At 46.9% G+C, this 143,527-nt stretch overlaps 3 protein-coding genes across 8 annotated transcripts in view; 2 read left to right on the top strand and 1 right to left on the bottom strand.

Moving 5' to 3' along the window:
* Positions 1 to 71,160, top strand: part of Crybg1 (crystallin beta-gamma domain containing 1) — a 196,368-nt gene extending 125,208 nt beyond the window's left edge. For both annotated transcript variants that reach the window (XM_063279640.1, XM_039099292.2), the window contains 20 exons: positions 17,682 to 19,180; positions 23,782 to 26,077; positions 29,148 to 29,195; positions 29,280 to 29,398; positions 32,425 to 32,584; positions 35,609 to 35,748; positions 43,399 to 43,525; positions 45,758 to 45,793; positions 47,106 to 47,272; positions 48,343 to 48,469; positions 48,559 to 48,704; positions 53,679 to 53,805; positions 53,996 to 54,028; positions 55,331 to 55,443; positions 57,245 to 57,374; positions 60,714 to 60,853; positions 62,919 to 63,042; positions 63,431 to 63,589; positions 65,046 to 65,208; positions 69,815 to 71,160. In XM_063279640.1, the coding sequence (XP_063135710.1) occupies positions 17,682 to 19,180; positions 23,782 to 26,077; positions 29,148 to 29,195; positions 29,280 to 29,398; positions 32,425 to 32,584; positions 35,609 to 35,748; positions 43,399 to 43,525; positions 45,758 to 45,793; positions 47,106 to 47,272; positions 48,343 to 48,469; positions 48,559 to 48,704; positions 53,679 to 53,805; positions 53,996 to 54,028; positions 55,331 to 55,443; positions 57,245 to 57,374; positions 60,714 to 60,853; positions 62,919 to 63,042; positions 63,431 to 63,589; positions 65,046 to 65,208; positions 69,815 to 69,903 (5,943 nt within the window). In that variant the 3' untranslated portion in view covers positions 69,904 to 71,160. The remainder of the gene's footprint in view (positions 1 to 17,681; positions 19,181 to 23,781; positions 26,078 to 29,147; positions 29,196 to 29,279; positions 29,399 to 32,424; positions 32,585 to 35,608; positions 35,749 to 43,398; positions 43,526 to 45,757; positions 45,794 to 47,105; positions 47,273 to 48,342; positions 48,470 to 48,558; positions 48,705 to 53,678; positions 53,806 to 53,995; positions 54,029 to 55,330; positions 55,444 to 57,244; positions 57,375 to 60,713; positions 60,854 to 62,918; positions 63,043 to 63,430; positions 63,590 to 65,045; positions 65,209 to 69,814) is intronic.
* Positions 71,161 to 74,597: 3,437 nt separating this feature from the next.
* On the bottom strand, positions 74,598 to 113,930 carry Rtn4ip1 (reticulon 4 interacting protein 1). 4 transcript variants are annotated; one of them, NM_001107644.3, is made up of 9 exons: positions 113,229 to 113,898; positions 107,554 to 107,705; positions 105,661 to 105,729; positions 104,706 to 104,830; positions 95,475 to 95,523; positions 90,894 to 91,030; positions 87,514 to 87,697; positions 85,145 to 85,237; positions 74,598 to 75,173 (listed from the first exon to the last, which is right to left on the bottom strand). In NM_001107644.3, the coding sequence occupies exons 1-9, from the start codon at positions 113,500 to 113,502 to the stop codon at positions 75,066 to 75,068; spliced, it is 1,191 nt and encodes a 396-aa protein (NP_001101114.1). In that variant the 5' UTR covers positions 113,503 to 113,898; the 3' UTR covers positions 74,598 to 75,065. The 4 variants fall into 4 exon arrangements, with proteins under 4 accessions (NP_001101114.1, XP_063135258.1, XP_063135260.1 ...); XM_063279188.1 differs by lacking the exon at positions 74,598 to 75,173 and adding an exon at positions 85,428 to 85,518 and having other exon boundaries at positions 85,142 to 85,237; positions 113,229 to 113,930; XM_063279189.1 differs by lacking the exons at positions 74,598 to 75,173; positions 85,145 to 85,237; positions 87,514 to 87,697; positions 90,894 to 91,030 and adding an exon at positions 91,358 to 91,675 and having other exon boundaries at positions 113,229 to 113,930.
* A 90-nt stretch (positions 113,931 to 114,020) lies between these two features.
* Qrsl1 (glutaminyl-tRNA amidotransferase subunit QRSL1) lies at positions 114,021 to 138,975 on the top strand. 2 transcript variants are annotated; one of them, NM_001014034.2, is made up of 11 exons: positions 114,021 to 114,142; positions 119,486 to 119,645; positions 120,088 to 120,186; positions 121,399 to 121,495; positions 127,970 to 128,137; positions 131,682 to 131,857; positions 131,938 to 132,050; positions 133,847 to 134,039; positions 134,534 to 134,654; positions 136,677 to 136,882; positions 138,464 to 138,975. In NM_001014034.2, exons 1-11 carry the CDS (start codon positions 114,119 to 114,121, stop codon positions 138,682 to 138,684), a joined length of 1,578 nt encoding a protein of 525 aa, NP_001014056.1. In that variant the 5' UTR covers positions 114,021 to 114,118; the 3' UTR covers positions 138,685 to 138,975. The 2 variants fall into 2 exon arrangements, with proteins under 2 accessions (NP_001014056.1, XP_063135257.1); XM_063279187.1 differs by lacking the exons at positions 114,021 to 114,142; positions 119,486 to 119,645; positions 120,088 to 120,186; positions 121,399 to 121,495; positions 127,970 to 128,137 and adding an exon at positions 128,257 to 130,982.
* The last annotated feature ends 4,552 nt before the right edge of the window (positions 138,976 to 143,527 follow it).

Below are 143,527 nucleotides of genomic sequence, written 5' to 3'. Positions count from 1 at the left end.
CTGTCTTTCAAAGGTGTCTCCGGTGGGCGTTGGCTGCCTGCTGCTCTCGCCGCCTGCCCAGGAAGGAGTCATTATGTATTGCACATACTTTCCCCAAACGAGATTTATTGGGACACAGAAATGCTATGGGAACAACTTGTCTTCTTACAGCCAAGGGTTTGGATGAAAAAAGGAGCAATCTGGTAACTGTTTAAGAAAAGGGAGACTTATATAAGACCTGTTAAACCCACGGGTTCAGTCACCGAGGCAGAAACATTAAAACCAAGTTCCTGGTGGGCTTTACGGTGAGGTGGGCTTTTAGCGCCTCTGTTTTCTCTGTTAGAACTGTAGCACCTAACACTTGCCTGTCCTTTGGTATTTTAGAAAACAGACAGCTGGACTTTAGGGTTGAGTTCTTAATCTTTCCTTTTTAAAAACATTTTTATAGTGTGTGTGTGTGTGTGTGTGTGTGTGTGTGTGTGTGTGTGTGTATGCACACATGTGAGGTCAGCATGTAATTTGCAGGAGTCAGTTTTCTTCTCTACCCTGTGGGTGTCGGGGATCGAACTCAGGTTGTTAGGCTTGGTAGCAAGCATTTGTACCAGCCGAGCCATCCCATCGGCCCTCTTTATCTTTTCTCAGACATCTTAACAGAACTCCCCCCCCACCAAAAAAAAAAAAAAAAAAAGAAAGAAAAAGAAAAAGAAGGAAAGAAATAAACCCACTTTTCAAAATGATTTGCTAATTATAAAAACAAAAAAACAAATCAACCATGATGTGAGTCTAATAACATCACAGACACAATTCACCGAAAGCGTTTGAGGTTTGGTAACTGAAGTGTCGGATGTTTTGGTCACTCGATCTATTAGTGTCCAATACGTCACGCTGTGCCACACAGCTCGGTCTGTGAACGCTGCTCAGTGTGAGCTTGGGCTGGACTAGGGAGGTAAACCAGCCAGGCCGAGCATTCCTAAAGCTGTTTCTGCCTCAAAGGTCTGTGCTACTAAAGATACATCCACGGTGTTAGCACCCCCCCCTACAGGTCCCAGGAGCACATGGCTAGGGAGGACGGCATTCGCATCTTCATCGGAGATGTTGAAATGGGCAGAGCCTTCTGCCCATGTCTCTAGGCACAATAAGGAATGGCACTGTGCAGGGGAGCCTGGGCGTCCAGGCTTGTCTGCCTCAAGCCTGTACAGGAGCGGGCTTTGCAGAACAGGCAATCCGGACTCGCAAGCTGAGGCAGAGAGGAGGCATCTAAGCTCATGCTGCCTGCCAGAAATGTGGTGATGAAACATCCTCCTCTCAAACTCAAAGGAGCAGTCTCCTCACTCCCAGAGCAGCCCCTGCAGCTGCCTGCCTCATCCCACCCAGGCCAAGGCGGCCTCATGGAGGAAATTAATAACAATAATAATAATAACAACAACAACACCTATGTGTTCTATAGGAGGGGAAGCAAAGCTATCTTCCTGCCAGAGGAAAGGAAGTCAGGGGAGAGTCAGCAGATCCAGGGACCCCAAAAAAGATAATACATGGTGTATGAAAATACTTACAAGGATAGCTTTACTACGTCTGATCAATTTAAATGCTGTATCTGAAGAGTTCAAACCAGCTTCGTGGTTCCTGTGAGGCTCTCTGACCTCCATTGAGCTGCCTAATTTCATCCTCTGCCTCCTCCTTCCCTGCTAGCACGTGTGTGTGTGTGTTAGTGTGTGTGTGTGTGTGTGTGTGTGTGTGTGTGTGTGTATGAGGGAGAGAGAGATGAGAGACAGACAGACAGAGACAGAGAGATAGACAGACAGATACACACAGAGAGACAGACACAGAGACAGAGAGACAGAGAGAGAGGGAAGAGAGAGAGACAGAGACAGAGAGAGAGACAGAGAGAGACAGACAGAGAGAGACAGACAGACACACAGAGAGAAGCAGAGACAGACAGACACACACAGAGACAGAGAAAGACACAGATACAGAGAGACAGAGACAGAGACACACAGAGACAGAGACACACACACAGAGAGAGAGAGAGAGAGAGAGAGAGAGAGAGAGAGGATGAACAAGAGATGGGAGGAGAGTAGCAGAGCCATCTATCTTTTTAAACACACCTGTGGCGGCGGTCTTGGGCAAATGGCTTTTTGAAATGACTTGCCAATTTCAAAACATATCCGACATGCAGGTTCAGGGGCATCATGATTATGACCTTTAAAAGTGTTTGGCACTTAGTGAAATTCTCGATCTTTTGGTTAGCCGCCATATTAGTGCATAATCATAAGCACCTAAGACATACTAAGCTGATTGATCTACTCACAGCCTGTGAGCCCGGCTAGGCCGGCTTGAGCAGGTTCCCTCGGGTGTGAAAGGAGAATGGAGCCTGTGCCCCTCAAAGGGCCATTAAGAAGTCCCGGGCACGCGGCCGGTTCTTAAGCAGGGTTTCTGAAATCACAAAAGAGGAAAATTAAAACGCCAATTAGTACGGGGCACGAGTTCATTGACTTTTGAAACCAAAGACAAGAATGTTCCTGGTTATTGCGAAATACAGCTTGCATCAGAAAAGTGTATAAAATTTAAATACGGAGTATAATGGGTCATCATAAAGCGGGCTCGGGTGTAATTAGAGACAGCCACTTCCTCGGGGTTCCTGCTGGTTTCTGGCCAGCATCCCCTTCATCGTCAAGGGCAGGACCAGAGTGAGGGGAGCAAGGCAGGTGACAAGGAACAATGAAAACCACAGACAAACAATTGAAAACAAACCCAGAAAGCCGACAACAGCAAACTCCCGGTAATCAAGATACAAACTACATACTGTGAAATTTAAAATGAGAAGAAATGTGCATGATAATGTAACAAAGTTTTAAATCAGGGCAAGGATCCATATCTTCTTAAGTATTTACTTATTTTAAATTGTTTTGTGTGTAAGGGTTTTGCCGGCATGTCTGTCTGGGCCCTGATGCACACAGCGTCCCCTAAGAGCAGCTGGTGATCTAATTACTGAACCAGCCAGTCAGCTCCAACATCTATTATCCCAACTGTTACGACAGTCATTTCTTTACTTCTTCATATGATTATCTACCTATAAGCATAGCCCAAGACAGCACAATAGTTTTTGTGTTCCTGAATTCCATATAAATAGAATTATATACCAGAGTCTCGCCTATAAAAGGAGTTACATAGGGAGCGAGCTCCAAACCAGCCTGGGCTACAGTGTTAGCCCCTGCCACAAAACAACAAAAACACGGAACAAAGCCCAAACCACTGTATTTATGAAGCCCATCCAAGGCTGGTGGACAGCGAAGGTGTTCCTTCTGTTGCTATGGAGTTCTCTATCTTATGAAGGCTTCACTGTTCATCTGGCTAGGAAGGGGCCCTGGCCTGGTTTTACTTAGGAATCTTGAGAAGTGCTAGTGCTGTGAGCGTTCTTGTGCCTGGATCTGGAACAGCATTCACAGACTTCTCAAGGTGACTGTCCTCTTAGCAAGGTCTCCAGGCCACTGGGGTTTCCTGAGGTAATTTGGGAACCTCGCCAATGTCAAAATATTTTTGTAATCATGCTAAATAGTATTTGCCCCTTTCACCCCTCTGCCCTTCCGAGTGTAGAGTGGGGATCCAACCAGAGGCAGCGTAATATTAATGGTGTCTTGTTCTGATGGCCAAAGGTGTGCCTTGTATATTGTATATTGTTGAACAATGACTTCTTCTTCTTCTTCTTCTTCTTCTTCTTCTTCTTCTTCTTCTTCTTCTTCTTCTTCTTCTTCTTCTTCTTCTTCTTCTTCTTCTCCTTCTCCTTCTCCTTCTCCTTCTCCTTCTCCTTCTCCTTCTTCCTCCTCCTCCTCTTCCTCTTCCTCTTCCTCTTCCTCCTCCCCCTCTTTCTCCTCCTCCTCTTCTCCTCTTCCTCTTCCTCCTCCCCCTCTTTCTCCTCCTCCTCTTCCCCTCTTCCTCCCCTTCTTCCTCCTCTTCCCCTTCCTCCTCCTCCTCCTCCTCCTCCCATCCTCTTCCTCCTCTTGCTGTGAACTCACCATGTAGACCAAGTTTGTCTTGAACTTGCCTGTGCCTCCTTAGTGCTGGGTCATACTCCACTACACCTGGCTTTAAGTCTTAACTTCTGACCTAACCACTGGTAGGTATAACCCACATAAACAGGGTTCTCATGGTCCTGAACATCTAAGAATGTCAAGGAATTCTAAAATTAAAAGTTTGAGGACTTCTGTCCTAGAGAGCAGAATTGTTCCATCAGGAGAAACAAGGGAGCGTTTCTCAGGTAGGGACAGCAGTTTTCACTGCGGCCAGCAGTGTGTGGGGGTTCTGTCTTTACTGCTCTCCAGGATTGAGGATTGTGCTGTTTGATTTTTATATCTTGTGTTTTGCCTCTTCATCCCCTCCCCCGTCACTAATTAGAAATGTTTCCCCTGAAAATAACTCAAGATCTGTATACAGATAAGCTTCAGACCTTTCTGCATCCTGCAACCCATTGGGAGTAAATGAAACACCATCAAGGGGCACAGTGGGCATGGCAGGCATGCAAGGCATGCTGGGTACGACAGGTGTGATGGACATGGTGGGCACAGTGGCCATGGCAGACAGGCACGGTGGAAACAACGGAACTTGGTACATTGATTAATATTCATACAGAAATGTATTTAATAACACGAGCCCAGCGACGTACAAGTGTAACAGGTGCATATGAAATGGTCTTAGATAATTTGCTGAAGATGAGAGGGGTAAAGTAGCAGTAGTGGGGGTTTTAGAACCCTTCTCTTTTTACCTTATTAGTGGTGCTGACTTGCAAATGTTAGTGTGTATTTCTTCCACAGTTGTGTCTTTCCCTCCTTGCTCGCCTGTTTGAACGGCATTGCTCTGCAACCCAGGCCGGTTTGGAACTTGCCATGTGCCCCAGGCTGCCCATGTGCTGCCGTGCCAGTGCAACAGCTTTTATTACGCCTGAGATAATTGACTCATAAAGAGTAGAGATTTATTTAGTTAGTTCCCAGTTTTGAAAGTTCCCAGTCTGTTGATTAGCTGTCACTTTTATCCATGTGACAAGGCACTGTGTCAGGGAATACATGGAAAGTAAAACCAGTCGCCTCATGGCTGGGTGGGAGAGAGAAACACCTTTTACTGATATGCACCCAGTAACCTGGAGACCTTTCCCTAGATCCAACCTTTAACCCTCCATGACCTCCCAATGGCACCAGGCTGGGGACTAAGCCTTCTAGGTACTCCAGGTCCAAACTGGAGCCATGGTCTTTCCCTTTTCCTCTCTCCTCTTTCTTCCTCAGAAACAGTGTTAGGCGTTTTACAAGTACTTCACTTGGTTCTTCAAACAACCCAGAGGACAAGTGTTTCAGGACCAGGATTTCGGGGAAATCATGAGGGAAGGGGACACCAGAGTTAGTTCCTCCCAGGCGGGCTCCATTATACAGTGCTGTCTGCTCCTTGCTAGGTTTCAGAGTAAGAGATTTCTAGAAAACATAGATGATACTGTGTTCATCTAACTCGTTAATACGTACTGGGTGTTTATTGGCTCCATGCAGATGACAGACCGGAGACCTCAAGGCTAAACAAGACTGTGTTCCTATCCTCATAGGGCTCACATTCTGTAAGGAAAGGCAGACAAACAGCAAGGAGTCCTGCTTACAAATAAAGCCATACCCTTGCATAGAGATGAGCGCTGAGGAAAAAAAATAGAGGAGGTTAGAGCCATGAAAGTGGGGTTCTGTTCCCCAGAGGTGAGATGTTGGCAGTCGCTCTGGGCTTCTTGTCTTCTAAAACTGCCATTTACACTGTTTGTGAATTTACATAATTTGCACACACAGAGATTAATCTAGGAGTAAGCTTGTGGATTTGGGTTTTGTGTGTGTGTGTGTGTGTGTGTGTGTGTGTGTGTGTGTGTGTTTTTCCTGTTCTAGCCATAGCACATTTAAGTGTTCTGCCAGGGCTATAGGTCACATTCTTCAGACACACCCAGCCTTTTATGTGGGAGCTGGGATCCAAGCTTAGTTCCTGTGCAAGCATTCTTACCTACTGAGCCACCCCTCACCCCTCAGATGCGGAATTGTTGGGAGAATAAGCAATGTCCTAGTAGTATTCCCAAGTTCTCTTCATGAAAGCACACACTTGCTTTTCTTCTCTCCTCTCCCTTCTCCTCCCCTCCCCCTTCTCCTTCCCCTCCTCTCCTCCCCTCTTCACTTCTCTTCTCTTTTTTCTGTTTCTGACCCTGGGTCTTGCTGTGTGATTGGGGCAGACGGGCACTTGAGGTCTTCATACCTCTACCTCCCAAGAGTCGGGATGCAGGTCGTGCAGGATACCCAGTCAGCGTCTTTCTGCTTCATTACCTGAGTGTGATGGCACACACTTGTAATCTCACTACCCAGGAGTCTGAGGCAGGAGGGGTGTGAGTTTTGAGCCGCCCTGGGCTACATAGTTAAGTTCCTGTCAGTTAGAACAGGGCAGAACAGAACAGAAGAGAATAGGAAAAAAGTTGCTAAAAAGTCATTAATTCTCATTAGAAATCACCGGAAACTTGGGAATTTCTCAGTTATGCTAACACATCACTGAGCACATGTTCTCGTATCTATTAATTGGAAAAGTAAACATTTTTTCCATTTTCTAGGAATAAATCTAGGAATAAATTTCACTATTTTCTGTGTTTGAATTGGCACATTTAAGTTAAGAGGTTTCAAGATTCCCTAGGTATTTCAAAAGCAGCCTGAAGCCACAGTGCTGTGGTCTAAATAGCTTGTCCATTTCTCTGTGTGGCTGCCACCTAACACACACACACACACACACACACACACACACTCACACACACCACACACATATACCATGCATGCACATACCATGCATCACACATGTGCACACACACATACACTGACACATTCACTCATATACACATACATACACACACCCACTCATACACTCACACACACACACACACCACATGCATATACCATACATGCACATACCACGCATGCACACACATACACACACATACACTCACTCACACACACATACACACACACATACACATACACCACATGCATACACCATGTATCCACATACCACGCATGCACACACACTCACTCACTCACACACACACACATACACACACATACACTCACACACACAGACACACAGTCACCACACACACATACACACACATACTCTCACACACACATACACACATACACACACACACTCTCACACACACATACACACATACACACACACTCTCACACACATACACATAGTCACTCACACACACATACACACACACACCACATGCATATACCATGCATGCACATACCACGCATCACGCATGCATACACACACATATGCACTCACTCATGCACTCACAGACACACACACATACCACATGCATATACCATGCATGCACATACCACGCATCATGCATGCATACACACACACATACACTCACTCACACACTCACACACACACACACACACACACACACACACACACACACACTATGCACACACCTTTTACTTCTGAGCCACTATAAAAAGGACTAAGCCCATCACTACTTTGTATGAGCACAGTTCTGTTTCCCAGTCTGGCAAAACTTTTTTAGAACCTCACTGGGTAGTCGTTTAGTTATGTAGTCAGGACACGCACGGGGTAAGCAATACTTCCGCAATAAATGTCAAATCCCTGTCTCCTTTAGTCACACATTGCGCACAAGGGAGGAAAATGGCCCAATTAGGGTTGCGTATCTCAACTGCAAAACAGATTTATTCAGCCTGACAGTTATCTTTGTGAGAAAAAGAAAAGACTGGGGAACTGCTTAGTTTAAAGGAGATGTTTTCGGTTATCTGCTGCTTCTAATTAGCTACGGAGAATTGAGGTCCCAGCCCAGGGAGCATGCTGACTTGTGTAACTGAGGAAAGCCGTGAAAGGTCATTAATTACAAAGTGTGGGTGAGGTTGGGAACCAGGGGCTCTTGAAGATGTTCTTTACCTGCACAACCTCTTCCGGTGTGTGTGTGTGTGTGTGTGTGTGTGTGTGTGTGTGTGTGTGTGTGTGTCTAAGTCTGCAATGCACTATTTAGCATCTCTTTTCCTTTTCTTCTTTCTCCCTCCTTACCCCCTCCTTCCTTCTCACCTTCAATTCCTTTGTCCTGTCTCTTTTGTGTTTGTATTGATATTTTGAGACTGCCCAGAACTCACAATTCCCCTGTCTCAGCCTGGAGGGCATTCTATACTATACCACCACACCCACTGCATTTTTCCTTAAAGGAAGTTCTCAGAGTTATACCTACTTCAGCTCCATGAACACTCATTGAACCTCTAGCCAGGACTAGTGAGGGTTCGGCTGCCACTAACCGGACCCTTTCCCGTGTGGGTCTGAAAGGGCAAGAAGGGGAAGAAGACATGGTCGAGGACAGATACTCAACTGAGGCCTAACTAGGAGAGAGGAGGAGAATCTGGTACCCCGTTCCAGCCCCTCCCATTGCTTCCCTGTCAGTGCCTCCCAGTGGTTGAACCTAATTAAAATTAAAGGCGTAGGGGTTCAGTGTCTGTATTCCATTAGGGTTGGGGTGAGACACACACACACAAGGGCAGAGTGGGGTGAACCAGCCGACATACCCAGAACACACTTCACACTGCTGACAGTTGAAGAGGAGCTCCACCCCCACAGTGGGCTGGCCTGCTAGCTACTCCATCCGAGCCAGTGCTGCACACACTAGGGACAAGCAAGGCACACAGGTGGGACGCATGGTGTGCAGCCAGCCCAGGGGTTTAGCGGCCTTACATCATCTCTAAGGAAGGACTGCAATCCTACCTGGGAGAGAGCATGGAGTCAACGCTCAGAAAAGCTGAGTGTGTTTAGGAAAAGTAGTCTCTTTGGACCATGGTTCACCTTTTTTAAGGCAAAGAGAAGCTTTATGGCATAAAGTGCACGATCAGTCATTATTTGTGAAATTAATGAGAAAAAATATTTTATAGTTCAAAACTTCTTCTTTCGACGGACCAAGCGTCAGTGGCTTAGCCAGGTGCGGTTGCCCATGCCTGTAATCCCAGCACTTCCGACGCTGGGGTAGGAGGATTGTCAAAGATTTTGAGGCCAGCCTGGACTATTTAGTGAGTTCCAAGCCAGCTAAGCTAGGGTGAGACTCTGTCCCAGGAACAAAAGTGTTAATGGTTTAAGTAATGAGATTTCACTCTGGCTCTGTAAAAAATGTAAGGCTCTAAGTCGTGTGAGATAACAAACACCTTTAATTCCAACACTTGGGATATGAAGACAGAAGGACCAGAAGTATAGGGCTAGCCTGGGCTCCGTATCAAAAAAAAAAAAAATGAAGGCCAAACAACCAAGTAAACAAATGAGCTGGGAAAAAAAAAATTCCTTCCTGAAACCGGAAACCTGTTTTTTATTTGCCATTATTAAGTTTTTAGTCAGTGTTTAAAACAACGGGCTTCATCTCAACATTTTAAGATATGATGGGTTTGCTGGGGATTTAGCTCAGTGGTAGAGCGCTTACCTAGGAAGTGCAAGGCCCTGGGTTCGGTCCCCAGCTCCGGAAAAATAAAAAAATAAAAAAAAAAAAGATATGATGGGTTTAACATCATACGGCTCGTAATCTCCATTGCCCTCACCTGTACCCCGTGACTTTCATTGTCATCGAATCTGGATCCCACATTGGAGAGGAGACCTATAAATATTCATCTGTGCCTGGCTTTCTTCACCTAATGTGGTTTTCCTGTCCCATGTGTTCCCTTGCAAGTGACATGAGTTGCCTCTTCTTCACTATGGAATGAAACGCCATTGTTCACTGAGCGTCCGTGAGGTGTGCGATACCTTCGGGTGTGTACGGACAAGCCCAGGGGTGGTGTATTATGATTGTAGCCCTCCACGGCAGCTCTTTTTCCAGCTACCCTGCGATGCCCTTGGGGAGAAGTGCTGACACGGAACCCAGGGCACTAGCATGCCAGACAAGTGCTTGGCGTTGAGTTGCACCCCTGTTGGCCTTTTAAAAGGAACTCTTTCTAAATGGAAGCTTTTTATTCTGAGCAGTACCTCTCTTTTGGACATCACTAAGTGTGGAAATTATAGAGATATGACCTGAAGGCCCTGTCACTCTTTTTTTTTTTTTTTTTACAGAATAGCACAACCGATTTTACACTGTGGGATACGGTGCCATTTTGCTCTCGTGACACAATTAGGAAAAACATGGAGGAGGAGGTGAAGAAGCTCATGTCCTGTGACAGTGTGACAGTGGCAGGGTAGAAAGCACAAGGGGAAGAATCTTCGGATAAGAGAAGCCATGGCAGATGTTAGAGAGGGCTGAGCAAATGCTACACCCAGGGAGCCTGGGTGGAGAGATGACAGAGGGAAGGCCTAGAGGCCGCATGGTGTCACTTGTTGCACCATTTGAACTGGACCTCAGATCAAAAGCAGTCCTGTGGGACAGTCCCATACGCTTCTCTGCTGGAGGGCTGCCTCCCACTGAGCTGTGTCTGTCTCTAACAGCCTTGGGAGAAACTGCTGTCCTGGCTCAGATGTAGTGACAGAGTATCTCTGTTCCATCTCTGAACCACTAAAAAATCACTAACTGTAGTTCCAGGTACTGCAGAGGCTAAGGCAGAAGGAGCCCTTGAGCCTGAGGCCAACCTTAGCAATGCAGTGAAACTTCACCTCCAAAGGAAACAAAACAAAACAAATTAAAAAAAAAGAAATAAAAATGAAAAACAAAAAACAAACAAAAACAAAACAAAAAAAGAAAAGAAAAATGAAAAGCAAAAAACAAACAAAAAATAAAACAAAAAAAAGAAAAGAAAAAAGAAAAGCAAAAAACAAAACAAAAAAAAGAAAAATGAAAAGCAAAAAACAAACAAAAAACAAAACAAAAAAAGAAAAATGAAAAGCAAAAAACAAACAAAAACAAAACAAAAAAAAGAAAAATGAAAAGCAAAAAACAAACAAAAACAAAACAAAAAAAGAAAAATGAAAAGCAAAAAACAAAAACAAAACAAAAAAAAGAAAAATGAAAAGCAAAAAACAAACAAAAACAAAACAAAAAAGAAAAGAAAAAAGAAAAGAAAAAAACAAAACAAAAAAAAGAAAAATGAAAAGCAAAAAACAAACAAAAACAAAACAAAAAAAGAAAAGAAAAATGAAAAGCAAAAAACAAACAAAAACAAAACAAAAAAAGAAAAGAAAAATGAAAAGCAAAAAAACAAACAAAAAACAAAACAAATAAAAAAGAAAAATGAAAAGCAAAAAACAAACAAAAACAAAACAAAAAAAGAAAAGAAAAATGAAAAGCAAAAAACAAACAAAAAAAGAAAAGAAAAATGAAAAGCAAAAAAACAAACAAAAAACAAAACAAATAAAAAAGAAAAATGAAAAGCAAAAAACAAACAAAAACAAAAAACAAAAAAAAAAACCCCAACAAAATCCAACCAATTCAAACAAACAAAAACCCATTAAAACAAACAAGCAATTACCCTCTTCCTAGAAATGGCTAAACTATTAAGGATATATTTTGAGGACAGAAAGTGGATTACATAAAATAGAAATGAATGCATGAAATTTAAAATGAAAAAGATCATGGGGTTGGGGATTTAGCTCAGTGGTAGAGCGCTTGCCTAGCAAGCACAAGGCCCTGGGTTCGGTCCCCAGCTCCGGAAAAAAAAAAAAAAAAGAAAGAAAAAGATCGGTACTTGATAGGTCCACTTAGGTGGTGAACATTTTCTTTCTTTGCATCACCAGAGCACCCTCATTGGCATGAACGTCAAAAGGAAAATGGGTGATACGTGAGTGGTAGTTTATGTCTAATCCGGAGCCAGACCTGTCCGAGGTCTGTGAGAGCCATGTCTGGACCCCACCTTGAATGTAACTTCCTCTGCCTCTGAAGCTACACTGAGACGAGGTGCAGCTGTACACTCCGTGACTTTAATTTTAATTGAAATTGTGCTGAGCTACATATCAAGTACTGGGCCAGCCAGGGCTATATAACGATATCCTCTGTTGAAACCAAACAGCGACCAAAAGAATGAAAAACTCTTTCTTGGTTTTTGGGTATTTCTTTCCCACTACAAAGCACTCTGAGATTTTTCTCTCCGATTATAAGCTATTTTCTTCTCTTTCTTCATCCCCTGCTACCCATCTCTGTTCTTTAGTCAAATAATTGACAGGGCCTCATTAACCCAGAGCTGACCTCGAACTCTGTGTGTAATCAAGGATGGCCTAGAACCCCTGAACATTCTACCTCTACTGGAGCTGGGCTAACAGGCCTGTACCACTAAGTCCACTTTTGATGGCAGTGCTGGATGGGACCCGATGTATTCTGGGAAAGCTGAGTAACTTCCTTAGTCCTAAGTATTTCTTTCTTTTACTGGAGCAATTCTCTAATTTCTTAAACTTTTTAAAAACTAATAATTGAAGACTAAAGTAGCTTAAATTTGTATTTTGAGGGACAGTATAGCTCAGAGGCCCAGACACGTATAGGGTTCCAGATTAAATTCCAGTGTAGCTAAATAAATAAATAAATAAATAAATAAATAAATAAATAAATAAATAAATAAAAATAAATAATCGCTTAACTTCTCTATTTTTAAGCCACACACCATATATTCTTTTTTAATTAAGAAAAAAGTATTTGACCAGAACAAATGCCAAACCCCAAAGCATACCCTGTGACCCTATACAGTAACCTGGCCAACGAGTCGTTCATAACACCCATGTTAATCATTCCTCCCTCGGGCTGAAGGACGATTTCATCCAAAAGTTCACAAACTGAGCACTCCAAAAGTCACTACTTTTTTTTAAAGGGTTATTCTTGTACATTGGTGACCACATTCTAGAACGGTCCTGAGGTGAGGACGTGCAGGGTCTCAGTGGGCTTCCTTGTGTCAGAGTTGGGCCAGGAGCTGGCAGCCAAGTGAAGCAGTTTGTCAGCTGACGTCTGCATCCGTGTGCACACAATCCTCTCTCTGGCAGCTGGAATGCTTGACCGCACTACGTCTTGGGCATAACAGATTTTGATTCTGTTTGTCGGACCTCAGCCACGTGTCCAGTGATCTTCAAGAAGGTTGGTACCTCCTGGAAACTGGTACCAATCAGGTGCCCCTGGCTTGTTAGAGGCAGCAGCTGCCTGTGGCCACTTCAACCCGGAAATCCCTGTGCTCGTGGCTAGAAATGCAGAAGGAATTTTTACTTCTGGTGAGGGACTCACATTATGTAAGACATGAAAAGGGTAGAAATTTATGAATGGCTTTTAAATGTTGGCACATTATCAAGCAATGTGTTCAACGTAATTTTCTCAGCGTTTAAACATGATTTTTAGGCAAATCACTTTGATGTCAACGACTCCAATTAGTAATCTTAGCAAAACGGAAATAAAAATAGCTTTGCATGCATGTCCGCATGTTTGGGACAGACTGCAGTATATTGATAATTTATCCTGAATGTTCTAGTCTTTGGCTGCCTGTCCAATGAGGCAGTGTCACGGGTTTACAGAAGCCCAACGTGTCATTTACTAAGCTGCCACACCAAAAAGGCTGAGTTCCACATCACAACATTTTAGCCACGGCCACCCTGGCTTCTACACACTGGTGGATTGTGACCTTGTTGTGGACACTTCTAAGGTCCCCTGATGAGCTACTCCGAATATTAACCAATATTAGAACACTCTAAAGCAGGTCCTTGCCACCTCTGGGACAAACGGGTGGGTTGCTTTATGGGACTGGGACACAGATGGATCCAGAGGGACCCAGGACCCTAAGTGGACAGGAGGGGAGAGTTGGGATGGGCATATTACGCCACGGGAGCATGAAGCATCCTGATGGGCCTTTGCAAACACTCTTCTTCCTAACGAGGTTAAGGGAGAAGGTGCAGGGTCTGTGGCCACCTATCTCGGGTGGGAGACTCTAAACCCCAAAGTTCACTCTTTTGTCCCCTGGTTTTCGCTTCTTGGTCTGTCAGACTTTCCACATGAACGCTGGACAGAAACAAGCTCTAGATGTGAATAAATGTGCAGCTTGCTTGAGGAAAGTGTTTCTCAAAGACAGAAGACTTTCTCCTAACACAATGGATGGGCCACTCTGAGCCCTGCTCAGCTGCTCCTGCTCAGAGGGGATGGCTCCTGGGTTCCTCAAAGGCTGGCCCCTTGGCAAACCTTCATTTCCTAGAGATAGGAGAAGCCTCTGTAATGACTCGAGAGCTTGCCTACCCCCGGTAAGAACTGTGTCCCTGACACACTGTGTGTTCCTTGCTTCCCAAGGGAATCTTTCCTTTAAAGCAACTTTATTAAGATATGGCGTAAGTCAGGACAAACTCATCTCTGTATTCATTTCAATTTATTCTTTTGAGACACAGTTTCATGTAGACCAGACTGGTCTTGAACTCACTTTGTGGTCAAGGATGACCTTGAACTCCTGACTGTTCTGCTAAGATTACACATGAGCACATTTTGAATTTTTGACTTTTCTCTTTGTTTTCTGAGAGAGGGTCTTGCTATGCAGCTCTGGCTGTCCTAGCAGTCCTTATATAGGCCAGGCTGGCCAGAACTAGAAGGTATCCTCCTGTCTCTGACACAAATTGTTTTGTTTTTAAAGATCTAGAGTCTTGCTATAAAATTAGTTTGGCCATAAGCTCTTGCTACCAAGAAATCCTTCTGTCCGGGTATAGTGGTGCAGCCGTTTATTCTCAGCACTCAGGAGGCAGAGGCAGGCAGATCTCTGGGAGTTTGAAGCCAGCCTAGTCTACATAGTGAGTTTCAGGATAGCCAGAGCTGCACAGTGAGACGCTGTCAGAGACACAAAACAACCGAGAAAAGAAGAAGAAATCCCCTCTCTCCATTCTCCTGAGTGGCTGGGGTGACATGGCTATGTCACTGTGCCCAGCCAGTCCACCCATCTTAAGCTTGATAGGTGTCCGAGAGCTGTGTACATGTGTGTAATCATCACCATAATCATCATCTCACTCCCCTCAAACTGGTTTCTGGTGATCGTACCGGGAATTGAATATACACAGGCTACTTCCTCGCCTCCAGTTAGCACAATGCATTTGAGAATTCACTGTGCCCTTGGGTGTCAAAAGCTTGCCTCTTTATTGTCACATCCTAATCTGTTGCCTAGATATATCTCAGTCTGTTTTTCCATTCTGCAGTTGGTGGACATTGAAAACATTTCCAGTTTGGGGCTCTTCTGAATGAAGTTGTTATAAAAGCACTAGTATGTGTAGGGGGTATAAGAGGTAGTCAAGTCGAAAATCAAGCAACTGGCTTTATAAAAAGCAACTACAACTAAGATTGAGCGTTGGGGGCAGGGACGCTTATACTGACTAGAGGACTGCTGACCAGGCATCTTCCCCAGCATGGGAAAAATGGGTTGCAACATTCCTCGGTAGGGCAGAGTGATACTTACTCTGGTTGTTTAATTTTGACAGGCACTGGAATCGAGCCAACAGACTCGAGGCTCGTTTTCCTGTCTACTCTTTCAGGGCACGCTTGATGGCCTGCCTGTCCAGGCAATAGACACAAAGGGCTCTATTTTCAGAGTCAGAAGGTCTAGCCAGTTGTGCAGCTTTGGACATGGGTAATCTTGGCATGTGGATATAAAAAAAAAAAAAAAACTGTAAGGGCGGTTGGAAAGATGACTACGTAAATCATTTTGTGAGTGTCTAGTGCCTAAGCGGGACTCAGTGGGCAGGTATTTTAATCGAAAAACATTTAATTTAAAACAAAACAAAAGCCACCGATGATGTTTCCTTAGGAACCAGGATGCCTCGGTGTAGTTTTTAAGCCACGCCCCATTCCTTCTCTATCATTTCCATAAGCGTGGAAGAACTGGATTAAGCTGAATGTGGTTACATCTCAGAAGCACATCGCTCCAGCCACGGGAGCTCTGGGTGACTGTCTTTTAGCTATCTCCATTGTCACAGCTCTCGGGTTCTTTCTTAAGCAGCACTTGGGGATTTGTGGATTTGTGAACCTATCTGAACAATTCAGTGCCTTCCTTGGAGCCTGGAGTGGCGGTCTGGGTCTGCGTAGTTTGGGGATCTGTTTCTCTGGGGGCCACTTGGATTCATAGGTCCCCTCTGCACCCGCGTGTCCTCTGTGGTGGACTAGATGGGGCACTAGTTGGAACCGGAAGGCAAGCGTTTGAATGCCCGCTTTGTTGCCCCGCCTCCAGCACATTTCGGTTTGATCTCGGCCTTTTCCCCCCATCCACAGTAGGTAACACATTACCTCACTAGGTTGCCGCAGGGTTACGCTGCCAGGTCTGTCTCAACAGATGCGTGTTGACTCTGTCGATCACGAGCACTTTTTACCCGGGCATTTTTCATTTCCCACAGACTCCGGACTCCCTCCAATGTTTTTGTAGCTCACTGGGGGTGGGGACGCTTATCTGCATTAAGGCTGCATCGGGAATCCCTAAGTGGTGAGTCAGAACCGTCCAGAACAAATGATCACCTTTAAGAGAGGTGGGGCTGCTTTCTGCCTCCCCGGGGATTAGACTCTCTCACCTGGGTCTTGAGTTTTAAGCTCTTAAGGGGCTGCGGTGAGTCGAGTTAATCCCGCATACAGGCTGCCCAGAAGGGTTGCCCCCGACTTCCTGTCCAGCCCAGCGACCCCCTACTCACTCCTCCCAGTCACCGACCCTGGGGGTGAGGTCCTTGCTTTCATTGATCTGCTGCACGCTGGCTGCAAGAACTTGCAACACTTGGTGCAGGCTGTAGCCCCCGGGCAGTGTCTGCTAGGCTGGCTTTCCACTACCCTCCCTGCGTAGGAGGGACCTCCGCCTGCCCCTGCCCCTGCCCCTCAGCAGGAACTTTGAGGACTCTCCCCGGTGAAGCCTAGGGTGAGCTGGGAAGAGGCGGGACAGCGCTCCGCAGCCCGCGCAGTTTGAACGCGGGCACGTGGGCCTCATTGGGCGAGCGCGTTGCTGTTGGGCGGGGCCAGGTGCTGCATTCCTGCACCTTTGCTGAAGGTTAGACCCAGGTGTGCCTAAGGTTGTCCCGAGGGACGCTAGTAATTTTCCTTGCGCCACTCCCACCCCGCCCCTCTCCCAGAAAAGAAAGGGAGTTGTTTCTGTAAAAAGAAAAATAACCTCCTTAAGGTACCTGGAGGAGGGGAGAGGAGAACCACGGACCCCGAAATCACACCAGGATTCGTTAAAGTTGCCTTTTTACTAAGGAAAGAAGTAAAAGGCAGAAGCCCCTCCTGCATACGTGTGATAATTGGACGTTCCGGGTAAAAAACACTTATAACGAAAAACTGTTGTAAGTTATGTAGCTTCGAAAATGTGTTTAAGGAAAAGAAATTTAAGGCTAGTGAGATGGCTCAGCCGTTGAGGTTAGGCTCGCAACCAGTTTAGCCACGCAGGTATGGTGGTGCACGCTTTTAACCCCAGCTTTCAGGGGGTAGATACAGGCGGATCTTTGTGAATTCAAGGCCTGGTCTACATGATGGGTTCCAGGACAGCAAGCGTTTGTTACATGAGACCCTACCTCTGTCTGTCTGTCTGTCTGTCTGTCTGTCTGTCTAATTTTTAAAGTGAATTTTGTTGGAGGATAACAAAGAGCAGACACAGTCCTATGCTGCCCCTCCTGGCTGTACCTTTTCACTGTCAATCACACCTGGTCCGTTGCCAAGTTGCTTTTGCAGTAGCTCTGTAACCTATCAAAGCAGAACAAAAACGGGTTCTCAAGTTTTTCTCTCCCCGTCTCTTTTCACTCTCCAGTCCAGAGCCCAACCGCCAGAAGACACCAGAAGGAAGCCGGTGTTGGGGAAACTCGGCACTCTTTTTACGGCTGGAAGGAGGAGGAACACCAGGAACGGATTAGAGAGTCCCACCAACTCAAATAGCAAATCGGCCTCTGCTAAAGTCCCAGAAACAGAGAGTGAGAAAAGTAAGGCTCAGGGCAACCAACTAAAGCCAACCGACGCGGGCGAGGCTGGCGAAGCTGGCGAGGCGGGCTCCAGGCAGGAGGCTGAGGGCCAGTCCGCTGAGAGCAGTGTCCAGGCAACCCCCTGCGACGCCGGACCGTCACCTTGTTCCAGCATCAAGGTAGGGGTTGTGCAGCAGTGCCTCTGCAATGATTCAGCCCAATTAGAACCTCTGCAGGCAGAGGGAGAGACTTTCCCAGATGCCACCACCGCTGCCAAGGAGCTGTTGCATTCCTCACCAGGGAATCGCTCCGGGCAGGAGAGCGCAGAGACGCCCGCCCGCAGTCCGGGGGAGGACGCGTTGCCTGGCGCTGGCCTCCAACGGGAGGCAGCGAGGGGTGTGTCAGGGTCGCCGCCCGAGGAGCACCTCGTGGGAGGAGTAGGAGAGGCCCCCGACGGAGCCCCCGGCGTGGGTTCCGAAGCGGGCTCTCTGGGGGACCCCGGGGACGCGGTTCCGCCTGGAGAGCCTCCCGCCCAGGGCGCAGAGACCAGCGGCACAGCCGGGCCGGCCGACCGCGCGCATCCCACCAAAGTGCTAAAGTTGGACATCTACTTGAGCAAGACTGAGGTGGCTCAGGTGGCCGAGCCCGCCTCGATTGCTCCGGGGACAGACGATTGCTGCGAGGATTCGGACGACATGGAAAAGAGGTCAAGCGGCCGCCGGTCCGGTCGGCGGAGGAAGTCGCAGAAATCCACCGACTCCCCGGGCGCGGACGCCGTGGCGCCCGAGAGTGCGGCCAAGGACGACGCGGTGTTCGACGACGAGGTGGCGCCAGACGCCGCGGCTGAGAACTGCACGGCGGAAAGGAAAGTGAAATCGGTTCAAGCGGTTCCCGACGGAGGCTCAGCCTCGGTCGCCAGCCCGGAGCCGAAGCCCAGCGCCTGCCCCAGAGGGCAACCGCGAGCGGAGCCGGACCGCGCCAAGCCCCAGTCGCCCACCAAGCGGAAGGGTCGCAGCCGCGTCCCCGAGGCGGTGCCCAGCTCGCCCGGCAGCGGCTCGCGCGCACCCGCCAAGGAGTCCCCACCCAAGAGGGCGCCCGCCGCGGCGGACGGCGGGGAGGAGGCGGGCCGCGTCGTCCCGCGCGAGCTCACGGTCAAAAGCAGCTCGCTGCTGCCTGAGATCAAGCCTGAGCACAAGAGGGGGCCGCTGCCCCACCACTTCGGGGATAGCCGGGCCGACGCCGGTCGCAGTCGAGAGTCGAGCAGGGGAACAGGAGCGTCCGACGCCGACGGCCTGAAGCCCAGGAACCAGTTCGGCGTGGGCAGGTCGACTGTGACCACCAAAGTGACCCTGTAAGTAGCGGAGGAGGAGTGAGTCTGGGCTGGGGGCTGCCTAGGGTTGTATGGTTGGTCTGTAACCTGTATTTTTTTCCCCTGTTGAAAACTTCAAAGAGAAAAAGAGCTGTTTGTAGAGCTAAGGCTCATTTGGCAGCCTCCGCCGCTATTTCCTGCTAAGACCTAAGTTAAATGAATGCAAAAATAGGATATATCCCTCCGGGGCGCTGTGTTTACGTAAACAGCGGAGATAAGACTTAATGGCTTGACAGAGCTAATTATATTCTTTATCCAAAGCATACAGGGGCATTTCAGGGTAGTCCCAGGGAGCCAGCAGGATTTTGAGAGTGACCCAGTGGCATTGACAGGGGAAACTTTAAGAGAACTTAATCATGGAATTTTAGTATATTGCTGTCCTAAAGCAAGCTTAAAGGACATTTCTAATAACCCCTTTCCATGATCTAGGGAGTTCTTTTATTTCTGGGCTGGGAGTGACTTTTCTCTTATTGAGATGATCGGTGTTATTACTGAAAATTTCCTAAGTGAAAGGACCCGAAACAACAGACCATAACCACTCGCTTGCAAGTTTAGCAATTTCGCAAGTATTTATTGAGTGCCCTTTGTTCTGTGTGCTGTGGGGTAGGTGACCCACACCTGTGATGCACCCCGTTGCCCTCAACGTTTAAGTCCCCCTTGTGGCTGTAAGGAAGGAGCACAGGAATCAAATTAAAAGGGCCAAGTGGATCTTGCCATTGTAAAGAAAGGTTCTGGGAGTACAGGACAAGCAGTCACCGGTTTCCTGGAGGAGCCTGGGCTTGTGGTTTGATGGTAACAGATTTGTGCGGCTAGGAAGACAGCTGGGGAGAGCTCTCTGTAGAATTGAGCTCAAACTAACCGTGACTCTTCCCAGCAGGTGAAAATCATTGAGCTCTCAAATTTTTCCTACTTTGATCACGCACTGATCAAAAAGGCTCGTCGTGTGCAGCCTTATTCTCTTTGAACTGAATGATTTCATTCTACTTGATGTCTTTAAAAGAAGTCAGGTTCGAAACAGGTCTGTCTGGAAGCCAGGAGGAAAACGTGCTTAATGAATAACGTTAAACTGCCTCAGCAGCTGGCAGCCTGGAGACCTTTGACATAATCAGCTATTTATTCTGTAACGGTAGCGTCAGGAAATTTTCCCGAGTGAATGATGCCCATTATTTGTGGAAGACGAGTGTGAAGGAACACAGAAACCTGCTAAGCCTAGGTAGGAGAAACGCTGCTCAACTACATCGGGGCTGGACACTCCACCTGTCGTCCAATTGGAAAGCACCAGTGGAAAAACCAGAAATGTTTCACTGTTAAGGGTTCATCATAAACAAGTTCAGGACGGGATCTTACAATGGAACTCTTCTTTGGGTCTGCATCCTACCGGAACTGAGCCAAGTGTCTTTTTTTTTTCACTACCGATTTTTTTTTTAATCTTTTTCCTCACCACCCATCTTTTTAAAATTTCTTTTGTACAAGGCCTTACATGCAATGAACTGGAAAAACTAATGAAGTGGAAAATTAAGAATTTTATCTAGTTCTTCGGCCTATGTCAATCTGAGAGAGGCTTTCAGACCCTTTAGTCCTGTGATAGCTGGATTTTAGGCAAAGATATTAACAGACCGTGACTTGGTGGGGATTTTTTGCTTGTTTGTTTGTTTGGTTGGTTTTTTGATGGTCTCACCCTGTAGCCCAGGGTGGCTCCTAACTCACTGAGTAGCCAGGGCTAGCCTGGAACTCAAGACTACTCTGCTTTACTCTCCCAACTGATGGGATTCCACATGTGAGCCTGGTTTGGGAAAGAAATTAAATTAAAAAAAAAAAAGATTGTATTGCCTAAATACCTGTTCAAAAACTAATTTCTTCATGTCCTCTACCAAATGCTGAAATTGGTAAAGGGGTGCGTTTAAGGCGGGGAGGCTCTGCCTTTACAGTCAGCTGTAGCTCCCTACGCTCCCTCTCACAGCATAAAGACGGCATTACAACACGCATTACAGGAGCCTGCCTTTTAATCAGCCCCAACTGGGTTAATTGCAGTGACTCTTGGTAACACAACTTAATGGTAGAGAGTTTGGTTGTAAAAGATATTTTGATCTGGTGTAAATCCTTAATGAGCAGATGGGCTACCCATCGGGGAGCTGTGGGCTCACCCGGACATTCTCCTCCCACATCCCAAGATGCACTTGATGTCCTCTTCCTGTGCTGACTGGTCAGCTTTTCTTTTCTTTTTTCCTTTTTTTTTTTTTTTAATATTCCTCAGATTGTCACCTTTGCCCATTAATTAATTAACACAGCAGTAATCAATTAACACAGCATTTGCAAGCCCTGTGTTTCTGATGGACCTGATAGCTCTCTGAACCCCCATCTCCTATCCCCCAGCCTCTCCACCTCCATCCCCCCACCACACACAAACACACACACACACACACACACACACACACACACACACACACACACACACACGGGAAGTAACTGAGGGGCTCCTTCGGGCCAGGCCAGTCTGTCACAGTATAGTGTGTAATGTGGCTTCTGAGACAAGAGGCCCTGTCACTAGCTAGGAGACCTGAGGAGAGTCACCTCCCTCCTCTAGGCCTCAGCTTTCTCCTTTTAGAAGAAAACATGCCAGTTACACTTTGGGTAAACCGAATTAGATAACTTCTCAAGCACTTGGCAAACAGTGGTATTCATTTAGCTACAAACGGACGAGCTCCTCTGCCTGCCCTGAGGCGTGTTTATATAAAATGGTTCATAAAACAGAAAAGTGGGAGTGGTTCTGTCTGTGAGCAGCCATGGGGAGCCTCCCTGTCCCTTGGGGAGCCCCCCTCCCTTGGAGAACCTCCTGGTTCCTGGGAAGCCTCTATTAGCCCTAAGTGTAACCCCTCAAGGGGACTTCCAAAAATTCCCTTAACCATAAGTTTTGGATGAAAAAAAATAATTCTAAATTCTATAGGGATTTTGTTTTGTGTTACCTTTTAAGTTACAGGTACAAAAGAAAACAATGGGCCAGGTATGTGAAAAACTTTGGCAAAGTTCATGCAGATATTGGTGCGAGAGCCAGGACTGGGGCCAGGGCAGGCAAATGCCAATGAAACACATTTTATTTCTGAGAAAGAGCATACTGTGTACATTAAAGGCATTGTTCCCATAATAAGTAATCAGTCCTACAAAATGCGAATGAGTAGGGAGGCTCTGCCCTACACAGGTTAAAAATCAGTTAACAAATTATGCTATAGCCATATGGTAAAACAATTTGCTTTTTACTAATGTTCGTATAAAATTCCAAGGAATACAGTCTTAGGACCCTGAAAGCTTTAATGTTAACTCATCCTTTTTTTCTTAGCAAAAAACAAGCAGCCAAGAAAGCCCTACGAGCACAGCCGTTTTCATCCTAGTAAAATATTTATGCATAGGAAACCGTTGGGAATGAGGCAGAATTCTGATGAGCAGCAGGTTTATGAATGATTTAAAAACTCTCTCCATATTCAGAGAGACAGCTCAGTGGATACAGGGTGAAGACCTGAGACCCATGTAAAAGGTGGTCATGGGAGTGTGTGTCTGTCAGCCCAGTACTCCTGTAGTGAGGTGGAGATGGAGCCAAGAAAAGTCTGGCAGCTCCCAGACCTGACAGCCTGGGCATGCAGTGCTGAACATGGAGGGACTCTGTCTCAACAAAGTAGAAGCTTGACACACACGCATGGCTGTCCTCTGACTTTACACATGTGTGGGTACATATATATACACACACACATACATACATACACACACACATACATACATACACACACACATACATACACACATATACACACATACATACATCATACATGCACACACATATATACACACATACACGTACATACATACACATACATATACACACGTACACACACATATGTCCAAACATACACACGTGCACACATGTACATACAAACACACATGTACATACATGTACATACACACGCACACATACATGTATATACATATACACATATATGTACACACATATATACACACATACACTCACATACACATACTCATATCATGCATACACACAAACAAAAATACACATACATACTTTACAAATTTCAGATAGTGAACACATAAACATCAGAATAATTGGAAGGTAGAGTCAGGAACTCAAGGCCATCTTCAGCCAAGCAGTGAGTTCAAGGCTAGCCCTAACCACATGACTCGTCCCAAAAAAACTAAAGGCAACCAAAACTTTACAGTAAAATAAAAATACATAATCAGTGTCTGGGGAAATAACCTGCATATTTAAAATATGGGGAGGCACTAAGTATTTAAATTTGTTCCTTACACCTTGTAATGTCTCCCAATTCAGAGCCAAACCCTGTGAATGCCTATTAATACTTGGTAAACTGTTTCTTAGATTTATAATCTCACCTGTCATATGCAGGTAAGACACCCATTAAAAGTACCTCGTAGTGTTTGTTGATTTGTTTAGGAAGTTTCACGGGGAAGCCAATGTGCACCAGGAGGGTGTGGACTCTGTGGTGTCTTCCGTCGCTGGTTTGTATGTTCCCCTTAACACCAGGCTGCTAACTGCCCTATTGCCTTTGTTCTTGCAGCCCAGCCAGACCCAAACATGTGGAGCTAAACTTGAAAACCCCGAAGAATCCTGACGGTCTGGGAAATGAGCACAATCCGTTTAGTCAGCCAGTTCATAAGGGTAACACAGCCAACAAAATCTCCTTGTTTGAAAACAAGCGGGCTAGCAGTAGCCCCAGACACCCCGACGTCCGTAACACAAGGAACAATCCTCCCTCCAATAAGACGTTTGTCGGGAGGGCTAAGCTGAACTTAGCCAAAAAGGCCAAAGAAATGGAGCAACCCGAAAAGAAAGCTATGTCAACCAGCCTTCAGAATGGACAGGTGACCAAGGGGCCATCTGCAGAAGGCAAAAACACTGATGTCCCTATCGCCGGAGAAGAGATTCTCCCAGCCACCCCTGCCAAGGATCAGGTCCTCTGCCCTGAGCCTGATCAAAGTGATAAGCTAGATGTGCAAACAGGCACTGCCTGCCCTCCCCAGCCAGCGCCCCCTGCTCTGGTTCCCGAGAAGGACCCTGAGCTCCCCAGAGAGGGCCACCCAGAGGCTGCTGACAGCCAGAGCCCCGTCCTTGTCCTTAACAACACAAATGATCCTGCACAGAACATCACTGCCCTTCATGATGCCAGAGAGTCTCCCCCAAAGCCACAGGGTACATTTTCTGACTCACAGCCGGCCTCTGAGTCATCTAGGGAGTCTCCTCTCCCACCTTCTGCACCCATGCCTGTGGACGCTCCCCAAGATGGCTGTGTTCAAGTTCCCATGTGCAATGTTCCCTACACTGCTCTAGAAGTGTCAGAAAACCATGATGGATGTGCTGTGCCGGTGTCTCCTCACGCTGAGAAAACACCAGTCACCAAACCTGGAGGGAGAGAAGCCAGCCCTCCTTCAACCCCAGAGCACTGCCCAGAAACGATGGGGAAGGAGTGCCCCTCCAAAGTCCTCGTCCAGGTCCGGTCCTTTGTGCTTCCTGTGGAGAACCCTCAGGATGTGAGCTCTCACGTCATCGCAGAAAGCTCTGAAGTTAGAGAGGTGCAGCTGCCCAGCTGTCACAGTAATGAGCCTGAAGTGGTTTCTGTCACCGCGTGTGGTCCCCAGCACGAGGACACACCGGACACATCGCCCAAAGACACCCATCACGCAGAAGAGCGTGTGTCACAGTCTCGCCCACACATCGCACAGCCAGAACCCGAGAAGGATCTGCCCATCGAGGCTCAAAGTGAGAGCACTGGGACACCCCTGACAGTGGGGTTCAGCCCCTCCCACTCTCCCAGCAGCAGAAGTCACCCAGAAGGCCTTCAAAGGCCAGGTCCGAGTATGACCAGCCCACTTACCCCCGCCGGTCTTTTGAACGTTTCTGCTAGTAGCGACGACAGTGTCTTGGATTCTTCTTCTGATATGGAAAAATTCACCGAAATTATTAAAAAGATGGACAGTGCAGTCTGTGTGCCCCAGAAAAAAAAGAAGTCCAGGGTCCCCAACTCTCCGACCCCTCACTTCGCTATGCCTCCCATTCACGAGGACAGCTTGGAAAAGGTGTTTGATCCCAATGTGTTTACCATTGGCTTGGGGAAGAAGAAGGAGAACCAGCCTGAGGTGTCACCAGCTTTGCAGTTGCTGCAGAACCATGACCCCATATCCAAACTGAGAGCGAAGCGTGCGTCCACCGAGCAGAGCATCGTCTTCAAGTCCCTGCACGCTAACGGTAATGGGAAGGGTGAGCCTCAGACGACCTCAGAAGCAAACGACAAAGAGAACAGGGACATCAACAGCGGCGGAGTGAAGAGGTCGCGGCTGGAGAAAAGCACACTTTTCTCAAGCATGCTTTCTTCTCTGCCGCAGGACAAAGTCTTCTCTCCCTCCGTGACGTCCGTCCACACGATGAGCACATCGTTTAGCACTTCTCGGAACAGCTCTGTATCTCAGTCATCAGTGGTACAGCCCAGGAAGGAAGGTGACCTACCCTGTGGCTCAGACAAAGAACAGTCACAGCTTGCACCCCACGACTCCTTAAAGGTCTTCAATTTCAACTCCTCAAGTACGTCTCATCTGGGTTTGAGAAGCCCCGGCCACATGGAAAAGTGCCCCCCAAAAGAAGAAAGCAAGGAAGGTGTGAGCTCTCGGGGCAGCCTACCCTTACCAGAAAACAGCCTTTCCGACTTAACCAAACTGAAGAACAGTGATGCCGTGGAAAGTGTCCTCAAGTCAAACCTACCGAACGTTGGGAGCGTGGACACGGACTTCCTGGGCCTTTTCAAAGCAAGCCGGTATGACCCAGGCCTTTCTTTTTCTGCAATGTCATTATCAGACTCTATGGTGAGTACTAACTCTTAGAAGCTGGGGTGTTTCTAAACCTAGAGGCAGCGAGGGGCTCAGGTTGTATTGTACAGGGGTTGTGGGCGTGCAATAACTTTTTATTTGTTCACCGTGTGCCTTTTGTTTTGTTCCGTTTCGTTTCGTTTTGAGACAGGGTTTCTTGGTGTAGCCCTGGCTGTCCTAGAGTTAGTTCTGTACAGCAGGCTGGCCTCAAATCCACAGAGAGCCACCTGTCTCTGTGCTTTGGTTAAAGGTGTGCACCACCACGGCTGGCTTTAACCCCCCCCCCCCCAGACATTTGTGGTCAGGCAGGGGGAATATGTTCTATGCTTCAAGGCACTTGAGAATGCCAGTATTGTGCTGTGAAAAGTGTAAGAAAGATTCTCTGAGAGTTCAGAAAACCTAGGAGAGCCACGTTCTTCACCCAGGGCTATATTTAGAATTTTCAAGATGTGTGAAACAGCTTCCTCTTCTTGCAAAGGCCCCACCCAGCCAAAGGATCTCCCCTGCTTCTTCCTCTTGGGCTCTGTGGTTTCACTTACTCTCCATAGGCGTCATACGTACAGCGGGGAAAGCACCCAAGTGGGAATTTGTTTTCCCCTGGTTGGCAGCATGAAGAGTTTAGTTTGCATTGACTCTTCCCCTCAGCGTAATAGAGGGAGCTGCAAAATACAGCTTCCGTTTCTTCCTCTCAGACGTGTTTGAAATTTCCTCTTGGATGGAGACCGATCTCGGGACCTCTTGTATTAAGCACACTGCTTGTTGGGTCCCTCACCAGCCCAGGACTGTTTGCATGTGGGTTTGTGCCCTTCTGGTTCCAAGCTTGCCGTTTAAGTTGAGGAGACTGTGAACTCAACTCATCTTGCCATGAGCAAAGCTGCCGGGCAAGTGGAGACATGACCACAGAAAAGACCTGGCGCCCTTCTTCACCAGGCTGCTGTGGCAGTGTGTGGAAGTGGTTTCTGCTGAACTCCCATTAAATGCTGTGATTTTGGAGGCTTCTTCAAAACATGTGCTTGGCTAGTTGTGGTGAGGCACACCACAATCACGGCACTCGGGAGGCTGAGGCAGGTAGAGAGAAAGTTCAAGACCTGCTTCAGCTATATAACAAAAGTAACACACACCACACACACGCACACACACACATGTACAGACACACATGTGCACACACACATGTGCACACACACCACACACATGTGCACACACACCACATACATACACCACACACACACACCACACACATACATGTACACACACACCACACACATGTGCACACACACCACATACATATACCACACACACCCCACACACATACACCACACATACACACACATGTGCACACACCACACACATGTGCACACACACCACATACATACACCACACACACCACACACACACACCACACACACATACATGTGCACACACACCACACACATGTGCACACACACCACATACATATACCACACACACCCCACACACATACACCACATATACACACATGTGCACACACACACATGCACACATACATATACACACATACACCACACACCACACACACAAAAACACATGCACACACACATATACACACACTCACGTGCACACATACATATACACACACGTGCACACACATGTACAACACACATACACACACACACACACAAAACGGGAAAAAAATATTTATCTCTGAAACCAAGTCAGATGGCATAAAAGAAGAAATTAAGAGTTTCACTGACTTCTAGGCCTTTTGTGCTAATTTTCAAACTGTCTTTCTTTGGGTCTTGGGCCTTGTAGTTTATATTTAATGTATTTCTTCACTTTTGTTTTAAATTTTAGGCGTGTCCTTCAGTTTACTGACTTGTCACATTTGCACAATACAGCTCAGCACATGCTGTTTGGTTTCTCATAATCCACACGAGGGTCTTGTTCAGGCCAATGCAGTCGTTAGTCCACTGCTGTAGGGGGTGAGACCAAGGGCAGGCCTTGGGAGAGGCACACAGGCCAGCCTGTAAGTAGCCATCTTTTGTAGTGGTTTTTACAGGTATAATTATTATTTTTATTATCTTACACATTCGGGTTTTACGGGTCTCCCCAGGTGATCTGGTAATGGTTACTTCTGAAGCCATGTAAAAAGGTATTTTTATCAGGGCTGGAGAGATGCTCAATGGTTAGGGCACTGGTTGCTGTTCCAGAGAACCCGATTCAATACCTAGCAAAGGCATGGTAGCTTATAACTGTCTGTAACTCCAGTACCAGGGCCTTCTGACTAACAAGGATACTTGGTGCACATCCATACATGTGGGCAAAACATCCAACACATAAATCTTTAAAATCTGCTATGTGCAGTGTGTATTGTGAAATGTATTATACCTCCTTTTCTTCTTTTTTCTCTTGCTTTTCTGGGGATTGAACCCACAGCCTTGCACACGCTAGGTGAGTGCTCTGCCGTTGTGCCACATCCCTGACCCTCTTTTTACCTTTCTGTTTTGAGATGAAGAATCTGACTGAATTCCCTCGTCTGGTCCTGAATGCACTCCGTAGCCTAGGCATCCTTGGATTGGTGACTCTCACCTATTCTCTCCTGTAGCTGCAGGTGTGGGAAAGTGTCCCTCGGCCTCAGTGTGCACAGTTTCCTTTAGACTGGTGCTTGTCACATGATGGATAAGTTACTGGGGCAACGCAGTGTTTACAGATCCAATGGGGTGTGTGTATGAACACACTAACCAGCTTAGCTCTTTCCTTGACATGCAGTCTCCTGGTTGGGTCTTAGTCCGTGAACCGATATAAAACACAGATCTGACTTTTGGGCCCCAAATTTTCTAGTATCGTTGGAAATGCTCTAGACGTTAAAGTGAGTAGAAGCTTTAATACAGGTGCATTTGGAAAATCTTGTAGTGTAATCGTGTAAACTCACAAAGAACACTGACAATGCCTGAGTTAGAGCAAGATAGACTGCCTCAGTGCTGGTAAACGGTGGAGTAAATATGTTCTGATTTGAAGGATCTCGGGGAGAAAAGGCAACCGCCCCGTGATGCTGCAATTGTTAACCACATTTCCGTTCCTCTGATTGCAGACTCTTAGAGGAAGTATGCACAATAAACTCAATCCCCGGCCTGGCAAGGTAAGGTTATTCTAATTTCTAGTCCAGATTCTCTCCCGGTCTGGTGAAGGGAGACAAAATGCTGCCACTTCCATTGTCTTGCAGGTCGTGATATTCAGTGAGCCCGACGTCTCTGAGGAGTGCATCGAGGTGTTTGGGGACATCCAGGACTGCAGTTCTTGGAGCCTTTCTCCAGTGGTACTAGTGAAAGTTGTCCGAGGATGGTAAGAATGCGCCGCAGGTGCAGCTTACAGCTGGTGTCAGAGTGCACTGCAGGTGCAGCTTACAGCTGGTGTCAGAGTGCACTGCAGGTGCAGCTTACAGCTGGTGTCAGAGTGCACTGCAGGTGCAGCTAACAGCTGGTGTCAGAGTGCACTGCAGGTGCAGCTAACAGCTGGTGTCAGAGTGCACTGCAGGTGCAGCTAACAGCTGGTGTCAGAGTGCTCTGCAGGTGCAGCTTACAGCTGGTGTCAGAGTGCACTGCAGGTGCAGCTAACAGCTGGTGTCAGAGTACACTGCAGGTGCAGCTAACAGCTGGTGTCAGAGTGCACTGCAGGTGCAGCTTACAGCTGGTGTTTAGCTTTCTCAGTTATGATTTGGACCTCACCACATACTTATGTGTGTGCCTTTATCAGCATAAATGATTTAAAACACTGTTGATGGTAAGATAAGAAACCTGTGTCTAACACACATGGTTTTGACTGTAAAAGTGATAACCTGTTTAGACAAATCATAAAAATACAGTAGAACAAACTTCTTTTCCCCAGATATCTCCACATAACATTGCTTCAGATAGAATTGGGACCCATAGTATCGTCTTGGCTCATGGGTATCTAATGAGGTTGGTAAGGATTGCATTTGGAAGCTGGAGCAATGGCTTGGCAGGGAAAAGTACTTTTAGTTCTTCGAGGGGACCTGGGTTTGGTTTCCAGCATCCACAGGTTGCTTGACACCATCTGAAACTCCTGTTTCATGAGATCAGACATCTTCCTCTGGCCTCTGCTGGTACTGAATACAAGTACCCAGACAGACATACAGACCAAAACCACAAAAACAAAAACATGTAGAAACAAGTAAAGCTTATATATATTTTTTTTTTGGTTCTTTTTTTTTTTTTTTTCCCGGAGCTGGGGACCGAACCCAGGGCCTTGCGCTTCCTAGGTAAGCGCTCTACCACTGAGCTAAACCCCAGCTAAAGCTTATATTTTTAAAATCACATTTGTTTAGGCTGGAGAGATGGCTCAGTGGTTAAGAGCACTGACTGCTCTTCCAGAGGTCCTGAGTTCAAATCCCAGCAACCACATGGTGGCTCACAACCATTTGTAATGAGATCTGATGCCCTCCCCTCTTCTGGTGTGTCTGAAGACAGCAACAGTGTACTCATACATAAAATAAATAAATCTTATTGAACAATTACATTTGTTCTATTTATAGGTCAGGTGTGACTTGTTAAACCTGTATGGGGTTAAACAAAGCTGGATGTGGTTGCTCATGCCAATAATCCTAGCACTCAAGAGGTTAAAAGAAAGTCACTGTGAGTTCCAAGCCAGCCTGGTCTTATGTAGCAAGACCTAATCTCAAACACACGCACACCGGTGCACCCACACGGATCAGCATACACACGCACACGTGCACACACATGTACATGCTCACACATGCACATGTGCATACACACACACACACACACACACACACACACACACACGCACACACGCACGCACCCTGCAAAGCTAGCAAGCTCACTCACTGGGTAGAAGTGCTTGCCACCAAGCGTGGTGAGCTGAGCTCGTTTCCTAGGACACACACGGTGCTGGGAGAGCACTGACTCCTACGAGTTGCCCTCTGACCTCCACCTGAACACCGTGGATCACATACCCAGGCACACACACACAAATACATTTGAGAAATGGAAGCAAGATCTCACTATGAAGAGCAGACTGACCTTGAACTCACAGAGCTCGGTCTGCCTGCATCTGCCTCCCGAGGCTGGAGTTAAAGGAGTATATCACCACGCCCAGGCAATAATTTAATAAATCAGTAAACCAAATGAGCTTGTAGGGAAAGATAAATAAATTTCTAGGACTTCACTGAAGAAGTGAGCTGAAGTTTGACAAAAGTTAGTTTTGATTAGGAGATTAACGAAAATGTAAACACTGTGACAGTTTCTAAAATCTTTAGCTGGTTGGGTTGTCTCTCCGAAACGCACAGGAAGTTGAGTGAAGGGAAACAACTACAAACAATCAGGGTACCGTGTTTGTCTTCATTTTGTCTGTGCACGCTGGGCTGGGGACAAACACTATACACCAAACAGAGTTACGACCTAAAAAGTTAGCTGTGTTTCATTTAATCTCCATCTAATTAATTATACAACATCTTTTCCAACAGGACTTTTAATATTTTAATGTTTTTCTAAATAGTGAACATCTTCCCTAGAAAAACAAAGTGTACTTTCATTATCAAATTAGAAGACTGAAAATTACGCTAAAAACAAATTTTGCGAGATAATTTCGTTTGTAGCATGGCTGCTGCTATCTCTTTTGAAACCGTTTCTTGTTTAGTTTTAACAATTTATTTTTTAATTATGTATATGTGTGTGTGTTAGTGTTTGTGCGTACAAATGCCCATGGAGGCCAGAGGCATCAGACATCAGAAATGTAGGTGGTGGTGGTTGAGAGCCACCCAGTGTGTGCTAGGATTCAACCTTAGTCCCTCTGCAGAAGCAGTAGTCACTCCTAACCATTGGACCACCTCCCCAGTCCTCCTTTAGCAACTCAAAATGTCTTCTTGAAGGTGTGAGCCCTCTCCACTCTCACTGTGATGTTTTTCTGAATTCTGTGTGGTTGCTGGGGAGAATCTTTCAAAACTCCCCCCTTTTTTAAAAAGACAAATATAGTTCTGTGTATCAATGTGTCCATTGATTCAACTGTGATGTGTTCACTATAATTCCACTAAGAGAAATGGGTGGTACCATACATGCAAGGGGAAAGCTCTTCCAGGGAGCACATATGACAGTCTCCCTTGTCAGCTCCATGGACATGGGCACACTATCACAGTGATAACTCAAACACTCTCCAAAAATACCTGTAGAGTTCTTTAAGTATCTGAGGCGTCATAAGACCCAGAAAGGTTGGTCCTGGGGAAGGGCTTGTGCCATTTCTAGTTAGGGGCGTACACTGCACATTGGCCAGAATTAAACAGTCATGCCTGCCTCACCGTAACTGATAATGGCTTCGTTGTGTTTTGTTCACAGTTGGATTTTGTATGAGAAAGCCAACTTTGAAGGGCACTCCCTTGCCCTAGAGGAAGGTGAACTGGAACTGTCCAATCTCTGGGGAACAGAGGACATTTTGGATGAAGAAGCAGAGTCTGATAAACCCGTGGTGATCGGTTCCATCAGGCACGTGGTCCAGGTAGGTTGTGGGAAGTGTGGACCTCATCCAGCACACGGAGATGGGCGTCAGAGATAATCTTAATTTAAGGGACCCATTTTACGAAACGAATGAAAAAAGAAAACATTTGCTTGGTACTCTGTGGATATGCATTTTATGATGTAAGCACTTGTATATCATAAATCAATTAGAAAAGGAACATTATAATCACTAGATAATTTCATGATAACCGCCCCTGCCTTCCACTCACACCCCAAAGGAGAAGCTGAATAAGTAACCTAGCTGCCGTGAATTCTCTGTGAACTATTTTCTTTTTAAGACTTCCTTTATTTCGTATTTATGTTTCTCTCTCTCTCTCTCTCTCTCTCTCTCTCTCTCTCTCTCTCTCTCTCTGTGTGTGTGTGTGTGTGTGTGTGTGTGTGTGTGTGTGTGTGTGAGCGAGTGTGTGAAAATATGTGCACAGGTGCCTGTGGAGGCAAGAAGAGGGTGTGAGGTCCCCTGGACCTGGCTCTGAGCCGGTGACAGAGGTACGAGGGCCTGCACTCTGGTCCTCTGTTACTACAGCAAGGACTCTAACTGTCGAGCCATCCCTCCAGTCCCTTGCTTAGTATTTTATGTCTACAAAACATTCTGCTTTCCCTAAGTACTTTAAGATGTATTTTACTTTAGAAAGTCAGGATAGAAATAGTTTAGTTGACGGCTGGGCTCAGATTTTGTGGATTTAAAATAGTATTTGGATCTCTCTCGTTGCTTCCTGGCTGTCATTAGGTGACCTGCCCTAAGGTTCACACATGCTACAGTGATATCCAGGTTCATCTTAGATCCTGGCGATGACCTTGAACTTATGGACCCAAAATAAACCTTTCCTCTAAACAACGACAGAACCCCAGATTACTTGAGATATTTGAGGTCAATTACAGATTTCCTGCCTGTTTTTTAAGGAAGAAGGTGTAGTCAGCATGTTTCTCTGTAAACATGTAATTTCTGGTGTCTTACAAGTGGAAGGCTAAATAATAAACTTTATACAACGGAGGGGGAGTGCGGTAGAGAAAAATGGAAGCTTCTAAAATGGGAAAGAAGGAAGCAGAGAGAAGCGCTGCCTAGTTCCTAGGTCAGTGCTGCCTCTTGTTTGCTTTAAGACTGGGAAGCTCGGGCCAGCCTTGAACTTCGCGATCTTCCTGTTTCCTCTCCACGCACTGGGATCACACTACAGGTCAATATCGCTGAGACTTAGATGACGATCATTAACCCCAAAGGGTTTTTCTTCTAGTGGCTTTTGGCATGGTCTGACTCTCTAGTTCAAGCTTTTCAAAACATTGCAGCCACGTTCCTGCATGGTCTTAGCTCCCAGAATAATATGTGTACTATTTGTATGTGTATGTATATGTATATGTGTATGTATATGTATAATATATATGTGTATATGCATATATGTATATAATGTATAATATGTGTGTATATGTATATGTGTATGTGTGTATAATATATATATGTATGTATAATATAGGCATGTATGTATGTATATAATGTACCATCATAGCCAGTTCAATTTTTCATTTTAACTAGGGTACAGAGTGTGATGAAGTCATATAAGATATGAGGATTACTACTTTATTATTTTATGTGTATGAGTAATTTTTTTCCTGCATGTACTTCTGTGCACCACATGTGTGTCTGGTACACAGGTGGGTGGAGAGCCTTCATGCGGGTGCTGGGGATTGAACTCTGGTCCTTTGTAACAACTTCAGGGCTCTTAACCACTGAGCCGACTCTTCAGCTCCGAGGAAACACTATTTTAAGATGTCCTCTCCGTAGAATATTTCCCATTTACATATAAGTGTAGCACACACGCCTACATTTTTATTTATTTATTTATTGCTCAAATCGTATGTGTAATGACGCGTTGTTTAAAGCAGTCATCTGAAGTTTGCCATCATGACTCATGTCTGTCCCTTCACTTATCTGAGCTCATGCCCTCTGGTCGGCCGTATTCGAATCTCCTGTTCGGATAATTCTAATGTACCACAAATACAATGCTGTTGTCCCCTTCTATTCCACACCTCGGTTCTCAGTCATTGTTTTCTGTCTTCATGATTATTCTCCAAGATCACATCCTGTGAGTAACTGCTCTCCGTGATTCGTGCAGGAGGAAGCTCGGGGACATAACTCCCGTTTGCTAAAACAGCGAAAGCTTTTCACGTCGCCACGTGGCTCGAGGCTCAGCCGCTTGTGACACTTGTGTGGTACGCGAGTGATTCACCGACATTGCTATTTCCAGTGACAACAGATCTTAGGGTTGCTCCTCGCATTGTTTAGCCTTTCGGCTTTTTAAGATGGTGTTTTTAATTGTGCATATGTATGTGTATAGGGGGCTGTGTGCTCGTGAGTGTGATGCCTGTGGAATCCGGACGAGGGTGTCAGGTCCTCTGTGGCTGGAGTCGCAGGTGGTTTCCAGAAGGCTGCTGTGGGTGCTGGGAGTGGAGCGCTAGTCCTCTGCAAGAGCGGCAAGCGCTCTTAACCACTGGGCTATCCCTCCAGCCCTCCCTCCTCCTCCTTCTCCTCCTCCTCCCTCTCCTCCCCCTCCTCCTCTTCTTCTTCCTCTTCCTCCCTCTCCTCTTCCCCCCCTCTTCCTCCCTCTCCTCCTCCTCCTCTTCTTCCTCCTCTTCCTCCCTCTCCTCCTCCTCCTCTTCTTCCTCCTCTTCCTCCCTCTCCTCCTCCTCCCCCTCCCCCTGCTCTTCCTCCTCCCCCTTTTCCTCTTCCTCCTCCCCTTCCCCCTCCTCTTCCCCCTCCCTCCTCTTCCTCCTCCTCCTCTTTTCCCTCTTTATCTTCTAAATATGCTTTGTGAACACAACTGTTTGTAACTCCAGTTCAGCACCAGAACAAGGCACGCATGTGATACGTACACACAGGCGCTTACACATACACATTAACTTTTTAAATAACGTTTTCAGTTATCGCAAGAGAAAGAACAGTGAACTTATTTACAAGTTCGGCACACGGCATATTTGTTGTATATGTAATATGTGGGTTTTTTTTTTCTTCCAGGATTACAGAATTAGTCAGATTGACTTGTTTACTGAGCCGGATGGGTTAGGACTCCTGAACTCCTACTTTGACGACACTGAGGAAATGCAGGGCTTTGGCGTGATGCAGAAGACGTGTTCCATCAAAGTGCACTGGGGCACGTAAGTCTTCTATGTCAAATGCGGCTTTAATAAGGCTCCGTTAGGAGTACTTGAGAGGGTGTAGGGACTCAGCATGGGATCCAAACTCCAGTCTCTAGGCCTTGTACTTCACCCACAGGGCTCTGGGTGCTGAACCATTACCCCACCCCCACTCCTCTTAACCAGCCTCCCCATTTCCTGTGCTGGGGTTAATCTGAGCCACTGAGCTGTATATCCCAGCCATGGAAAACCCGGTCTCCATAGGACCTTTCCTTTACCACAGAGAAACCAGCCCTTCACAGCTGCACAGTGGATTATACATTCATGATCATTGCAAGGATGCGATTCAGTGTTACAGGTGGGACGGGTTCGAGCAGAACACACTTCCTTCGCCATTGTTATACAAGGCTGTGTGTTGGCTATGCAAGCCTCGTGAAACTGTAATAATGTTTGGAAGGAAATGGGAAGGAAATAGGAAGGAAGTTGGAAGGAAATAGGAAGGAAATGGGAAGGAAATGGGGGATGAGGATTAAAAAGTGGAGGTGCAGGACAGAGGGCGTGGTCTCTGAAGCAGAGCCCAAAGCCCAGGCACAGGGAGGGTATCTGCAAAATGCTACAAAAACCCCATCAAAGTTACTCAACATTATATATAAAAATCTTTCTTTGGAAGTTACTACAATTATTTATTTATTTATTTATTTATTTATTTATTTATTTATGGTATTTGCGTACACTGTGTAGACACACACACACACATATATATATATATATATATATATATATATATATATATATATATGTATGTATGTATGTATGTGGCATGTGTGTGCTATAGAGTATGTGTGGAAGTTAAAGGACTTTTAGGAATCAGTTTCTCTTTCCAGCATGTGGGCCCTGAGTATCGAACTCAGGTCACCAGGCTTGGCGTCACGCACTTTCACCCCACGCAGCCATCTCGTCACCCGTGCCTCTTCTCTTTTAAACACTGTGTTTTTGTGTAAGTTTTCTGAGGTGCGTAATTAGATCAATGATACCGTATGTGACATATAGCTATTTACGTATTCCGTGAACACTGACAAGTTTTTAGGAGTGGGACGTGCGGCCAGAGGTTTCGTAGTTTCGTAGTCTGCCTTATAAAGTGATCTAAGTTATGCTGAGCTGACGAGAGAACACCCCTTAGCCGAGTCTCGGGTGCTCTGTTGGCTGCTGAGAAACTTAGTTTGAGGTTGTTGTTATCATGGAGAGCGGTTTGCTTGTGCAGGCTGAGGGACCAAGTAACCTGCAGATCACGAATTCCAACTTTCAGTCCTCTGAAATCACGAACTGGCACCATCTGGGTGACTGTAGGAAGCGAGACTAAGGGGCTTTGGCTTGGAGTGGGTAGTAGGCATCTTTGAAGGTAGAAGAAACTCTGTCTGTTTTCTGATGTTCTGTGGGGACCTGCAGGAAGCAGCTGGACACCGAGAAGTTGGCTTTGGCTTCCTGGTGGTTGAAATGGAAGCAGCCGCCTTGCTAAGTAGACAGTTTCTAGTCACAGGCGGTATTCAAACCAAGGACAGTGTTTTATTTATCTAGGGCTTGGTAACAGGGAATAAGTTGTCGATCAGCTACCTCCTTTATGACTTTTTGTTCTTTTATTTGTCTAAAAATTTGAAATACACCTAGAGAAAAACCAGTCCTCCGTCTTAGCAATTTTCTGTGACTCCATCCATGAGGAGAGAGACCCCGTGACTCAATTGATAACTGAGTTACCTCTTGAAGGTCTGCCTGATCCCCTCTTACTACCTCCCAGTGGAGGTTACGTTTCAACATGGCATTTTGAGGGGCACGTCCAAGCCACAGTCCCTGCCTCTCTCTGTGAGTGAGTTGGTAGCAGGGGGAGCATGGCGAAGGGAAAGGGCACAATTTAGGATTGCTGACTGCTATAAAGAGGTGGCTAAGAAGGGAGAAAGAGAGGAAAGCAGCAGGGAAGCCATTCAAGTCATACAGGCAAGAGGTGATACGGCTTAGATGCTGTGGCAGTGGCGGCAGGAAGTGGTGAGACTTGAGATGCATTTTGAAGGCAGAACCGGCTGCATTTTGCCTATAAATTGTATTTAGGTGCAGGGGCTTGGAAGCTTGGCCTCTTCTGAGATGGAGACCTACAGGAAGAGTGTGGAGGGAAGAGGGGAATTCAGAAGTGGTTTTTGGGCATGTTAAATCCGAGATCCACTGTGAGTGGGCAGGAGAGGGCAGGAGGGTGAGCAGAAGTGTGGGCCTGGGTTGCAGGGAGAGGTCGCGGGTAGAACCTGGCAGTCTTCCACTTAGGGAAGGTTTTGAAAGGACTGTGGATGTAACTGACTCAGAGCGTTTGCCTGGTGTGCAGGATTGCCTGGAGGTCAGCCCCCAGCCCTGCAGGGAAGAGAAGCAGAGAAAAGCAAGTTCTGAAAGGGAAAAATGACCGTGAGAAGACTAAATTATGTACTACACGAGATCCCAAAGTCCAGTGGACACGGCTGAGGGAAAAGGCATTACGTGCCTCAGGCACTTTCATGTTGAGAGATTGGGAAGCTTGGTAGAATGTCTTCATGACCCCTGCCTTTGGGCGGCTTCTTTAGCTGTTCACCTCTGTGCCAGTGGCCTGCAATGTCCGTTCAAAGTCCGGCTCACTGAACTCAGTTGCTAAGCTCGGGGCATTAATGCTTTCACGGATCTCTAAGGAAGAGGATTGTTTATGGCTGGCTTAGTCTCTCCATCCACCCTGCTCTCCCTAGTGTGGGATGACAGATGTGAGCCACCACCTCTGGCTAGGTTGAGGGACTTCACTGGTAATAAGCACCCGGCCGTCGGTGCAGTATTCTCAGTGTGTGAGCAGAGAAGTCCTGGGGGCGGGGTGGGGGAGGTTGGGGTGGGGATGAGGGTCGGGTGGAGAGGGGTTGGGGAGATGAGGTAGGGGTGCTTTCCTTTATCCCGTTAGGAAACATGTCCCTGGGGCCCCTTCACTCTAGATTAAGCTCTTCCGCCCATGTCTAAGGGTGTCACGGGCCTTCTCAGATTGTTTCTTGAGGGAATGAGTAATTCTTAACTAAGTTCGCCTTTCAAATTCTGTTGGCTATGACTGATATCTAAACCTTAGCTTTAACGGTTGGTTACTCTTAGCCCCCATCCTCCTCGAGGCAAAGTCAGGCTTGCATAGTTCTAGGGTGTGTTTTAATAAAACCAAAGACTTTTAGAACATCAAAGGGAGCCTACCTACGATGTAAGCAAGGAAGACAGGCGGGCCACCTTGCCTGGACCAGGGTCATTAGCTAAAGAGAGCCGGTGACTGGAAGTGAAGCGACTGCCTTCTCACGAGCCAAGCTTGCTCTTCTCACTCTTACTAAAAGTAGTTGTCGTCTACAGAAGGATGTATGTCCGCACGTGTTTTCCGGGGCCTAGTAATGACACAACCCTGTGGGAGCTACCACCAAACTCCTGACCTAGGTGACTTCCAGCCGTGCCGCAGATCCATGTCACTTGCTCTGGTCCCAGTCTCCTCTGCGCACACATAAATCCTCTCCTAGGACCGCACACACCATTGCTTTGCCTGTGTTTTTCGCTGCTGTGTGATAGTAACAATATATATTATACCGTGGATGTGACATTGCAATGTCTTTAGGATCAGCAGCGAACATTCAGAAGGCTGAGCGGTGCACACGGTGAGGATGCTTGTAGATCAGCGAAGACTCGTGACCCGTGAGGGGTTGCTTGACAAGCTATGCAGGCTCCCGGCCACTGTCTGTTGGGTCCTACTTATAATGTCCCCAAGCGTCATGCGTCCTGTCAATGGCTTTTGCTTCAGCAAAACATCATGAGTCTGCATCACGTGACACAACCAGAAATTTCCAACACACACACACACACACACACACACACACACACACACACACACACACACACACACGCATTTATAAATATATAAATATGGGTATGTTTTCAGGGCTGACCATTTGGCATTGACTCTTCCCTGGGGAGGACTTCCTCCCCACCCCCCTAAGTCATTTGTGGTTCCGTGTCTGGTGTAGAGGCCTCATGAGCTCTCCTTTTCCTCTCCTTCTGTGCTGTCTCGTGGCTGCGGTGTTGTTCAGGTCACGTTTCGGCAGCCGTGTGGATGAAGGCTCATGGGCGTAGCGCCTCTGACATTTCTAGGAGACACTGTTTCACAGCAACCCTCCTATTCCTCTGCTCTCCCAATCTTTCTGCCCCTCCCCTGCAATGAGCCCTGAGCTCTAAGAGGCCTTCGGCCAGTTGTCTCGGAGCGTGGGCTTCTCCGAGTGCTTGTTTTCCTGTGATCCTCTTACTCCCTGAATGTCGTTTGTGTGAAGGGTTAGGTGGAATGGTTTGATTAGATTTAGGTTGGATTTAGCTGGACAGTTTTGGCCAGGGCACTTCCTTCGAGGGGGCGCCATGTATTTGTGATGCGTCCTCATGTGACAAACTAACCACTGGCCTACCGACGATGTCACGTCTGCTTGTCTAGTTAACACGGGTCCTTGCACATCCCTCCTTTGCCAAGTTAGTCAGAGGTTTTTGAAGATCCTCACATTTAAATTTCAGTTAATTTTCATAAATATTTGGCCAGTGTTTATGTCCAGTCACATCCCCTAGGACCCAGCTGGGCATGCTCAGTTTAGTGTTGCCTGCTAGGTGGCCGGTCTATGAGTCAATTGCTCTAAGAACAAACACACGTCATGAGACTGATTTTTCTTACGGAACGGAGGGGTATTTCTAAAGGAATGACAACACATATTTTAATATAAAGATTAGTGGCCATAGTTCAGCAGTTTTTATGTATGGTTCTTAAGAACCACTGGTGTGGGCTGGAGAGATGGCTCAGTGATTAAGAGCACCGACTGCTCTTCCAGAGGTCCTGAGTTCAAATCCCAGCAACCACATGGTGGCTCACAACCATCTGTAATGGGATCTGATGCCCTCTTCTGGTGTGTCTGAAGACAATCACAGTATACTTATATATGATAAATAAATCTTTAAAAAGAAAAAGAATACATTCGTGCACATCCCTCATGTATATTTTTATGTACACACTTAAGAATATTCATGATGGTAAAAATAAACACATGCTTCTTGTACTACAATTGATACGACTACAAACCATGCATTTTAGTGAGCATGGCTCGTTACCTCAGGACAGTGGAGAAGGGAAAACGTTCCTTTAGAAACGGAAATGGCTTTGCCTGAAGAAAATTCCCCGCCCTCCTAAGGCTCTGCTTAAGATCTTCAGATCCCCCAGAGCACCTGCGTAGGTGAATGTCTGCCCCAGTTTACTCAGAAGGTCCCCCAGTTTACTCAGAAGGTCCCCCGCACTGGCTCTTGGAGGGAGGACTCGCCACTTTATATGCTCTGCTCCTAGCAGAGTCCCCCACCCCCTTCTGTATTTGCTGTGTGACTAACCCTTGTGCTTCAAGGAGAGTGAAACTTTAGTATCAGATGAAAGCCTGTCACAGATCAGCCCAAAGAAGGAAAGGCCACAAGAGAAGGGACTTTGAAATCTTCATTTTGAGTCTAGGGAGAGGGCTCAGCAGTTAAGAGCACACAGGTTGCTCTTCTGAAGGACAAGGGTTCAATTCCCAGCATCCAGAAGGCAGCCCACGACTGTCTGTAATTTCAGTTCCAGGGGATCTGATATTCTAAGAGAGACATACATGCAGGCAAAACACCACTATACATAAAAATACATCTTAAAAAGAAAAAAAATCATGTCAAAATTTCAGGGTTACTACATGATTCACCCATGCCCTTTATGAGAAATCACAGCCACCCACTTGTGAGGGAGTCAGACTCAACAGGTTCTGTGCTCACTGCAGAACCTCCCTTCCTCAGCTAGCATGCAGAGCCAGCCTTGGGCTCCAGGAATGTGTGTGTCGTCCTGACTCTCATGGTTTAGATACAGGAAGTTAGTGTGACCCCCACAGCCTGCGCCTTCTGGCTTAGAGGTATTGCAGGCTGTTTAAGAGATGGCTTCTTTCTCCCTTAGTTAGCTTATTCTAAAGTGTAACATTAGCACAGAAACACACACACACACACACACACACACACACACACACACACACACAAAACAAACAACAAAAAACCTTGACTATATAGACTGAGTGTATTTTGTTAGCTAGAATGGTACATCCATCCCAGCAGGTCATCCAGGCTCCCTCCTGGCTCCTCTGCTGCTCCCCTCCCCCATCTCCTCCTCCACCCCTCTCCCATCCCCTCTCCCACTCTCTTCCCCATCCCCTCCCCCATCCCCTCCCCCATCCCCTCCCCCATCCCCTCCCCCATTCCCTCCCCCATTCCCTCTCCTATCTCCTCCCCCATTCCCTCTGCTATCTCCTCTCCCCCCCTCTCCCTCTCCCCCCCCCATGTGACTGTGATCTAGCCTGGCTTTGGTCTCTACTTGTGGACCATGGGGCCTCCTAGTTTTTGTGTACGTGTTGATTGATCTTTAGCAGGAACTAGGTGACAAATCTCTGGGTAATTAGTCTAAAAATGTCCAAGGGCATCTTTAACACGAACAAATGGATGTTCACTAAAAATGGATGTTCAGCCCAAACCAGAAACAGGAGAAAAGCAACCCCATCCTCAGACCTGTTTTGCTATGAAGGGTTTATTTAGAGCTCCCCCTTTTGGGCCAACATCTGGGAACATAGTGTGGTTCATAGAGTACCCCAGACAGGTGATTCAGCCAGACAACAGTTATCACTTGGGTGGGGCTGCGATCAGAAAGGAGAGCCCGGGAGGGGCTAGCCGTGTTTCCGAGGGAAGGCAATATCTGAATTCTATAAATCACTTCTCCAATAGTGGCACCCTCCCAGAGACGTGCCCTTAGCTCCAGTGGGCGCACGTTTATGGCTCCCTGTCCTTTGCTCAGGAGTAGGTGGGGCCGCCGTTCCCTGGCCAAGGTAGAAGCTGACAAGCCCGGTACAGGGATGTGGTACTTCATGTCGGAAGGTGTTGCACCCTGGGAACAGGCAGCCCTTGGGCCCCTGACAACAGCAGTGTGTGCTGAGGGGTGCACACGAGGATGCTTGTGACAGTGAGAAGAGTGGATTGTGTTTGGAACACTCCCAGCAGTGGGGAAAAAACCTGCTGTGAAAAACTGACAGAGAGGGGTATCAGGGGTCAGCTCACAGCAGCCCTGCCTTGGGGTGAGTGACCTAACCTCGCCTGTAAAATGAGTCAGGAGCACTCCCTCCTGGTAGCAACCTTGTGAGGCCTGGCTGAACCTCCAGGTGGGGTTCCTTCTAGGCTTTCGGAAGGGATCGGTTGCTACACATTGACACCTCATGAAATAATTAAGTAGCATGCCGGGAGTCTTTATTTACAAATGAAGTATTAACTTAAAACAGGGCTTGAGGTGGCCTAACTTGGGGTCTCTCACTAGGTGACAGAGACATTTGCATGTAAAAGCAGTTATAATGTGGCTCAAAGTAAGTGGCCACGCCAGCCAGGAGGAATTCATGGGCCAGGGGAAAGCACCAGACAGCTGGCTCCTCTGAAGACCAGGTGCAGCCCTTGCAGGGAGAGCGACCACACCCTCCTCTGTTCTCACCCTGCCCTGTCTTGGGGTCCTGAGTATCCGGCAGGAGGGGAGAGAAAGTAACCATGACTTCCTGCTTTTCTGTTCCCCTGGTGATCATTTAGATGGCTGATCTACGAAGAGCCTGGATTCCAAGGCATCCCCTACATCCTGGAACAGGGAGAATACCCTGACCTATCCTTCTGGGATACGGAAGAAGCCTACATCGGATCCATGCGGCCTCTGAAAATGGTAACAAGGCTTTCCGAAGTCTCTCAGCTTGACCTCCATAACCTACCAGATGGGATGTTGGGCGATAAAAGCAGCCTTTACGGCTTTACGTGCATCTGTAACAGACAGATGAATCCAATCGCTGGATAGAAATCGTAGAAGCAATAACTTACCCAGTTTCCTGGTTAGGAAAGGTGGACAAGGCTATGCCCTTTGCACTGAGGGCATCCTCTGCCTCACAGCACAGATGTCTGCACCAAGCTTCAGCCAAGAGAGGCCTAGTGAGTGGAGAACTATGTAGGGAAAGCAGAAGTGATGTCGTGTACAACCCCCGTGGGTGGGAGAAGAGGCAGGGCTGGGGCACAGTTAGGAAAAGCATCTGAATAGGGAAGCAGAATCTCAAACAGGAGCGGAACCGCCCCTGCTAGAGCTGGCAGAGGATGCACGTGAGGCCAGGGCGGGCACAGAGCTGGGCAGGGCACGCTGAGGACTTGCACAGAGGTAGTGCCGGGAGGCAGGGCTGAGGGGTGAAGGGGAGCTGGGGTGAGCGGTCAATGCTCAACCTCCTTACCTGGAGCCTGTGCTTCTGCTTCCTGTGTCCTGGTCCCTGGCCGCTCTGCTGGGATGGAGGCTTAGGTGGGGTGAGGCTACCACACCAGGCTCTGGGCTGTGCCGCCTGATGCTAGGTGCTCACTGAACGCCAAGGTGGAGCTTCCGCTGGGAGTTCGGCTTGTGAGAGTCGGCATGGCAGATGTCTTCAGAGCCAGCCGGAGACAGATTGGAAAGTTAGATGCGTCTGATTCGATTATCTGCAGATCTCGATGCAGACGACTTGAGACTTTTTTTAAAAAAATTAAATACACTTTCAAAGATCCCGGTTTTAGTTTTGGGAGCGCGTGACAGAGTTGTCTTCCAGCTTCAAAAGCAACTTGACCGTTTTAAAACGGAAGTTTATTGAGCGTCCCCCCGCCCCGAGACTAATTTTTTCTTAAGGTTTTTTTTATGTATTTTCTGTATGCTAGTGCTCTGTTGTCTTGCACACCAAAGATAGAATCAGATCCCACCGCAGATGGTTGTGAGCCACCATGTGGTTGCTGGGATTGAACTCAGGACCTCTGGAAGAGCAGTCAGCGCTCTAACCGCTGAGCCGTCTCTCCAGCCCCCAGGGACTATGTTTTAAGAAGGCGCCGTTGGCCGCGTGCGGTCTAGCTGGCTGGTTGAGTTCACCTACTTAGGGTTTCAGTTTATTTGGGCCGTTGGAAGACTTCGGCTGCAGTTTTTGAGCTCATGAAAACACATGGAAGGAACATCTCCCGGCTTATCAACCACTGACCTGTGTCTGCCTAGTGTTGTTAGGCAATGCTCTCCTCTCTGATTTTTAGTTTTGGTTTTTACTTTTTAAAAAAAAAATAACTCTTTTATTTCAAAAGTGTATGTAGTGAGGCCATCCTTTGAGAGGTTTTAACTGCTATCTAATAGTTCTTATTGTTTCCTGCTGTGTGAGCTTTAGCACTTTTGTAGGCTATGGGTTGCAAAGTCAGATGCCTCCCGGGGCCAGGCAGGAAATAGGAAGGGCGAGGGTGCTGGCAGGGGAACCAGAGGGAGGGGTGGGATTCGGGCCAAGGCCATGGCTTGGGAAGGACCGGCTCAGGCAGGGTTGCCAATACAAAAGGTGTGCAGGCCTGCCAGTGCAGACGGTAGAACTCATTTCCTGTGAGATATCTTGTCTAGATGTAGCAAATCTTAGGGTTATTTATCGAGAGAAATAAGAAGTACAAGTTATAGGAGGTTGAGGCAGGATGATCCCAAGTTTGAGGCTAACCTGGTCTCCCTGGTGTGTGAGACCCGGTCTCAAAAGAACAAGAAAAATATAGCACTGACTCTTGAGATGCAAATTAAAACTATAAGAAAATTTCCTAGTGAAAAAAAACAAAGCAAAACAAACCAAGGGGCTTGGATGTAGCTCGGTGGTGGAGTGCAAGGCCGTGGGTCTGCTCTCTGCACACAAAACAACAAACCAACCAAAATCCGAACGGAAGCGCACACCAGGTGAGCACACCCACCAGGTCTCGGCTGTAGATGGTCTTGGGTAAACTTCATTTCCCTTTGACAGTTTCCGCATCATCTTAGGTAAATTAAAACAACCCATAAAGTAGTCACACTGTGTACTTCAACTACTGCGATAACACTGAACACTCTCGGTGGAAACTGGGTTGTTTTTTTAACTATGCTGTCTGTTTTGTTTTGTTTTAGGGTGGCCGTAAAGTTGAATTCCCTACAGATCCCAAGGTAAAAAGGAGAGAGAGAGAGAGAGAGAGAGAGAGAGAGAGAGAGAATATGAATATGAATATGAATATGAATATGAATATGAATATGGATGAGCGGGTGTGCGTCCAGAACTTGAGGGAGTAGGGGAGAGAGAAATTATTCTATGATCTTTATGTGCATGATGCTAATGTGACTTCCCCTCTAAATCTCCCTCCCGATAACCTTCAGGAAGAGGCTAATGGCACCGGCTATCTTAGCGTGGCCTTCGAGCTTCACTCTTGTATTAACTTTACCCTTCCTGGTTGGAATTGCTAAGTGCTGAGCCCATGGCTGGCAACACAGGAGAGTTTCAGCTTTTTGGCTATTCGGCATTGGTCTGGGGAGACTGAGCTAGGCCTTTGCCTGACGGCCATGTGTCCAGCTCCATCCCATGGCTCTCCCCGCCCCAGATGCACCGGCTACTGCTGTTTCCTACACCTGTCCCCTCCACCATGGTTGCCTTTGGAGTGTTCCACACTTTCGGTAGAAAGAGGGGGAGCCTAATGGTTTTTGTTTAACTGTATTAGTAGGTGCTATTATGTAGTTGATGTTTATATATGATAAGGAAATTTCATTCTGTATTCCAGGATTCAGTGCTATCGTTGTTGTTGTTGCTTATATTTGTCTGGTGTGTGTGTGTGTGCGTGTGTGTGTGTGTGTGTGTGTGCGTGTGTGTGTGTGTGTTGGCATGTTGTCACATGTGCCATGGAACATGTGAAGGGGTGTGTGTGTACATATGTGTGTGTTGGCATGTTGTGAACATGTGAGGGTCAGGGGATAACTTGGTGAGACTTGGCTCTCTCCTTCCAACACGTGAGTCTGGGGAGATCGTACTGAGCCTCGCTGAGCCGTCTCACTGGTCCTGCTTTTTTTTTTTTTTTTTTTTTGGTTCTTTTTTTCGGAGCTGGGGACCGAACCCAGGGCCTTGCGCTTCCTAGGTAAGCGCTCTACCACTGAGCTAAATCCCCAGCCCACTGGTCCTGCTTTTGCTGAGGCAAGGCAGACTTTATTTTGTAGCCCCTGGCTGGCCGTAGACTTGGGCTCCTCCTTCCTTGTCCTCCTGAGACCTGCGATTGTAGGCTATACCACTGTGTCCAGCTTTTGTTTGTTGTTGTTGTTTTCTGGCTATGTCTCGTGGGGGATGGAACCCAGGGTCTCACACATGCTGGGTAAGAGCTCTACCAAGGAGCCACACCCCAGCCCAAGTAAGCGCCATTGAATGACAGATCCGATGTCGAGCTGTTTAGCTACTTAACTTCTCCCAAACTATTGGCACATCTCACTTCCATTGCAGGTAGTTATTTATGAAAAGCCTTCCTTCCAAGGAAGGTGTATGGAGCTAGAAACGGAAATGTGTGGTTTGGTCACGGAAGGAGGCGAGACAGAAGAAACAACCGGGAAGGAAACAAACGGAAATGTGCCCTTTACGTCGGTGGGGTCTATGAAGGTTCTAAGAGGCGTGTAAGTAGGAGGGGCGACCGGGAACAGTTTCTCTTTCTCCCTGATGGAGTAACAGATGCACCCTCTTTCCCCAAAGACAACATTCTTGGTTATAGTCTGCTGATCTTCTGTGGAGAGTAGGGATTCGTGAGGACTGAACCCCAGGGTGTCACACATGCTGGGAGGGACATGAGACCGTGGCTGGAGGGTCTGGTGTGGAGCTCATAAAATTGTCTGTGCAGATTGATTTTTAAAGTATCATGTTCCAATCCAATGAACCATTTATTAATTTTCATGAATTTTATAATTTACATTAATTTTGAATTTTATAGACCTTGCACATTTCTAGTAGGAGTATACACACTGACACCATCTTGTAAATAGTCAGAAGTGTGTAGAGTTTGTCATTTTGCTTGTTGAGTTTCGTTCTAATTCTCTTGTTTAATTATCTATCTTTATTTTATGTGTATGTGTGCACCGCATCCGGGCAGTATCTGAGGAGCCTAAAAGATGGCATCAGATCCTCTGAGCTGGAGTCGCAGTTGTTAGCGGTTATGGGATTCTCTGCAAGAGGAGAAAGTGCTCTTAATTGCTGAGCCATCTCTCCAGCCCCCCATTTTAATTATTAAACGTAACACAACCACACCCCCAAGTGCATACACACACACACCGCACACAAAAGCACACACATACACACATACACACCACACACACACACATACCACACCACACACACATACACACACACCACACACACACATACCACACCACACACACACACACACACACACACACACACACACACAAGCACACACGTACACATAGGCATACACACGCCTACACACAGCTCCACTCCTTTACAGAGCTCTCTGTAAAGAGAGTTCTTAGTTTCTAGTTCTTAGTTCTTAGTTTTTCTCTGAACATCAGATTCTCTTACACATCAAAGGATTCTAACAAAGACACATAAATTTACATGCTGCCCTTTGTAAACTCAGAGAATTTCACAAGTTTGCATAGAATGCCAACACTTGTATTTGTCAGGAAGGCCAGCACTGAAATGTCTGACAGGCCACTTGCTCCTTCTCCTGTAGCTGGGTTGCGTACGAGAAGTGTGGCTTCACCGGCCATCAGTACCTGCTGGAAGAGGGAGAGTACAGGGACTGGAATGCCTGGGGCGGCTACAGTGCAGAACTCCAGTCCTTACGGCCCATACTAAGTGTAAGTTCAAGAGAAGCTCGCAGCTAGTGCGTGGCCTTTCGGGATGCTGAGCGGCTACCCTTTACATTTGAGTCTTTCCGTCTCATTAGGATTTCTCAAATGCTCACATGATCATGTACAGTGAGAAGAACTTCGGCTCCAAAGGCTCCAGTATCGATGTCTTAGGAATCGTTGCCAATTTAAAGGAGACGGGCTATGGCGTGAAGACGCAGTCAATCAATGTTCTGAGTGGCGTGTAAGTGAGGTCGTTCCACCAGGATGTAAGCTTGGGGTTCGCTAGGGTTTCTGTTTGAATTAATGGTCTGTGACCCAGAGTCAGTCCTCAGGAAATATCTCACAGGTAAACATTAATTCGGGGCCTTGGTATTTACAGCGGTGCCACTTTCCTGGCTGTTCTGAAAATATTCTGATTATAACCCTCCCCGTACTTGGAGCAGGCTCTTGGGTGTCATGGTAGAAATATGCGGACCTGCTGACCGTTTTCTGAATGAGTGGATTGTTACTAAGCTGGCTCTGACCTTGAGGTTGGGCTAAAGTCCCATTAGGCTCCCCCATAGTGGCACACCTATTGGTGGTGCTTCACTAGTATTTTGGCGTAAAAACTACTGTTTAGACTACTACCTAGCGTAGATGGAGTCTGGTTGCTGGCACGGCTGACCCGACCTTGGCATCTGCCTACCCCAGTCTGCTGGGATGCTGGGATTATGGCGCCCACTGCTTTTACCAATACCAAGTCTTGACTGAGACATGACTCTGAGGTGGAAGTGACGGATCAAGCGTGCCAGCCCAAGAGATAGAAACAGAACTTATTGGCTGTACAAAGTCTGGAGAAGAGTTTGTTTCAGGCCAGGCACAGTAACACAGAACTGTACTCTCAGCACTCAAGAGGCGGGGACAGAAAAACTGAGTTCAAGGCCACACATAGTGGGATCGTATCTGAAAAACAGTAACAATGACAAGACCAATCAAACAAAAGCGTTTTGCTGCAGGCATGGCTCGATATCTGGGACCAAGCAAACACTCTCACCTGGGCTGTGGCTTTCCCCGAGGTGGGCCTCTTCACCTGTGGCCCTCAGCCTGGCTGGCTCTCTTCTCCCAGCTCACTCAGGTTCCATGTTTGACTTGGACTCCATGGTGTGGGTCTGTAGTACACGCCTGGCTCTGCTGCTGTGCTGTGCTGTGGCTGACCTAGGGTCGGTCCCGCAGTGGGTATGATTGAAACATACGGCTCCCCAGGAGCTGATGTCAGATCTCTTCCGTAGGGAACTGTTCTCATGATCTAGCTGGGGACCCTTCTGATTTCTTCTAAGTGATAATGTTATTAAAGGGACATACGAAGAGAGCTGACATTGGTTCTGTGGTAAGCGGTTGGTGTTTGCCTACTGAATCTGACTGGCCCCAACTCTACTGCACTTCTGCAGGCCTCCCCCAAGAGCCTGGCCAATCCAACACGTCTACAGTAGAAAACACTCCTGTTGATAGTCATTACGTCATTGGGTAGGTTGTCACTTGCAGTATCCCTTCGGTGACATGGTGTGATCATAGCTGCCCATCTACCAGAATTGGGAGTTGTCTGAACATGTGGCAGAAGCCACCGGAAACAATATGGTGGCTCTGTGGCTCTGCAGTACTTCAGATCATGTTTGTCATTGTTGGGAAAGGTCGTAGTGAGCCTCTCAGTCTTGGAGAAATGGTCACCAGGTATCCTCGTTCCTTAGTCACAAGCCAGCCGGTCATCTACCCTCACAGGGGAAGCTGGAGGAGGCTGGGTCAATGTTGATGCAGGATAAGTTAGCACAGCACGCAGTGCTCTGAGCCTGTCTTCCTCCCTCCTTACCCATGCTGCAGCTTTGTCGGTCTCCTTCAGTGGGGGTTGGACTTTCTTGTTTCTATTTTTAGTCATTCTTAGTTGTATTTCCTGCAAGAGGCTTTTTTTTTCTTATTGTAACAGTTGAGGTTTGGTATTGGGGGGAAGTAGGAGAGAAGCACAGTTGTACACATATACACCACATACACACTACATACATACACACATACCCACATACATACTACACACATACACACATACACACCCACATACATACACCACATACACACTACATACACACATACCCACATACAATATACAAATACCACATACACACTATATACTTACATACCCACATACATACACCACATACACACTACATACATACACACATACCCACATACATACACCACATATATACATACATACACACATACCCACATACATACACCACATACACACTACATACATACACACATACCCACATACATACACCACATACACACTAATACTTATATACCCACATACATACACCACATACACTCTACATACATACACACATACCCACATACATACACCACATATATACATACATACACACATACCCACATACATACACACTTACCCACATACATACACCACATACACACATACACCACATACACACTACATACATACACACATACCCACATACATACTACACACATACACACATACACCACATACACACTACATACATACACACATACCCACATACATACTACGCCCATACACACATACACCACATACACACTACATACTTACATACCCACATACATATACCACATATACACTACATACATACACACATACAACACACAAATATCACATACACACACCATACATATACCATATACACATACATACACCACACACATACACTACACACACACCACACATACCACACATGCATACCACACACACACACAAATACCACACATGAAATATACATATACAACACACACACATATACCACACACACACCACACACATTCAGACACACATGCACACCACACACACACAAACACTGAATATGTACCACAATAGACAGCACACACACACACACACACGCATGCGCGCGCACACACACACATTCAGACACACATGCATACCACACACACAGTGAATATGTATCACAATAGACAGCACACACACACACAGACATTGCACATACACACACACACACACACACACACACACACACACACACACACCTACCCCTGTTAGTTTAACAACTACCAACAAGGACCTGGGAGGGTGGGAGGGCTCTGCGGGGCATGCGCCTGTCCTGGCTACAGGTGATTCTTCAGAGGTCTCTCTTCACGGGTGCTTCCTCTCCTGAAAGTCAACCCAAAAGGCTTGAAGCCACTGGTGCTCAAGCTGCCACAGGCCCAGAGCTCTGAGATGTGCCCTGTGTTCTTTAATTACTGTTTTTGTTTGCAAGTTCTGGTGTTTGTGGTTTACCTTAGGAAGAGGCACCCATGGCTGGAGCAGGGCTCTCTGTTGTGGTTGTCATTGCCCCGCAACCACAGGCTTACCTGAGAGATGTGTGTGACGGTGGCCCTGAAAGTCAGCTGTGCCCTGAAGCATCTCTGGTTCAGCACAGGGCCCTGGACAGCTCCCTCCCCCATAACCGAAGACACAGTTAAGGGACCCCTGTCGCACTCCTCAGAGTTAACGTCAGGGCCACAGGGAGATCCAGGCCTCTAAACTCCTCACCTCGCAGGATGCAGAAGTTGGAAAACCTGCTGGTTTGAGATTTGGGGAGGGGAAAGGCTTGTTTTCTGAGAGAGCCGGGTCTCAGTTTCTGCCTTGAGGTGGCCAGAGGTGAGCTTTTGGATGTTAGCGCTTTAGTGTCTCCTGACCAGTTAGTTTCTGAAGTGTTCCTTTTCCTCTGAGTGGTTGTTCTTCTCGTGGGGATGCTTCAGTGGTGATACAGACACCACGAAAACATGGCGGGCAGGTCACAAAGCCTGTGTTCTGGCCTTAACTGAGGACATCACTTCAGACAGGTCTCCCACCGCGCAGTGTCACAACTGGTAGTTACTTGCGATGCTCCTCCGTCTTCCAAGCGCACAGGGGCTTTGTCTCCTTCCATGTGTGAACTCTTCTCGTCTGTCTGGTTCCTGGCACATGCGTGGCTGATGGGAAGTCAGCGTCTGCTGTACAAGAAAGAGGAATGGCTTTCTGTCTGTGAAGTGGGCGTGCCAGGAATCCTCAGGAAATGTGATGCCATAGACCTGGAAAGTTCTGAGGGTGACGTGCGTGTTCAAATTGTGAGCGAATCATTCGCATGATTAGTTAGCTGTAGGCGACACTGAGGATCTGTTGAATGGAATAGAATTACAAAACTTTTTTCCCTTCAAAGAAGTCCCCTTTGCACAGGACATGGTGGCTTCACTGAGTGGGTTTGACTGATTGCATCTTTCTGAGGTCGCTGCAAAGATGACATGGGAACATTACAAGTGATGTGAGCTTGGTACCTCTGGGAGTACCACAAGTGATGTGAGCTTGGTACCTCTAGGAGCACCACAAGTAATGTGAGCTTGGTACCTCTAGGAGCACCACAAGTGACGTGAGCTTGGTACCTCTAGGAGCACCACAAGTAATGTGAGCTTGGTACCTCTAGGAGCACTACAAGTGATGTGAGCTTGGTACCCTGGGAGCACTACAAGTGATGTGAGCTTGGTACCCCTGGGGGCACTACAAGTGATGTGAGCTTAGTACCCCTGGGGGCACTACAAGTGATGTGAGCTTGGTACCCCCGGGGGGCTGGTTCAGCTTTGTTTTCTCTAGAGTTAAGTTGGAAATACCATTTGGAAAAAGAAATGCTTTTCTTTGTTTCAGGTTTTTAGTATTCATTCTGATTTGTTATATAGGAAGCATAGCTTCCTGTTAAGATCTGTCTGCAGAAAACTATGTTGAAAAAGTTCTTATTTAAAAAAAAAAAAAAAGAAAGAATCAGACTCCTTTTTTTTTGGTTCTTTTTTTTCCGGAGCTGGGGACCGAACCCAGGGCCTTGCGCTTCCTAGGTAAGCGCTCTACCACTGAGCTAAATCCCCAGCCCCCAGACTCCTTTTTAAGATCCAGCGTATTTCCTTGGCATGAAAATAGGGGGAAAATCACAACACAAAATTATTCTCATAGAAATTTAGTATTTAGAAGCACCAAATAGTTTGCGTCGAGACATTCTTTTGAACATCGTGTGGATTTGACAGATAGAAAAAGTCAATCTGCCCCTAAATATTAATGGAGAACAGAAGAGAAATGGGGTCTGAGCAGCACAGCACTCAATGGGGTGTGTGAGGTAGTAGTTTCATATGTAAAATAAAACCAATGGTCACCAGGGTTGTGTCTCTGCAGGTGGGTAGCCTACGAAAACCCTGACTTCACGGGAGAGCAGTATGTCCTGGATAAAGGTTTCTACACCAGTTTTGAGGATTGGGGAGGCAAAAATTGTAAGATTTCTTCCGTTCAACCCATATGCCTGGTAAGGACTTCATTCTTATGGGGACTTTACCTCAGCCCGGGCTTCCCTTCACGGCTTCTGGTTTGTGTAACGACTGCTACAGAAGATGTTCTGGCAGAAGTTTAGCAGTAATTGTTAATGAAGAAGAAAAGAAATTTTAACACAACTTCTTTAGTAATCATTTTTTTCTCTCCTTTTATACGATGCTTAGGATTCTTTCACTGGTCCGAGGAGACGAAATCAGGTAACTTTTTAAAAATATGTTCTATATTTGGGACACAAACACAAATTCATATTGTGGACTCTTCATTTTCCATTGAAAAAGTGAGCGTAAATGCCAGGTGTGTGGGGCGCTTTGTGAATTTTACCCATCCTTAATCCTGAAAACATTAATGGCGGTGCTCAGTCAATGGCAGTGACCCGTGTCTAAACCGTTATACAATGCTTCTGTAATAAAATACTGGATTTAATCTCATTACATGGAATCAGTTTCATGACTACACATAAGTCAGCATGTGAGGTAGGAGCACAGGGTTATCTCGGCACATTATAAATGCGTCCATGTTTGCTGTGCACACATTGTATGGTGTCGCCCAAGCCTCTGTGCTGCTGGCTCCCGGGTCAGTTTCGCTGCTCCTTTTGTTATTTAGGCTTAGGATGTTATTTAGGATGTTCCCACAGCCATAATTGCACAGGCGCATGAATGCCACTGTAGTCTCTTTTATTGGCATAGAGATATTCTAAAAAGTCAGCAAGTATCACCCTTAGAGAGGGAGGGAAACTGGACTACATGCTCGCTTCCAAAGCCGGTCTGTTGTCAACGTTAGAACCTATGTACAATTACTTTTGGCCACAGTAAAGCCTTAGCGTGCCTCACAGCTTGTGACAGCAGTGTCTTCTTTAGAAAGTTGTCTCTGTTGTCCCGCCGGCCTTGGATGCCTCTAAATTAAATACTCCCAGATGGTCCAGCCAACCTGCTGATCGTTAGTTATCTAGTAGAAAATTAAAGGATTTATAAAATTCGTACCAGCTTTACTATAACAAGAGTTAGCAGGTCAGGTCTGGGTCATCATTTAAAGAACTGAGCTGGGCTGGAGAGATAGCTCAGAGGTTAAGAGCACTGTGTGTTCTTCCAGAGGTCCTGAGTTCAATTCCCAGCAACTACATGGTGACTCACAACCATTCCGTAATGAGATCTGGTGCCCTCTTCTGGCCTGTAAGCATACATGCATACAGAACGCTGTATACATGATAAATCAATCTTAAAAAGAAAAAAGAACTGAACCAAGTGGTGCAGAGGTTAAGGCACTGCTGTTCTTCTAGATTTGATTCCCAGCGCTCACAGGGCGGCTCACAACTGTCTAACTACAGCCCCGGAGAACCTGACAGACATCCTCTTCTGACCTAGAGAGTCACCAGACGCACGGGTAGCGCACAGACACAAATATGCAGGCCAAATACCCATATACGCAAAAATAAAAAACCAGAAACCAGAACACGGTCAGGCAGTTAATTTTGTGTTTCTCTTTCCTTTTCTTTTTGAAAGATTTGCCTGTTTTCAGAACCACAGTTCCAAGGTCAAAGTCAAAGCTTTGAAGAGACAGCAGGTCAAATCGGTGATTCGTTTCAGACCAAGTCTTGCAGAGTTCTGGGAGGCAGGTAAGCTGACAGCGAGGAGCAGAGCAGATCAAGAGGGTAGAGGACCCAGATGTTTGCAAGTCTGCGCTGGCTCCTGTGGGCGGCTGGCACTGTAAAACACCAGTTGGCGGGAAGCTTGCCTGTAGCATCTGGGGCCAGAGGTCAGAGGATGCACATGCCAACAGGGCTGCAGAAGCTGAAGGGTGACCTCAGTGTGCGGGAGGAGTCAGACCAGTTCTATGCGCTCTGCCTGCTGCCGCAGCATCTGTAAACGGCTGGATCTGGGGAATCGCTTCGGTACCTCCCAAGGCAGATTTTTTTTTTCTTACAAGCAGACAGGAGTAGGGTCAGCACTCTGCATGGTGGGCAGGTGGGGGTCACACTCTGGCTGAGAGGACTTGTGGTAGGTAGCAGAAGTGAAGTCAGCCTGAATTAGGCGAGGGGAGGATCTGACTCCCTGTGGGCAAATACAGACTTTGATGGATCCATAAGAAACAGGGGTGGGGCTGTGGGTAGGCAGTGAACCAAAGTGCTGTGCTCAAAGCAGTCATCTTATGAGAGCTTTATAAGAAGGGGAGAAACTGAGGAAGCCCATAAAGAGGCCAGGAATTCATCCTAATAACAGTAGCGATGGTGCCTTTAATATTACAGTCCCTGTGGTTCAGTGCACTGGCTTTGTGTCAAGTACAGACCAAGGGAGGGGAAGTGTCTCAGATTCTTGGCTCACCCACCTACCCCACCCCAATCTTCTTCTAACCTGCTTCATTTCCTACAGCCAGACATACATGTTTGAAATTGTTTATCGTCTGTCTGAGCTTGCCGCAGTAACTTCAAGGGAGCAGGGACAGTGCCGCTTTTGAAATGTCTTGAGCAATAGGACAACGCCGGCATGCAGTCAGTCCTCAGTGAGCATCTGTTAAAATATAAAAGCATCAGCAGCGTTGGGGGAGCCCAGGACCCAGGTGTTAGGGACAGAAGGATGTTTTCAGTAAACGTAGTAGAGCCCGTCCCGGTGGCTCGGGCCTTTAATACCAGCTGTTTGGGAGACTGAGGCAGGAGGATGACAGGTTCAGGGGCCTGACTAGGCTACTGATGAGTGAGTTCAAGGCAGCCAAGAAACTTAGTGAGGCACTGTACCAAAAAATAAGTAAATAAATTAGTTAATTAATTACACAAATAAAGAAGAGGAGGAGGGGGAGGAGGGAGAAGAGGAAGAAGAGAAAGAGGAGGAGGAGGAGGAAGAGGAAGAAGAGGAGGAAGAGGAGGAGGAAGAGGAGGAAGAGGATGAGGAGGAGGCCAGCTGGGGGTGCGACTCGGTGAAAAGCAGATGGCTAGGTAGCTCTGAGGACTGAAGGACCGTTAGGCAAGGGAGGGATCCTGGGGACCCTGGGCACCCTAGGGCATGTAGGTACACTGGCTGGGAACACAGTAGAAGGTTGAGGGGTGGAAAAGAAAAGCCATATTATTCATTTCCGCCAGTTAACCAGCTGAGGCACATTAAATTGCCATGAGATAAAATTCAGCAAACATATGCAGATATTTTTTAAAGAAAACCCAGTTAGCTAGAAGGTTTAGCATTATTTTATGGCCGGCACCTCTAAAAGTCAGGTTTTTTTTTTCTCAAGACAGGAACTTATTATATAAGTCTGACTGTCCTGGAACTCATTGTGTAGACCAGGCTGGCCTTGAATTTACAAGACCTGTCTGCCTCTGTCTCCCAAGTCCTGGGATTGAACTCATGCGCCATCGTGCCCGGCATAAAAACCACATTTCTTCAATACGATTACACGCATTTCACACCATGTGTCTGTTTCTCTTAAAGCTGGGTTGCCTATGACGGAGAAAATTTCTCTGGCAATCAGTACGTGCTGGAAGAAGGCCACTATCCTTGTCTCTCGGCAATGGGATGCCTGCCTGGAGCAACCCTGAAGTCTCTTCGCTTTATAGATTTTGTAAGTGTAAACACAGAGATACAGACAGACGTGTGCTGTTCACGTTGCTGACAGAGCAAGGAAGCCAGCGGCTAGGACTTCCTCGGGTTATAGCTGCACTCTACCCTGCACATATTATTGTTTTTAAATATTTACTTTTATTTATGGTGCATGTGTGTGCATGTACATGAGTGTGCGTGTTTGAGTGTGTGTATGTGTGTGAATGTGTATGTATGAGTGTGTGAGTGTGTGTTTGCGTGTGGGGGGGGTTGAGTGTGTATGTATGTGAGAGAGTGTGTGTATGTGTATGTGTATATGAGTGTGTATGTGTATATGAGTGTGTGTGTATGTGTATATGAGTGTGTGTGTGTGTGTGTGTGCGCGCGCGTGTGTGTAGCTGCCCTCAGAGGTCAGAAGAAGGCATCTGATCCCCTGGACTGGAGTTACAGGCAGAGAGAGCTATCAGAAGTGGGTACTGGACATTGAACTTGGGTCCTTTGGAAGAACAGCAAGCACTCTTAACCATCTCTTGACCCCCAGCTTTTGTGCACTTTATCTGTTAAAACCAGGTCTCTTACTTGCTCTCTCTGACTTCTTACTTGAATATTCATATATTCACATGCACAACCGCCATCTGCTAGTTTTAGGGCCCTCCCCCACTTTCCCCCATGTCCTCTCTTTTTCCATTCCTCTCCCCATCGTAGCCATGCTTTGGATATGAACACAGCTTGAATATTCTTGTAAAATGCATGTGTTTAAAAAGCGTGTAGGTAGAACCTTTAATTCTATACCATAATTACATACAGTTCTCACTCTTATCATTCAGTTATCAATGTTACCATTTCTGAAGAGCTGTCCTCCTTGTTGCTTGACCATCTAGTTGATGGACTGTAACTGTCTCGTCCTCTGCCTCCTCTGCTTCCTGAATCCCTGTGGACCTGTGAGGGAAGGGGTCCCCCGGGCTACCCAGGATGGACATGCTGCATTTCAGTGTAGACCAGCACTTCACTCTGCTGACGAGCCATGCCAGACAGGGCCATGTCAGACTGAGAGCTCCTCCCTCCCAGGCTGTCTCACCGTTGGCACTTTGGTCTCCTACACATGTCATTTGGGGTTTCTGTTAGCTACCTCTTTCCCTAGATTCTGCCTCTCATTATTAGTCTGCAGAAATTCCTTGTGGTTTAGCCTGTGATCACTATGTTGTTTTCCAACCCTGTATATGGATGGGTGCTTTGCCTGTGTACCACATACCAGGGCCTGTAAAGGCCAGAGGACGACATTGGATTCCTGGGAACTGGTACCATGGTTGTGAGCTGCCAGGCGAGTGCTATGAACTGAGCCAGGGTCCTCTGCAAGGGCAACAAATGTTCTCAATCACTAAGCCCTCTTTCCATCTACCCGGCTATCAGCTTTGTTCTGATCCTGGTGACAGTGTCCTCCTTCAACAGGACCTTCCGTGTAAGGTAGTCAAACTAATACATTAAATGGAACAAAGCCGGAAGATGATGCCCGCATACTCACGCCTAGGTGTGCCTACAGCTTTGGAAATTATTATTTGCTTTCCATAGCTAGTCTCATAAGATGCTTTAAACATCCCTATGGCTTAGCCTTAACTGTAAGAAGAACGTGTGTGTTGGCTTTACGGCACCTGCCTGCTTGCCTACATAAACTAAGATGCTGCTGAGGCAGGGACAGCAGCAATGACACGTGGGACGGTGTCGACTCATCAGCTTACAGGCGAAGGCTGGCATGTGGCTCAGCTGGGGGAGTGCCTGCCTGGACTGTCAGCACTCGGGAGTTAGGAGGAGAAGGATCACAAGTTCAGGGTCACACTTGGCCACGTAGTGAATCTGGGCCCAGCAGGGGCCTCTATCAGACCCTGTTCCAAACAATCCAGGTCATGAAATAGGACTTTAAAAAAAAAATTAATGTGCCTAGAATTCCAAAAGCTTACACGAATATATTTGCATTTCCTGGTGCCATGCCTTCTTGGTACATCTATTTACATCATTTGGTCACTTACAGGTGACAGCCTTTCAGGTTTCTATCCCAGATCTACCAGAATGAAATTCTATGTTTTGTGTGTCCGAGTTAGCGGTTTCTGTGGTGCTGGGTACCAAACACAGGCCCTCATGCATCTAGGCAAGCGTCGTATGACTGAGCCACACCCTTTTCCCTGTGCAGTTTCAACTGTGCCGAACCCCACACAAAAGGGGGGCCCCTTCCCACACGACATTATTTCTTTTTTTTTCTTTACTGCTGTCATTTATTTATTTTTTTTTATTAACTACGACATTATTTCTGACAGTATATTTCAGTGTTTAGGATGTTATTGGCATGCTATCTCTACGTATATGGAAATCATGCAAGATAGTACTCCCGTAGTTCTTGTCTGATCCCCTCCGTGTGTTTTATGTATTGTAATTCCCGGGACACGGACCAGTCTCCACACACTACTCTGCCGTTCGCTGACGGCAGACGGACATCAGGGCACAGCCACATTAATGAGCAGAACTATAGCTCACCCTTGCTACACAGCTTGAAGCAGGTTGGTCCCTGTGTGCTTTTTTTCATGTGTCATTTATGATATTGGGAATATTATCCTCAGAGACTGGGGCAGAGGTCTGTGACATGAAAACAAGCATAAACATCGACTTTTCTCTTGTCTGAAAATCAGTCGGGAGCTGCTGTCCTCTCTAAAATGTCTGCGGCTTCTACCTGTGGTCTTTGTCTCCCGGACAATAATTCCTACAAGAGAGTTTGGGAACGTGAGCCTACAGAATCCTCCTTACTGGAGATTAAAGTGGGCTCACAGTTACACCATACTATCTCGAGTGCCCAATCATCTAACATAAGCTCAGAAACCCAAATGACCTGACCCAAACAAACCAAAACTCCAGACACCAGAAGTACGTGTAAAAGGGAGGCTCCTAGACTGCTTCCTGGGCCCCTAAGAACACTACCATATCACCTGGCCATGAGACACCAGGCCACCACAGCCTTCTGGCCCTCTCTGTTAAGGTCTGTGGCTTTCCGTCCAGCCTTGTCTTGCAAAACAAAAACACTTCAAGATGAATGAAATTTCATTAAAAGGTTGGCGTCCCATGCATATAGGACTGGTGTTCCATGCATCTCTAGGAGTGGGCTATTCCATGTCCCTGCTCTACTGTGATCTCCTTTGACAGGAGAGCCTCCTACCTCCCATCCTTCCTCTCTTTGAGACCTCCCAACTGGCTAAGTGTGTGACAGTGACCCTCTGCAGGGTCCCTTGTCCCCAAGAGTAGATGGAGTCTCATCTGCTTCAGGCTGCCCACAAAAGCTTGCCATTACTAACAGGTGAACAAATTTACCTCCAAACAGGAATTTTCTGAACCGACAATTATTCTTTTCGAAAGAGAAAACTTCAAAGGAAAAAAGATAGAACTGAACGCCGAAACAGTCAATCTCCGATCCCTGGGGTTCAACCCGCAGATTCGCTCCGTTCGGGTCGTCGGTGGCATGTGAGTTACTCGTTCATCGGCTAACACGGGACAACTCTTTCTTGCTTTCACAGATATGCTTTTCCTGTGGAGCACATTTTTAAAAACATATGAATGCATACATATACATACCTTAAAATGTATCGGCTCGGTCTGTATGCCTCGCCATTTCCTCACAGTAGAAACGGAAATGAATGCCATCGTCGAGTGACTGAATGTTGGGAGTAGACTTGCTGGGAACCTCAAACGCACCTTACATCATTTTAGATGAACAGACAGGTGGTCTTGGCTGTCTGTGTGGGTTAACACGATGCACCTCCATGTTTCTGTCTGGGTGGGTCAAGCCTGAGTAAAGCATCGTTCATCCACGTAGCCAGCATTTGTTTATTTGTTTATCTATTTATTTTTGCTTAAGTTTAGATTAAGGGTTCAAATCCCCAGGGGAGCTCACAACACAGCACTCAGCAAATTCATGGAGCATTTTCTTAGCAAGTAAGAGAGAGCTGGGGTTTTTTGTTTTGTTTGTTTTTATGCTTTGAAAGACTGAGAGACCATGCTCTGATTTTAGAGCAAAGGGTAGACTTTTTTCTTTGACTGCTGGTGCTGTATAGATTGTTAAGTCAACGGGGAAGGGCAGGCAGATGATTCAGTGACTGAAGGCACTCACCGTACAAGCCCGATGATTTGGGTCTAGTCCCCACAATGAGAACGGACTGTATATACAGTCGTCTTCCGACCTCCATATGCATACTGTTGCATGTCCCCAGATCATCTTGAACTCACACACAAATGAAATAACAAAGTTACACCACCACCCAATCTTCCTCCCTTCCTCCCTCTCTCTTCCCTTCCTCTCTGGCAGGGTGGCTCTGTGGGAGTCTTGGCTGGATTGGCACTTACTATGTAGATCAGCCTAGCCTCAAGCTCACAGAGGCCTCTGTCCCCCATATGCTGGGGTACACATCACCATGCCCAGCTCCCACCAGCCAATTACTTTTAAACTCTGGAAGATTTTAGTTTTACTCTCTGGTAATTCTAAAACTTGGGCATAAGTAGATACATACCAGTGCAGTCCATTTTCCTATGGAAACATTCTTCTTCGGTTAAAGCAACATGTTAGGGCATGCTGAGATGTGGGTGGACGGGCTGAGCCCACTCACTAAAATAATTACAGAATTATTAGGAATGAAGCTTTTAATGTTTTGTAAGACAGATGAAATGTGTGCAGTTAGAGCTCTGGGGTTTAAAGTAGAGAACATCCTTCTCCAGTGATTGGCAGAGCAGGAGGAGGACCATCAGGTACTCAGTCTGTAGGGTTCTCAGGTTGTCAGGCCAGCAGGTGGGTGGAAGAAACTTAGCTTAACATTCTGGGGATTTAGGGAAGGCCACTCTTATTTTAAACAACAACGTTTTGTAATTGTTTTACAATGTGTCTTAGATTAGCATCGAAGTGACAGGCTCTATCACGGCTCCATACATGCTTTATTTTGTAGACCCTCCTTCCTCCACCTGTAAAGGATTTATTTTTATCCAAGCATTACACTCACCAGTGTACACATGAGAGCTCTGTAAACGGTAATTATGTAGGATAGCAGTACCTTTAGGATCCACAACCTGTGTATGTTTTATGAAAGACGTTCAGAAAAGCCTGCGAGCCCCACTGACAGAGCATCACTGTCTCATTGTTCTACTGGAGGAAAAGAAAAACTTAGCCATTTCTCAGAGTGAATTCTGACATGAATACTTAGTACTGCTGATCCTTCCAAGTCCACTACCTATCAAAAATAGCTTTGAGTGCTCTAGTATGCAGGCTTGTTTTACCTCCGATGTGTACTAGAAGTTCAGCGTGTGCTGAGCCGGGCATGACTGTGCACACATCCCGGAGGCAGGCCAGCTTGATCTACATATCCAGTTCTAGGACAACCAGGGCCACACAGAGAGACCTTTTCAAAAACAGGAAAGAAAAGGGAAGGATAGGAAAGGGAGGGAAAGAAGAGAACCTACAGCTCTCTGAGAGCCAGTGTAACGGTCAGGGTCCCCCACCCAGGGGACGAGACACATCAGCTGTGGTTTGTCCCCCTTGCAGATGGGTCACCTATGAGTACGGCAATTACAGAGGCCGGCAGTTCCTGCTCTCTCCTGCAGAAGTGCCAAATTGGTACGAGTTCAGTGCCTGTCGCCAAATAGGCTCCCTCCGGCCCTTTGCTCAGGTACGTGGCGTTTCCCTCCATGCTGTGCGTAGTCCTTTTAGTTTCCATTGGAAGCTTGACAATGGCTCTTCCTCTCTCAGTATCCGGACGTGAGGCTTGAGGCACCTCGAAGCAAGGGTATTTCAGACATGCCATCGAGCCCAACGGCGGCACGTGTGCATGTCAGCTCTGGCTGTTCACGGTCACACTCCATGCCTCGGGCACGCTGGGCTGTCCCCACACTGTTAGCCTGAGAACAGACTTAGACCCTCAGCACCACACCGGCTGCCTGGGTGTGGCCACCCTCCCTAACCCTTATGCTGCACTCTGGATTCTTCCAGATGCCAGCATCTCAGTTCTTCCGACCTCACAGTTGTACTTAACTACCGCTGGGGTTTCTGTCTTCTAGAAACGAATTTACTTCAGACTTCGAAACAAAGCAACGGGACTGTTTATGTCAACCAACGGGAACTTAGAGGACCTGAAGCTTCTCCGAGTTCAGGTCATGGAAGATGTCGGTGCCGATGATCAGATCTGGATCTATCAGGATGGGTGCATCAAGTGCAGGGTGAGCATTTGGGGCTGTGCAGGCCTGGGCCACACTGTGCCTTTGGCCTCCTCAGGTAGATGCAGTCACCGTTGCACAAGCTTCCAGAGACAAACGGGAAGGTTTTCCCCGCGAGATACTTCCCAGCTGAGGCAGAGTCAGTTAGAAACTGAAAATAGGACGCGAATCAGAGCCACGGGCTGGAGCACTGGCGCATCCGTGGTCACGCCCGTGTCCCACAGTTCACCGCTGTACTCTTGCAGGAGCCATGTGCAGAGCAGGCACTAAATGCAATGGCCATTCATGAGGTCCCTTCTTTACTCCTTTGCTGTATGAGCCTCACTGTTTGCTCCCGGTGCTTTAAAAACTCGGTGCCTATGAGTCAGCGGGAGAACGTCCACTCGCTCTGTCTGTGCCCGGGAGGACACAGACGTGTTTTTGTGAGCAGAGGTGCTGCTCAGACACACGGGAGAAAGCACCCAGACAACGTGTGGCTGAAGGACTGGAGCTGAGAAGGAGGAGGTTCTGCCTTGGGGTCATCTCAGTACAAGAGGGGTAGCCTCAGCAGTCCCGACGTTTCGGCCATCTTATTTAACATCTCATTTCAGTAGGTCAAGGTGAAATGTTGAATATGCTCACAAGGCTTTCACGTGTGTGTGTGTGTGTGCGTGCGCGTGCGCATGTGTGCATGACACATGCATGTCACCGTAACAGAGCCCCCTCCTGCTGAGCCATGCCACCTATGCAGGACAGTCCACTTTTAATAAGCTTTCACTGTAGCATCGTGTTAGTGGCCAGCAACGCTGTTACTTCAGGGGAACTTTTAAATCCCCTCTTCCAGGTTTGCATTTTTCTATTTTTATACTTGGATAGCATGCCAATTTAGAAAACTTTAGATGTTTCCCATGAAGGAAAGAGGAGGAGTAAGCGAATGGAACTCCAGGTTCAGGCGGGGTGGGGAGGAGAATGTACTGTGGCTCCTCTAGTGCAACTACAGAGAGCAGGCATGAGCTGGGCCAAGTGTGTGTCAGATGCAGCCACTGAGCATGCTCACTGCTGACAAGGAGAAACATGCTATGGGCCATTTACTGTACCAAGGCTCCTCTTGGGGTTTTTTGTTTTAATTTTTAAGTGTATGGATATTTTGCCTGCATGTCTATGCACTCGTGCATGCCTGGTGTCTACCAGGGCCAGAAGAAGGCATTCGATCCCTGAGACTGGGGTTACAACTGTCAGCCACCATGTGGGTGCTGGGAATTGAACACCAGTGCTGTGTTAACCCCTTAGTCCCGAGGCTTCTCTTAGTAGTAACAGAGTCTTACGAGGCTCACCAGCGCTCGGGTCATCTAAAATAAAGGTCTGGTGCTTGGCCTCAGGGACTCCAGCTAACAGCTGAAATGGCCAGTGTGGGATAAAGCCAGGCAGGGACTGACTTCCGAGTGGGAGTTCTCTAACAGTCTGTTGTTTTTCTAAGCAGATAGCAGAGGACTGTTGCCTGACCATCGTGGGCAGCCTCGTCACGTCTGGCTCCAAACTAGGACTGGCCCTCGATCAAAATGTCGACAGTCAGTTCTGGTGCATGAAGTCCGATGGCAGGATCTACAGCAAGCTGAAACCAAATCTAGTGTTGGATGTGAAAGGTAAGGACCGTTTCTCTCCCTGTGCTGTTTCCTTCCCTAGTTAAGGAAAAGTCTGTTGGGAAATGCCGACGTGCTGCTAATATGCTGTGGGGCGCCAAGAACTGGTTTGTTTGAATCGAGGTCTAACCTATGCTAAGCATGTGTTCCTGAGCTATACCCTCGATATGCTCTTTTTATAGTAGTGTTAGGCTGTGCTCTTACTTGGCCAGTGTAGTTGATAACGTACATAAAGGCTGCATTTCATTGGGAAAGCTTGCGTTTTAGAAGGAATTACAGTATATTAGGGCTCTCTGGAGTTACAGAACTTATAGAATGAATGAATGAATGAATGAATGAATATATATAAAGGGTATTTATTAGAACGACTGAGAATGTGGTCCAGCTTACCCAACAATGGCTATGAATGGAAAGTCCGAGGACACAATGGTTTAGTCCAATCTGAGGGGGGAATTTTTGTGTAACTGTATGTCTCAGCTGGTCTTAAGTATGTGCTAAAATCCTGAGGAAGTAGTCTTTAATGTCAGGGAAGGAACAGGCTTACCATCAAGAGCTAGAGCAAGCAGGCATAGAGGAAGATGTCCTTCTTCCGTGCCCTTTACATAGCAGTGTTTCTCAACCTTCCCAGTTCTCATGCTGTGCTGACCCCGACCATACAATTATTTTCATTGCACTTTATTCCTGTAATTTTGCTACTGCCTTTGGTCTTAGGTGACCCACAGGTTGAGAACCACTCTTATACAGGCTCCCAGCAGGTGTGGCCCAGATTATAGTTGGGTCTTCCCACCTCGGAGATTGGATCAGACGTGTATGTTCCCACTGCAAATGACTTGATTAAGCAAAAATCCCCCACAGGTGTGTGCAGCGGCCATTTTTGTGTTTTAGCTAATTCCAGATGTAGTCAACCTGGCAACCAGAACAGCTATCCCAGAATCTGAGGGATTTGGTGCAGGTTGATGACGTTTCAGTGAGGCGTCTCTAGAGTGAGGGAATGGTGCTTGGGAAGGCAAGCTGGACCTGTAGTCAGTCTCTGGGGTATGGGTATGTTAAAACACAGATTTCTGGGCACCATCCCATTCCTGATCTAGGAGGTCTGGAGGTGCCCCCCAAATGTGGGGGGATGGTTGCCACCAATGATGATTTTAAAACACATTAGAACAAACCCACCCACCCACACAATATTTGGGAACACAGCGGGTGGGCACGTTTGTAAGTAAATGAAGGGAGGCTTAGTCGTGCACTGGAATGATTTATAATCTACGTGTTCACTATAGTCACTTTGTTTGTGGGTCACCCGAGCCTAGGCTGCTCTTTAACTCTGGGCAGCTCATCTACTGCAGCATCTGATAGTCTGGATTCTAGGTCAGTCCCTGCCATCCGTACCCAGGTCCTTCAGCAGTTAGCACCTCGCTGTCAGGAAAGGATGAACAGTGAACTGGTGATCACCAGTGGCCGCCTGCAGTCTGCTACCTATGCTTCTTTTTTTTCCGGAGCTGGGGACCGAACCCAGGGCCTTGCGCTTCCTAGGTAAGCGCTCTACCACTGAGCTAAATCCCCAGCCCCGCTACCTATGCTTCTAAATGGCTATTCAAGCAGGGCCCTGAGCAGAGCGGTCCCTGAAAGTGAGTAAGTCAGGGCAGAGAAACGGCGACAGCTTGGTCCTCGAGACACTTCTGGGTAATGGAAAATGGGGCACTGGTAGCTACACCGGAAGCAGACGTGCGCTTTGCGATCCTGGGGGTTCTGGTAAGTGGGTGGCCAACCAATCACCAGTGAGCGTAGACACAAAGAACCCAAGGAGCTAGATGGCACTCCGGAGGCAAACAAGCCAGGCTGGATGAAATTGAGTAAGGTGACCGCAGGCTGCGTGGAAACCAAGCACTAATGTCACATAAGAGGCAGTGGAACTCTCGGGTGTGGGAAGCGGGCAGTCTCCTCCCTCCCTGCATCCATGGTCACACAAGAGGCCCGGCTCACAGGGAGCCCAAGTGGGAGCCATTTGAGAAGCACTGGCCCTGGCGGGCCTTTATTCCTATAGGGCCATTCATGATGCCACACAAGTGAGGCTGGGGTCCTAGCCTGGGGATAGACTGCCTGGATCCATCCATAGCCTCCTCTTCCTTCTGAGTTGGGAAGACCAGGTACTGAGTAAATGTGTGTTGGGGGAGGGGTAACCACATTTAGTTCCCCCGGTGCAGCTGAACAAACCCTGTGTTTCCTGCCAAGATGATCAGCTTCTGTGTCCCGGGTTAATGAAGGTCACTGTGGTCCCTAGGGCACTCATTTAATTTCTTAGTGGTCTTCACTGTATGCCAGTCTGTTAGACACTGGGCAGCAACGTGAAGAAAGGCTGGCTCTGCTCTCTATGGACTCTTGAGAGTCCCACCCTCTGGAGTGAAGGGCTAGCTGTAGGTTTGTGGGTTCTCCATGGCTTCTGCCACAGAGCAGCCGCAACTTTGTGCCCCTGAATGTGGGGAAACAGTGCCACCTTCTGGACACGAGAGCAGGCTGCACGGTCAGCATCCTGGCAAGGGAGGCACAGGCCTCCATGGCTCTCTCCCTCTTCTGTGCTTAGGAGCCTAAGGTTTTCATTTGTTATCTGCTAAAATGGCATAAGACTCAGCAGCCTCATCAAGTCTTTCTTCTTGCCTTGTGTGTGGGGAGTGAGTTGTTTTGGTGAATGCTGGAGAATGATTCCAGATGGGCTAGCCTATGGCAACAGTGGGAGCAGGCTCACACTTTCATCAGGTTGTACACTAAATAGGCAGATCAAACTACTACGTAAGACAGAGAAACTAAATATTAACCAGGACAGAATGGGTAACCCCAGGCAATTACCTTTTCGTTGTTCCTGATGCTGGCCTTAAATCTGTAACGTTTCTGCTTCAGCCACACAGCAGCTTTCTAGTGTAGGCTGCCGTTTACAGGAATACTAGTGATTTATTTTAATTAGGATGTAAACCTTTCAAATTACACCTCCTCGGTCCCGTGTGCCAAGAACTCAACTATACCTGTAACAACAGAACTGTTCTCAGACGGATGGGCAGGCGTGGGCGCTACTCAGAATGCACAGGTGACAGCTGTGTCGGGACCTGGCCTTCAGGGAAGCTTAAAGTGGTTTGGATTTACAGTCATTTAACTATTCACCCATCCCACGCTGTCTTCTGTATCAGAAAGTCAATAGAAATATGTTTTCTAAGAGAAATTCTTTCCAAAGACAAAAGACACAATCAGATTGTTGTTACTTGAGAACTATTGATTCTACTGGCACTAGAGTGAACACAATGTATGTAAAGGACCAGACTCCTGAAGGACTGAAGACCCCATGTCCTCGATACTGAGCTGTTGGAGTCTGTAGTCTTTATAAAGTTTAGGTATATTAATGTGCATGAGTGTTTTATGCACGTGTGTCTGTGCTCTTGAATGTCTGGTGTCCTCTGAGATCAGAAAAGGACACTGGATTCCCTGGGACCAATTGTGTGTGGTTTTGAGCTGCCATGTTGGTACTGGGAGTCTAAGCCAGGTCCTCTGCGAGAACAAGAAGAGCTCCTCAGTGCCGCACCATGTGTCTAGCCTGTGTTGCCTTGATGGAGAACAGGACTTGCTGGGGGCTGAAGGCGAGGCTTGTAAGTCTTTCCTGGCCCTGTGCTACGCACTGCACCCTGCTCTGGAAACTGTGGGTGCTGACAAAAGCCAGATTCTTAAACATGAGGAGACCTCCTTCGACAGCTACTTTCTCAGACTCTTTGGCTGGTTTAAGGGAGAGATGAATGTTGTTTCTTATCTGAGGGTAACACATGATTCTACGCCCTGCATCCAAGTGCAGATTTTAATTTCCATGGTGGGCTCCTTGGTGGAGAGGTTTCTGCTGAAGCAGATAAATCATCAGAAAGGATAGTTAATCCACGGTGGGGAATCAGATAACCCTTTCCGTTGTAATGATTCCGCTACTGACAGAAGGGACTGGCTGCCTCTAACACAGAGTACCTCAGGTTTTCAGTGAGCACCGTGAAAGGGCCCTTTCAAACGTGCTGGGAGAGAAAAGGGCTCTCACGAAGCAGCACTCAGCATTGCTTTATTTGTCCAAGTTCCCAGCAGTGGGGGCTCCTGTGTCCCCTACCTCCTTTGGGGCACCCTTCAAACCTTTAGCCTAATTACAGCCATGTTTTATCCTGCATGCAGAGCTCATTTCCTCTGCTGCCTCCCTACAGCCTTTCTTTCCTCTTTCCACTGCCACCAGCTGTGCCCACCTCCACGGTTCTGTCTTAAAGCATTTTTGCTTCTCCCTTCTCTAGATTTTTGCCCTGACGCCCCCATTTCAGATGTGGTAATAGTTAGTAGTTAGACTGGCCTGTATAGCTGGGTAGAAAAGTGAGAGCCAGAAGGTAAGGGCTATATGAAGTTGCTGGTCCCCATGGAGGATTTTAGCCACACCCCCAGCAAGCTGACCTCATCTCCTGAGTGCCTGCCCCCTCCCCCAGCCCTTTACCATCCCCCTTTCCTCACAGCACTTTTACTCTGGGCTCTCTTCTGGTCTTCAGGTGTTTCAACGAACACTTTCTCCCTTCTCCCCCACAGTTCTTACCTTTTTTTTTTTTCTTTCATTCAGGGGGTGCACAATACGATCAAAATCATATCATCCTCAACACAGTGAACACAGAGAAGTTGACGCAAGTGTGGGAAGCCATGGTCCTGTGAACCTGAACCAAGACTGCAGGAGGAGTATTTCCAGGGGATTTTCTGGCCACCTTATTGAAGAAAAATAAAATTACAGAGCTGCTGGAAGAGCCGAGTGGAAAGTGGACCGAAGGCCATGGCAGACAGAATTATCTTTTCAAAGACACTTGAGTTTGAAGCCAATAGTTTGTTCTTGCTTTTTGCCTTGTATTTTCTCAGTAGCTCCTTCAATGGGCTGCCCCAGTAGCAGCTTTAGGGTGTAGGTGTTTTAAGACCGGGACAAGACCCCTGATTGTGGACACACGGATTCCCTTAGAGGGAAGAATAAAAGTCCAAGTCGGTTGTCAAAAGACTTTAGCATTGGAGGATACGTCGCCAGTCTTCTGATTCCTGGCCTTAACACTTCCTAGGACTGTCCATGCTGGACGGCAGAGTGGTCAAGTCCTACGTACTTATCCCAAGGAGCTTAATAAGTATAAACAAAACACTATTTTCAGTTAATATTCAAATGAATAAATTACAAAATTCCATGTCGATGTTATCATGAGTCTGCTCATGAGCGAACTCAGGTTACTTTAATTCACTATGGACTGCCCTCAAGAGTCGACAGATAGTTTAATGGCTTTCTTACAGTTGCTGTTGGGACAGTATTATGGCCTAATTTATTAACCCCCTTACTCTGCTATCCACACCTAATGCTGAAGCCATACTCTCTACTTTTGGCTAGACACAAACCTTTCAGCCTGGCTTCTCTAGGGCCCCCGCAGGATGACTTCTTCAGATCTGAGGACACCAGTACCTCCCTTCTGACAACAGAGGTGTGCAGAGGGAGGGAGGGAGGGATCCCAAGGGCTCTGTGCAGTGTGGGTGCAGAGGGCCCCAGACCGCAGGGGGCACTTCAGGAGCAACTGCTGCGATTCACTGGCCCAGACCTGCTGTTCAAACAGCACGTTGTCCTTTGAAGTCAACCTGCCAGACATTTCCTGGGACACATCTTCCTCCTCACAATACTGGTGCTCCTGTGAGAGGTTCCCCTGTTCAAGCCTGCGTCCTCTGTGGAGCCAGCGACAGGCAAGATCGGCAGCGCAAACAGTGTGCACGAGTGGGCACCCGGCTTGTCTGTCCTGTTCTGTGTACCTCACTGGTCCTTCTGTGGATGTCATCTGTGTACTCCCTGTGGTCCTTTTGTGTGTGTCCCTACAGCACAGTGGGCTAAGACATCATGTAAACGCCTGTTTGAGTTTCTCTCTTGAATAAACCTATTCCTGGTTAACTACATGATGGAATCAATGCAGCAGCCCTCCCACTCCAGCAAGGGTCAGCGGGCAGACTGGGGTACAGCAGGCAGGAAACCTTACAGCCGCCCTCTAGTTCAAGATGCCCTGTGCATGCAAGGATTTAATGCACTGCCACTTGGCAACACTCAGGGACAAGAGCTGAGACGGTCTAGACATAAGTCAAGTGGCATCGGCATTTACAATTATCTGTCTGTCTGTCTGTCTCCACCCCCAACCCCCTACCCTCACCCCCCTACCCCACCCCCCCGTAGCCATGGATGTCTTGGAACTCACTATATAAACCAGGCCTCAAACTCCGAGCTCTGCCTGCCTTTGCCTCCCGAGTGCTGAGATCAGTGGCATGTACCACCAGGTCCTGTTTTTGTACAGGGACTGGAGAAAGGGATCAGCGATAGCACCTACATGACAGTGACTATCTGACACCCTTCTCTGGCTATGCAGGCACTACATACACATGGTGCACTTGTATACATGCACGCACTTGTTACTTGTACACTTACGGACATGGAACATAAAGTCTGCACTGGGAAAACTCTAGGGTGACTTCAGAGGAAACCTCATATCCACCTAATGCTAAACGGATACTTAATAGGAATGAATGGTAGAGAGTCCCCCAATCAGGTCTACTTACACGAAAGCTAGGAGCAGGCACCTAAGGAACAGTAAGGAAGGCAAGTGTAAGACAGCAATCAACACCTTGAACAGACTCAGGAATGCAGGCTGACTGCAGGCACATGAGGTCAGGAGAGAGAACAGTATACACAGAAAAGCCCTCAGAGAGGCATGATGTAGCTGCTCAAAGAAGCCCGGCCTCCACGGAAAACGTAAGAGCTTTAGAGACAAGTGTGGTAGCACAGACTGAAAATCCCAGCACCTCTGGAGTTTAAGTCATCCTCGGCTTGTGCTACAGGAGATCCTGGTCCTAAAGGAACCTCCTAGGATCAAAAGGCAATGCTCATATACGCCTAAGCAATTCCAGAGCTCAGGATGTGCTGAGGACGTAAGTGGCAAATCTAAACACAATGAAAACCTAGTCAGGGCGACACAGCATCTGAGATCACGACTCAGGAAGAAGGCTTCACAGCTGGCGGTTTCCTCCAAGGTGGGTTCAGCTGCTTCGACCCCACAGGGAGGCAGCACGTCATGGTGGTGTCTTAGGTATGGACTGCTGTTAAAAGACCAACAAAAAACAACTTGGGGAGGAGAGGGTTTATTTCACCTCACAGATTACAGGCCATTGTGGAGGAAGCTGAGGCAGGAACTCAAGGTAGGAGCCTGGGAGTAAAACTGAAGCAGAGACCAGGGAGGCCTGCTGCAGGCTAGCTTCCTCATACACCCCAGGACCACCTGACCATGGCAACCCACCCACAGTTTTATCAAGAAACTGTCTCTCAGGCTTGCCTACAGGCCAATCTGATGGGGACATTTTCTTAATTGAAGATCTCTGTTCTCCAATAACTCTGGCTTGTATCAAGTTGACAAAAAAGCCAGCCAGCACAACTGCTCCCTTTTCAACCTGACACACAACACATCACTAGTCATCTATAACCTTTCCCTTCTTTTTTGTCCCCAAGATTTCATGCATTATTATATCACAATATAAAAAATAATGGAACTTTGGAGGTCCCAGTCTTTAAATTTTTCAACACTTTAAAAGTCTTAAGTTCTTTTAAAAAGCCTCAATGTCTTTTAAAAGTCCAAGTCTCTGAACTGTGGGTTCCTGTACACACACACACACACACACACACACACACACACACACACACACATATTCTAAGAGGAAAAAAAGGGACATGATCACAATTCTGAGGAAAATGTTCAGAGCTTGATGTCTGGGACCACTCATAATCACCTGGGCTTCACAGGCCTAGGAAGCTCCACTTCTCCATCTCTGCCTTTCATAGGCCAGGGTTGGTTCTATGCTGGGCTGATGCTGTCCTTTGTGGCCCACCCCATGGTGCTGGCGTCTCCAATATGCTGGGGTCACTACTGCAGCCAAGGCAGCACCTTCCCCAGCGGCTTCTCCTGCACCTCCCGCTGTCAGTGTCACAGCTCAGCTGCTCTCCATGACCCCATTCATGCCTTCAAAACCGGAACCACCTGTTTCTACACATTGACAAATGCAGCAGCCACCACAGATTTCTAGGTTTTTTTTTTTTTTTTTTTTTTTTTTTGGTTCTTTTTTTCGGAGCTGGGGACCAAACCCAGGGCCTTGCGCTTCCTAGGTAAGCGCTCTACCACTGAGCTAAATCCCCAGCCCCAGATTTCTAGGTTTTATCTTAATGATGCTGGTCTCTTCTAAATCACAACTGATTCAGTTAGCATCAGTTAAAGCAAAGGATTCACTTCAGTAATTCCGGTCTGTTTATCACAACTGGTTCTTCAGCCCCAGCTGACCAGAACCACAGATTCTAAATTTAAAACAGATCACAAGTGGCCACCGTAGCCTTTGCCTCCGTCTGAACTTTGTAGGCCAGGACTCCATCACCGGGCTTCCCACAGAACAACCCACGATGCTTTAAGTGCTTAATGGCTTTTCTAGCCCAAAGGTCCAAATACCTCCATAATCCTTGCCAGGCAACGTGGTCAGGTTTCACAGCAAACCCCCACTCCTGGTTCTGATTTCTGTCTTAGTTAGATTTCCACAGTGACCAAAACAAAGCTGAGGAGGAAAGGGCTTTATTACACCTCAGATTACCATCCACAATGGAGGGCAGGAACTCAAGGAATGATGGAGCCTGGAGGCAGGACAGAAGCAGAGGCCCCAGAGGGGGGCTGCAGACCAGCCTGTTCCCCTTAGCTTACTCAGGTTGGTTTCTGGTACACCAGGTGACGACCTACCCTGCCACCTCCCAATATATCACGAGTGTATGTTGCACATGTGGGTCCTTGGGAGATGTTCTGACCTGTTTTAGAATCCCACAGACATTAAGGTAAGATGGTGGGGTTTGAGCTACAAAAAGGCCACCAAAACCTACAAAGCTTGGTCAGACAGCAGCGTATGAAAACAGACACTGTGTGGAGGTTGAGACAGCTCCATAGTTGAGTACACTGGCTGCTCTTCCAGAGGGCCCAGGTTCAATTCCCAGCACATACATGGCAGCTCACAATTACCTGTTAATTCTAGTTCCAGGGGATCCAACACCCACCTCTGGCCTTCCCAGATACAAGACAGGCCATGTGCTGCACATACATATAGGCAAAGTCCCCACACACATGACAGAAAACAAAACAAAACAAACCACCACGTACTTCCCACTGCTCCAGGCAAGTGCGGGAGCTGACAGTTTTGTACTGAGCATTGGCCAATGATTAGCAAAAAAGGCTACATTTCATGGCACACATGGAGAACCAAGAAGAAACTCCATTCTGTACGTCAACTTAAATAATTAGTTTTAAAGGTACTTTTAAAACATATTTTTTTAAAAGTTTTTTATTGGGCCAGTGCGATGACTCAGTGGGTAAAGGCACCTGCCGCCAAACCTTATGCCCTGGGTTCTACATGGTAGAGGCCCTGACCACCGAAGGTTCCCTGTGAGGTCCACAAGTGTGCCTGGCGAGTGTGCCCACACACGCACTGTGTATCTTCTTGATCACTGAGGAGGTGTGTACACGGGGTGTGAGAGAACAATTTGGTGCAATCAGTTCTTTCCCCTTCCTTTGTGTGGGCTCCGGGAACTGACCCCAGGAGGCCATGCTTCCACTGCGGGCAACCTGACCTGCCGAGCGCTCTCACCAGTCCATGCTTAGGTTTTTGAATAGATCACGAAGCTTAAAGTCTAACCGGAGAATATCCGGTGAGGGCTAGCTGTCTGATCAGAGGCACTCAGCGAGGAGACCAGCGACTCCAAGGCTGGCCACATGCACCCATTTAAACGCATCTATTTAAACTACGTTGACCACCGTCTTTCCTCGGGCGTGGCCGCGCTCCACCTTCAGGAAGGCTTCGGGGACTTCAGAAAAAGGGAAGGTCCGCTCGATAACCGGCCGAATCTACAAAACACAAGAAGAGACCGATGGTTGGTGAGGAGACCTGCTCTCTCCGAGGCAGAGCACCAGTGGGTTCCCTCCAGGCGGCCTCCTCCTCACGTGCCTATGTCAGGGCTCCAGCTTCCCTTCCCGACTTCTCCTCCTTCCATCTCATCTCTCCAATCTCACTCTCCATTTCACCTTTACTCCACCTCACCCCCACTCTGTATGCTCGCTCACTCCTGCTCAGAGCCCTACCACAACCCCAAACCTGACATCCCAAGATGCTGCACCCTAGCCCTGGCCTTCATGCTGCATGGTATTTGCACTCTTTGCAAAGTCTATTTTATTTATTAGACTGTGTGGTTGTGTGTGTGGTTGTGTGTGTGGTGTGATGTGTGTGGTTGTATGTGTGTGTATGTGTGTGTTATGTGTGTGGTTGTATGTGTGGTATGATGTGTGTGTGTGTATGGTGTGATGTGTGTGTGTGTATGTGTGTATGGTGTGATGTGTGTGGTTGTGTGTGGTGTGATGTGTGTTATAATGTGTGTGGTTGTGTGTGTGGTGTGATGTGTGTTATAATGTATGTGGTTATGTGTGTGTGTGGTATGATGTATGTGTGTGTGGTGTGATGTGTGTGGGTGTATGTATGTGTATGTGTGTGTTATGTGTGTGGTTGTATGTGTGGTGTGTGTGTATGGTGTGATGTGTGTGTGTGTGTATGGTGTGATGTGTGTGGTTCTGTGTGTGGTGTGATGTGTGTTATAATGTGTGTGGTTATGTGTGTGTGGTATGATGTATGTGTGTGTGGTGTGATGTGTGTGGTTGTGTGTGTGGTGTGATGTGTGTGGCTATGTGTGTATGTTTGGTGTGATGTGTATGGCTGTATGTAGTGTAATATGTATGGTTGTATCTGTGTGGTAAGATGTGTATGGTTGTGTGAGTGTTGTTGTGTGTGGTATGTGTAGAGTGTGTGTGTGTGTGTGGTTTGTGTGTGAGTGGTGTGGGTGTAGATAAATGCGCTGTCTGGTATATGTAGAAATCAGAAAACAACTTTTAGGAGTCAGTTCTCTCCTTCTACCCCTCCTACACATGGGGCTGGAGAGACGGCTCAGCAGTTAAGAGCAGTGGCTGCAATTCCAGAGGGTTGGGGTTCAATTTCCAGCACCCACGTTTCCAGGGGCTCCAACACCCCCACACAAACATAATGCAGGCAAAACACTAGTGCACATAAAATATCTATTCCTGCTGGTAATCAAAGTTGGCATGAGATTTGCTTGGCAAATGCTCACACTGAGCCATGCCACTGGCCCTCTGTTACTTTCGAACTCTGTATGCTCTGGTCTGTTAGCCTCTCCTCTGCAGGCCTGCGTCCCTGGCCTCACTGCCCTTGCTACCCTTCCCCTGCAGTGTGTTCTCCCTCCGAGCTGCTCGAGCTGCTCGATGAACCACTGAGCCTTCTCAAATCATGTGCCTCCTACAGCTGAGTGCCCGCCTCTGACGTGTCCCCTGTGGTACAGGAGTAGCACACAAGCATAGCTTGTTTTCTAGTCTTAAACATCTGCATATATATTTAGTCAGAGCAGAAAGGATCTGTGCACACATCACATCTTTATACATCTATAATAGCAACATGTACTGTAAACAACTATACGCTTATACATCTACCATATACCGACAACATGTAATGGGTGCTTAAGTCACTAAACTGAAAAGCAGTGAGGTAGGAGCCCTGTGTGAGCTCTCTGGGCCTTGGGCATTCCACTTAGCAACAGCAGACTGCTTAGCGGGTACAGGATGAGGAACACCAGCCCAGCCACCTCAGTGGGGTGTGGGTACTGCTTCTATCTTTACAGTACCTCACTCAGTACTGACAGAACCTCCCAAGAGCAGGTCCCAGCACCACCCTCACATGCAGAAGTTCACCTGACCTCCTCCTCCCAAATGCCTGGCAGACACAGTCACTGTCCACCGGACAGCCCCTGGATTGCTTCTCACAGGTCTGCTGACAAGGATCAGCTGCCACAGGCACACCCTGACTCAGAGCCTAAAGCGTCTCTTTGACAAAGGAAGAGGTGGCTTATGACATTTCAGATGCATCTGATGCAATTTCCTCTGATGTGACTTTCAGAGCTCAGGCACAATACTCCCAAGAGCTAAAGATTCTTCTGCACCCACGAGTCTGCAAGCCTAGAGTCACAGTACAAGTGGGAAGCGCCCTCAGTGTTGGAGGAACCCCTCGAGTTACACACTTCCGGGTAGGTGTCACTCCCTCCTTCGGACACTCTGGGGCACAGAGCTGAGTTGCTGTGCCAAGTGGCAGGACTGCTGTCACCACCACTGCTCCCTCCACTGCACAGGCCTGTCACTACCACCTGATGGTTTCCACCTCCACCAGGAAGGAGCAGAAGGAGGTCAGGGTTACAGAGAGCTATCACAACCCGAGTCCTAACCTTCCTTCCACAGTCAGCTCAAGAGCTGGCCTCTAAAGCCTGAGTCCAGCCCCCAGGATGACAGGCAATGTGGGAGATTGCTTACGGAGGGTGTCACTAACTGACAGCAGCACCGAGTAGGCCCCCAGACCTGGAGAAGCACATTAAGGGCTGGGCCGAGCTGCCTTCTCTCTCAGAGAAAGGAAGGCACTTGGGCTGTTCTGTGTTCCATTTGAAAGCTAAACCCATCACTCCCCTTAGAGCTCCAGGGACACGGTTTCCCCAATGCCATTTAGTTGGTAAATGGATGACCTGCGGGTATCCACTGGAGAAGGCTTTCTCCAGTGCGCCCCGGTACAGTGGACTCCGGGATAGGGAAGAGACTATGTTCTGAGTAAGTAAAGGCATGTACACACTCGTGAGAAGAGTCTCTGCCTTTGTTGTTTTACACACCAGACACCACCATCCACACATCCCTCCCTTCTGCACAGCTCGCAAAGCTCGCTGAGCCTCTTGCCCGTAAAGCACTAGGCTCGAGCAGGTGCACAAACCAGACTCCACTCAGACCCACGGCCTGCGCCATCAAGCCAGGCTCACCACAGTGCTCCCAGCCAGAGCTCGGACGCTGACCTGCTGACCTGACTGCCACGCAGTGGCTGCGCACTTTAATCGGACTGGGCAGGCCCTTTGTGACAAAGAGCCGGAAGGGCTGACCATGGCATAATGAGTCATTTAGCAATTCCTGTAAACAACAATGGGGAAAAAGAGGCTTTCAAACCATAGCCAAGCGAATGCCCCCCACCCCAGTGGCTGACTATGTGACAGCATGGGGAGATTAGCTGCATAATGCAATGGTGTCCACGCTGGACCTGGCATGCCTGCTCGTTAAAGACAAAGGGATCAGCGTTAACCCCAGAGAGGGGAGAGAAAGGTTACTGACAGAGAAGTGGGACATTATGTGATGACACTGCTCGGGTGCATTTGGCAAGGGGAGCCCTGTTATAAAGCCGGCAGGCTCAAAGCCACACTTCCCACTGCACAGATACCCGGGGCTCACAGACGACCAGGAAACACGCACTTCAGCAGCCCTGTTTCAGTGTGGGAGCCAGTGTGGGTCTCCTGAGCGCACCTTCCCGTCCTTAGACAGGACCCAGGATTAGCACTTGCCACCTGGCACCCTCCTAACATGGGGACTCAGGAAACTCACCTCCCGAAGTGTGAGCTTACCACACACAGCACTGCTGCTTACCGGCCAGTGGGCAAGCCTTTGAGGGGCAGGAAGAGCTACCAGGGATGGGTGTCTGAGTGTTTAGCACAGGAAGCTGAAACACAGCACAAACGCTCCGTGGTCTATGCAAAGCCAAAGCCTCCAGGAGCAGCCAGAGTCAGGACCTGGAAGCCTTGACCACACTGCCAAGTGACATAATGGCGTTTTGGGACTTGGCTGTCCACTCCCCTCAACTCCGCAGCCTCACCCTTGGCAGACACATGCCCTAGGCATAGATGCTGCAGACTTCAGAAGGCAAGGTACACAAGGATGGACCAACAGACATCAAGGAGACTCAAGAGCTCCTGGCATGAGTCCAAATCCACACCCCTGTGAATGCATAGGGACCACAGTCCCAGAGCCATCTCTGGGATGGCCACACCCATTTCACCCATTTTCCCTTTAGCCCAGGACTTCCCAGGCCTGTCAATGTCCAGGAAGAAGGTGGTTTGCAATCTCGGGGGATAAGAAGACAACAGGATGAGGGGAGTTTTGTTCTAGTTTGCTGTTTTCTGGGCACTTCTTGTGCCTGGAAAGGAACATTAAAGGAGCAGAATGGTGGGTGGAGCTGTGGTCCAAGAGAACAAATGTACCCATCAGGAGAGCATTCACAAAGCAGTCCTTTCCAGCCAGGCATGATGGTCGCAATGTGTGACCCCAAAGCCAGGGGCTAGACGTGAGAGCATGAGTTCAAGGCCAGCCTGGGCTACATAGTGAGACCTGGAACCTTGTTTAAACACACACACACACACACACACACACACACACACACACACACACACACACACAAACAGCAAAGGCAAAAACAAACAAGAAAATAAAAGGATTCCGGAAGCATCGAGGCTACAAGATGAGATGCTGGGGTATCAGGTAAGCGAACGCTTTTCTAGTGGTTGTAGGGATCAACCTCAGACCACCATGTTCTTCCAGTGGAGCAGGGTCCAGGTGCAGTGTGAAGCCTGAGGCTTGGGTCCTTGTCTACTGCTAAGGTGGCTTGGCCATAGTTTGGTGGATGGGAAATCATCCCTCTAAACACGTGACAAGTTACATTTAATCAAGTGAGTAACCAAACTGAAAAGGTCAGTCTCCCCGTTGCACTAGCCACAGTCTAGTACTCAGTGTCCTCAGCGCTTCGGTGGCTGCCCTCTGGGCATGCGGAGAGGCATTTCCACCACTGCAGAAAGCTCTAGTGGACAGTGCTGGTGGGAGGGGACTACTCACAGCAAACACACAGATCAGAGCACGAGGCAGGCCTCAGCAGATGCTGTAGATTGAACCTGGGTTACCTGGGAGCTCTTCTGATGGCAACAAAAATAAAGAAATAAACTCTGGGAGGATCATGTCACAGCTCTGCCATGCTCGAATGACCAACTAGAATTCTGAAAAGACCTGAGCATTAAGTGCATGACCTTAAAGGGGTTTAAAAATTTCATAGGCAGGCATGGTAGTGCACGCCTTTAATCCTAGCATTCAGAAGGCGAGATTTCTGTGAGTTTGAGAACAGCCAGATCTACATGGTAAGTGTGTTTGGGGGTGGGGGGTGGGGGGAGAAATGGCTCATCTGTTAGGAGAACTGGTTGCTCTTCCAGAGGACCCAGGTTCAATTCCCAATACCCACAGGGCAGCTCACAACTGTCGATGGCTCCATTCCCAGGGGATCTGATGCCCTCTTCTGGCCTGCATAGGCACCAGACACAAGTGGTACACAGACACATGCAGGCAAAAACACCCATACCCATTAAAGTAAAATAAAATAAATGTAAAACTCCATCACAAATGTAAAACATTGTAAAATCTGGGGCTGGGGAGATGGCTTGGTAGGTAAACATAGGCACAATCACAAGGACCCGAGTCCAGAGCCCAGGTACCCACGTAAAACACTGCTCACAACCACAGTCATCTGTGACCCCAGCTCTGGGCTAAGGCGAGCAAGTGGAGGCAGAGACAGACGGATCCCTGGTGCTCCCTGACTGTCAGTCTAGCTCAAGGTGCAGTGAGAGACCCTCTCTCAAAAGATAAGGTGGCAGGGACAGTTTTGTTCTCTGGCCACCACGGGCACAGGTGTACCTGTGTACATATGAACATACACACACACACCACATGAGCACCTAAACACACATGTAACACACACATACAGAATCACCACACATATACACACTAAATAATAAAAAGTTTTAAATGCCATTCTTAACTTAGGAGACCTAAGACTGGATTCAGCTTACTTTCTTATTCTAGTCCTGGTTAAGACACCAGTTATAACCTGGTTGTTACGTCAGTCCTAAAGTCTAAACCAAACTGCGCATGGCCACGATCAGGGTCTATATGAAATGCTGTGAGCAGAAGCCTCATGGTCACAGCACGTGAAAGCAATGTCTGAGTCTGCAGTTCCAGGAGAACACACTGCAAATGTCAGCTCCTTGTCACTTGGGCTTGGAATGGTGGGCACATTTAAGGCAGAGGAGTCTAATGACGGAAATATTTACGGAATGCTACCCTGCCAGAAAGCAAGGTCAGGGTGTGGGGACAATGCTGTGTGTCTGACTCCTCAGTATTGTGGCGCTGTGATCTGCTTCCTCTCCATGTTCACGGGTGCACACAGGGCTGACGAGACTCCATTGGTAAGACTTAAGTCAGATGCTTGTGTGTGGAGAGGTGGTCTCTGTATGCATGCACCATGTGTCTACATGAAGATCAGAGGCTGACATTAAGTGTCTCCCTCTACTGCTCCACTTTATTTTGAGGCGGGGTCTCTCACTGAACCTGGTGTTCACTGATTGGCTAGGCTGACTGGCAGGGAGTCTCTGCCTCCCTGTGCTGAGACTGCAGGCATCCACCTCGCCTGCCCTCTGTGTAGCGGCTGCAGCCAGCAGTTCACCCAGTCAGTCACCTCCTCAGCCCCAGGCACGATCTAACGGGGAAGTTGAAGTTACCAGTGACTAGCAGTTTTCCTCACATTTCCAGAACAATTTGTTCTGAGGTGAAACAAAGCAAAGGGCAAGAGGACACCAGAGTGAAGAGAGAGGGCTACAGAGACACAGCAAACACTAAACACTGGATTTCAAAAGCTGCTGTCTTAGTATTTATCAAAACTACTCAGGGCTCAGTAATTGCCTTTCCCGGAACTGACGCGCACACACAGTTAGTACTTAAAGCAAAGCTGGGTTGTCCACTGAAGCACTGTTTGTAAAAGCTCAAATAAATATTGGCACACCTGTGCAGAGGTGTGGAAAAAAAAAAGTAAAGGTTTGCAAAATAAAGAATGACGGACATTTTAGTATCCTAGTATGAAATAAAAAAGAAGAGCGTTTAAAAACAAAAGGGAACGTGAGAAACAATTCATTACCCGCAGAAATATTACTCTGTCAGGTGTTGGGGGTTTATATCCAACTGTTCTCCCTATACCTGGAACTGCCTCACCACCAGGGCAGCTCCCCAGGACTGAGACAGCTTTCAAAGATCATTACCAAAATACTAGCCACCCAGCTCAGGTCCCAGACTCATCACCCATTGTCCTGTCCTGTTTGAACAGATGCCTTTGGGAGTTTCAGGAAACAGTATTGCTGGTTTTATCTACACCAAGCAGAACTTGGTGACCAAGGGATGCAGTCAAAGGCAGCTGAAATAGCCTCGACCTTCAGTTTTGAATCTTATGAATATATTTATCTAAAAACCAAGAGCAGTTGGCTTACATCACAACAGCAAGTTCAAACTCCTCTCTCATGCTCCTGCTAGCCAGATTCATTACGCACTCCTCAGAGCTTGGAGATTTGAAATGTCACTGTTCAGCTGAGCAAGTCTCTTCTGAGGGCAGTTTTCAAGATCTGTTGTTACTCCCTGCAGTGAGTGACCTCTCACATCCACCTCAATGCAGAGAGGTGACAGACACCTGGTCTCCCCGTGCCCTGAGTCCCCAGGGTTCAGCAGCTGAGCAGGACAGACGCCTCCTCCAGGCTCACATCAAAGGCATCTCTCTCTCCTGTCCCTTCTGGGCTCTTCTACTGGTTGTCTGCCAAACGTAGTTGGTACATATACACAAATCACCTCTCATCTCTGTTGGGTAAATAGCAATGTCCAAGTCGAGACAAAGTCCTATATTGTGAATACAAGAGAGCATGACAGCATGTGGGCAGCGTGAGCAGACACCAGGACACACACCAGCGCTCGCTAGGACAGAGCCCTCTGCCATCATGGCACTACTATTACACCCATAGTGATGCTCCCTTTCTCGGCAGCAGTAAAGAAAAGCATAGAGTCGGATGCGGGGGAATCCTGTGCACACAAAATGCAAGAGGTTCAAACCTGAACCAAAAGTAATGCTGCTGACGTGGGCTCTTGTGGGCCGCATACACAGGGCCTTGGCCCAGGAGACTTGAACACACACCTAAGTGGCTGAAAAGTAGCCACCAGGATCAGGGGAGAGTGCAGGGAGGGGGCAGGGAAGAGTGGAGGAGGGGATGCTGCAGTCAGGATGTATTTATTGTATGAGTGAATAAAAAAACAAAACCCAACCACTGAAGGTTACCACCTGGGGTGCCCTGAAAAGACTCCAAAGGGGAGACTGAAGCCCTCAGCAACATTCATCTTCTTTTCTACTATTAATCAATTGTTTATTTACATCCCTAATGTGACTCCCTCCCCGAACCCCCTCCCCTAAGAGTTCTTCCCCTCATCCTCCATCCCCCTCCCCTTTGCCTCTGAGAGGCTGCCCTCCTCTCAGAGAGCTCCTACAGCTCATAAGTTCAGCAAAGTGGCTAGACATGAAATTACCTCAAACAAATCAGTAGCCTCCCTTTATACAAATGATAAGCAGCCTGAGAAAGAAAGGGATCACGATAGCCACAAATAATAGAAAATATCTTGGGTGACTCTAACCAAGCAAGTGAAAGACCTGTACAAGAACTTCGAGTCCCTGGAGAAAGGAATTGAAAATTTCAGAAGATGGAAAGACCTCCCATGCTTACGGATTGGCAGGATTAATATAGTAAAAATGGCACCTTACCAAAGCAATCTACAGATTCAATGCAATCCCCATCAAAACTCCAACTCAATTCTTCACAGACATGGAAAGAGCAATCCTCAACTTCATATGAAAAAACTGAAAACCCAGGAGAGTGAAGACAATTCTCAACAACAAAAAGTTTTTGGGGAATCCCCATCCCTGACCTCAAGCTGTACTACGGAGCAATAGTGGTTAAAAAACAAACAACAAACAAAAAACAAAAAACAAAAAACAAAAAAAAAGAAAGAAAAGAAAAAACCCACTTGCATGGTATTGGAACAGAGTCAGGCAGGTAGACCAATGGAATAGAACTGAAGTCCCAGAAATGCTCCCACACCCCTATGGTCACTTGATCTTTGACAAAGGAGCCAAACCATACAGTGGGGAAAAGACAGCATCTTCAGCAAATGTGCTGGTCTAACTGGCGCTGTGCATGTAGAAGGATGGAAATAGATCCACAATTACCACCTGCACAAAGTTCAGAGCCAAGTGGATCAGGACCTCAACATAAAACCAGACTTACTGAATCTAATAGAAGAGAAAGTGAGAAAGAGCCTTGAATGCACTAGCACAGGGGAACTTTCCCAAACAGCACTGATGGCCAAGACTCTAAGTCAACAATTGATAAATGGGACCTCGTGAAACTGAAAGGCTTCTGTAAGGCAAAGGACACCGTCAACAGGACAAAAGCCAACACAAGTTTTCTGTGAAGTCCTTACAGGCCAGGCAGCAGCAGCCAAAAGAGCAGTGGTTGTCTCCGCTCAGGCCTCGCCGGTGCCCTACTCTTCTGCACACTAATCTTGGACCGGAAGCCTGGGGAACTACCTCTCACCCAGGTGATGGCGGGGGCTTAGATCCAATACTGTTCTCCCTACCTGGAAATGCCTCACCACCAGGGCAGCCTCCCCAGCACCGAGGCAGCTCCAGGAGTTTTCCTGAGAACCTGTGGGCACCTTCTCCTCTTTGTGCAGAGGGTGCCATCTTTCAAAGATCATTACCAAAATACTAGCCACCCAGCTCAGGCCCAGCTCTGCGATTTGCTGACTGGGTGTCTTTAAGAACATCATAGAATGTGCCCACCCCACCCCCGCCTGTCCCTTGATGTGTAAACCCAGGGGGAGACTGAACAGGCTGAGCTACTGTGCATCCTGAGCAGCCTCTCCACAAACCCCATGGCAACAGAAACAGCACACAGCACCCTCCCTCCTCCTGCGGTGCCCCAGCGATGAGGCCGGAGGACAGTCTATAGGAAGAGTGCTGACACAGTCACCAGGAAGGGGCTTGGGGGTGGACCTACCTTTCCCCCATCCACCAGCTCTGCAATCTCATCTAGGTACGGGCCGCTGGCCATGAAGAAGGCCCATCTGTAATGGACTCCTTGCCAGAGATGCTACGAGGAAGAGAAGAATCAGGTAAGCGTATGGAAAAGAAGGCCTGGCTAACTGCACTAACTGGACATTCCCTGCATGACCAGGACAGATGGACACATTTCCCGTTTCCGGTGACATGTGATTGCATGTCCAGGACCTCCGGCAGACTCTCTGTAGCATGTACGGAGTGAGCAAACGGGCACGACTTACCGTGTAAACTCAGGCGGCTTCCCGTGTGATCACCGCAGGGAACCTTGCCTTAAATGATAGCCCGACCAGTCCCATGCATGGAATGGCTTACCTACAAGGAGTCAGGGCCCAGAGCTGCAGGCATTCCCCACCGATGTTTGCAGGAAGCTAAGAGACTTACTACATTTAAAACTGTTTTAGGAATAAGTCACTACAAGTTGTTTTCTGTTTCTAAGTCTGACAGGAATAAAGAAAGAGTATAATTGTTTTTATACCATGGCTGGGTCTACCCATGGTCGTTCTTGTAAGAGCCAAGCCATCTAATCTTTGTGGAGCAAGACCTCTCAAGATAAAGGGAGACAACACTCTTACCAGGGAGGCCTCAACTCTACCTCGGTGCCCACTTTATTCTTTTCTCGCTTGAGACAGGGTCTCATCGTGTAGCCCACGCTACATTCAAATAGTGGTGTCTTGGTGCAGGAGCTGAGGGAAATGCTATCAAAATGGGGCAAGCCCAGCTCTCAGACATCTCTGTGTGACGAGGCCTCATTTCCAGGTTGATCTTTAGCATAACTTAAAGGCGGTTAGAGACGGCTCAGCACCTGCGGCTCTTGCAGAGGATCCGAGTTTGGTTCCTAATACCTGCATGGTAGCTTACCAGCGTCCTCAACTCCAGTTCAGTTCCAAGGATCTAGCACGCTCTCCTCGTCTCTAACAGCACTAGGTTACACACAGTATACATACACACATGCAGGAAACACACACACACAAGACAACGATGACAACTTGTTTAAAGTAGCAGTTGAAGGCTGAGCACACCTGTGAGGCAGAAGGATCACAGTCTCAGTAAGTGTGGCCTCCATAATAAAACCCCATCTAAAAACAAAACAAAACAAAGAGGCCATCTCAAGGGCCACTGTGACTGCATGGGTGAGGCCAAGTTCAACCCCTAGCACCTCATCAAAAAACATGCAGAAAAAAGACAGTGGAAGGAAAGGGAAGGAAAGCTAAAAACAGCCACACAGTGAAGCCAGCTAAGTCCACCAATGAACAAGGCTTGAGGGCCTTTCTACTTTGAGGGCCTTTCTACTTGAGGGACTTGAGTCTGAAATATCTCGTCTTTAAGGCAGATCTCTGTGAGTTCAAGGCCAGCCTGGTCTACAGAGTGAGTTCCAAGACAGTCAGGGCTACACAGAAACCCTGTCTCAAAAGGAAAAAAGCAACACCTGTCTTCATCATCTTTTCTTTTATCCTGTATACCATTTCACCTCTAATTCAATGCCCTAAAATTACTCTAATTTACAACCTGTAAGTATACCAGCCTCTGCCCCCTCTGTGGTGACAAGAGGTGATGGCGCTCAGTAGAGAGGAGACACTTACGCCCTACTCTCAGTCCTGTAACTGAGGCTATGTGCTCTAGTGTCCAAGGCCTACCACTCCCTGGGGGCATTCAGTTTGGCCATAGACATAGCGGCCTGTCAGTACAGTCAGCCTGATGGATCTAACGTCCCAGGAACTCCCATCCGGTAAACAGTGATTCACCAGAGAGAAGCAGTGCTGGGACAGGTGTGGTAATGCCAGCATCACGAGACATCAGCCTTCACGGCTGCTGAAGTAGAACACGTTCCGTGAGGTTCTGTACCCCACAGGGTGGGAACCAGGCACGGGCACGGCAGCCAGAGACTGCCTCACAAAGTCTCTACCACACGGATGAGGGTTGCATGTGTTCAGGCTGCTGAGAAAGCAGACCTTTAGGAACGGGCAGGAAGGAGGCAGAAGGTGTAGCCGAGGGAAGCAAGAGAAGTAGTCACAGCGAATCACAAGCAGCACGAATAAAGCCTTTATGTCCGAGGCCTTGCGCCACGCCCTTCACGTGGAGTGCCGTTTAGTGCTCACGGCAGCACAGTAAAGCTCACAGATTAGCAACCTCACCTTATAGGCCTGGAAACATAAGTAATATGCAGAGGTCAGAACTTGAACCCTGCTTTTTGAGTCTAGAGACCATGCTGGCAGCCCCTGTGGCAGGCTGGCTCCAAGAGAAGAGAGAGCGGCAAACCAGTTCCCGACGGGCACTGCTCATCCCACCAATCAGGATTCACCTTCCTACCTTCAGTGCCTTTGTGCCCACAGTGACTCCAGTCTGCAACATGCCATCGGCAATGCCCAGTCGGTCCATGTTCAGGAGGAAAGGAGTCACCAGAGTCACATAGGTGGCTCCTGACCACTTCTTGAGAAAATTTAGAGCCCATGTTTCAGTCGATCCACCTACATTATCAAGGATGAAGTCAAACCTGGAGAGGATCAAACAAAGACACTTTGTCAGTCTCTACCTGGGATACAGAACCTCTTTACTCCACGGGTAGTTGGCTACAGGGTGGACTCAGCGACCACTCACAAACCATGCGCACTGCATCATCCGAGAGGGGCGGATGCCTTGGATGGAGGGGAGAAGGCACATCTGCTCGGTTCATTCATGCCCTAAGCAAGTGTGTCTGAGCCGGGTGATTTGGGTTATTACTATGCAGAGAACCGAGTGTCACACAGTCCCTGAGAGCTGAGGCTGTCTAGCTGAGGGACCCCGCCATCCCTGGTTAGACTGCAGAACCGTCCTTCAATGGCAGCGTATTTGTCAGTATACATGACTACTTGAAAGAGAAGTACACTTAAAATGTTTGCCCGTAAAAATGACTTGACAGAAATGTGCCCCCTTCATCTTCTGGAATGTTCTTTTTGTGTGTTTTAGCATCAAGATAATGCACAGAAGGAAAAAGAGAAAGAGAAAAGAAAAACTAACACGCTTTTCTCAGCCTGCAGTGTTCCTCTGACGTGCCCCCACCCCAAATTGCACAACAGACTTCACGGAGCTGACAGATATCAAATCTCTAAATCTAACCTAAGCGGTTATAGTCCTAGACCAGGCTCAAATGGATAGAAACCACGAAAGCTTTTAAGCACTTTCAAAACCAAAGTTCTGTTTAGAAAATGCATGTGTATATATTAAACAACTGGAGAATCCCTCCTGGGTAAAGTTTTTTCCCCTTCCAAGTTCATCTGGAGGAAGTCAAACATCAAAGCTTCTAAACTAGCTTTGGCCAGCTTCAAGGGTACCAAGTCTTCCGTGGGATTTTAAACTAGAGACGGACAAAAGTTAAAGGCTATGCCAGCAGGAGCGACCTTACTGGAGCATCACGCTCCTCATTAGGAAAGTTTCTACTGTGTTCCTAATGCACTGTGTGAGCCACTCAAGCTGTGGGGGGTAAAACCTGTGTGGAACGGGCGAACTGGGGAGAAGCTGTAGGCTGAGGTAGGCCAGGAGTGGTCAACGGCATGACCTTGAGCTAACAAAACACCCATAGAACCCCCACCTCTACTTTATCAACTCGGACTTATGTACTCGAATTGGAAAGAGATTTCAAAGTCTTTCTTGCTGTAAAATTTCTAAGATTCAAATATCAAGAAATTTGCTACTTGGAGGAAGTCACAAGTTTACAACAGACTGATTCCGAGTTCAACCTCTAGATAGAGGCTGCAATTATAAAATCTACTAAAGTGTCTGCGCTGGTTTGAATGAGAACGACCCGACAGGCTCCTATATTTGAACGTTTGTTCCCAGTTGGTGGAAGTGTTTGGATCTGATTAGGAGGTGTGGCCTTGTTGGAGATGTACCACGGCGGGCGAGCTCTGAGGTTCCAAAGCCTATGCCACTCCCAGTTAGTGGACACATTCTCATATTCATATTCTCTCTCTCTCTCTCTCTCTCTCTCTCTCTCTCACACACACACACACACACACACACACACACACACACACACACGTGCACAGCATTTAATATCCCCGCTTCAATGTTTTATAGTGCACTGTGCTAGACAGACACAAGCCAGTGTCATCAGAGAGAAGGCGCCATGGAGAAATGCCTCCATAAGATGGGCTGTAGGCAAGCCTACAGGGCATTTTCTTAATTAGTGATTGATGGGGAAGGGTCCAGCCCACTGTTGGTTGGGGTGATCCCTGGGCTGGTGGTCCTGGATTCTGTAGGAAGGCTGAGTCACTCAGGAGGAGCAAGCCAGTGAGCAGCACCTCCCTGGGGCTCTGCATCAGCTCCTGCCTCCAGGTTCCTGTCCTGTAGAGAGACTCTTGTATATGGCTGTGGTACTTGTCAATAATGAGTCTGATGGCCTACAGCTTAGGAGGAAATATGAGGTGGGACATCTGGGAGGCAGAAAGAATTCTGGGATAGTGTGAGGTTGGAAGATTCATATGGGAAGATGTACCGAGATGGATGCATGGTGCCTGAGCACAGGTAACCAGCCATGTGACAGAATGTGGATAACAGTAAATGGGTTAATTTGAGTTATGATATAGTCAGAGAAGAGCCTAGCTATATGGTGGCCAAGGTATGTGTAAATGTATTTGAGTCTGAGTCTTTTTCTAGGACATTGGGCTGGGAGGGAGAACCAGACCTAACTTCTACGCTATCCTTTCTTCAATGATGAACAGTGCTGTGGAAACACAACACAAACTTTCTCCTCCTCAGGCTGCTTTGATCACCATGTTTCATCACAGCACAGACTATGGGGGCCTGGCCTGTGAAGTCTGGAGGGAGGATTGAGAATCCCTTAGAGACCCTGTCGAGGCTATCTGCTATTCTGAACTGAGAATCTGAGGTGCTGGTCAGGTGAAGATGAAGAAAACGGGCTGTGATCAACAAGAGACCAGAACCTCTGAAGGAGAACCTTGGCTCTGCTGGGCCGACTGAGGGTGGTCAACAGAGCTAAGTCACTAGCAGTGACTAAGAGGAGGCCCCATCACTGAAGAGACAGCCATCACTGAAGTGATCATTATCTTTGGGGTAATATTTCCTCAGAGTCTGCACACAAAGCTTTGTCCAAGGTGGCCACCGTTGTACCTTATGCTGGCAGCCAAACTTTACATGAGAGTCACCCAGGTGGTACTGGTTTTGAAGGCATGAAGGGGTCATAGGGAGAAGCTGAGGCTGGGCGCTGTGAGAGGCCATGGAAGGCCATTGGTGAAGGTGCAGCCTCAGTAGCAGATGGAGGCCAGGACTGAAGGGGTCATGGGGAGAAGCTGCGGCTGGGCACCACGAAGAGAGCCCAGCTGCAGCAGAGCCCCCAGCATTTTGGAGATGCTGGTCCCACGGCAGAGCCCCAAGAACAGCAGCAGTGTGGTGGATCCTGCCTCAGCAAAAAGACAAGCTGTGTGTGCTGCAGAGGGGGCAGCCAAAGAAGTGACCCAAGCCCCTTGAAGGACCCCAGATGACTTTAAACGTGAGAGAGACAGAGATAGAGACAGACAGGCAGAGAGAGAAAGGGGGTAGAATTTTATGAACTTTAGGTTTTAAGAGACTAGGTATTTTTAAAGAGACAACTTTTTTGTAAGGCTGAGACGTCAATCGTTGGTAAACCGTTTTATACCGTTATGTTTTGTTAATGTGATCTTGGCCTCCTTCCCCACGGAAACACTACTTACAGTTTTAGAGATTTCAGCTGCTCCTCCACACTGCCCATCGTGTAATCGATGACTTCGTCTGCCCCAAGCTTCCTCACAAGCTCACTGGCGTCTTTCGAGCAAACTGCCGTCACATGAGCGCCCCACGCCTTCATTACCTGCAGTGGGTGGGGGAGCAGAGGGGAGAGAAGACACTGGCCCAGTGCACACCTACCAGAGTGCAATCTCTAGAGAACCTTTAAGCTCCCCTCTTGACAAGAACTGCAGGACGCTACCTATCAGATACAAACGTTTGTCAAGAAAACCCCACTAGATCTCCCCTCCACAGGCAAGATAACCTTGCCTTCCTGGAGTCTACGCAGTGCCACCAGGATCAGAAAACCAGGAGAGTGACCGGCCTCAATTTTAGCACCTACAGTGACAAAGGCAAAGGGCTGAGAAGAGAAGCCAGACATAGTCACGCTTGCTCAGGAAGTCAGTACCTGACAAGCACCCAGAATACAAAGTTCCAGCTCCTCTTCGTTTGCATAGCAGAATGTGCAGGGTCAGACGGCGCGTCTGGGGCTGGGACGATAACCAGACTGGCGAGGCACCTGCTAGGCCGGCTGGCGGACCTGAGTTCGGATCCCCAGCGCCCATGTTAAAGGCCAGGCATGGTAGGCAGCATAGGCCCACAGTCCCAGTGCAGGTAGGCAGACAGGGATGCCTTGAGCTGTTTAGCCAGGTAGTCCAGCAAAAGCAGGGAGCTTCAAGTTCAGGTAACAGACCCCGCCCCAAATACACATGGTAAGCGATGGCAGAAACTGTTGTAAAAACAGAAAAAATAAAAATGTCTCTTTATCCCCACTAGGTCTGTCTGGCACCACAGTGCCCCAAGACATCTTAGTCTCAGTCAGCAAAGCGTCTCACCCGCTCTGCTCCATCCCATATCACACTGCCAAAGGCCTCTCTCTGAGCCTGGCAGCCATCTCTCTACCCATCCAGTTCCCAAGGCAGGTTTCCATGCCAGAGACACACATCCCAACTCCACAGTGGCTCAGTGTCTCCGGCCACCACACATTTTCTTTCACTTAAATCGCTACATGAAAGAACACGCAACACAATAACCTCTGATCCAATTGCCCACCTAAACATACAAAGCCCTGTATCATCCATTCCTTAAGAACATTCATAACAACCTATAAAGGTACAGCCTGGAATCTTAACGTCAGCATCCATGTTGTCCCCGGCTACTCTCTGTCTCCTCCTCTTCCTTCAAACTTTCCTCCCGCCCATCCTTCCTTCTCGTCCAATGACAGGCCTCATTCTTTTTTTTTTTTTTTTTTTGGTTCTTTTTTTCGGAGCTGGGGACCGAACCCAGGGCCTTGCGCTTCCTAGGTAAGCGCTCTACCACTGAGCTAAATCCCCAGCCCGACAGGCCTCATTGTATCTTGTACCTGCCTCACCTGTGACACCTTTAAGATGCCATGGCATACCTACTAGGGTGGTTGTGATTAAACAAAACAATAACAAGTAAATGCTGGGGCATAGAGAACCGAGCTGTGATAGAACATACATAGTTCAACAATTATCACGGACTTTGTCAGCCCGGGGGTCTGACGCCAGGCACTTTACCCCCAATGGCTTTAAGTCCTGTGTAATGCGGGAAAGAGTTTCCTGGTGCAGTACAATCCACGGTACACAAGGACGTGGGATTACAGTGAAACTCAGCTCAAGAAGGTGGGTTCTAGAGAGAGGCCCCCTGTGCGAGCTTAGGGGCCTACGAGTCTGGCCTGATCTGGTCACACAGTCAGCAGAGAGAACATTTAGGCTATTAGCCACTGCTAGTCCAGGTTGTGAGGGTGTGGGGCTATACAGATAAGGGTCATTTAGACCATTAGCTATATCATCTGGTCCTGGTGTGGGAGCTGGGGTCACCCAGCTGTAAGGGTCATTTAGACCATTAGCTATATCTTCTGGTCCTGGCTGTAGGCGCTTGATAAGCTCTGGCCCAACAGATAGCGCAGATCACCAGGCTGCTAGCCTCCTCCAATTCTCCTCAGCTTTCGGGGTGGAAAAACAGGTTTTTCATTAGAAAGACAATTCTGTGTGCTTAACATTCCTGGTTTCTCTGGAGATCTGTGGGCACAAGGACCTTCCTGCTGTGCTCAACAGAGTCTCATTGTAGTTCTGAACAGGCCATTTCCACATGCTCTGTCAACAACAGTCTATGCTGAGGTTCTCCTGTGGTTTAACTGGTGTATGTGAACTGCACAGTAACAAGGTTCTCCTGTGCTTTAACTGGTGTATGTGAACTGTGTGCAGTAACGAGGTTCTCCTGTGCTTTAACTGGTGTATGTTCACTGTGCACAGTAATGTGCTGCATTGTGCTTTCTTTCCTTAACACAGAATTTCACTATGTAGCCTCGGCTGGCCTCAAACTAAAGATCCTCCTGCCCCAGTCTTCCAAGTGCTGGGATTACAAGCATTTACCACCATGTTTGGCATACTTTATGGTTTAAAAGTGGTATTGGTTTTTTGTTGTTCAAGTGTGGGTTCTTTATGTAGTGTGGAGACCAAACCCTGTTCAGATTACTAACTTGTAAATGCTCTGCATTGTGTGAGGGTTATACTGATGGCTAACTTGTCAGGATCTAAATCCCCTGGTGCGAGCCTGTCGCCTCTTGGCAGGCCTGTGAGGGATTGTCTATCAGGCAGACAACTGAGGTGGAAGACTCTCTCTCTCTCTCTCTCTCTCTCTCTCTCTCTCTCTCTCTCTCACACACACACACACACACACACACACACACACACACACACACACACACACCCGCTTCCTGGGCTGTGCTCTCAGACTGCATAGGAAGGAGGATGCTGGCTGAGAACAGCACCCATGGCTCTCTGCTTCCTGGCTGTGTGAAAGATCAGCTGCCCCGAGGTTCTGCATCCTAGGTCTGTGAGCCCGAGCACGTCCTTGCCTCTTATCTCTGTCACAGCCACAGGGAAAGCACCTAGGACACGTGGGCTGCTCTTCTCTGTACTCCTTGACAGTGCCCTTTGATGTATCAAGATTCTAACTTGATAAAGTTCACTTGCTTATGTCCCAGTGTCACACCTAAGAACGTGCTGCCAAATGTAAGGCGATGAGTACTGATAGCTGGTTTCCTAGGAGTTTTCCAGTTGTTCTCTTAGGTTTAACCTTTGATGCCTCTTGAACTACTTTGGGTATCACGTGGGGACACCAAGTTGTTTATCATCTGTTAGAACGACACTTTCTCGCAATGATTTTGCCATTCCTTGTTGAAAATCAGATGGTGGGGCCAGAGACACGGCTCATAAGAGCACTGGCTACGCTCCCACAGGGTCATACATCAGTTACCAGCTCACAGCCACTGTCACTCCGACGTCAGGATCTAAGGCCCTCTCTGGCCTCTCGGGCACTGTGCACACACGGCATAGTCTCACACCGACAGAGACACAGAAGCATGCAGAAAACGCTGCAGTTTAAACAGCAGCACTGTGTGTGTGTCTAGATCTGTGTCTGCATATTTAATTCCCTTCCATTCTGTGTTCTTGTGCTCTCTTTTCTCTTTCCCTCCCTCCCCCCCTCCCCCCCTACACACACACACACACACACACACACACACACAGGGGGAGGGAGGGAGGGAGGGAGGGAGGGAGGGAGGGAGGGGAGGAGAGTTCCATCTCGTGCCACTCTCCCACTATTTAGATTACTCTAGCTTAATAGTAAGTTGAAGATTTGGAAATTTAGAAATAATTTTATTCCTTTTCAAAACTGTGGCTGCTCGGGTTACCTTGCAACTGTGTCTTCATTTCAGAATAAGCTTGCTACCTATGGCACAAAGGGATGTGACCTTTTCGTTGGCTTTACATTGAATACATAGATCACTCTGAAAGCACATTTTGGCTGCTGCATTTCTCTGTGTAGTTTAGAATCAGCTCATTAATTTCTACAAAAGCCTGTAACATTCTTGACTGAAAGCAGCAACAGCTGTTGGTATATGCTGCTTCCTGCAAACTAGTACCTACAACCACCCTGGCTGTCCGCTCCACTCTCAGCCATTTTTACTTCTTTAACTGTTTTAAGGTTTCCAAGTTAAACTACCGGAGAGGCTATTGTTCCCTTTGATTATTAGATAAGGCCATTCAGGTCACTGACATTAAAAGGCAGTTCCTGGATGTCCTAGCTTTCTGTTACGGTGTTAAAACTGACCAAACCCAATCTGGGGAGTACAGTATCTCAGCTCACAGACTACCGTCCATTAGACAGGGAGTCAGAGCAGGAACTGAAGCAGAGGCCATGGAGGGTACTGTCCACTGGGGTTTCCACAGCTTGTTCAGCCTGCTTTCTTTATACAACTCAGGGCCACCTGTCCTGGGTGGCACCATCCATAGTGAACATTAACCAAGAAAATGCCCCACGGACACGCTCATAGGCTGATTTGATAGACAGTCCCTCTTCCCAGGTAACTAAAGTTGGTGTTAACAAAACTAACAAGTACACTAGACTCGGCTTTCGAGGACAGTAATTTATAATATATAAATTTATAAATTCATACAAACAAAAATCTTCCTAGTCACAAGATTAAGAAATCCTTTTACCTGTATCGCAAAAGTACCAACTCCACCTGACGCCCCCAAGATTAGCGCACTGCAACAGAAGAGAAAGCACAGCCGTGAGACGCTGGGCAGGCACGCCCAATGAACATGACTTCTGCAGATGACACTTCCCAGTGACAACATCCCCAAAGCAGATAAAGTCATCCTCCTTCCCGAGGCTTCACCAAGAAGCTGCAGAGAGTTAAATGAAACCTTTTGCAAACCCTTAACTGAAAACAGAAAACACTTGCAGACCGACAATTCACTTCTGCAGTAGCTTGGAGAGTGCTTTGTAACTCTGCTTTACAAGTGATTATTCTAGGCTCAAGTCAGCACACTTCTCTGTGAGGAGGACACTTCTCAATGCTGTTCTCTCCGATGTCACATTCCTGACCACATCCCTGCCAAGGTAGAAGGGACGAACACCTTGTGTTCAGGCACATCTTGCTAAGCTCATCAGCTGTCACAGACAGACTCATCCTCTTTGAGTTCCTGTGGAAGCCGATGACTGTGTCGTCAGCACAAGCAGGCTGGGCTCCAGGCTCTTACCACAGCTACGCAGAGGCCTCTTGCCACTTGAGACCAGGGCTGGGGAGATGGTGACTTAGCCTGGAGTCCATGGTGAGAGGGGCAGAGGTAAGAAGGCAGGGAGAGGGAGAGCCTGATCCTTGAAATCTGTGACTCTCCTAAAGTGTAATGCAAGGCTAGGTGTGCCCAGGCAAGGAGGATACAGAGCCGGCATCCACTTCCTAAAGAAGTCTGTGACCTGAAAGGGAACCAGTAGTCAAAACTCACGGCACCAGGCAGGCAAGATGGGTCAGTGAGTGAAAGTGCTTGATGTGAAAGTCTGACCACCTGAGATTGACCATCGGCACTCACAGTGACGGGGGTGGGGAGCAGAACAAAGTCCTGAAAGTTGTCTTGCCTCCATACATAGGGAACATGCATGTGTAAACACACACACACACACAGAGGAGGGGGTGATGGGAGAAAGAAAGAACCTGGATTGTGTGGTTCTCAAACGCACGCCTAGAACACTGTATTGATCTACACGGTGCTGTGCCCCCAGTAGAGGTGGAAGGACATTGCATAATGGTTGTCTGTATCTGATACTACAGTAAGGATTATGGGAGGCTATTTCATGAACATTCTCCGAGGAAACACTCTCCTGAGATAAGTGGAGGGAGCCGACTGCCTACCACCATCATTATGTAACTACTGGTTGTGGGCCCTCTGTCTTCACTATGAGACAGTACAGAATCTTGCCACCTACCGCTAACCAGTGCACGGAGCCTTAGAACACGCACCCTGCCTGTAATCTTAGCTAGTTCATCTTTCCTGTCCCCTCTCAAATCAGAGGCTGATTATTATCATCTGTTACGTGTTAAAAGTTATGACTATAATTTCCAAGCCAGCTGTTCCCTTTGAAATACCATTTAATATAATTAAAAGAAGTCTCCTTGAAAATCACATGACTTCTAGAAGTGGTTTTCATCTCAGAACTATCAGTGGGGAGAGCAGACGACACTCCGAAGATGTCCCAGCTGCTCCAAACTTCAGCCCCATGCTGTAGCGTTAGTATTCCTACCCGGAAGTCTCACACAGCTGAGGTGCTGGCACACACCTGCCATCCCAGCACTCAGCAGGCTGAGGCAGGGGGATTATAAACTCAAGGTCAGCTTGCGGCAGACCCTGTCTCAAACCAAATCATATAAACAACAAAACAACTATCATACAGATATCCAACAATTAATTCACCCACAAGATATCTGACCTCGACTCTCTGATTATATCTAAATTAGTCAAATTCTCCTTCTAGTAACATCACACTTTTAATCTATATTAAGACAGAAGAGACAGGCGTTTTATCAAGTTTTTAGTTGTCCAATGCCTGGTGATTTTTTAGTCATAAGGCTATTTGTTTAAAATGCCTCTCTGGCGGCTTGAGAACATTTCCCTGTGGAAGCCTCAGAGCAGTGTCCATTACTCCTAGAAACACCGAGTTAGCACTGCTCTGCCTGCTGGGTTTGCCTACTTTTGGGTAAGGGGTGACACACTTGGCAGACAGGATTAAAAGGAGAGAAAATATAATGGCTGCCTGGGGTCCAACTGCCAGACATGTCTCTGACCTCCTTCCTGTCAGCTTGTCTCTTCCCCATAACCCTTAATGTGAAGCAGCCTCATTTCCTAAATAAAACAGCAAAATTATCTCACAAAGGAGGAGGACACGGTTGTAGAGTGAGGTTCTGCAACCAGTGTCAGTTCCCAACGCTGCCACCTGAGGGCGCCCTCGAGGTGCAAACGAGCGCAGAGGCAGGCTCAAGACATGATGGAGATGAAGAAGTGTTGAGACACTGAGGGAGGACACACATTTTTCTGACTACACAAATTGTGTAGGGTTAGGCAGGGCCTTTTTTTTTCTTCAAACAAAGTCAAAAAGGAAAGCAGGCAAAATAAATTCTAAAGCCAGCACTAAGCTGAGACTGTGGCTAACCTGCCTGTATTCTACAAAGTGACTCCCAGCCCTAGGGGAAAGCTGAGGCACCCACCTTACTGACCAGCAGCCTTCCTTCCCTCGGTGCTGCTCAGGAGTGATTTCTTACCTAGCCTGCTGTGGGTCCACTCCACACCAAATGCTACCAAAGCTGAAACCTTGGCTTGGTGAAAATCACTGTGCTGTTGCTATTCTGTGTCAGTGGTTCGCAGCCCTCAGGACACTCAAGCTGTGGAGACTCCCAATCCTAAAACTGTTTCACTGCCATTTCACCACTATGATTTCGCTACTGTTAGAAGTCATAATGTAAACACTTGTGGAGGCAGAAGTCTGTCAAGGGGTTAAACCCACAGGTTGAGAACCATTGTCTATACAAATGTTTACATTATGATTATAACAGTAGCAAAATAGGAAAAGCCCAAGAACACGGTAATTCAAGATTGTCCAGGTCTTTAACACTTCGAGGACCACAGCTTACTCTGAGAATTCTGAGGACTGAACTACTGGCATATCTAACCCTGGAAAATAGGAACAATTATTATAATGCTATGCATTCTTCTCCATTGATGAGACAGAGTATTAGGTAGCCCCGGCTGGCCTCAGATTTGCTATGTAGCTGAGGGTGGTCCTCCTATCTCAGCCTCCAGAGTGGTGGTTACAGGCATGTGCCACCATACCTGCTTTCTTAAACTCTAAATCCTAGGTTGCTCTGTCATTTCTGCCTAATGTCCGGAGTCTCTCTGAATAAGCCAACAATGTACAGATTTAACGGTGGTTTCTTTGGAGAGATGGCTCAGCAGTTAAGAACACCTACTGTGCTCTTCCAGAGGACCTGAGTTCAGTTCCAAGCACCCATGTCAGGTGGCTTTCAATGCCATAACTCTAGTCCAAGGAGATCAGACTCCTGGCTTCCAAAAGTCCTCTCACACACGTGGTAGACAAAGACACAAGTAAAAACAAAATACATCATACACCCACACATGCACACACACGCACACGCACCTGTACAACCACAGGGGAACCAGAAGAAATAACTTACCTTTAAGTCTTTGTTCTACCTTGGCCTGAAGAAACCTGGGTTCTCACAAGTACAGATCTCGGCCCTGCTCATGTCATGCTTTCTAACCAAGGACGACCAGGCTTCCCTGGTTCCCCACAAGATTGAAATGCCATCTATTAGATCCTAATGGCTTAGAAACAAAGATATATTAAATCTGGGTATATGATCTATAGGTGAAAACAATGACCTTTAGATAATAAGAACATTGCTGACAGTGACCCACATTTGAGTTTCATGAGCTACTTTTCAGTGTGGGAGTGGAGAGGCAGGTGAAGCTGCAGCCGACGAATCCTAGCACAATACGCCGCTTACTTAATATGCTAAGTTCCCTACCAGAGTGGATGAGAAACTTGGACTACATGAGGGAATACAGTTACAAAAGAAACCAAATGAGCGGGACTGAGAGTCTGACTGGTTTCCTTTCCTTCTAAACCTCTGTACTTCATACTGGCATTTCCAGTTTACAGAACAGTTCGTGTATGAGTTAGACATCTGAGACGTGAACACACTGTCCTGTGAACAGCACACACTCTCGCCCACACAGCAGCAGCTCTGCACACACTGATGTAGGTTCACAGGTAGGGTGAGCCTCTCACCCACACAGCAGCAGATCTGCACACACTGAGCCTTTGTACAATTCAACAAATCTAAGACACCACATCCACCATCAGCTTAGACAGAGGTCTCTTCCCTCTCCCATGCTAGCTCTTTCAGCCTCCCCCTCTACCAACCATATGAGATCTGGCTGATAAGTTGACTTAAGAGGCACAGAGGTCTCTTCGTATTTGTGGTTTCACATTCTGTGGTTTTAATTACTTGCCCTCAACTGTGGCCCCAAAACAAAAAATTCAAAATTATAGAAATAAACTACGTGTAAGTTCTAAATAACTTTTACAAGAGCACATCAATAAAATGATTCTGTTTTATCTGTAGATTCAGAATCTACTGGGGAAGTTATCATTCATGGATAAGAGGAACTGTTGTCCGTCTGCTTTGGATCTGGTGGGAAACACTGCCTGTGAGCCCAAGTCCCTTCTGCATAGATTAAAAGTTCTTGCTAGCTGCTATGGCTTAATAACGCTCCCAGGCCAGGGGAAACAGTAATAGTGCAGGCTCACAATGCCAACACTCAGGACCCTGAGGAGAAGAACAACTGTTTAAGGTCAGCTTAGGGTACACAAAAAGAACCTACTTCAGACTGCCAGATAGCTCAGCAGGTGGAGGACCTGAGGTTGGCCCCTGGAATCTGAAGGAAAAACTCAATTTCAACAAAGGTTGTCCTCTGCCCTCTGCATATCACCACACACATCACTGCACACAAATCCTTTTCTTTAAGAGTCGATGAGAGGGCGCCCAGCTGGTGAAGATGCTTGCTGCCAAGGTGGAAACCCTGAGTGTGATCCCCAGAACACACATGTGCAAGGAGAGACCTGACTTTTGTGAGTTGTCCTAAGACCTCCCAGTGCATGCTATGACTCCTGTTTACCCACAGGCACACCTGTACACAGACAACTACAGCGTTAGAAATGTCAGTGCAGAGGGAGGCCTATTTCCCACAAGTTAAGTCTAGGATACAAAGGGAAGAGCTGGCTGGGGCTCAGTGGAGAAGCTACGTTAGCACTGTGCATTACTGAGACCTAGAGGGAAGTGGGGCAGCCGATGAGCTAAGCCTAGGAGACAGAGAGGACAGGACGGCATGCAAGCCCCAAACAACAGCAGAATCAATCAGAAGGGAGGGAGGGAAAGAGGATGCTCCTACAGAGATAAGACAGTCCGACACTCAGGGGTGAGGCAGGAGGATCACTGGATTGAGCACTTGACCTCATGAGGGCAGCTGCAAGTGAATGGGGAGCTCATAGGGGCCGCAGTACAATGAGGGGTGATGGTTTCTAACCCTCACAGACTGAAGGACCCTAGCTCTTACTGAAGTGTAAGCACTATTAGGAGGCTTGGCCTAGTAGAAAGTAGGTAGGTTATGAGGACCCTAAGGGATTTCGCCAGCTTTACACTCACCCACCGCCTCAGGTCAAGATTAGGCCAAGTACCAGCTTCCCACCTCGGGTCAAGACTAGGCCAAGTTCTATTCTCCACCCACCTTTCTCAGGAGGAGCAGGGACATTCTTGAAAACCCGCAGAACGTACTGACATAGTCACCTGACCTTCTGGTCCCAGATAGAGTTCGAATGCATGTCATATGCTTGCTAGCCAATAGATTCAATATGCTTAGCCAATAAGTTTAAACTGTAACCTTACTGATGCAATCTGTACCCCTAAAAAGTATAAAAACCGCTTGTTACAACCATTGGGGTCTTCCAGTCACTCACCATGAGGGGTGATTGAAGGGTGACCCCAACATGCCAGAAAATAAACCTCTTGCATTTGCATCAAACTCTGTTCTCCTGCCTCACCTGGGGGTCTCCTGGTAGTTAAGACTCTCTTTGAGCCTTACAAGACAAAAAGACACTTGCAAAGCTACTCTGTAGGCCCGACCTGTCAAGGAGGGTCAACAACCTTTCTATTGGGCAGTTCCAGCCCCTGGGGAAGGAGGCCAGGAGCAGGGCGCATTTGTTTGCTTAGCGCTGGCCAGGCCTAGGCCTCCAATCAGGCTCTCTTCCTGTCCAGAGCCACACAGCTCCTAAGCAAGAGACTTTCTGGGCTTTCCTTCTTCTTTCTCTCCCCAGGAACCATGCAAACGGGTCAGGATCCCATGCCAACGAAAACCCAAAGCTCACAGGGGTGGCAGAAGCAGAGTGGAAAGAAACAAGGGTGATAAACTGAAGAACAGGCACCTGAAGGCACAGGAAGGAAACTGGGGGATGGCCAGGTAGACATTTTAATTTCAAAATAAGTACACACTGGGGGATGGGGAGTAGATGTTGTTAAATTTCAGCCTGTCTAATTCTGTAAACAGAAAGAGAACCTACTTTACATTGCCTCAAAAACCTCTGACAGAGATCCTAATCTCAGAGTAAAAAACCAAACCGACACCTGCAAAGCACTCCTATTAATGAGCTGAGTCTCAAGTGGGCACATTCAGAAGTGAGACTTCTCTTGTGGAGCAGGTATACTCTAATCTCTACCAGTTTTTACTACTTCTGCCAAACACAGTGAATTATAATTTTCCCAGCAGGAGATGAATTTGGGGCAGAGAATGATACTCGGGTATGACCATGGCTCTCCCAATCAATAAAACTGTTAAGTTGTATCATATTTAAAAAGTGAGGTGTAACAAGTTTACAACTTGGGAGTTTGAGGGGGAGAGCATGTGTATGATTCAAGGTTTCCATCACACACACACACACACACACACACACACACACACACACACACACTTGCATGTTTACAGTATTTTAAGGTACTCCCATTTCTTGTGACTGTCACAACTAAGTAATGGGAGAGGAAGGCTATTACTGTAACTCACATGTGATGATATTTCTGGAGTCATCAAGTGCCAATTGCCAGTTACAATGTTTGTAATGTGTCCCTCCAAAACTCAGACACTACTCTCTTAACTGCAGGTGAACTAAGGGCCAGGAGGTATTTAGGTCATGTGGGCAGAACCCACATGACCAGTCCTTCTGAAGGGCCTCCCAAGAATCTTGGCCTTTCCAGCATGTGGAGACTTGCCAGAAGTTCACCCCTTCAAACATCGAAACAAGACTCCTAGTACTTTTATCTTGGCCTTTCTAGACTCCAGAAATGGGAGGAATACATTTCTGTGTTTATAAACCAACACTTTGTAGTATTTTGTTCTAGAAGCGGGAAGGGAGTGAGGCATCAGGCCCTCTATGCACATGAAAAGAAGTCCCTGATGGGAATTACTGAGGCTCCTCAAGGAATTGCACTCCAGTTTAGTTCTCACAGGGGCTACATCAGTTAACAGATCCAATCTAATGACTTTATTTCATGGCCTTGGGCCCAGAGGATGAATCACTGGGGTAAGGCATTTGCCACCAAGTCTAAAAACCTGAGTTTGTTGCCAGCACCTATGTGGTGGCAAGAGCCAACTTCCAAACATTGTCCTCTGAACTCCATATACACACTGTGGTATGCACATACTCCCACACACAAAGTAAATTAGATAAAATATAACTTAAATTCTGTTCAAATTTCTAAAATATGCAATGACGTAAAAGACATAAAGCTATCACTTCTCAAAGTTCTTCTCACAACTTAGGATCTTATGTCCAGACACTCAGAGGAAGTAGCAGAGACCACAAACAGCATATGGCCATTTGGTGAGGTATAGCAGAGGAGAGAGTAGATCCCAGGCTCTGATCCCCCCAGTGCTAGGCTTTAACAGACAGTAACAGCAAGCTGGGCATTGACGGCGGTGGATCTAAGGAAAAGCAGCTAGACCACTGTCTCAGTAGGATCAATAGGTACCCCTAAGCCCCCGTAGACTGGGCCTCTACAGACTCGTGTGCCGAGTCTATGGGGGAAGGGGTGTGTTCTCTCCTTTGCATCTGGGTCCAAGGGTGAGAGCGACCTCTAGCTATCAGCTCGGCTGAGGCACCTTGATCTGCTGAGCCAGTTCACCGGTCCTTATGTCACCTTCCTAAAATACAACCTGCACTACTGCGTCCTTGCCAATAACAGAAGCCACCAGTTTTACATGCTCGATCTCATTTAATCTTTAAAACAAACTCAGAGAAATACCGACTGGGTCACCCCGCTATGAAGCAGCAGAATCAGAGCAGGAATGAGAAGCTGGCAGTCCCCAGCTCCACGGGGGTCCATGTCAGAGCCTCCGTGGTTTTCTGGGCTACAGACTCCCTGCATACTGGTTTCTCTTATGCACACTACAGTTTACACACTGGGTAAAGTGGTAACTAAAACTGTGTAATTTGTAACAAAGCAGACAATGTAACAACACACTGTAGTAAAAGTTACAGGGATATGAGGGCTCCCTTGCTCTCTTGGAACACCTCACTCTCCTGAACTCACCATCTCAGACCCTGGCTGATCACAGGCGACCCAAACTGTAGAAGGTGAAATCATGCATGACAAAGACACATGAGTCCAAGACTGTCACAGCTGACCTAAGCAAGTCTCTATTCTAGTCACCAGAGCATCCGAACCAACCTCTAAGGAAGCTCAAGAATATTCAACAGCGTTCTGTAGCCTCATTGTACAAACTTGTGAGCAAGCCCCAGCCAGGGCAGAAAGCACTACTCTCAGCGTGGCACGGTCTTTACAGAGAGCAGAAGGTCCTCATAGGAGCCTCCCAAGAGCTGTCTTGTCTCAGAAGGTTTGCATAGAAAAATCTGCCCTATCGCTCAAGAGATAGTGCTTACCTGTGCTCTTGCAAAGGACAGGGCTCCCTTTTAGGCACACACTGGGTGGCTCTGGTAGCCATCCGTGCCAGGACACCTAGTGCTTTCTTCTGGCCAAGGCACCTGCATGCATCTGTACATAAACTCACACCAGCACATACACAATACAAGTACGTGTAAGGAAGAAAGTTTATGTGCCCTAAATAGGAGACTCTGACTCCTAAGATCCCACTATACATCCTTTAAAATCCCCATTTGACTCAGCTGAGAGTGAGCTTTAACATAAAATGTATCAAGTGTTAGCATAACTGCTCGTGCAGCTAATGGTAAACTCAAGATTACCAAGATTATCAAGAACTAGGAGAGAGAAAAAGGACCTTCAGATATCACCGTCGACCACTCACCGTTTTCCCATGCAATTCTTGGCATTCAGGCCCCCGACCTTGTTTATGGCAGACCAGGCTGTGAGGGCCACATACGGCAGAGAGGCAGCTTGAGTGTGAGTGAGTGATTTGGGCTTGTGTGAAACCTACATTGAAAGAAAGCGGTCAGAGCTAAGCAGGAACTTGCAGTTAACCTCACAGGAAAGCAAGGATTTGCAGAGAGCTTTATAAACGACTCTGGGCTCAGTGTTCACTGCACACCCTACTGCAAAGCTGGGCTCAGAAAGTCTCCGAGCAGCTCTCCGCCTGCACCCTGGAGGCTCGGCAAGGTTTGTAGGCTACATTAGTAGATGTGGATACTTCACTGTCTATTTCGAAAGACCATGTATGGGGTTCACGTTAGACCCAACTATATACCCAGAGATAAATCGAATACGCTTCAAATCCTGATAAACACATCTTAATTAGTTTTTGAGAGTAACTGCTTCCTTACTCTGTTTCTCAGACAGTAATTTTCCAGACTCTAGTAACTCCTCCTGCAGACGTCTGTCTGCGGCCAACTTTTCCAATTTAACCCTTCCTCTCAATTTAAATCTAGGTGCAGCTATTGTAAAGAGCTGGATACCGGTTGGGGATTTAGCTCAGTGGTAAAGCGCTTGCCTAGGAAGCGCAAGGCCCTGGGTTCCGTCCCCAGCTCCAAAAAAAAAAAAGAGCTGGATACCGCATGCCTCTCCCTCGGATATGTGTGGTTCGTACTGGTGGCGGGAGGAAGCGGCCAGCCTCTAGACCTCAGTCAAGTCTCTGCTCTACGGGATGAGATGGCTGCTCTGGCAGGCGGTGCTAGCAAAAGCACGGAGTACTTCTCGCCTTCCTGCGTCTCCTACTCTTTACTTTGCCATCTCTAAAACATGAAGTGAATGTGGCTCCTTCATTCCTTCTTATGCAGCTATGCATTTCAGTACCCACAGTGAGTTACCTCATTCCCACTGACCACGACAAACTCCGACAGAGTGCCTTGTTTCCAAGGAGGAACTGCAGCCCAGACCTGAAACACAGACAGACAGCTGTACTACATACAGAAGTTTCTGAGCAAAGCTGAGCATGAAGAGATTCCCTAATACATAGCTACGCAGAGAGGAGGGGCAGAGGGGAGCTCCAGTGCAAAGTTAAGTTTCAAATGATACAATTTTTCACTGAGTATGATTCAAGTTATCAACTCAAACCACACTGCAAACCACACTAAAATATCCTGCCTCATTCGGCAAGGCTCTTTCGGGCTTGAGTATTGGCTCTGCCACTTACTAACTGTGGCTCTCAACTTCTACTTAACTATATGTATTTTTGAGACGGATCTCACTGGATGACCCAGAGTGACCCTCATCTCAGCCTCCTTAGTGCTGCAGTCACAGGTGAGCCTCACCTGCAAGCTGGCCTGGCCTGCTAACTTACAGGGATTGATCTCCTCTGTGCAAAGGAGCCAGAACATGGCTATTAATATGAGCTCACTCCTATGTCTTGACAAGAGTGTCCAAAGTGACAACTCACGGAACATTATAGTGCACTTTAGCTATCTCAAAAGCAGCTAACCCATAAGGTAGGAACTATCCTACCCTACCTGTTTTAATGTCTTCTAATCCTTAAGGACTGAATTTAGAAAACACAAAGACAAACTGAGCACGGGCACTGAGGCTCACGCCATAACTGTAGTACTGAGGAGGCCAAGGCCTGGCCACAAGTGCGAGACAAGCCTGGGCTACACGGTGTGTGCTCCAAGCCAGCAAGGACCTGTCTCAAACAAAACAAAACAAAACTAAAGTGCTCTGGCCAGAGGACAGTTGGTACACACACTAAGAAGTAAATGTCAGTGGTAATAGTCGATTTCCAAAGGAAGTAGGATGAGTGGAGACTCACACCCACAATCCCAGCATAGGAGGAGGTGGAGCACAAGGACTAGGAGCACACGGCCATCCTCAGCTACAAAGCAAGTTCAAGACCAGCTACAGCCAGTCTAAGAGTTATTTAAAAAATTAAAAAGTAGAAGCTGGATGTGGTGGTGCACACCTTTAATCCCACCACTCAGGAAGCAGAGGCAATCAGAGCTCTGTGAGTTCGAAGCCAGCCTGGTCTACATAGCAAGTAACAGGGCAGTCAGGGCTATTACATAAGAAACCCTATCTCAAGAAACATATATGTATATATGTGTGTGTTATGTGTATGTTATGTACCTGTCTATATAAATAAACATATATGTATCTGTGTTAGAATGAAAGTTGCATATTTAAAAAGGAATGAAGAGTAAGGGAGCCAGGCACAGCGGTGTGTGCCAGTAAACCTGGCCTTTGGGACAGAGACACAGCAGAATTGTAAGGTGAAAAACACCCTTGCTGTGGTGGTTTGAAGGAGAATGACCCCCATAGGCCCATGCATTTGCATGCTTAGTGGATGAACTGTTTGGGGAGGATTAGAAGGTGTGACCTTGTTGGAGTCACGGACATATCTACGTCCTTGATGGAGGAGATGCGTCCCTGAGGTCAAAATCCCATCCTAGGACGACGCCTCGTGGCTCAGTGGATAAAAACTCTCAGCTACTTCTCTAGCATCATGTCTGTCTGCATGGACAACCATGGACTCTGAAACCATGAGCAAGTCCTAATTAAACACTTCCTAAGAGTTCCTTGGTTGTAGTAACTTTTCAGGGCAACAGAACCGTAACTAAGACATTTAGATACATAACAAGCTGAGATCAGCTTAGCTTACATGGGGGTGGGGGGCTAGGGGAGGAGAGACGGGAAGAGGGAGGGGGTGGAAGGGGATGGCAGAGGAGAGGGGAGGGGAGGGAAAAGACAGTAAGTTAAAAGGACTGCCTCACCTCATCTCCAGGCTGGAAATACCTCACATCCAGCCCACACTCCATCACCACACCAGAGACATCCCGACCCAGAGTCAGAGGGAATTCTTCTCCTTTGGTTTTCATATGCAAGGGATCACGTTTCATATTTAGAGCTGTGGCCCCATAACCACCTACAAGATACAATTTATCTGAGTCTTAAAGGAAAGGGTTAGAATGATGTTTAAAATACTGTAAGATTACAGGCAGGCCAATATCAGACCCTCAGAACGTACGTTCTAAAACAACAAACTTTACAGGTTTCCCACCACACGGTTAAGCATAAAAACAACCGGGTATTGTTCCTTTCAAAGAAAATTACTTAGAAAGCTGCAATCATCGATTAAAGTAAAATCACAATTACTCGAAAAGTCTTTGAAACTCAGACTTTGAAGATCGTATGTCCATGAATTCACTCATTTGTAAACTCTAAGTTTTTAGACAGGAGCTTGCTGTGTAACCCAGGCTGGCTGCCTTTTGACCCTCAGCCTGAATGCTGGGATTACAGGTAAGTAAGTATAATGTTTTTAACAACAACACATACAGTTTTAATTTAGTACTAAGTCTGGTAAAGAAGAAAAATGGGCAAGTTGTAAAGAGCCTGTGCATATTAAAGGGCTTGCTCCGACTCACAATCACTGAATAATAATCAGGTTACAAAAAAGTCATGCATATTAAAGGACCTGATACTAGCACTCAGTAACAAGTTGAAGTTCTAGTCAACACTTCCTACAAGTCTATCTAGAATAACGATTTTGAGTAAATCAATGGAAAAGAGGCATGTCTGATCAGGTCAGTTGCACTATACCTAGGGGTGGGGGCATTGGTTAGTTTTTTTTTTCAAGCCCACCTCACAGAGATCCATCTGCCTCTGCCTCCCCAGGTTAGGATTAAAGGCGTGTTACTACATGAAAACCCACATCTTGTTTTTAAGGTTACTTATACCAGCAACAGACAAATAAAACCAAAACCATCCTTTTGGATCAAATACAGTGACTACTCTATCGGCAAGAATAATCCTAAGCAAAAGCTGGGCCTGGCTATTCCAGTGAAGCTCTGAAAGCTGGAGGAAGGCCCTTGAAAACATTTAATGCTGTTTTCAAGTCAGAGCAAAAGCAGCTAAGGAAAATTCTAAACAAACCATGTATAACCACACAGATAGCAGAGGAAGAAAGAAATAATAATGATGATCAAGTTGTGGCCTGTGTGAATGATCCAGTACAAAAGTAAACGGGGGGCTGAGAGGACAGATGCCCCAGAGAGGGTGAGAGGATGGGACCAGGATGACAGGCAGAAGGTCGGCCGGAGAGGAACAGTGACAACCGGTCTACAGAGCCCAAGGAAAGGTAGACAAGGACTGAGGCTGGCAGGAGGGCTGTCTGCACAAGTTGTTTTTCTAATGGAAAAAGAAAAATCAAGCCACGTGGGAAAAAAAAATGAAAGTTGGGACAGTGCTAGAAAGACGTAAGCTGCTGGTCCTTATGCCAACATTCCACATTTGCCATCTGGCTAGCTAGAACTGCACTCCATCACAGAACATAACAGACTCACAAAGGCACATGCTCCTTCCTTTTCCCTGTCCCGTGTTTATTTCCCTCTACTAAGGCACAACAACTTACTCACCGAAACCCTTTGTGGTTTGGATAACAGAAGTGGACATTCAGCCTTCTCCCAATTTAGCCGTAAACTTGCAAAAAGGTTCCAGCCCTTTCTGAGGTCCCAAGCCAACAGTTCAGATTGTTTCCAACAGTTTTCTTAATAACCCTAATAGGCTTATACCAAGCGTAGCTAGGCCTGGCTAACCATGAGAAACGGAACCTGTTTGGTGACAAAATGGGGTTTAAACTTGTCTTCCCGCTGTGGGTGGTGACACACGCACACCTTGAATCCTAGTGCTTATGGAACACAGGCACGAGGATCAGGAGTTCAAGACCATCCTCGGCTACACAGAGTCTGGGCCAGCCCGCCCCAAGAGACTCTTCGCAAAAAAAAAAAAAAAAAAAAAAAAAAGGGCCTCCCTCTGGCTGGGGCATAACTTGTTCAGAGTTGGGCTAAATTAGAAAATCCCAAGATTCCCTCAATTTCAGAGGTTTTAATCCTGTCTAAAGAAACCAAAATGTGTTGTACATACTGCTAGCTATATTATTTTAAAATGACTCACTGACTTAGCCATTTCTATGTTTTATGTCTAACAGTAGTGGCTGTTTTCAGAAAAGCAGCCTTTATCTGTCATAATAGATGAGCCTCTTGTTTTCTTCTCAAAGAAAATAATTTTCAACTCAAATATCGCCCAAAGCTATCATTTCAGGTATCTTCTGCAATAATGATACTGTCTCAAAAAGCTGCCAGGGGCTGAAAGATACTTGCGAATTACTCAGTCAAGTAGTGATAAGACACTACATCGGCTCAAAAATACTCTATAAAAAAATAACATGTGCTTCAGTATTCCATGAAACAGTAGCACAGTAGCCAAGATCTGGATGCGGCCACTCTACTGAAATGAAACTGTACACAGCACAAATTGTATATGCACATCTTATGAAAGCCCAATGTAAAAATAAAAAAAATTAGAAAGGAGTCAAGTCATATGTAGCTAGAAGTAACAATCAATCCATCTACACAATGCTAGAGGGGAGTTGAAACACTCCCAAGCACTGAAAAAAAGTGAAAATAGACAGTTGAGGAAAGGTATTTTCAATGCATTGTTATCATTGACACTTTTAATGGCCCAGGCCTTGAGCTCCCATCCCCCTGCTGGTGATTTGCTTGTTGCTGTTCTGAGACAGGACCTAGGCCAACCTCAGACTTGGAACTTGGCAGAGTATGACCCTGACCCTCCAGTCCTCCTGCATGTGTTGTGCAGTGCTCAATGGAGCTCAGACCCAGGGCTCTCGTCAGGCAGCTATCACCTGAACTACCTTCCCAGTTTCAGGAGTTTTCCCAGCTACAAACACATTTTCTAAGATTTATTTATTTATTTATATGAGTACACTGTCACTGTCTTCAGACACACCAGAAGAGAGCATCAGATCTCATTACAGATGGTTGTGAGCCACCATGTGGTTGCTGAGATTTGAACTCAGGACCATCTGGAAGAGCAGTCAGTCAGGACCGTCTGGAAGAGCGGCCAGTGCTCTTATCTTAACCACCGAACCATCTCTCCAGCCCCAGCTACAAACATTTTAAGAATCCAAATCTTTTTCCAAATTTCTTCCTCTGAAGAAAAGCCACTAGTCATTCATTATTCTACCAGATAAAGAGAAAGAAAGGTACTTTTAGGAATATTTTAATATCCACAGTATCATCAAGATAACACGTAACTGATATAGAATTCTTGGCTGTTCTTTTTTTATGGTTGTTTGTTACTGTTAATGCTGGAGAACTTGCCCAGGGCCTGACATGGCTATGCAAAGGAATTACTACCAAGGAGCTGTACCTGTCCCTGATAAAAATCTGGCCAAGGCATATTTAACTCTTCTCTCTTACTAAGTATTTGAAATCTAGTGTATCTCACAGTGACTGCACTTTCAGACCAGATCAGACCAGCAGCATCCACGGCTCAAAGCTATAGGTAATGGCTACTGACCTCAGCAACATGGCTCTAGGTCACTGTGCTAAATGTGACTTCCAAAAGCAGAGTCGAATGACCTAACATCGACGGATCTGATGTGACTCCCCAAATCCAGAGGTTCTCCAGGTTTGGTATGCCTGCAATCTTTACAATGAGTCTTCTAAAAGCGTCTTTCTTTCCAACAGTCTTTATGGGGCAAGGTTTTCATCATTATTTCAAATAGCAGTGTAACGGAGTACAGAGCCACGTATGAAAATCCAGAAGTCATACTGAACCAGACATCAAAGAGAAGTACTGAAGTATAAAACCATGCTAAGCATCTCAGTAAACCTCCTGGCGTATTTGGAAAATAATTTTCATGACTTATTAAATGGTATTTATTTAGGGCATAGCAAAATGTGCCGCAGGCGACCTTCCACCGTGCACGTGTCTCGGGGACTGAACTTGGGTCTTTGGGCTTGGCAGTGAGTGCCTTTACCCACTGGGCCATCTCACCGACATAAACAGTTCTTTTATTCCAGACACCTCTTTGTAGTTAAATCCTGTGCTGTATCAACCACTGCCTAACAGAGTGCTGTGCATATGTAACTGTCTCTCAGCTATTTCGTACTTTTCATAATTTTGCATTTACTGTATTTTAAAATAAACATTTTAGCATTTGTTCCAAGTGATGGCTATAGCTTATATAAAAGTCAAGTCATTTTTTTAGGGACAAATGAGACTTAAAGTCTAACTTGAGAATTGCCACTCTGTCACATCATTTCTGGAGAAAAAGTAAAGCTGATCTTAACATTTTCTTCTGTTTCTTAATTTGTAACCAGACGACACACACACACACATGTACATATACAGAGTGAGTTTGTCCCTCACTAAGGGACAATGCTCACACACGAGCATTGTTGCTGAGGCACAGAATGCTACTGTAGGCCCCACACAGCCCTTCAGAGCATTGACACAGGGTGAAGCACGTGGCAGTTTCCTTAAATACTGGGTAGTTAACTGCCTGGGAATTAACTAGCCACCTCAGAACATAGTCATCTCCAGAAGACAAGGATGAGTTCCCAGAAGCAAGACTGACAATATTCTAGCCAGTTTTTTCCCCTAGAATTAATGTATAAATACAAATCATCGGTTCAGCAATATAATAGAATCACGGTATAGGATATGAGAATGAGTTTAAGGAATGCTCTCCCCAAGCTTTTCAACGTGACCCAGCAAGAGAAAAAAACAGGATAACAGTATCCCAGCCTCAACATGTGTGTAACAAGAAAACACATTTTAGCTGGGGGTGGGGAGTCGGGGATGGGGCTATGAGAAATGATGAGGATGCTGTGCCCATATCAGGAGTCCTGCTCTGTTGCTTGGTCCACTGGGCCTCTAACAGAAGCTGTGAACAGTGGGACAGCAAGAAGGATACAGGAATTACATGAACACAAACTCTGAAGTGATGGAGAAACATAACCAAACTCTGGAACCTGTGCTGGACCCTAAAATTACCACAGAGCAAATCAACAGTAGCAAATCAGTTCTCAGCCCCAATTTGAGTGTGAAAGGAAGCAAACACATTCAATAAAAGATTAAAGTATACCTTGGCAGTCGTGATGTCGAAACTTCGGAAATATTTGCAGGGATCTTATCAGAAACCTACACAATTTTGGATCATTCTGCCTACAGTGGTGCCTGCCACCAAGACTCATGGTCAGTTTAATCCCCTGAGCCTACATGGTAGAAGGAAAAAAACTCACCCCAAAGGATGTCCTGTGACCTCCACTTGGGCCCTGTTCCACACACCCAACCACAAAATAAACACACGTAATAAGAAACCTAAATGATTCCTTCAAGCCAACCAAAACGTAGTCCATTAACTAGGTGTGGAGGTCTACACCTGCTGTATCCCAGGACTGGAGAGGCAGAACAGGAGGGCTGCAGAGTGGAGACTACTCAGGTGTATACAATGAGTTGGAGGCCAGCCTAGGCTAGACAACGATCCCTTGTTTCAAAACAAAACCAACAAAACACCCGTGTACCCAGTGAATTTGATTTAAAAAAACAAAAAAACAAAAACAAAAAAACCTGGGCAACTTACTTCTCATGTTAACATCTATAGGATTTACACTGGCAGCATGGACTTTGATAATGACTTCGTTTGGATAGTGTATGATAGGTAACATCATGTTCTGGGTGAATCGAAGGACTTCATTCTTTCCATATTTATCTATCACCCAAGCGGGCATGACAGTGCTCCTCGCAGACGTAGTACTAATGCCTCTATATGGTGGCCTCGTGATAACTTTCCTTCTCCAGAAGCACACGGCGGCACAAGCATTTCTTCTAAGTACACAAGTCTTCAAAACTTCCATCCTGCGCAGGGATGGAGAACGTGTCCTCAAAAAAAAAAAAAATTAAAAAAAGGAAGGAAGGAAGGGAAAAGAAGCGAAAGAAAGGAGGAACGTGGGTGGGGAGGCGGAGAGAGGACCTGGGGCGGGTCAAACGAACAAGCTTCAATTCAGCCAAATTCTGCCAAACCCACTGGTCAATTAAGGGAGGAGGAGCTTTCAGAAACAAGCTCAACCTAAAGTAGCAACAGAAGAAAATAGAATTGCTACTGTGCTCCCCACTCAGAAATGGCGTCCAGCCAGTACTCTGGCCATTCCTTCCTTACGCTCTCCTTCCCATTAAGGAAAAAAGCAAACAAGCAGGGAGTCCTCAGCAGGACGAGCAAACAGGGCTTGCAATCCCGAGGCGACCCCGGCCGCGGTCTCCTTGCTTGTCCGCGCGCAGCCTCCTGCCGCCGGCTCGCGAGCCAATCGTGTGCAGGGATCATTTCCGCATCCTGGAAATCGACCAATCGAGGCGCTCGTTGTTGAGGAGGGGGCGTGAGGATCCAAGATGTCTGCGCCCATGTAACGCCGGTGACCGACGTTGACTTCTTCCTCTGCTCTGGGATCCTGTGGTACTGGGCTGACTCAGAGGACTATGCTGGGCCGGACTCTCCGAGAAGTGAGTGGACGTGGCCAGGAGTGGATCAGGGAGGGCGGAGACACTGGAGGACTTGGAAGTTCAAGGTCGCCCCGGGTCACCCCGCACTGCTCGCTCCGCCTGGCCGCCTACATTCCTGAGTGGGAAGTGGGATTCGAACCTAGGCTCTTACGTACACCCTCTATCAATTCCCAGGAGTCAGCCACGTCAAGAGAAATTGTTGAACCCCCCGAGCCGTGGAGTGGAATTGCATCCCTCCCGCGCGATTTGGGAACGGTTTCTCAGACAAGCCATTTCAAGCCTGTCGCTGCTGTGCTCGCTTAGGGACCGGGCGATTTTATAGCATGCAAATTTCAAACAAACCAAAAAAATGATGGCCAAAAAATAAATAAATAAATAAATTATGGCTTAAAAAAAAAAAACAAAGGAAAAACACGGCCGAACAACTAGGGTTTCTACACATCATGTTTTAACCCCTATTTAAGCAATAGGTCGCAACCACAAATGTAGGAGAAAATTTGACAGCAGTTTAAAAGGGGAAAGGGGATGTTTCTTAGAGACAGTGGGCAAACGCGTTGTGAATTCAAGATGTTTCTGACAGCACCCAATGTTGCTCCCTCACGACTTCTCTGCGCGAGGTTCAGAGCAGTATGTGTGCACTACCCAGCAAATGCCTGAAACATCTCAACTCAGAATCGAGGGTGTTCTGTGTTAGGATTTAACATATGTGCAACCTTTCTACACTTGTGGAAACATAATTGTTTAATTGCAGAGAACAAAACCTTTTAATATTTTCCTAAATCATTCCTCAGCGCGTCCGTACCCTAAGTGTGAAATTTGTGTTTCTCTGGGTTCTATTGCATTAAGGTGCTTGATACTGAAAATGGCTGCTTGAGTTATCGACTTGAGTTTCATTCAAAAGTTATTAAATAAGTTCGATGTGAGGTTATTCAGCTTTTCCCAGTATGGCTCTATACATGCTCCTACCATTTCATACAACATACTTATGCAAAGTGGTGTTCTCGGCACTGATATAGCAAATCAAAATATTGGTAAACTGAAAAAGGGAACAACATTGAAGCAACCTGCAGCCAGGATTTAATTCCTTATTTTAAAATAAGTAAGTCTATGAGTCTATGCATCCATTGGTATGCAGATTTACTATCATCTTTAAGAGCAAAATTATGTATACCAAAGAATTTTTTAAATATCTATTTATTTACTTATTGTATATGGGTATTTTGACTGCATGTATGTCTGCACACCCACAAGAGTGTATCAGATCCCGTGCCACTATAGTCTAGGTGGTTGAGAGCTGCCTTATGGGTGCTGGAAATTGAACTCAGGGCCTCCAGAAGAGCAGCCAGCGTTTAGCCTCTGGAGAATTGTTCTAAAATCAAATTCTTTATGATTTAGCAATAAATGTCTTGCATGCCGACTTTGTTTCTCAGTGTACCTGTGCTTTGCCAAGCTTGTCTGGCAGAAAAGGATTGTGAGTGGGAAAAGCTTAGGAAGCCCTGCCGAGGTTCTTATCTGTGAGAGCCTTCTGGAGGGCTCTTCCAATCGCCCAGAACACGCTAAACCAAACAAAGGCGCCATTGCACCGAGCCCAGAACAAACCCAGAAGCACGCTTGTTACCAGCGGGTCTGTACACTGCTCTTCAGTCTCTGTGTCCATCGACTCACGAAGCCCTATAGTCTGTTCTGTCGACTTCCTGTCCCTGCCTTAATTCACAGTCTTGCTTTAACATAGCACACCTGCTTTTGTTTGAGGCCAAACTCTCTCAAGCTTCACAACAGTCTTGCTTGCCCACTCAGAATAACCCGGGGTCTTAGTTAAAACTTGAGCTGGTTCCCCCTCTGGACTCAATTAGAGAGATCTGTGTGATTAAAGCTCAGAGTATATGGCTTAATGTGGTCTCTGGGTAGACCCTGGTAACTTAGTATTGAGTGTCCTGCCTACCTTCTCCCTTTCCCTTCCAAATGGAGATTTGAGAAGTCTCTTCTTTCTCAGCTGGCACCATTTCAGTGATACATCGATACTAACTTAACATATATGTACACATGTGTGTGCATATATATTAAATTAACGTGTGTATGCATATGTGTGTATATATGCACATGTGCTAATATTTTTGTGATATATAATGATATATAAGTAAGAAAGGTGACATATATGTTAATTTAATATGTATAAATGTTAATTTATATATAAAATTACCATACATTGTATGTGAGCTATATGTAAAATCCTACAATGCATGTGGCATATCGGATACAGTCAAGCTGACAACTGGGAATAGCCTTTACACAAATCATACTGTTAGTGAAAAAACAAATTTATCGGTTTTTTTTTTGTTTCGGTTTTGTTTGTTTTTTTTGAGGCAGAATCTTGTTATGTAGCCCAGGCTATCCTTGCTAAATTTGTTCTCTAAAAGGAATGGGGAATCCACTTCCTCACGGTTATGAGGCTGGTGTCCTTTACTGCATTGCTGGCTGTGTGCACAGTAAATGAGGTAAAAGGGGAACAGATGTGGGATGGCTAGAACTGAGATCTAGGAGATTTTAGATCATGGAGAATGGCTACAACCAAGTAAGTGGTAACTGGAGTAACATGGGAACCATTCGTGTGAAGTAAGGTCAGGGAATGGAGAGGCCAGCTAGCATTCTACAGGATTTGGGGGGGGGGGGGAGGTGGTAATTTTATTTGCTTTGTTTTAAGACAGGGTCTCCTATTGCCCAGGCTGGTCCCGTACTTACTCTTTAGTTGAAATTGTCCTTAAATTCCAAGTACTCTTGCTTTCCCTCCCAGTGCTAGGATTGCAGGCATGAGCCATCAACCAGCTATAAATTTGAAGCAGGTCGTGGACCAGGGTGACAACAGTGACAGCAGTAACTGTCATATAGGTGCCATGAAAGGCAGTGCCTGACTGGAGTCTCAGAGGAGGAAAAGGGGAGGGTGTCGCTCTGAGAAGGCATGCTGCAGAAGACCTGGGGTTTTTTGAGAGAAGGGGAAAGAGATGAAGAGGACCAAGAGGACACATGCCTATCCCTCCCTCCCCATGAACTCTCTAGTACAGGGTAGAGAGAGCAGAACCAGGGATAGTGCAGGGTAGAGAGGTACGGGCAGAACCGGGAAGCCCACTACCATCAGCAGAGAAGCTCCAGGAGAGGACACTGCTTAGTGAGAATGCTGTAAGCTGACATTTTTATCTTAGATGTGGCATAGCTGTTCTGCCCCAGGAGGGCTCTCCATTCTGTACCTCATACTCCATGCCCAGGCCGTTCCATCTCACGAGCATCTTTGTCTCACTGCATCTTTGTCTCACTTCTCTTTCCAATTCCCGTCCTGATTCCTCACATTGAGGGTCCCTAAAAACAGCCCTAAGGAAGGACAGCACTGCTGCAGGAAGGGGCCCCCTGCCGGCTGCCCCGCTCACACTTCTGCATGCCGGTGACATCTTAGTCAGACGGCCAGAGTCTTCACTGGTACAGCTTCCCTTGGGATGGACCTGCCCGTCCACCGTGTGGTTGGTTGGTTCCTGTCATTAATTCATGAAGTTAGGCATTATTAACTTTCTTGGACAAATGAAGAAACTGAACTCAGGGGTTGCGTGTGCTTGCTCTAGGTCTTCCCTGTCCCCTCTCTTCCCACCCTCCATGGTTTAGAGCACACTGTTCTTGCTTGTCGCCCCCCAGCTCCTCACTTCTGAAGCATTTCTTTTACTATAAAGCCTGCGGCAGACTTCTCTTGTCCCTGAATTTCTTCCTCACCGCCCATCCCGTCCCCGGACCTCTCTTGCAGCCTCTCTGTAAAAGGCCTTTTTCCTTGTCCATGAACACCAGAGGCCTCTCCAAAACCTCCTCTCCACACTGTTCCTGAAACTCAGCCCCGAGAATGTCATTGCTTGGACAGTGTGTTTAGAAGCCCAAAGCCCATCATCTGCGGACTCTTCCCCTAACTGCAAACACCTGTGGCTTTATACCTGCGAGACATGGGAACTCAGTCAACAGGGGGACAAACTCTTCCACAAGAGTAGATGTAGCACTGGTAAGGAGAGTATATTACAGAGTCACCCTGTCCTGTATTGTGTGGCTTTGCACAAATGACAGCCTCTGAGATTCAGTTTCTTCATCTGTCCAAGAAAGGTAATAACACTAACTGTTCTTGACTTAATGAGACAGCCCAACAGTACCTGGTGCTTGGTGACTACTCATTAAGTATTACTCCTTTCCAGACCCCCTTGTCCCTGAGCTCACGCAGCAGGTGGGTAGTCAAGGTGTCTGCATGTCATTCGCAAAGAAAGTCCTTTTCTGACCAGCAACTACCTGTTGTTCTTACCTCCAGAAGCTCGTGCCAAGTAATGCCCATTTCCTCTCAGGGCACAAGTAACAAGCCTGGTCACTTCTCAGACTTTTTGTTTTGTTTTGGGGTGTTTTTTGGGGGGTGGGGTGTTGTTTTGTTTGTCAGGACAGTTTTTCTGTGTAGCCCTGACTATACTAGATCATTTTGTAGACCAGGCTGGCCTTGAACTCACAGAGATCGACCTGCCTCTGCCTCCCGAGTGCTGGGATTAAAGTCGTGCACCATCATGCCACGTTTTCTCATGCATTTTTTTAAAGGTGTGATTTTATTATTTTTGAGTGTTTGTGTGTGTGTGTGTGTGTGTGTGTGTGTGTGTGTGTCAGTCAGTGTGTGTGCGCACATGCGCATGCGTGCATCTGTTGTGTCTATATGTGGGTGTGTTCATACGAGTGCAGGTGCTTGGGAGGACAGAGGCATTATTTCCCCTGACTTGGAGTTACAGGTGCTTGGGATCCACCCAGTATGGGTGCTGGGAACCAAACGAGTCTTCTGCAAGAGCACTATGAGCTCTTCATTGTTGGGCTGTCTCTGCAACTCTGCTTCTCATGCATTTTAGCGCTTTGTCCACCAGCTTTCTTAATGCATAAGAAAGGACAGAAAGTCTCGGTTTATAAAGGGTACTATGTGTGTATGTCCGTCATATATACGTGCGTTTTTTTCTGAACACCTGATGTGTCTCATCAGAATCCCCGGGAGATATTAAGTGCTGCTTCGGGTCTACATGGGCTCACCTAAACCATTGCTCACCCAAGCCCACTGAGAAACAAAAGTAGCCAAGGAAGGGGAAGGTGCTCCCCACCCTTCCCATCCTCTGCTGGTCAGTGCTGCCCTTTGCTCACCGCCCTGCCTGAGTATAGGCTGTGTGTGGTCTCTAGAATTTGAACCCAAGCCTCACTCTGCGTTCTGTCGATTGCTCCCTTGACACAAGATTTGGACTTTCCCAGAATTGAACATTGCACAGAATCGGTAAACGCGTTTTTGAATTCTCCTTCCTGTAGGTTTCTTCAGCCCTGAAGCAGGGCCACATTACACCAACAGAGCTCTGCAAGAAATGTCTCTCCCTCATCAAGAAAACCAAGTACCTAAATGCTTACATTACCGTTTCAGAAGAGGTGGCTTTAAAGCAAGCTGAAGAATCGGAGAAAAGGTACAAGCAAGGTAAATGTAAATTCTGTCCAACTACATTGCAGTGATCTTCTCAAGGGCTGTGGCTGTCAGTAAGTAAGGTTTAAACTTAAACAGTGCCCTCGGTTAACGAACACATCCTGAGCTACTTAATCTAAGTGCTATACAGTGCCTACGTGTAACAATTTCCCATGTAAATGTGACTTCTGAAGTCTCATTCCTCTGGTGCTCTCTTGCTCTCTGTGTGCGTGCGTCTGTGCATCTGTGTGTGTCTATGTCTGTGTGGTGCCCTGGTCTGTCACTCTCCCCCTTATGGCCAGTGAGCCGGAGCAGCCACTGTCCTCACCTCTCACAGCGCTGAGGTTACAGGCAGCCATATGTCATGTGGCCATGCTGGAATCTCAGTGCAGGGCAGGTTGTGCTAACACTGACGTACTGAGCCATCTTTCCATCCCCCTGTGGCTTTTAAACGCAGGTCAGTCTCTTGGAGATTTGGATGGAATCCCTGTTGCTGTAAAAGACAACTTCAGCACGTCCGGCATTGAGACAACATGTGCATCAAATATGTTAAAAGGTAAAGTCTAACTGATTACAACATTCATACTTTTATTTAAAAGATGGGTGTTTTTCACACTTAAAGAAATACTGGCGGCTGGAGAGATGGCTCAGTGGTAGGAGCACTGACTTCTCTTCCAGAGGTCCTGAGTTCAACTCCCAGCACCCACATGGTGGCTCAGGACCATCTGTAATGAGATCTGATGCCCTCTTCTGGTGTGTCTGAGGATAGTGACAGTGTACTCAAGTACATAAAATATATAAAATCTTTAAAAGCATTCTGATACTTCAAGACAACCAGAGCTTAATTACAGCCCTGGGGGAAGCACTGAGGTCATTCATTGCTTTCCCACTGCTTACTCATTGCAGAGTCTTTAGGCCATGGCCGGCCCGTCAATGAATACTGTTTATGAAGTGTAGGAGCCTTTTCAAGAGAACTTGGTCCTGGCAGGCTCCTGTAGACACTGAAAATCCATCAGCGTCTGCTCACCGTCTCTTAGAACTGTGTGGTCATCCTTAGTTTTATTCTTTAACCTATCAGGCTGAAAACAAAAATGTTTACCAAAATATTTGGATCCTAGTGGGGAAAATGAGAGGAGAAAGAAAAGCTACTCAGAACACTGCCCACCAAAGCAATGTGCTATGAGTCCTCGTTGAGTGTTTCAGAATATAGGCTAGAGGGGTTTGGGTTTGTTTCAGTCTGTAGGTGGTGATGGAGGTGGTGGTGGTGCTGGTGGTGGTGGTCATGGAGGAAGAGGAGGAGGAGGAGGAAGAGGAAGAGGAGAACCATGTCTCATGTAGCCCTGACTGGCCTGAATTTGCTGTTATTCAGACTGGCCTCAAAATCAGAGAGGTCCTTTTGCCTCTGCCTCCTGAGGGCATGAGGGCCTATTTCTAACCAAAACTCATAAAAATTACTGCATGACATAACACTAAAAGAAGAAGAAAACGTTGAGCATAATATATGGAGTCAAATGACTTAGGTCTGCCTTGTCGTCCAGCATTTTATAGTACACTTTAAGTCGGTGTTTCAGATTATAAACAGTGAATGGCGTAACGAGCATCTGTGACCGGCAGAGTCGGCAGAGGAAGAGTTAACTCTTAGAAGGACGCACACCCTGCTGTTTAAATTAGGAATAGCTTATGCTCTAATGACAGTGGCTTAATTGAAGGTTAAAACCAAGCTTCCTATCCGTTGCGCTCTCTCACATAATAAAATACCGTTCTTTAGGTTATTTACCGCCTTACAATGCCACAGTCGTTCAGAGGCTGTTGGATCAGGGAGCGCTGCTCATGGGGAAAACAAATCTGGATGAGTTTGCCATGGGGTAAGTAAATGAAGTTTTCCTCTTCTTATTTAATAGCTCTGCCCTCAATCCTGTTGCATGTAGATACCCAAAGGTAGCAAGGGATCTCTTGAGGATCCTTTGTAAGATGTTTGCTTGAATTATTTTTATTTCCGTGTGTGTCTGTGTAAGTGAATGGTACATGGGCAGATAGGTGAGGGGATGGCACATGGATAGGTGAGGGGATGGCACATGGATAGGTGAGGGGATGGCACATGGGCAGATAGGTGAGGGGATGGCACATGGATAGGTGAGGGGATGGCACATGGATAGGTGAGGGGATGGCACATGGGCAGATAGGTGAGGGGATGGCACATGGATAGGTGAGGGGATGGCACATGGGCAGATAGGTGAGGGGATGGCACATAGATAGGTGAGGGGATGGCACATGGGCAGATAGGTGAGGGGATGGCACATGGGCAGATAGGTGAGGGGATGGCACATAGATAGGTGAGGGGATAGCACATGGGCTGATAGATAGGTGGGCAGCAGAGGTCAGCCCCACTCCCCAAGCTCTCAACTGCTGACTAAGCCAGGTCTCCATCCGTTTCTTGACGTCTCTGAGGCCAGAGTCTTGGTCCCCGTAGTAAGAGGTCATGCTCAGTTGTCTGACAACATGGGGATGTTGTTTGGGCTCTAGAATGTGCTTCCCTGGTGAAGGGGCGTTAAGTGTCTTCCTACAAGCCTGTTTGCATTTCTGACTCTTGAGTGGAGTTTGTCCCAGGCTTCTGTAAAGTGGCGTATTTACTGAATTAGAAGAGTTCTTTCATATATCCTGGACCCAAGTCTGCTATCAGATAGATGGAGTTTGCAAATCTGTTCTTGGTCTTTAGTTTATCTTTTCGTTCTCTGTCTGTATTGGTTGCTTTTTGGGTTGCTGTAATGCACATGACTGATCCCAAGGGCTTCTTTGTCTTAGGTGTTCAGGGAGCCCACCCGGCTGGAAGACATGGGGCGGGAGCTTGAGGCCCTGGTCTAATCGGCCGTGCAGTCAGGAAGCAGGGAGCCTGAATGCCGCTGTTCAGCCAGCTCTCCTTCCTTGTCAGGGGCCCTGGCCATGGCATGGTTCAAGACTGTGCCCCACAGTCGGTGTCCTCCTACCTCAGTTCACCCAGTCTAGACACTCGGAGAGGCACCCCATAAGGGTCCATGACTCACCAAAGAATGATACCTGGACTCAAACAGTGTAAATGCAGAGTGTTTTATTCTGCAGAAGCCCAGCATGCTGGGGTCTCCATCCCAAGATGGAGAGACTGCAAAGTGAGCTCGAAGGCCTAATTTAAAGCTCATTAGGGGAGGGGTAGGTGACCCCTGTCATTGACTTTCTCTCTAGGGACATTGCAGAATCTTTGCTGGGGAGGTCTGGAAACCGCTGCTGAACCACTGTCCGTGCCTCAGGCCAAGTGTCCGGGCAGATTCCGAGGCCTGGACTTGTCTGGGCTTGTCCAGTTCTTGGAAACAGATTTAGGCCAATTTGAAGCCTGTCATGGAGTCAGCCTGTCTCATTAATCCTAGATCCCGTCAAGTTGATAATCAGTGTTGCCCATCATACAGACTGTGCTTTTCAAAGAGTCAGAAAAAAAATTAACTTTGATAAACTCCATCTCACCGTTTTTTCTTTCATGATTTATGCTTCTATGATGCTCCCAGTAGTCCTTATCCAAACCAAAATGGCGGGTTTTCTCCTCGCTTTACAGATTTAGCTCCTCTGCTGAGCGATGCCACCCATGTTGTTGAAGGTTTTTGAATAAGGTGAAGCACTGTTTACACAGGACAAGCTTGTCCTTGTTCCCTGCAAACACACACAAGCAGGCCTGTGTCGGCCTCTCACTGTGCGCCTTTGCGAAGTCACTGAACACACCACAGCCCTGTTTGCCGTGTAAGTTTTGAACTGGCAGCTGTGTCTTCTAGTTCACACACATCCTGAGTGTGCACTGCTCGAGGCTTTTGTTTCTTTTTTTTTTTTTTCAGGAATACTTTTAAGATTTCCCAATGTAAACCTTCTCTGGGCTTATGTGACTTATGTTTTTTAGTTACAATTATTCATTTGCTTTGAGGAATTGGCCACGCACAGGTAGCATTCAGACGACAACTCTGGGAGTCTGAGCTTTTCTCCCACCACACGGATAACTGCAGATTGACCCCAGGCTTCGCCCACTGAGCCACATTGCAGTCCGTGACTTATCTTATGCTGTGGTTTATCAGTTTCTAATTGTTCATAGCAAGTGCATAAAAATATAATTGGCTTTTCTCTTTGGACCTATCATATCAGCTTGTCCAGGTTCATCTGTTCTAATTGATATTTACATTTTGTGTAGATAGCAGAGACAGTTTTTATTGTTTACTATCTGCATTTTGCCTTATTGAGCCAGTTACGATGGTCAGTGCGGTGTTGAAGAAGTGTGAGTAGGAGGTGGAGAGATGGCCCAGCGCTTATACTCTTGTAGAGGTTCCGAGTTCAGTTCCCGGCCACCTCAGCGAGTAAATGACCCGGGGACACCTGTAACTGCAGCTTCAGTATATATACAGATAGACAACCAAGGTGTGCGGAGGAGGCAGATGTAAAACACATAGCCTGGCCTTGTTCCTCATACCTGCCAGGGTGGGGGTCGTCAGTCAGTCAGCAAAGGGACTTTAGATTTTTCCCACTCTATAATTCTTTTCACGTTTATAATGCTGGTTCATAATGATTATACAATGATAAGTCAGCGTTCCAGTTTTGTAGAAACAGCCCTTGACCACCAGGTCGATTGTGATCTCCGAGTTCTCCGTAGATACATGCTTCATGAGCCATCCATGAAAGTAAACATAAGCGTGGGTTTTTAGGATGTTTTCTTTTCTCAGCTGATCAAAATTGACCTGGCCAAAGAGGAAAAAGCACACTTAGTATGTCTTAGTACATCTCGCCATGTCTCCAACGTGATTCTCAGAGGGCGCACCATTACCTGTGTAGGCAGCTGGAAAATCCTAACCAACAACAACACAGAAGTGTGTAGCAGGTCTAACTAGGAAGCATTCTACTGAGGTCATTTCATGAAAACAGAAAGATGCGTGAAAGCAATCCATGGTATGAGGCCAAAGAGTGCAAAGGCTAAAACAATGAAATCAGAAACTTGTTAGTCAAATGTATACAACTTTACTTGGTGTGGTGGTGCACTCCTTTAATCCCAGCACTCGGGACGCAGAGGATCTCTGCGTTCAAGGCCAGCCTGGTCTACAGAGTGAATTCCAGGACAGCCAGGGCCACACTGGGAGACCCAGCCTCAAAAACAAACAAAGATAGATAGATAGATAGATAGATAGATAGATAGATAGATAGATAGATAGATAGATAGATAGATAGATAGATAGAGATAGATAGATAGATAGATACCATAAATATGAATGTGTGTGTGTGTACTTTTACTCAGTGAGCCTTTCCCATTTTGATTTTTTTTTTAAGGTACGATACATGGCTTTGCCTGAGATGACACATTTGGGATACAAGTGGCACAGGCTTTCATGAGGTGGAGGGTGACACTATTTTCCTGTGTTCCAAACTGCGTGGCCACACTCCTCTGTCCCAGATTCCTGAGCACACAGCCAGGCTCTGGACCTGGATGGTGAACGTTTGGTCCATACCTGACTCCCACCCCTGGCCAGATGCAGTTTTGACGACTTGGTGCCTGCCAAATCAGTGCGTTCTGGTTTCTGTCACATAGCAGGAATGTGACACATTTTCATTCACTGAACAACTGAATGCCCTACTCTGAGGGAGAGATGGGAACATTGAAGTGAAATTCTAGTGCCCAACTGTGTGAGTCTTGCTTCGGAACCCGAGCTGATTCTTGGGTTGTCTCTAGGAAGCAGCGATCTGCGCTCTGCAGTACTCTGCACTATGCGCTCCGCGCTCTGCGCCCCCCCACTCTGCTCTCTGCAGCGCTCCCCCTACTGTGCTGCTCAGTCCTTCTTATTGGAAAGGGACTTCAGATTTTTCTCTTTGAGAACTTCTTACAATGTGCTTTGATCGTATTCATGCCTCATTCCTCTCCCTAAATCCTCTCAGGTCAAGATCCACCCCTACTTTCCTCCCTACCCAACTTCTCTCTTCTTTCTTTGTCTTTAATTAGCCATTGAGTCCAGTTTGCGATGCTGTATACTGAGAGTGGGGCCATCCCTTGGAGCATGGTGGATGGACATACCAGGGACCAAACCCTTCAGAATTCTTTTTTAAGATTTATTGTGTGTGTGTATGCCATATGTCTGGGGGTAACCATGGTGCCCAGAAGAGGAAGCAGGATCTCCTAGAGCTGGAGTTATAGATGGTTATGCAATGCCTGGGATGGATGCTGGGAACTGAGCATCAGTCCTCTGGAAGAGTAGGGAGCACGCTGAACCACCGAGCCATTCCTAGTTCTCTGTTTTGTTTTGTTTTGTTTTTAATGGACAAATATTTAAACAGGCATTTCATCAAAGATGACATGATTAATATAAAAAATAGTGAAAATGTCAATAACTGTCAGGAAATGAAATTGCAACCATGTAAGATATATACATTTATCAGGATGGCCCACTGACAAGGTGGAGAGAACTCGTACTGCCTCCACAGTGCAGGTGCGGACTGCAAATGATCAGCTGTGGGAAACAAGGTCTCTAGCACAGGCTGGCCTCCCGGTGTTAGGACTTCAGTGGGTACCACTGTACCTGGCTACTCGTTTCTTATGGCTTGACTCTTGCCTACCATGTGGCCCAATAGATTCCATCCTACATATTCATCCACAAGATAGGGAGGGCTTCTGTCTGTACACAGTGCTGTATAGGACCTTTCAAACCGTCTTTAGTGACTTCATCTATAACCCAAACTGGAAATAACCCATTGTCTTTTCTTGCTAAAGGATGGAGGTCAGCCTGGACTGCAGAGCAAGGGCTAACTTAAAAATAAATCATTAAATAAAGGAGAAGGGATCATTGTGAATATAATCTAAGTACAGTATATACATGTATGTCATAATGAAGCCCACTATTACATATAATTAGTATCATCTAATTAAAACATTGAAGTAGAAAAGAAAAGAGAGAGAGAATGATAACTAAACATAAGACTTACTCTGAACTTAATCCTGGAAGCACATAAACTGCTATAAAGTATTAAACCCAGCTGTCAAAATCTCTCGCTCCGATCGCGGGGTGGGGTGCCCCCAGGAATCACAAGTAGCCATTCTTTTTTTTTTTTTTTTTTTTTTTGGTTCTTTTTTTCGGAGCTGGGGACCGAACCCAGGGCCTTGCGCTTCCTAGGTAAGCGCTCTACCGCTGAGCTAAATCCCCAGCCCCACAAGTAGCCATTCTTGATGTAACAGCAAGAGGTAGCTTTATTAACGAGATCCCGGGTCTTAGCGGGATCCCGGGTCGACACGTATCTCACACAGGAGACAGAGGAATCGACCCCGAGCTTCCAAACTCGGGGGTTTATATAGGGGAGGTTAGGGGCATTCGCTCGGGTCCACATGATTGGTCAATTCAAATGGTGCACAGTTACTTTCGGCACGAAATTACATCAGCAAGGAGTACGTGCTCTCTAGCAGCTCGGCAGGCAGGTAGGGTGGCTCATCTCACTCAGGGGGGTGAAGGAAGGGGAGGGGGTGGCTATGGATGGTCAGTGTCCTTGGGGCTGATAGCTGGTTTGGCAAGTCCTATCTCTGGCTCTCCCTCAGGTACATCCGGCCCTGCACATCCAGACTCTGACAATGAGTAACCTTTTAAAAACTCTAGTTCTACAGTATTAATTTTGTAATGATTGATAAATATACTGTGACTGTATAACCGAATGTCTTTATTCTTAGGAAGTCCACGCTAAATAAATCTTTAAATATTTAGAGAAAAGGACCAGGATACTAGACACACACACACACACACACACACACACACACACACACACATATTTTGTGGTTGTTTGGTGTCTCTCCCTCTCCCCGTCTCTCCCTCTCTCTGTGCTATGTATGCACAGCAATACATGCACCCTTGCACCACATGCAGACATGCAGAGGCACAGTAGATGTCTTTCTCTAACATACTCAGTCATGACACCTTGAGACGGGATCTTTAGTGAACCTCAAGTTTGTCCTTTAGACCAGCCTAGCTAACCAGCAAGGTCCCGGGGTCTGCCTGTCCATGCTCACCCTACCCAGAATGCTGAGGTGGCCGGCATATGGCCGTGTCTGCCTTGCTTATGTGTGCACAGCAAGCCATCTCACACGCCAAGCCATCTCTTCATCCCTGCTCTTGGTTTTTGAGACAGGTTTCACTCTAGCATTCCTCACTTCCGGCATAGACTTACTTCCTGTGCCACCCCCCTTTGCTGTGAGTGAGTGGTCTCGGGTCCTCCAGCTCAAGCTACAGCAGGCTGAGGGATGTTCCATGAGCATCCCTGGGGACATAAATGACGTTTCTCTAAGGCTCGGCTTTGCTTCTCCACCTCAGATCTGGAAGCACAGATGGCGTGTTTGGACCAGTTAAAAACCCCTGGACGTATTCAAAGCAGTACAGAGAAAGAAGCCGGCAGGATGCACAGGAGGATTCACACTGGCTGATAACTGGAGGAAGCTCGGGCGGCAGCGCAGCGGCTGTGGCTGCGTTCACGTGCTTTGCGTAAGATGCTTTGGTCTGTGCGTTAAGCCCCGCCCAGGCAGCGGTCACGTGCTCTGCGTAGGCTGCTTTCTGTAAGCCCCGCCTAGGTACACATGGTCAAACTACATGCAAAACCCAGTGACACTGGAATTCAGACCCTGGTCCCTGTATTTCTTTTGGGTGAGCTGTTTGTGTTCAAAGGTATATTGAACCGCCAAGGGTACTCAACTTTAGCCTGCCATGTGAACTTTGTACATTAAAACTTAACTTAAAATGACGTTTAAAATGTGCTCCTACAATCTCTGGTTATTTTAAAACATGGCCTCATGGATCTCACCAGACAAAACATTGAACGTGAGTGGACTTCATCAATCTTATTTTTTAATAATTTATTCTGGCATCCATTCGCTATGCAAATGCCGACTGCTTTAGTTCACTGTTGCTGAGCTGATCATGGTGATTTATCCTTCAGAAAATCTCTAAAGGAAAAGAAAATCCCCTTGTGGTGTGAGAATCAGTAAGATATTTAAAATAGAGTTTCCATAAATCTGCGACTGGCAGTGTCTTACCAATCTGAGCTCTCCAGCCGCTTTAGGAGCCGATTCTCTGTTACGCATTGATAAGAACCAGCAGCCATGTTTTAAGGCCCACTTTTAAAAGCATCTCGTCTCCTCGGGAGAGCGGGTATCTGAAGTGTGGTCTCTGTTGTAGCCTCAAACCTCTAATCCTCTGGCTCCAGCTCCTGAGGGCAGAGGGCAGACGCCTGTGTCAGGCCTGTCAAACGTCTCGTAACCACCTGCAGATTAGTGAATGTTTACTTACCAGTCTTCGTTTAAGTAAGTTCAGCGAGTTTCCTCAGTGATGTAATATGCATGTATTCCCCTCTTTAATTATCCACCGAAGCTACTCGCTCTTCACAAGCATTGCAACCAGTGAGTTATTTACATGTCTTAGAGCTGTGGGGCTGTCCCTCAGAGCTCTCCCTTCCCACTCCTGAAGTCTGGTTAAGAAGAAAAGCCATTCCGTTTATCTCTGGACTGCTCGAGCCCCATGTTAATATTCATGAGCGTCTGACACGTTCCAAGTGCAGGAGCAAGTGAGGTTTCCTGCCTTCATCAGCCCACTTAGTGTATGCCTTCCTACTCTGAGGAGATGGCGCTTGACACATAATTCCTATGGAAATGCAGGCTTCCCTTTTACACAGCCGTCAGCGGATGCTAATGAGAGACAGTGTCTTTTTAAAATTATGAAAGCAGCAGACCGATTTTGCAGCTTAAGTGGACCTGGTGAGATTGCATTTCCTATAGAGCGCAAGTTATTGTTAGGAACGTTTGTTCCTCAGTCCACAGTGTTACTTTTCAGTATAATGGCAGATTATACACATCTACACATTCACATATATATATATATATATATATAAGATCAGAAGCACCAACCAAAAGTAACTTCGGATTGGGTGTGTCCAAACTGAGGTCTGCTTTTGTCTCCCTCACATTGATTTATTTGTTTTACTGCAGTTTTTACTTACGGAGGTTCTTGGAGTATTATTGAGCCACATGGAGAATGGGACAGGGCGCTGTGCAGTGAGTGGTATGGGAAGTTATCCCAGGGGCTTTAGGTGAGACAAGGACAGGACCTGCAGCTCCCGTTAAGAGGAGTCCTTGCTAGGGCGTGGATGTCAGGCATGTACAGAGGTGTCTGGATGATGGCATGTAGCAAGCCCTTACGGCTGCTGCAATAAGACAGTTTTTCCTTCTGTATCACATGGCTGTATGATGCCTCAAATTTTGCATTAGCATGTACTATACAACAGCTTTCTTTTTAAATAATTGTTTAAATTTTCAGTTGTTGTAGCTTTTAACTTTTTCGATCCTTATTTTTAATGATGGTTCTTAAACATTTTAAACCTCCCTTGTAGCCCACACCCACCAGAGGTTGCAGGAAAGAAAGGCTATGAGGAAAGCAGACCTGTTTAGAAAGGTTCCCTGGAGCGACTCCCTCTGTGTGGTCTGGAAATCGGCAGTCAGCTCACAGGCCATCAGTGGCAGCTCGATCCACTTGCAAACACCTCATGGATACACCAGCAGTCCTGTTCGGTAGAGTCAGGATAGCAAACACTGATCTGCAGCAGTGGCACTGCCCAGCAGAGACAGCCAGGCCTCGACTCCGCACTAGTGAGCAGGAGCGACCAGGGCCAACAGGAATGCCAGGAGAGGTTCTTGGCTGTGCCGTCTCAGCGAAGCAAAGACCCACCGGCGTTGCCCAGCTAGTGGTACCAGGGCACTCAGCCTCGCCACTCCGTGGAGTCTGATTTATACTTATTTCCACTTCAAGTTGTGATAAAATAAGCATGTGTAATTTTTCAATTAATCTAAAAATGTATATTTTTTCATCTTGGAAAACTGAAACTCAGCACCTATTAGCCCTGCCCCACCCCCAGTCTCTAGCAACCTTCCCCGGCTGTCCTCTGGATCTGACTGTTCTGGGTACTTCCTGCTTGGGCTTCCTGCATTCATCGTCTTGTGACTGGTTAGCAGACATAGCCTCCGGGTGCCCAGGCTGTGAGATGGGCGTTCACTTTGTTGGATAATGAAAAGCTTTTCAAAATGCACATTTAACAAATACTTCTTTTTAGATGAGAGTGACTAACATTTTAAAATCTCATCAGCGATGCGGCTGAGACGTTAAACCACAGCTCACTACAAGTAAATCTATGAATTGACCTGATGGATCATATAGGTTAAGAATGTATGGGCCGGAGAGCAGTTAAGAGCACTGTCTGCTTTACCAGAGGACCTGAGTTCAAATCCCAGCAGCCACATGGTGTCTCACAACCATCTGTCATGGGATCCAATGCCGTCTTCTGGTGCGTCTGAAGACAGAATATGCATTTACAGCAAGTAAATAAATAAATCTAAAAAATTATAATAGCAAACAGACCTTTAGTTCATTTATCCTGCTACTTGGAGGACAGCAACCTGAGAGAAATCAAACGTGAGCAGAGAATTGTGGGTAATGCTGTTTATTAGCAAAGCTTCACAAGAGGCTATCGTGCTAGGTGAGAACATCACTGCCTATGTAAACAGCAGTGCATCTCTGGCCATAACTCCAAGTGGGCGGGCAAAGAGGCGGCATCTGGGTCTCTTAGAATGGGAGAACTTACTGCTCGTGGTTACTTGTTATTTTTTGATATTTCATATAATATTTCTCAGTTTTTATGATATTAACGGCAGCAAGAGGTGATTACTAACAAACATACAGGGATGGAAACTTAGGATAACATAATGCTCTCAGAAACCAGACAGACGAACATACTTTTGAGGAGAGTCGAAAGGCCGGGTAGCGTGCATGGCCCTAATTCCAGCACTCGGGAGGCAGAGGCAGGCGGGAGCCTGAGTCTGCAGTGTTTGTTGCTGGGTCTTTGTGCTTCTCTACACCGTATGAGTCCTTGGAGCTGAGTGTAGATTACTCTTTATGATTAACGGAAAGTACACTTTGACAGGGTAGATTCCAAATGCAATTAAAGAGTGTCGTCTCTCTAAAAAGAGTTCTCTTTGAATTCCAGGGCTCTGGGGTCAGACACTGGCGGATCCACCAGGAACCCTGCTGCCCATTGCGGGACCGTTGGTTTCAAACCAAGCTATGGCTTAGTTTCCCGACACGGCCTTATTCCCCTGGTGAATTCAATGGACGTGCCAGGAATCTTTACCAGATGTGTGGACGATACGGCGATTGTGCTAGGTACTTCTGCGGTTGCATGTTATTTGAAAGCCTCACCGTAAAACAATCCGTCTGTCACACACAAGGATTTCTCCTTGCAGGTGTGCTGGCTGGACATGACCCCAAAGATTCCACCACAGTAAACGACCCTGTTAAGCCAACCACGCTTCCCAGCGTGCCGGATGTGAGCGGACTGTGTATTGGAATTCCGAAGGTAACTTCCTTCCGTTTCTTTACAGAAAAGCGGGCAAATCAAATGCAGGGTATAGGAGGTGGCCTGGTGGGTTTGAATCTCTACACCACTACCTTTACAGGCAGGCCTCGTGAACTTAAGCCTGCGACTACTGCCCTCCAAGCCAGCCCAGTGTCTCTGTCTGTGAAATGAGGCTGACAGAGTCCAGGTCCTAAGAGTTGTGAGGATTAAATTTGATTATCCTGTAAAACAAGGGTCTGGAGACTGTGCTTGGAAAGGAAGAGTTACCGTTTTAGGTTTCATAGATCGTAGATCTGGGCTTTTTAACTCGGCCGTTAAAGTGAAAAAGCAGACATTGGTAATTTCTTTATTTACATAAAGAAATATGTCTGTATACCTATAAAATTTTATCCTCAAAAAGTAGATAAACTACAGCGTCTTGCCTGTCATCACAGTTAGCTGATCCCTGATGTAAAAGGCACGGGCAGACCTTTATAAGGCCCCATTGAATGTTATTGGGTTTATTTTTATTATTGACATTTAGACTATACTTACCATAACAGCAAGTAATCATTTATACATGTAAATAAAGATAAAAGCCAAACCTATGTGTGTGCCTGTTTTGTGGATTTTTAAATTTTATTTATTTAAAAAGTAACTGTGTGTGGGTATTTTGCGTACACATATATCCGTACCGTGTGTACCTGGTGCCTCTGGAAACCATAAGAGGGCATCAGATCCCTTGGAGCTGAAGCTGTAGATGGTCGTGAGCTGCCTGACATGGGTGTTGGGAGTTGAATTCACATCCTTTGAAAGAGCATCCAGTACTCTTAACTGCTGAGTCGTATTTCCAGTACTTTTTATTATCTTAAGTCATATGTGTGTGTGGGTGTCTGCATGTGGATATATATTCATGAGTCATGGACAGAGACATCAGATTCCTGGAGCTGGAGTTAAAGATGCTGGTGAGCCACCAGATATAGGTTCTGGGAGCCAAGCTCAAGTGCTCTTAAGTGCTGAGCCCAGACTGACTGTCAACTCAGGTGCCCTCCTACCTCGTTCTCTCAGGGCTGAAATCCTAGGTGCGTACCTCCTTAGCCAATTACATGCCTGATAATGTAGTTTAGAAATCTTTTACAAAGATAAATTACCCTGCAGAATAACATGGTTTCTTAATTTTGGCACCATTGATGTTTTATTCTAGAAAGTTCTGTGTGAGAGACCCTCTTTGCATCACAGAATGTTTAATAGCACCCCTGGCTTCCACCCCTGTGCCATAGCCCCCCTCACCACTACAGCTCTGTGGTCAAGGCATCCACAGACAACATCAGGTGACACCCCACATGTCACCCATGACTGTCAAGAGTCATCAAGACAACTATCTGTACCCTCGATAAAGAACAAGACAGACCCAGGCTTTAGAAGTGAACCCAGCACAGTCCGAGATCTACGTTGCCGTGAGCTATAGCGTTAGGAATGCTACTTCACTTCCCTATTTTCAGTAGTTCCCATCTATTAAATGAGGGATGATGACACCCCTGTAACAGTGTGGGAAGCGGAAGGTGAAAGAACCCCTGAGAACCTCAGCAGAGCATTGGGTGAATAGTGAACATGACAGATCTGAGTCCCCATCTGATCACCAAGCTTTGCACTGCTCCAGCTGGCCGATGATGTCTGCTCGCAAGCCGCCGGCATTTCTAGTCCCATCTCTAGGTTCCTACCAACCGTATTCTCAGTTTTAGTGTATCTCCAAATACAGATGTTCACGAGTCTGTCTAGACTCTGCAGCCTCTGTGTTTTGTTTTGTTTTCTCTAAGGAATATCTAGTACCAGAATTGTCAAGTGAGATACGGTCTCTCTGGTCCCAAGCTGCTGACCTCTTTGAGGCTGAAGGAGCCAGAGTGATTGAGGTGTGTCTGCCACACACCTGCTACTCCATCGTCTGCTACCACGTACTGTGCACATCAGAAGTAGCATCAAATATGGCGAGATTTGACGGGCTACAGTACGGTAAGGTGGCCGCTTCTGGTTGCTCGGGGTACCTCAAACATTTGAAAGATTCACGTGCTAGTTATTATAGTGACTCAGGAAAGTAAATCAGGTTTTGTTCTGTATCAAACTTAGGGTTTTCAACATAACTATTTATGTTCGTTTCTCTGCACTGAAGGAAAAGTCTTGAAGGGATTGTCTCCGTGTGCCCAGCACATGTGGTGTAGTGTCTGACAAGGTGGAGCTCAGTCAAAGTGTGCACGGACGAATGAATGCATGGATGCATACACGCATGGACGGACAGACAGCAGATGGACAGATGGGCAGCATAAAGTTCCTCCATGGCTATTCTTTTCTCTCATGGGTAGTCCTCATAGCTAAGTGGTCAGTGAGTCACAAGGCAAATACAGAAGAAGAACGTGGACAGGAAAGCTCTAAGATCCATAACGTTCGTAATGCTATTCTACCGTTAAGCTTTTCCTTCGGTCTCAAGTGACGCTTACCTCTGTGCTCAGGTCACAGGTCTGCTGTTGATATGTCGTCTACTGAAGCCCTGTATGCGGCTACCAGACAGGAAGGGTTCAATGACGTGGTGAAAGGAAGAATTCTCTCGGGAAACTTTTTCTTATTAAAAGAGTAAGACCCTTGCTTTCAGAATCTTTGCTTCTCTGAAACCTTAACGTTGTCACGCCTAGGACTCTCTGGCTGAGTGGACTACTTCCCTAGATGACTGAGGCCCCAGGTCTGAGGCCCCACATCGCTACTACAGGTATGGGCTCCTGTGGCCCATTACTGGGAAGTAGGGGTGTGAGATGAGAAGTCGAAGGTCATCGTTGGTTGCAGAGTGAGTTCAAGGCCAGCCTTGGACATGAACACCTATTAACAAAAGAAAACAACAGCAGCAGGAAGACCAAGGGGTGGGAAGGAGCTCCTGCCGCATAGTCTTGACCAGATTCAGCCTCAGCTCCTACCTCACACACTGGGCATCCTGTGCGTGACGGGAGGGTCACTGGGGTGCGCAGGAGGAAAAGGAGTCACAGGGGAGTAGGTGGAGAGCAGTGGGGGAGCACACTGCTCTGGTATCTGTGCAGCCATTGGTCAGATGGTGCAGAAAGAGTACATGATACTCCCATAGGGTTAAAACAAGAAAAGGAGAATCACACTTTTTATCTTCTGGCAGATACCTTTTTTTTTTTTTTGATTTATTTATTTATTATATATAAGTACACTGTGGCTGTCTTCAGGCACACCAGAAGAGGGCATCAGATCCAATTACAGATGGTTGTGAGCCGCCATGTGGTTGCTGGGAATTGAACTCAGGACCTCTGGAAGAGCAGTCAGTGCTCTTAACCGCTGAGCCATCTCTCCAGCCCACTTTTTATCTTCTTATATTTGGTTCTCAATGGGACTGGAGTTGTCGTGCCCAGTTTTAACTTGAGGGGCCTAAGGTGTTAACCAGCTTTGGGGGCAGCTGGGGAGTTTTCTTCACCCCTCTCTCTGTGTTACTGATGCATGATTACATCTGTGTCTGCTCCCCTCCACCACAGTCTGCTAATAGTGTTGGTCACCCTTCCTTTAATTTCATTCTGCCCTCCTGGACTGCTCATAAATACAAAACTGTAGCACTCTGTGTTTTCTTTGCTTCTCTTGATGAAACCTGCCTTCCAGGACTGCTTCGTACTGTCCAGTTATCAGTACACTAGATAGACTGAGACACAGCTCAGACAGATGTGAGGACACTTAGTCATCATCCTTACACTGTGGATAGACTGAGACACAGCTCAGACAGATGTGAGGACACTTAGTCATCATTTTTACACTGTAGGTAGACTGAGATGTGGTGATAGAAAATTACAAAAACCCTTGAGACCCATTTAACTTCATTGCCATGATCTCACCCCAAAATAAATGCTTTGGTTTACTGTATCCCAAATGGACAGTATTATTTTGTGGTTTTCTGGTGGAATTGCATCTAGTAGTGAATTTTATGAATAAAATTCCAGTAATAAACTTTTAGAATAACAGTGCCTTTAACCAAAATCCATCTTTAAAAGTTATTAGAAACCAGCCAGGCATGGTGGTAAATGCCTTTGATGCCAGCATCTAGGAGGTAGAGTCAGGCAGAGCCCTGAGTTCAAGGCCACCTTGGTCTATAGAGTTCCAAGAAGCCAGGGCTACACAGAGAAACTCTGTCTTGAAAAACCAAAGGAAAAGAATCTTGGTGGTGCGAGATGTGGTGGCCAGGTCATTTAATTCCAGCACTATCTCGGGTCTACATAGTGAGTTCTAGGCCAGCCATGCTACCTAGTGAGACCCTGTCTCAAAACTAAAACACTGACTGACCAACAAGAAGGTTCAGTTGCTCACCACCAAGTCTGATTGAAGACCCGAGTATAGTTCTTGAGGTGTACATTGTGGAAGGAAGGAGGGGACTCTGGCTGCTTGTCCTCAGACTTCAGCTTAGCCCCCCTGTCCCGCCCTCTCTAAAACAGTGAGTGAGTGAATGAATAAATAAATAAACAAATAAAATGTCTCAGTGGCCCCTGGTCATAGAGCTGAGGACCCAGTGGCTCTCTAATAACCCTAATGCAGGAGAATCGCCATTAAAAAAAGGCAGAAACCAAGAAAGTCTTTAAGATAACTGTATTTTTTCCACAGAAATTATGAGAATTATTTTGTCAAGGCACAGAAAGTGAGGCGTCTCATTGTGAATGATTTCGTGAATGTTTTTGGCTCTGGGGTGGATGTCCTGCTGACACCCACCACCCTGACTCAGGCAGTGCCGTACTTGGAGTTCATCAAAGAAGACAACAGGACACGCAGTGCCCAGGATGACATTTTCACGCAGGCTGTGAACATGGCAGGTGAGGATTCCCGAAGAATGCCGTGGCTCTCTCCAAAGGTTTAGACAGACTCCCTGGTCTTCTGTTTGGGTCCTAGCAGAGCTGTTTGCTAAAAGCAGCAGCCTCCCCTTCAGGAGCTCCTGAGGGGTATGTGTGTGTCCGGTTCCTGCATGCCGTATATACACATTTTCTTTTTTCTTTTTTTTTTTTTAATGTATATGAGCACACTGTCACTGTCTTCAGACACACCAGAAGAGGGCACCAGATCCCATTACAGATGGTTGTGAGCCACCATGTGGTTGCTGGGATTTGAACTCAGGACTTCTGGAAGAGCAGTCAGTGCTCTTAACCGCTGAGCCATCTCTCCAACCCCACATTTTCTTACCAGTGGGCAATAGTTTGATTTTCAAAATATTCAAACTGTTGGGGTTCAGGAATCACCACACAAACCACACAAACACCAATCTCAGTTAAACAAGAAGAGTTTATTGAATGCACACCCCAAGACTGAACATTCAGGGCCCCAGAGAGGACTCAGGAGCCTAATTGTGGTACAAGTCCCTTCTCAGGATAGGCTTATTATAGAAAAAAAGCACAGTGAGCTCATTTGCAGGTGCAGGCAGTGCTGTCCACTGGTCAGCTCTAACTCAGGCCATTCTAGACATACTGACCTTTAACTTGATGGGTCCTACATAGCTTAAGGAATGAATTCCTTAAGATGCACAAAGCTCAGAACAGAGAGAACACATGGGGGGATGTGGTCAGCATGACCCTGCTCTGAGTCGTTTCTCTGTATCAGTGACTTGCAGGCATATCACAGCAACAGCATGAAAAGGCTGACAGGCATGGGACGAAATGGCCACAGCTATCCTTGGGGTGTGGGGGACAGATCTCAACAAAACATAAAATTAAAACGTAATATAATGCGTACTATGTACGCCCTTCCCTGCATCCATCCTTGTTAATATCTGGCTTCGAAATCTGCTTTCCTACACATGCTCCCCCACAGCCCCACCCAACACACACCGTATTTCGATGTCTCATTTGAAAAATAACTTTTAGACATGACATTTTACAGCTGAGTAACTTAGCACAAATCTGAGGATACTCTCCTTAAACACAGTTGCATTGTCACATCTGAGAACACTAGTACGAGCCCACTTGTGTTAGCTCCACTTGTTTACTCTCTTTACTCTTTGTTCCTGAAGGACCTGGGTTTTCCTTTTGTTACTCCTTTCATGTTTGAAACATTCTTTTAGGGAAGTGATAGATTACTTCTCTGTGTGTGTGAACTAGCACAGTCATTCCATACAAATTATTATATAGACAAGGCATGATGCAAAAGTAAAGGTATATTTATCATAATTTGGGGGATTTGGGCATGGTTTTCTTTAATTCTTTTCTTTTCTTTTTTTGCTTTCCCCTCCTTCCGCCTTTCTCAGACAGAGTTTTATCTGCATAGCCCTGGCTGCCCTAGAACCCAGGCTGGCCTCAAACTCAGAGAGCTAAGCCTGGCTGTCCTAGTTTGTTTTAAGCTCTGTTCTCTTTCTTTACAAGGACCGGGAAGGAGGGCTGAACTGATGGTGTCTTTCTCTTCCTCAGGCCTGCCAGCAGTGAATGTCCCTGTGGCCCTCTCAAGCCAAGGGCTGCCAATAGGACTGCAGCTAATTGGACGGGCATTCTGTGACCAGCAGCTTCTGACAGTTGCCAAGTGGTTTGAAAAACAAGTACAGTTTCCTGTTATTCAACTGCAGGACCTCATGGACGATGGCTCCTTGGTTCCTGAGAATGGAAAGTTAACTTCTGGTTCTCTAACCCAGTAGTGATCAGAATAACGTGCAAGTGGTCGGTGGGAGGAGGCTGGGGTCCTGCCTGGGCCTCAGGCTTGCTAGGCAAGCCCCCTGCCATGGGACAGAATCCCCACCTCCCCACCGTGCAGTTAGATAGACTCCAAGAAGTGCTGTTCTCTAGAGTGTCAGTGACCAAGTTCACCGCCAACCCCGTCTGTCCTGGGGATCACGTTCTCAAATCCCTGAGATGCTGTTAACTGTAATATTCTTTACATTGTATATTGTGATTGTAAAATTCTATATTAAAATGTTCTATAAATGCAAGTGCCAGATTTTACTCTAACACAAAAATACAAGCTCCTGAAAACAATGCATTCTGCATAATTTTCATTTAAAAGAACAGATTACAGTAGAACTAGGTTTAGTAATAAATGTCTCAAAACGTGTACCTCTTGATAACCAAGTGCTAAGAGTAACAGAAACTTCTGAGGTGACGGTTCTGACAGGCCATTCCTCCTGTGGTAGAGGCTGCCTCAGAACCACGCAAGGTGGAGCAACTCCTCAGCCTGGCACAAGACTCCTTTTGTTTCTAGAAACCGAGTTACAAATGACAGAACTTCTCTCTTCCCTCTCCTGGTTAAATGTTTGCGTCACTTCTCCCAGACCCTGAGGCCTCAAAGCCCCGACTGTGTCACACAGTCATCTCCCTCAACCTCAGGGAGGAAGATCCTAAATGCCCAATTAACACCCAGTGTGAACAGCATGAGAGACATTGGTGAAGACTACAGAGAGACAGCATGGTTAAGATGTCAGATTAGCCAGAGTGCCTCAGGGTTCTCATGCCCTCGTGACTGTCTTTACCAGTGTTCCCTTAGGCCCAAACTAGACGACATCTAATAGAAATGCTACTCCTCTGAGGTGTCACCGTAGAGTATCTCTCTTTGCTAGGACACCTGTCACCCCACACTCATCAGGCGTTCTGGTTTACCCTTGTATATTGTTGACCAATGAAAACAGGAACCTAAATCACAGTGATACATTTATTAACTTAGAAGAAAAACCTCAAGTGTGAAGGACATGAGGAGATACTGAGACTGAGCCCTGGACCATTCGGTTAGGAATTCAAGTCGCCTGTGGCCTTCATTAACAGTGTTCCCTCCTCTAGGGGAGCCTCCCCTCCCCATGCTCAGTCTGATTACACATAAAATGGGCCACATGCCAGGCTCATTACACTCATAAACTCAACCGAGTCCCTGAAAGGAATGTATAAGAAAACCGCATTGCATTTGGCCCTCCACATACACTGACTCCACGCTTAGAGAGGTACCGCCCACCAGATTATAGATCAGAACTAACCGGTTAAAAAAGATGAAAATACAAGTTCCAAAAGGCTTTTCCCTGAGTACTATGAAGAATCCGTGCAAAAGAGTAGTGTGTAGTTATTAGAGATTCTAGTGACCCAAAAGTTTGAAATATACAGGAAAAATATACAAGTCTCTGTCATTTTATATAAGGAATCCATTCCCCTGGAATAAATACTTAGATTTAACCAGAGGAAATCATCCTGGTTCTATAAACTCAGGTGCTGAATATGAAAAGCAGGTAAAAACAAACTGTCTGGTTTGGTCTGCTGCTTAGGTTAGCATTGTGATGCTAAGTACAGGTCCTGGTTGCCTCAGGGACAAGAGAATCTTCACCTTGACCAAGAGATGCTGTGACTTTGCTCCCTGATTTAAAAGTGTTGGTTGAATAATGACGATGGGCAGAAGAGAGGTAGGTGAGGTTTCCATCCCCAGGAATAGGGCCTGAGGAGACCACAGGAAAAAAGGAGGTAGAGGGAGGAGAAGATACCGTGGAGTGGGTGAGTCATAAAAACATGGCCACGAGGGCTGACCAATTGGAATTAAGACCAGCCCAAATGAAACAGCAAATTATAGCTCAGGGTTATTGATAGGGAAGTGGACACTAACGGCTTAGAGGACAGAATCCGCTCTGGTGCTTTAAAGGCTCGCTATACATAGGGACGTTTTATGTCTTCTATTTGGGAACTGAATGCTCTAGGGAGGGGCAGAAACCCCCTGCCGAGATTAGACAACACAACAATAAACAAACCAAGCAAAACCTTTTGCCTGATCTCGTCTTTAGGGATATCTAATGTGGGGTTGGTTGGTTGGGGGATCTTGTTGATTTGTGTTTTGGGGTGGGGAGTTTGTTGTTTGCTTTTTGCTTGTTCTTCGAAACAAGGCCTCACTATGTAGCCATAGCTGGCCTCAAACTCAGATCTACGAGCATCTCCCTCACGAATGCTGGAATGAAACATTTGTTTCTGAGGCAGTGTCTTGTTAAATAGCTCTTCCTGCCCTCGAACTCACTGTGCGGCTTAGGCTGAACTCCCAAATGCCAGACTTATAGCTTGTGCCACCACGCCCTGCAAGGTGTGTGTGCTTGGAAAAGGAAAACTCTCAGAATATTCACTCTCACGCCTCTATCTCGCCTTAAGCTGCACTGATTCCTCCAATCTGCAAACAGGGAAGGGGAGCAATTACTTACTCTCCTGTAGTAGAGCCCAGTAGCGTAAGTGCATGAGCGGTACCCAATCTGTATTTCTTTCTCCTCTTCACCACAAGCCTGGAATACCTCATGGTGCCCAGTCATTTTCGGAGAATTTGACTGACATGATTTTCAAGGCAGGGAGGCAAGAGTTAGAGTCAACAACAGAAGCACACCAATGTGGAAAAACTGCCACGCTTACAAACCACGGCAGCCTGACACCATAGAGCCAAAGGGTAGTGGGAAAATGAACGTCCCACAATGGCCCACACTTTAATCACTTGAAAGCAAAGGGGCAGAATGTGACACCAGGTCACCGTGAATGTGAGCCATCCGGAAAAGGACGGCATGCACAGAAGGGGAACTTATAAATATGCCAAGCCGTGGCTGACTTTGTTGGAAAGTGGCCTATACATTTGGGGGGAAGGGGGCACACGTACACACGAGGCTCACGGGGGAAGGAGAGGCAAGTTTCAACAAGTGTCAAGGTCAGAGAACACCCCTGTGGAGTTAGTTCTTTCCTTCCACATTAGGTAGATTCTGGGCTTTCCCAAGCAGGGCCTCCCACTTGAGCCATCTATCTGGTGCATAGCCTGAGCCTTCTAATGGAAACAATACCTTCAGAATCAGAATAGCTGTGAACTCTGGTTGTTGTCTCGCCGTTGAAGACAGGAACACTGGAGTTGCTATCTTAGTTACTTGTTGCTGGGATAAAACACACATCAAACAAAACTTGAGGGGCTAGTTTGGGCTCACGGCTTGAGTACAGGAGGTGGTGGGGAGCTTGAAGCTAGTAGTCACCTTAGGTCCACAATCGGGAAGGAGCGGGCAATGAACGCTTGTGCTCAACTTCCTCCTTTTAATGCAGTCCAAGGAATGGTGTCAGCCTCCTTTATCGAGGGTCTTCCCACCTCAGGGGACCTAAACTAGATAATCCCTCACAGGCTATGCCGTGAGGCTAACCTAATCTAAACAATCCCTCCAGTGTACTGGAGGCTCACATCTCAGATGGTTCCAGTTCCTGTAAGACAGGAGCCAACCCTCATGGTCACATTTGCCTCAAACTCACAATTCTGCCTCAGCTTCCCGAGCACTGTTACAGCATGCAATACCACATCTGGCCACTAGAGGAGCAGGACAATGAAGAGATGGTTCTAGCAATCAGAGGTCATTTGAGATGGGTACCTTCCCTTAGTGACTTAAAGCAATGTGTGCATGTGACAGTTTGTATATGCTCAGTCCAGGGAATGGCACTATTACAATGTGTGACCCTGTTGAAGTAGGTGTGGCCTTGTTGGATAGGTGTGTCGCTGTGGGTGTGGGCTTTAAGACCTTCATTCTAGCTGTCTGGAAAGCAGTATTCTGCTAGCAGCCTTCAGATGAAGATGTAGAACTCTCAGCTCCTCCTGCACCATGCCTGCCTGGATGCTGCCCTGCTCCCACCCTGATGACAATGGACTGAGCCTCTGAACCTGTAAGCCAACCCCAATTAGATGTTGTCTTTATAGGAGTTGCCTTGATCATGGTGTCTGATCACAGCAGTAAAATCCTGAGACTTTAAAAAGCAAGTAATTGTTACCAGTAAGTAAAAGTGCTCTTTTTTTTTCTTTCTTTATACTTCAACAGAATAATATAAATCCAAAGATAATTATAGGCAGTTCATTAAGAATTCATCACTACTAAAGTATAAATGTAAATAGTTGAAGAAATCAATAAAATGATAATAAAACCAATAACGGGCGATATAGACAGTCTTAATACCATATGGTAGTATAGTGTGGAATTACCCAGAAACGTCCCTGGTGGGCAAAGTCATGGGATTTAAAGTCAGATAAACCCACCTGCCCTTGACTGCAGTGGCTGCCTTTGAGCCGTAGGTAACACACCCAAGCTCTCTACCCTCATCTGCAAAATAAGGATTCAGTCTCTGTGGGGCCAGTTGAATTTAAATGATGTTCTACAAGTCCCTAGCATGATACCTAACAGTCAAGTATTCCATAATTCATGGTTATAAAACAATGCCTGAGACCATGGGCTTGAGCTCTTCTGACTGAGACATTGAGGTGAACTAATGGCACATGGTCAACTTGTAATGACTGTGAAGCTAATTCACCTCCCTGGTGATCTAGAATCCTCTGGAGAGAGTTTAAAACTGATAGGCTACATTGGTTGGGGTCCAGGAATCACCCCACAAACCCCAGATACAGACCTCAGTCAAACAGGGATAGTTTATTGAACACACACACTTTGGGACTAATTAGTCCGGGACGCAGGTCAGACTCAGGAGCAGCTTATAAAGGCAAAACCCACAAAACCTCAAACAACC

The sequence above is a fragment of the Rattus norvegicus genome, chromosome 20, assembly GCF_036323735.1.
Source record: "Rattus norvegicus strain BN/NHsdMcwi chromosome 20, GRCr8, whole genome shotgun sequence".
Taxonomy (NCBI): domain Eukaryota; kingdom Metazoa; phylum Chordata; class Mammalia; order Rodentia; family Muridae; genus Rattus; species Rattus norvegicus.
This window is presented reverse-complemented; position numbering and strand designations above follow the sequence as displayed.

Bases quoted from the DNA above. Each gene is read 5' to 3' on its own strand.
- Rtn4ip1 (NM_001107644.3), bottom strand. From the start codon at position 113,502: ATGGAAGTTTTGAAGACTTGTGTACTTAGAAGAAATGCTTGTGCCGCC. The intron at 107,706-113,228 runs GTAAGTTGCCCA...TGTATCTTGTAG, and splicing joins TATAGATGTTAACATGAGAA to GTGGTTATGGGGCCACAGCT. The intron at 91,031-95,474 runs GTAAAAGGATTT...CACCCACTGCAG, and splicing joins TTGGTACTTTTGCGATACAG to GTAATGAAGGCGTGGGGCGC.
- Qrsl1 (NM_001014034.2), top strand. From the start codon at position 114,119: ATGCTGGGCCGGACTCTCCGAGAA. The intron at 114,143-119,485 runs GTGAGTGGACGT...TCCTTCCTGTAG, and splicing joins TGGGCCGGACTCTCCGAGAA to GTTTCTTCAGCCCTGAAGCA. The intron at 119,646-120,087 runs GTAAATGTAAAT...TTTTAAACGCAG, and splicing joins GGAGAAAAGGTACAAGCAAG to GTCAGTCTCTTGGAGATTTG.